Source organism: Poeciliopsis prolifica, unplaced genomic scaffold, assembly GCF_027474105.1.
Source record: "Poeciliopsis prolifica strain line A6 unplaced genomic scaffold, Auburn_PproV2 SCAFFOLD014, whole genome shotgun sequence".
In the NCBI taxonomy this organism is placed as follows: Eukaryota; Metazoa; Chordata; class Actinopteri; order Cyprinodontiformes; family Poeciliidae; genus Poeciliopsis; species Poeciliopsis prolifica.
In genome coordinates, this window is record NW_026562389.1 from 11025308 (window position 1) to 11156507 (window position 131200).

The 131200-nt window shown below is 41.9% G+C and overlaps 11 protein-coding genes across 15 annotated transcripts; 8 read left to right on the plus strand and 3 right to left on the minus strand.

The window, feature by feature from the left end:
* Positions 1 to 9096: 9096 nt before the first annotated feature.
* LOC129365953 (transcriptional activator protein Pur-beta) lies at positions 9097 to 12272 on the minus strand. Its single transcript, XM_055039511.1, has one exon. The coding sequence runs from the start codon at positions 12163 to 12165 to the stop codon at positions 11248 to 11250; it is 918 nt and encodes a 305-aa protein (XP_054895486.1). The 5' UTR covers positions 12166 to 12272; the 3' UTR covers positions 9097 to 11247.
* A 1017-nt stretch (positions 12273 to 13289) lies between these two features.
* LOC129365954 (histone H2A.V) lies at positions 13290 to 16383 on the plus strand. Its single transcript, XM_055039512.1, has 5 exons — positions 13290 to 13416; positions 14907 to 14984; positions 15094 to 15207; positions 15284 to 15413; positions 15506 to 16383. Exons 1-5 carry the CDS (start codon positions 13414 to 13416, stop codon positions 15565 to 15567), a joined length of 387 nt encoding a protein of 128 aa, XP_054895487.1. The 5' UTR covers positions 13290 to 13413; the 3' UTR covers positions 15568 to 16383.
* A 3278-nt stretch (positions 16384 to 19661) lies between these two features.
* hs3st1l2 (heparan sulfate (glucosamine) 3-O-sulfotransferase 1-like 2) lies at positions 19662 to 44767 on the minus strand. The gene is made up of 3 exons (XM_055039976.1): positions 44335 to 44767; positions 22741 to 23230; positions 19662 to 21674 (listed from the first exon to the last, which is right to left on the minus strand). The coding sequence occupies exons 2-3, from the start codon at positions 23029 to 23031 to the stop codon at positions 21009 to 21011; spliced, it is 957 nt and encodes a 318-aa protein (XP_054895951.1). The 5' UTR covers positions 23032 to 23230; positions 44335 to 44767; the 3' UTR covers positions 19662 to 21008.
* A 5931-nt stretch (positions 44768 to 50698) lies between these two features.
* Positions 50699 to 52291, plus strand: LOC129366000 (zinc-binding protein A33-like). The gene has a single exon (XM_055039591.1). The coding sequence runs from the start codon at positions 50817 to 50819 to the stop codon at positions 52221 to 52223; it is 1407 nt and encodes a 468-aa protein (XP_054895566.1). The 5' UTR covers positions 50699 to 50816; the 3' UTR covers positions 52224 to 52291.
* A 2208-nt stretch (positions 52292 to 54499) lies between these two features.
* Positions 54500 to 56935, plus strand: LOC129365994 (zinc-binding protein A33-like). Its single transcript, XM_055039577.1, has one exon. It carries the CDS (start codon positions 54614 to 54616, stop codon positions 56039 to 56041), a length of 1428 nt encoding a protein of 475 aa, XP_054895552.1. The 5' UTR covers positions 54500 to 54613; the 3' UTR covers positions 56042 to 56935.
* Positions 56936 to 57096: 161 nt separating this feature from the next.
* On the plus strand, positions 57097 to 64105 carry LOC129365939 (girdin-like). The gene is made up of 8 exons (XM_055039489.1): positions 57097 to 57369; positions 59964 to 60235; positions 60836 to 60989; positions 61063 to 61309; positions 61593 to 61693; positions 62061 to 62211; positions 63082 to 63233; positions 63828 to 64105. The coding sequence occupies exons 1-8, from the start codon at positions 57287 to 57289 to the stop codon at positions 63868 to 63870; spliced, it is 1203 nt and encodes a 400-aa protein (XP_054895464.1). The 5' UTR covers positions 57097 to 57286; the 3' UTR covers positions 63871 to 64105.
* A 1556-nt stretch (positions 64106 to 65661) lies between these two features.
* Positions 65662 to 69617, plus strand: LOC129365940 (glutathione S-transferase theta-3-like). The gene is made up of 5 exons (XM_055039490.1): positions 65662 to 65818; positions 66200 to 66287; positions 67830 to 67980; positions 68560 to 68736; positions 69278 to 69617. The coding sequence occupies exons 1-5, from the start codon at positions 65713 to 65715 to the stop codon at positions 69476 to 69478; spliced, it is 723 nt and encodes a 240-aa protein (XP_054895465.1). The 5' UTR covers positions 65662 to 65712; the 3' UTR covers positions 69479 to 69617.
* Positions 69618 to 70255: 638 nt separating this feature from the next.
* LOC129365941 (glutathione S-transferase theta-1-like) lies at positions 70256 to 73201 on the plus strand. The gene is given in 6 exon segments (XM_055039491.1): positions 70256 to 70398; positions 71065 to 71152; positions 71807 to 71957; positions 72381 to 72408; positions 72411 to 72556; positions 72855 to 73201. Coding segments are annotated over 6 exon segments (720 nt in total). The 5' UTR covers positions 70256 to 70292; the 3' UTR covers positions 73056 to 73201.
* Positions 73202 to 74253: 1052 nt separating this feature from the next.
* On the plus strand, positions 74254 to 81176 carry p2rx7 (purinergic receptor P2X, ligand-gated ion channel, 7). 2 transcript variants are annotated; one of them, XM_055040018.1, is made up of 13 exons: positions 74254 to 74514; positions 75213 to 75360; positions 75440 to 75511; positions 75946 to 76018; positions 76248 to 76344; positions 76852 to 76932; positions 77113 to 77248; positions 78152 to 78288; positions 78396 to 78486; positions 79071 to 79136; positions 79354 to 79458; positions 79537 to 79644; positions 80117 to 81176. In XM_055040018.1, exons 1-13 carry the CDS (start codon positions 74393 to 74395, stop codon positions 80615 to 80617), a joined length of 1737 nt encoding a protein of 578 aa, XP_054895993.1. In that variant the 5' UTR covers positions 74254 to 74392; the 3' UTR covers positions 80618 to 81176. The 2 variants fall into 2 exon arrangements, with proteins under 2 accessions (XP_054895993.1, XP_054895992.1); XM_055040017.1 differs by having other exon boundaries at positions 74332 to 74514; positions 77116 to 77248.
* A 2717-nt stretch (positions 81177 to 83893) lies between these two features.
* On the plus strand, positions 83894 to 87496 carry LOC129366266 (probable G-protein coupled receptor 21). Its single transcript, XM_055040012.1, has one exon. The coding sequence runs from the start codon at positions 84734 to 84736 to the stop codon at positions 85793 to 85795; it is 1062 nt and encodes a 353-aa protein (XP_054895987.1). The 5' UTR covers positions 83894 to 84733; the 3' UTR covers positions 85796 to 87496.
* A 7228-nt stretch (positions 87497 to 94724) lies between these two features.
* On the minus strand, positions 94725 to 128103 carry LOC129365977 (spermatid perinuclear RNA-binding protein-like). 4 transcript variants are annotated; one of them, XM_055039550.1, is made up of 19 exons: positions 127877 to 128103; positions 114553 to 114636; positions 114302 to 114426; positions 111864 to 112081; positions 111584 to 111749; positions 109862 to 110003; positions 107947 to 108071; positions 106833 to 106928; positions 106644 to 106755; positions 104965 to 105062; positions 103682 to 103775; positions 103395 to 103463; positions 100508 to 100716; positions 100055 to 100204; positions 99250 to 99384; positions 98551 to 98694; positions 98348 to 98471; positions 97626 to 97676; positions 94725 to 95244 (listed from the first exon to the last, which is right to left on the minus strand). In XM_055039550.1, exons 3-19 carry the CDS (start codon positions 114302 to 114304, stop codon positions 95156 to 95158), a joined length of 2025 nt encoding a protein of 674 aa, XP_054895525.1. In that variant the 5' UTR covers positions 114305 to 114426; positions 114553 to 114636; positions 127877 to 128103; the 3' UTR covers positions 94725 to 95155. The 4 variants fall into 4 exon arrangements, with proteins under 4 accessions (XP_054895525.1, XP_054895524.1, XP_054895523.1 ...); XM_055039549.1 differs by lacking the exon at positions 114553 to 114636 and adding an exon at positions 125341 to 125545; XM_055039548.1 differs by lacking the exon at positions 114553 to 114636.
* Between the last annotated feature and the right edge of the window lie 3097 nt (positions 128104 to 131200).

The window sequence follows — 131200 nt, forward strand, 5'->3', positions numbered from 1 at the left end:
AGGTAATTCAAAAGGAAACAACCCCGTGTGAAAAGGGCAGATACGTTTCACTGAGGGCAAATAAGTCAGATTTGGTTTGTGAACGCAGCCTGAGTCATGAGAAGACCAGAAACCAGCTGAAGATGACGATGATGATGATGATGATGATGATGATGATGATGAAGCAGGATCTTCTCAGTTGAGGAGAATTTACTGAGTAATATATTTCATGTTTTATGGATATTTCATAAATACTCTCATTCATACTTTGGTCTGGATTATAGGGAGAATGCCACATGTTGCTTATATCTATTTAGTTCACTTTTGATTTCATTTCATCAATTTAAATTACATGACTTATTACTGAGCTACCTCGTCGTTTGCATCCCATTTTGTGAGCTAGGTAATAACTTACTGACTGGTAGGAATAGTGTTTCATGCTCGCTGTTGTTATTTGGCTCTTAGTGATCTGGCTAATTACCCTGCAGACATTTCAAGGTAATTGTGTCAAATCAACCAGAATTTGGCAGCTAAAACTTTTACATTTTGTCATTCAAAGAGCAATTAAAGAACTAAAGTCTTAGTGATGGTTTGTGTTTTAGCTGGTTTCGCTCCTGCAGGTCAGAAGGTGATTACTTTGTCTTTGGAGAGTTTAGCTCAGAGTTTTATTTGGAGAAATATAGATATGAATAATTCTGTATTAGCCTCTGTAAGCTGAGAACTAGTTTGGGAAAAAGTGGAGCAAGAATTTTTTAAACCTGCAAACTCATCTGTGAGGTTCAGTGTTACTCTGAACAACTTCAAGTTTATTGGGACAAAGTCCGAGACCTAAATGGGAAAGAAAGACGCAAATTTGACTTAATAAGTTACATATGTGAGATAAAAGCTGGATAATCATGAAGGAAAATGTGTTAGAAACTGCCAAGAACTTGAGATTATTGCAAGAGGGAACTTTCTAATTAACGTTTTTATTGTAATGCGGCTCAAATCGCCACCATTGTCACTACTTTATATATTTTCTGAGTACATGATATTGATTGTCAGCGCTAAGCCCCGCCTTCTGGCTCTGACTGGTTGTTTTTGGTCAGGAGCAGTTCATTTCAGTCTCATGCTGTCACAACATAATTACAATTTTAACAAATATGTAAAAACACTTTTTATTAAAGTTACATACTGCAGCTTTGGGCAGATAAGTGACGTAGCTTGAAATGTTTTTTTTTTTTTTAGATATTGATTTTATTTATCTTGTTCTCCGAACTGCTTCTGTTGAATCTCCACAAGTTGTGCATTGAAAATATATGTTGCCTTGGGTAAAAGACACAAAACTGTCAGTTATAAAATATTTAATTAAAAAAGATGAGTGAACATAAGTTTGGTCAAGGTTTTGCTAACAATCAATACATTTAAGTCCAATGAATGTAGGTGTTCAGTAAATTACTATGTCAACTTTGATCACATACATTAAGTGTATTTGACTCATATAATATATTTACACTCGAGGTTTATATTCAGTCCAAAACTTAGAATCAGGATACAGATCTAGCGAGTCCTCATCAGAGCTTTCTCTGTCAGACTCAGGTTCTCTCGCCAGTAAAGGATTCATCGGTGTCATCTGGTCCCCAAAGGGTGAAATAGCTGTAATGATGAGACGATTAAACAAAGAACGCAGGCAAGGAATACAACAGCATCCACACAATGTTAGAATGGCAGCAAAGACTGCCATCGACACTAAAGCAGAGGACACAAGGGTTCGGTTCTTTCCAAAAACATTCATCCAGTCGTCCCAGCTGGAAGGATTCACTTCAGAGAACTCCTTCATCTTACCATTAAGGGTACGGAGCCCCTCAATAGCCTTCGTCAGGCTGCCATCAGCCGCTGTGTTGTTAAGTGCAGCATCTTTCACCAAAGATTGGCCACACTCCCCCTCTTTCAGCCAGCAGCATGTCGAGTGCAACGCGGTTCAGGAAAGCCATCAGTGATGTAGCGGCCAGCTGCTCAAGCACCGCCTCGAATCTTGCCTATGTCCAGTTGCCCAGTTTTTGTACATTGAAATGGATGTAGTTGATTCTGTCAACGTTTTTGTTTAATGTGCACCATCAACAAATTGTAGATTCAAAACCTGCTGCAATTTGGTCTGCCAATTTTATAACAGGAAATAATATTAGCTAGTATAACTATGCAGATGATACATACATTATGTCACCATGTAATAATAAGATAATAATAAGTTAATATATCTATTAAAAAAAACGATGCAACCTCTGCCACCTTCAGAATAGTGAAGGTTTGAATTTCAGTGTTTTTACGAGCGCTTTATGACTGACGCCTGACGGATGTCTGACGTTTTTCTGCCTTCGTTTGGACCGCTTCCAGTTGTCGCTAACTAACGGTAGATTTGTGCAGGTTCAGGCAAGTTGCTCTGATTGTGTAAATATTTCCTGAGACAGGCAGTAAATATCTACACATAATGTAAAAGGAATGCACAAAAATTAAAACACATTTTACAGAAATATATAATATAAAATCATAAAAAGTCAAACTTTTGTAGAGGAATACCTTCAACTGGAGCATGAAGCAAATGTCAGAAAGATTGAAATGTTTAAAAACATTCAAAAAGTATTTTGTTTTTTCAGCACGTCTCTTCCTGAGGCACGATTTCATCTCGTCTCAATCCCCAGAGTTGTTGGCCTAGCGAAAGTAAACATTTCCTTTGAGGTGAAGTTATTTGCTAAATGTGTTCCCACAGAAGACAGTAACTGCACTCATTTTCTGATTTATCTGTTTAATTGCGTCTTTTGTAAACAACCTCCGCCTGAGTCAGATGAGGCTCACGCAGGGAGGATGGAGACGGGCTGGAAACGTCGTCACAAACTTATTCAGGTTTTTCTTGTTTTTCAGATGCCACCTCACAAACATTTAGTGCCAGTTTGTTTCGTCAGCGCCCTGAAACTAAACAGGTATAATTATGTCTCTTGGCGCATGGCCCGGTTTACAGAGGCTGTGACACATATTCAGGTTCTGGAAAAACATTAGAGGGAGCAAACTGACTGAATGTGGGTGTTTATCACCTGATGTTGGATGGAAGGTGATGAATCTGTAGGTCAGACCACAGAGCGGTGCTTACGTCTAAACTTTACCCAACCCCTACCGGGTGGCTTCCACACTTACTGCTTCCCAAACAGGGAGTGGATGGGAAATGCAAATGATGTGAGCAACAGTCTCACAACTTTAGGCCCGAGGTCAGAGGTCGTCCTTGCATCGTTTGCAGCCGACTCTTAAAAACAACATCTTAGAAATCATCCAAATTAGATACAAATTCACTATTCTAAAGCAGAGGATTTATTAAAAGTAAACATTGATGTATTTATTTTTACAGTCTTTGTTTCATGGTGGCTTATTATTCTTCCTTGAACAGGTTGAAAAAACAAAAACCTCCCCCGTCCAAACTGTTACCTAGCAAACCCAGCTGAGCTCCAGCATGTTTGGTCAGCTTGTTTTACTGCTGAATGCTCTGCACAATGGCAGCTGGAAAAGACAAGTGTTCTGTTGTTGACTTATCATCCAGAGACCACTTGCTGCATTCTTACTGGTTGTGCAGGAGGCTGCATTTCTGCTTTTCAAAGCTGTCCGGTTGTATAGCTGCACCATTTCATGTCTGTAAACGTTGAGTTGTTGGAGTTGGATCTATCGAAATTTGTTTATTTTGCAAAACTGCAACAGAAATACTTTTTATGCATCACATGAGTCATGTGATCAACAACCAGGTGTTTGTACAGGAGGCATGAATTTTAATGACTTAAAGCGTGAATAAGTTCATTCATGTGTGATTTTAATAGCGTTTCATATTTAATGGAAACATTGCGATTGTATAATTATGTTTTTGACTTTAAGGGAATATTAGCAAAGTTTCATATTTGTAATGAAGACGCAGCTACTGTCACAGTTGTGTATTTGTGTGTAAAATATAAAATGTGGGAACAGTGAGGAGGGTGAAATAACGGGACATTTTTAAATACTTCAGTGTTTCCAGAAAGAAACGCAGCCTTTTACCTCATTGGCTTTTCTGGCAAATTTCTTTGGAATCTTCTTAATCTCTGCAGATCATATTTCTTTTGTTTCTTATGTATCTGCACTGATCCTAGCTGTTCTAATTCTCCCTTTAAATCCTCTGTTTTTGTTGTTTTTTTTTGTTGCAAAAAATGTATTTAATAAAAATTAAGAAGTAACAAAAGATGTCAAATGATTGGTTGTGACTCAGAGTAGGAAGTGATCATTGTCTGTATTTCCTGGATGACGTCAGAAACCTTCACCTCTTTCTGTCAGATTAGCATCATTTCGTTAAAATCAGTTTTATCTCATCTGAACTTCTGATTCTCACCTGATTCATGAATCTTTTTCTCTTTTGAGTTGAACAGAGGAAGTGATAAAAACACTTAGTCTCTGCTGCCACCGTCTGGCATTTTAAGGTACTACTGCCATATTTAAGCCTTTAAATATTCCCTGGACATCAGTGGTGTTCTTCACTTTAAGAACGTAAACGGAAATGTTTACTTTCACACAGCTCTGAAGTCTCTTAATGAGGTCGACACCAGAAGCTAAAAGCTTTCTGGAGGATTTAGCAGACAAAGATTGAGCAGTTTGGCCAAAACGGACAAGAATCATTGCAGGAGTCGAGGTTCGGCTTCAATTCCTCGAGTCAACTGGGAAACATGCTTGTTGTAATCCTGTGAACTTTATCAGGTTTGCATTATACCATCATAAGGCCTCTCCAGACGCCAAAGGGCTTCATTGTTCAGCTGAGTGAATCTGAACACTTTGACAAAAAGCTGTATTAGACGGTTTTTTAGTATTTAGATAAAATATTAAATTACAAGGTTAAGTTGAAATAATACGAGAACTAAACAAAAATTATGATATTACACAAATAAATTTGTACTTGAATAAAGCTGAAATAATGCAAGAATAAATTCTTAATATTAGAAGAAAGTCATAATATTTTGAGAATAAAGTTAATATTACAAGACTATTATGACTTTTTCCCTCATAATTTGTTTGTTTTATTTTCTTAGTGTGGCCCAAACACTCGATAGTAAAATAGAGAAAATGCTGAGTAGAAATATTTTTCCCATCGTTTTGGCGCCCTCTGCAGGCGGCGCCCCTCCATGCGGCGCTGCTGTGTTTGGTTTCAGACTGGTGCAGGAAATTCTGCTGATGCATTGACAATCTATTGGATTGAGCAGTTATTTATTGGAAGAGAAAAGGTGATTATTAAGAGTTTGTTAAGCTGAAACGACTCGAGGAGTTTTAGACGAAGAGTTTTTAAATGCACAATGAATGTTTTGATGCAAATTATTGTTCTGAGTTCTTTCAGCAAATGGTCATTCTGATTTTATTCTCCAGTTAGTCATGAATCGATTACTGAAGTAGCTGAAAGTAATTGATTCATTGCAATTGATTAATTGTTTCACTGCCAAGCTGAAACCAATCAATGCAGTTCTGAAGAAAAAAAACAAGATGTTTCTTCAGGTCTGTGTGGTCAATAATGATACATGAATAATAATATTTCTGTTTCTGATTCAAACTGAGCGGATCGTCATCGCTGTATAGAAATGTGTTTTTTCCAGGGAGCTCAGGATGAATTGATCAACAGGCTATAAATAAATCCCAGTATTACAGGATATTTTTTCTGCTCGGGTCCAAAGCAGCGGCCGGTTCCGCCAGGCATCGTCAGCTATGACCCATTTCCCCGATGACTCGTTCAGGTTGCTGCTGCTGATGGATTATTATTTATTACTGTTGTTATTGGAGCTGCAGAGTCTCGTTTATTGATGAAGGAGCAAATCCTCCATCACCAAAACATAAATATATGGAAATTATCATTATTATTATTATGATTTTGTTATTTATCTTAAGAATGATTCAAAACTAAGGTTTAAATATTGATATAACATTTATTTGAAAGTACAACTTCTGAAAGATATTTTACATTTATATAATTTGCATTAAAAATATAATTCTTTCAAACAACTTTAAAGCGTTTTTTGTTTTTTTAAGTCTATCTAAAGTTTTATTTTATTTCCATTTTAATTGTAATATATATAGTATAGTTAATAAAATATAGATTTTTATGAAGTGTACCAAAAATATCTAAAGTTATGTTGAATTTTGTAGTACATTCTTAAAAAGCAGATCCAGTTGATGAATTATTTGAAATGTATTTCAGAAAAATGCAGCCAATTTGAGATGAACTTTAGCAGATTATTATTTTCCTCATATTTAACGGAGGATGTTGAACTTGGCTGGTGAAAAACTTTTATTTTCAAGAAGTAATTCCAGCTTCAGGTTTGATTTTTCCAGTTTCGGATCAGAAAAGTCTGGATTTCTGGTTCATTTCTGCATTTTAAACTCCAGTTTTCTCTGCGAAGCTCAGAAATAAATTGATTTAATCAGCAGCTGCTTTCATGACTCGCTCTGTCAGAGTCAATGGGTCACATCTTTGTGTCAGTTTCTTTCTCTACTTTTGCTAAGTTTAGTTTGTTCTGTTTTTTCTTCAGTTTTTCCATTTTTATCAGTCACTGCAGCAACATTTATCCCTTTTCTTTTTGTTGCCTCAACTCAAAGCTGCCTGATATAAAACATAAATGGTCACAAACATTTTGCCTTCAGTATGAGATAAAATAATTCCTCATTTGATTTAGCATAACCACTGATGAAGGCAAATAAACATTTTATTCTTGTACGTATGGTAAGCTGTTTTTCCCCTCCATCAGCACATTTAGCAGCACTTACCAAAGGATGATTAACAGCGCTATGCCCCTCCTCCTGGCTCTGATTGGTTGTTTTTGGTGCATTTCTTCTGATGGTAATTGACGTTTTCACAGATTATCTGTCTCATAGCAAACTGTCACCACAGTTTCAGAAAAAATGTAGAAAAAAAATAAAATAAAGTTACATTCTGCAGCTTTAACAAAAACGCCACAGCCTTTTGCTTTTCCCGTTTTCTTCTCCAGTTGTGAGCATCGATCCCTCTTTCTGACTGAATGGAGAATGAAGACTTACAAGCTGCTGTCCTGCACAGTTCATGATCTCAGTCGTGCTCTTTGAACGGATTAAAGTTTTATGACAGATGCTGTTGGTAAACACTCGGCCTTAAACCCTTTCACGTCATTTATCGGGTGAGCAAACCTGAGGCTCCGGTTCTGGAGATCAGCCGGTCCGTCCCTCATCACCTGCTCCTGGTGATGGATGGCAGCTTAGCGGGGCTTGTGTTTCTGGAGCAGGCCATCAGGACGCCGAGGCCACTAATCCGCTCCTCCTCTGGCGCCCGGCTCAGCCTGCACCACGTGGCCTTGAACTGTTCCCTGTGACTCAAACACATTAGCGCCTCATCGCTCTTCATTTCACCTCTGTGTGCTGCTCATCACCAGGAGGAGGAGGAAGAGGAGGAGGAAGAGGAGGAGGATATTAATAATTTATTCTTGCAACTTTTGCTGTCACCAGCAGGAGTTTGGAGAACCGTAAGTTGCCAACTCAGTTTTCATGATCTTGTTAGCTTTAGCTATAATAACTATAGTTATTATAGTTATTATTGCTTTAGCTATAACAATAATAACTATGGTTATTATAGTTATTATGATAACAATAATAACTATAGCTTTATTGTTATTACTGCTTTAGCTACAATAACTATAGTAACCTTGGTGAAAACGTGTCAAACTCAAGGCCAGGGGGCCAAATCCGGCCCGCTGCAGTATTTTATGTGGCCCTCAAGACTCCAGAGGAAGACATAAATAGATTCTTTAAAACATAATTTTGACTTAAATAATGAAATTCATGCTTCAACAGATCCCTGCACTTTTGCATGCTAATAATATATATTTTTAATAAAGCATTTTCACAGTCAGAATGATTCTGAGTGTCAGGCTGCTGGATGGGACACATTAAAGAAAACTAAAAAAAGACTTTTATATACAATAAATATGAATTTATTTAGCTTCATAATGTGTGAGAGAATAATTTATTCCATATTTAGCTTCAAAAATGCTGAATCTTGCATATTTCCAAGCAGCATGTAGCAATGCCAGAGTTACTGAGGTTATGATCACATTAAGTGCAAACTGTGTTTTGAAAGCAGAATATAACTGACTTCATTGCTGAAAGGTTTAAAATGAGGCAACAGCTCAGAAAACATCTACATAAAAATGCATGAAAGTTTTTCTGCTGCAGCTTCAAGGATGTACAGATTATTTTCAATCCAAGGAATCCAGGGGAAATTATTAGATAAAAAAAACAAAGCAAAAGAAAACAGAAATCTTGAAGTGGTTAAATGACAGATGTTAAAAAGTTGCAGAATTTTAACTTTTAGAAGTCGGCACATTAAATAACTAAAACACTGAAGCACCAAGTTAACTAAAAAACAATCAGAGAAAACAAAAAGTTGAAATATTGAAACTTTTCCGTTTCCAGCTGCAGCTGCTCTGGTTTCATTTAACCCTCTCCAGGCAGGGGTTGCAGATTTGTAACAACTTAAACAGTATTTTCAAGTAATTTGAGCCCGAGAGGGTTAAAGTCGTTGTTATGAGACGGAGGAAACGGCGACTCGTCCTGTTTGGTTCGTCCATAAATCATAAATCATGATTCAGACTTTTAAAGTGGATCAGAGAAAAAAATCTTTCATAAAAAACATCTGGAACAGAAATGTACAAATAAAAACTTTCCAAACAGAAGATGCTTCATTCAGCAGCATCAAAAATATATATGAATACTATTCATATGTAATAAATCTGAATAAATACTATTAAATTTCATTTACTATATATGAAAAGTTCTTGGCTTTAATATTTATGCAGCTTCAAATAACTGCTCAGAACCTCAGATGTTAAAATGTATTTTGTGTTTAACCTGAAGCGTTTGATAGTTAATGAGTTTATTTTAAACTGTTTCTACAACATAAAGGTTTGATATGATTCTAGCAGAATGAATTAAAGACATTAATAAATGGAAATAAGTATTAATACTTTAGCCAGAAAAAGGAGAAACTTACCCCCATGTGTTTGATGCAGATCTAAAAATGAGGAACTATTTGTGGAAACAGGATCAAGAAAAACACAACGACTCTCCTGAGCAAAAACCTTTTTTTATTATTTCTCGTTGAAAGGTAGAATATTACAGCAGAACACACACGAGTGAAACAGCTGCCATTTCACGTAACACAGTACAAGAAGAAGGATGTAGTTCAAATCGCATGTGTAACCTTATATATAGGATATTTATATCAATAGAAAAGGAAAAAATCTATTGCTCCCATGTATTTTTTATATTTATATATGTATATATATGGCATTTCTCTGCTGTGTTGGAGGGGAAAGTAAAATTCAACGAGAAGTTTTCAAACCAAAAGGAAGAGAGACGATGAAAGTGAAGTTTCCCCAAAAAACACGGGAACGCTGCGGCCGTTTAAAACCATCAGGCTGAAAAGTAAACTTTCTGTCTATTGCAGCACAGAAATAAAACTTGCAACTGCGCAAAAAAAAAAAAAGGATAAATACCATTATACAGCAAATCTGAAAATGCAGAAAGAAAAGAACAGAAGGCGGCTCTGCGTCAGAGCAGGCATGCAAAAGAGAAAACGTCAGTAAAAGGAGCACGACGGACCAAACGCTGACGGCTGCAGGTGTTTACGTTTGTCGCATGGCAACTGATGGAAAGCCAGTGGATGGGAAAACGCTGTGGAGTGAAAAACGGCGGTGGACTGAAAGGAGGGAACGAAACGAAGCGGTAAAGTGACCTGGAGTGCTGAGAGTTCGCAGACTTCAGAGAAGCTGCTTCTACAAATTGCTTTAACATACGGAGGAACCAATCTGTTGTTCTCTTGAGTTTCCTCTAAGGAATAAAAGATATATTAGGAAAAAAAAGAAAATCAGGTATGAAATATAACCCTGGACCATTGCATCCAAGTTTAGTGTTTTAAATAGGCCACTTTAGGCAGCATTATCTAATAAATCTCATATTTCTAAGACATATTTGAATATATTTCTTTAAAAATAATTCTATCAATTTTTTTCGTTAGTAAATCTCTTTCAGTACATATATATATATGTACATATATATCTCTTTTAGATACAACTGCAGGAGGTTCTTTTTCAAAAGCACCTAATTTATTCTGTTACAATCAGACTGAAAGTTGCTTCAGTCGTAAAAGGTCAGAGTTCAAGATTCGAGGATCCAAATGATGCACCCTAAGCAAGTCAACACGGACGACCCTGGAGGTGATTCTAGATCAAACCTGGCAACGCTAAGCTGCAGCTGGGAAACAGTGACACCAGCGTGAACGAAAAGGCCACCGGGTCAAAGGTCAAAGGTGGCCCACACCGGATGACTCGGCTGCAGCGACAGGCACAGGGAATGCTGGGAAATCCTCCCAAAAAACATGTGGGCTTGGATTTTAGTTTTATGCTTTAGCCCTGAGACACAACAAGCCACGTTTGAGCAGGCCTCAGCGCCGCAGCAAGGGTCAAGGGTCAGCACAACGTCTGGACTGGAGAGGCTGAGATGGCATGTGCTTACAGCAGGTAACCCTAGTGCCCCCAGGGCCGGGCGTTTTGCCCCCGGGGCCGGGCAGGGCCGGGCGTTCTGCCCCAGGGGCCGGGCGTTCTGCCCCCGGGGCCGGGCGTTCTGCCCCCGGGGCCGGGCGTTCTGCCCCCAGGCCTGCTGGACGCGGCGGTTCCGTCTGGACGAGCCGTTTGGTTCTGATCGCTTTAGAAAAAGCACAAACAGCCATGGTGAGCGATGCCAGCACTCCCTCACAGCCACTGCTGGTTTGAGTATGTCACATTTTACTCTTCCTCATCCTCCTCATCGTCACAGACTGCAGGTCAGCACTGAGTGAGCTCTCACCATTGGATAACAAGCAGGAGTCCAGGTAACCAACTGTTGTGTTTCTGCCTAACTGAACTTGCTGGGCTACATGTGAGGTTATCAATGGGACAATCAATATATAGATAGATAGATATATATTAAATAGAATATACTTTATCAACGGGGAATCTCATACAGAGGCTGACTACTGCAGTCTGCACTCATTTTAGCAATAACATCCAGCTAAACTTTAGAACATGTTTCTCTTACATAAATTTCTCAGTCAAATATACTTTTTTTTAAGCATTTTTTTATAGTTCGATTCGTCATGCACAAAATAGTCGCTCCTCTCTCCAGGCTTTGCATCATGTTGTCAACTGTAGCCCACAGAAAGCCGCCTCTCCCGCTGCGTCAATCGTCGTCCACGTCGTCTCCCTCCGACTCCTCTCCGGTTCTCCGCTCGTACATCTTGTCCCGGTGCCGCTCCTGGATCTCCTTCATCTCCTCGGCGTAGCGGCTGAACGCTCCGCCGAACTTGCTCCACGCCTTGAAGGGGATCGTGATAGAGTTCCTGTAGCTGGGCTTCACCTCGCTCACCCGCAAGAAGACCCCGTACTTGTTGGACCCGACGTCGAAGAAGAAGCGCTTGGAGTCCACCATGATCGACGTGCCCTCCGGAAGTTCGGTGTAGCCCCCGGCCCCTCCGCCGCCGGCCAGCTCCTCCTCGTCTCCCCCGTAGTCGTCTATCAGCTTGGCCAAAGCATCGCGGAACTCTATTAAGCCCTGGGCCGGGAGAGCGATGGTTTGGCCGGACTGCATGCCGGCACCCGGTAAGCCTCCCACTCCGACGCCGAAACCGGGGCCTCGGTTGACGGTCTGTCGGATCCGGAGGAACCGACCCCGCTGGTTCTCCTTCAGGTCGAGGTAGTATTTTCGGTTCTCACGCACCAAAAACTCGCTCTTCAAGGCCCGTCGAGGCCCGCTGTCATCCCCTCCGGACGACTGAGCGATCTGCTCCGCGGTGCTAGGCCCGAGTTGGGCGTAGTGCTCTATAAAATCCCCCAGATAGTCGCGGAACTCGGCAGCAACTGACATGGAGAGGGTCAAACGACTTTTAGAGCCCCCGGCGCCGACCTCTGCGATTTTGATGAACCGGCCTTTGGCGTTCTGCTTCACGTCAAGGTAGAAGCGTTTGTTCTGAATGTCCAGGCGCTTCGAAGCCAGCTCCTGTGTCTCTGGCTCCCGCTGGTAATGCTGAAATCCACCGCTTCCTCCCCCTCCGCCGCCGCTGCTGCCACCGCGCTCACTACCGCTATCCCCATCCGCCATCTTCGCCACCAGCAGCCCGTCTCTCCGACTATCTCTGACCCCCAAACCCTCCCCCTTCTTTCTCCTCTGGTAGCAGAGCTAGCGGAGAATAGCGGGCGCTGCTTTCTGGGCGCTGATTGGCTAATTCTGCTGCCAATGAAAGATTATAAAAAGATTCGGTGTTTTCATTCGTCCTTTTCTCTGCCAATCATATCAAGCTCTGCCTTCCATATGACATTTTATTTACGAATCATAACAGCTTTCATAGACATAGAAGAGTAGACCACACGTTGCCCCACAAAAAACGGTACGTCAGTGTGTCCACCATATTAGGGCGGGCACTTTCAAAATAAATAAATATTTTATTTATTTAATTTTATTAAATATTTTTCACACACAACATATTCTTTGTGTGTGAATACTAATAACTGTAACCAGCACCAATTAAAATAAATGTTACTTAAAATAAACTACACTTAGTTTTGCAAATGTGAAACAGATTTTTCCTTATAATTTCTTTCATTCCATTAAGCTTACGAGCATAGTTTATTTTGATATTCCCTCCACTCAATGACATGTTTGAGAGAAGTCCCTGTGGTTTTGGGTGACAGACGTTATTTAAAATAAAGGTGAGACAATATCTTACAGTGTCATAATAGATCATAGTCACACTTTGTACCTAAAACCCTTCGAACTGATTTGTCTTTTTTATGAGTTTCAACAAAATGCCACTCTGAATATAGCGGCGACGTTGCCTCACATGAAAGCATCTATTCTTATACGTCTATGACAGCTATCCTCAAGTATTAAATGAATATCACATTTATTTCTACCGCCCTGAACTTCTGCATGGGTCAATGGGACACCTCTTTCCTAATGCATGTTATAGTAAAAGTCGCTATAAATACCGACCTTATGTAATTCAACTTTTAATTTCTACTTTATGACTGACTGTATCGTACATTTTGGGGATGAATGTGACTGGAAGGACATCCACACACACGTAGTCCCGCCTACTTGTTGGTTCCGTGCGCAAAAACAGAGCAACGGAGATCTTCGGGTGGGGGATGGTTGGTTTTTCTGCACGTCTTTCGGTGATTGGCTGAGCGGCAGATTCGAAGTAACAACGCGCGATCTGATTGGCTGGCCTTGCTCCCGCGAGGGGTCGCAAGCAAAAGATTTGCAAAGGGCTTTATTGTTTCTTTGCTTTCGGGAGCTGAAATTGTTTGCTACTCCTCAGTTCTTCAATCAGATTTCCAGACGAAAAAAATGGTACGTAAACTCCGACTAATGCCGAATGCATTCCCGAGGCGACAGAGTATTTTTTGTGTAATAAGGACACAGAGGGCAGAAAGTGCTGTTTTGAATTAGAGCTGAGAAATTTCGACTAGAATGTGACTCGAGAGCTTCGCTGAACGGGCTGTCAGCTAACGACTTAGCACGCGCTGCTTCAGCCGTCGGTTCAGGGCTACATTATAATTTCATTCTTCATTTTTATTTCCGGCGCAGAGATTCATTTACAATGCAGGCTTTAAAGAACCAAAGGGTCATTTTTACGGCCTGTAGCTCATGTGAAATGGTATTAAACTCATTATCAGGCTGGTCAACATGTTTGCTGAGCTGCTTCAGTCTTCTGGAAGTTGTCGCATCAGTGACTGGATTAACGGGAACCGTTTGGGTTCCCTCCCAGCAGCCAGAGGAGATGGAAAGGGAACTTTTTCTTTTGTAATGGCTGTGAATGAAAACTTGACCGCTCAGTGTGTGTGTGTGTGTGTGGTGTGGTGTGGGGAGTTTAGGGGGGGTTTTGACGTCAGCCCCTGACAGCTTATGTTTTTGTTTTTATTGTTTTACAGCCTGTTTGATGAACATCAGCAGGTTTCAGAGCCGGTTCGGGTGCAGGTCGCGCTCAGGCTCGCGGTTCTGCCTGACTTGTGTGTCTGTGGTTTTGGGTTTGTTTTGTTTAAGATTGGCGGGAAAGCCAAGCTGCTCAACCGACCGTCTGTAACGTTCGGCGCTGAAGTTGGCATCCGAATCGGCGCTTGAATAAAGGGACATTTCTTCTATTTCAGTAATCAGGACTACATCTGGTTCATGATGTAAAATACTGAGCATGATCTGCAGTAGATTATTTTGATCAAAATATATTATGTAAACACTTTATTTAATTTGAAAATAATTGTTTAAATCTTCTTTTTTATTAGGCACATGTATGACTTTGACTAGGACAAAATCAGCAAATTTATCCCAGATTGGATTATTCTTATCAATTTTAAGATGGATTTTATTTGAAGTTATTTAAATAATTAAAAAGTCAAATTTAAATTGCAAAATGGAGGGTTTATAAATCAAACTGTTTCTAACCGCTGCAGAATAATCTGGTTTTGATTATTGTAGGTATTTTTGATTCTCCAGATGGATGCCTGTTGAAGGTCTTTAAACTTAATCTAAAGTCCAAAAACATTAAAAGATTTTGTAAAAGTAGAATTGAGGTTTATTAAATCTTAAACTTGTATTTTAAATGAATATTTTGGGATATTTCAGATCAAATGAATGAAGGCTGGTCCACATTAATTGAATCTGAGTTTATAATTGAAATGTAAAATAATGTTGCATTATCTGAGTGTTGTTGAATCAGTTCTAATTTTCATTATAATATTCATCTTTATTTATATGAGCTCAATCTTCAGTCTGAATCTGTAAATTGCTTCTGTTAATTGTTTTAGTTTGTTGTTTAGTTGCTAACAGGCAGCGTCTCTCTGCAGGCAGGAGGAAAGGCAGGAAAAGACAGCGGGAAAGCCAAGGCCAAGGCCGTGTCGCGCTCCCAGAGGGCCGGGCTGCAGGTAAATCTTCTCTTCGTTTGGCAGTTTGTGGTTTTTGAGCCGCAGGTGTTAATTCGAACTGAAAGATTTAGTTGCTTTGTTTGGTTTTTTTCTCACTGCTTCCTGCCAGTTCCCAGTGGGTCGTATCCACAGACACTTGAAGACTCGCACAACCAGCCACGGCCGCGTCGGAGCCACAGCGGCCGTTTACAGCGCCGCCATCCTGGAGTACCTCACCGCTGAAGTACGTCCTCCTGCTCTGGGTGTGCTTGTTGCTCTGCTGTGTCTGAATGTTTGGTAAACGCGTGTTGTCTTATCAGGTACTAGAGTTGGCAGGAAACGCCTCCAAAGACTTGAAGGTGAAGCGTATCACTCCTCGCCACTTGCAGCTGGCGATCCGCGGCGACGAGGAGTTGGATTCTCTCATCAAAGCAACTATTGCTGGTGGAGGTGAGGAGCTTTTATTTTCCTTGTACATCGTTACGCTCGGTTTGTGTGTGTGGTGGTTTCAGTCTGACTGAAGTGTGGTGTGTTTCTGTCAGGTGTCATCCCTCACATCCACAAATCCCTCATCGGGAAGAAGGGCCAGCAGAAGACTGCGTAGAAGCACGCCACCTTGACCGGAAATTTGGGGGCTTGGGCTTTGTTCGGACCAGGAGTTCACATTTGTTCTTTTCTATTATTAATATTATAACAAACGAAGAGTGATTGTTAGACTTTGTGTTGGTATATTTCTCCCGTAAATAGTTAAAAGTACAGAAAACCCCCTTAACTGCAGTAAATCCTTTTTTTATGTCATTGTAGTCCGTTTGACTGGGGAGTTCATGATTATTGAAATGACCGTGAATTTGTTTGATTGGCCTGGGAATATGTGATGTTTTATACTGAAATTGTTTAAAAAAAACATTTTTTATATAAAAAAATCTTGTTTTGTGGTTATTTTTCCTAAAGCTACAATATTTCCTATAACCTGTTTTTTTTAAAATGACGGTTGATTTGGTAACAGCAGCTAAATGTGACATATTTGCTTCTTTTACTGTAATATTTTTGAACTGCACAGAGACGCCGTTTTACTTCTTGCATTATAATATCAATGAACACGTACTGTACCAGTCTGCTACAGTGTTTTACTTTTGTGAATGTTTACAGTGTTTAAAACTTGTTAAACTTGAAACTCCGTATTGACAGACGTGATCTGGGAACACTGAGCCAACAGTGTTTGGTTTTTCTCCGGTTCGCTGCATCGCAGGAAACCAGTGAGAAGATCAAAACTTCTACCTGCAGATTTCTATGTATTGGCAGACCGAACTGTCCTCGCATGTCCATTTGATTTTTAAACGACTCGAAGCGTTTTCTGATAGTTGCGTGTTCAGGATAATGACTGCATATTTTATCTTTTAAATAAATACCCTCGACATGTTGTCTTGGCATTGTTTGAAACTTTTCCCTCTATGGTTCCCAGCGTGATAAAACAGCAGCAGCTCTGACACTACAAAACAATAATTATTGCAAAAATATTTCTGTTTGCAGTGATTTTTAAAGTTAGAGGATATTTACTCAAGTCAAACAGAAAAATGCTTTTTTTCTGGTGTTTGACAGAAGGACCTTCAGTAGATCTATAACATACCAGCAGGGGGAGTCACAAGCACAAACATGGCAATGTCAAGCAATTTAAGCCCTGACTGCATCTGTTAATGTGCAAAATTTAATGGCCGGGTCAGAACTGGAAATAAAAAAGTTTCAGCTATTAATCAGATAATTAACATCTTCATGCTTATCAGCTTTAATTGCAGCATTAAAGGCCGTCAGACAGGAGTTGTTAGTGTTGCAGCTTTCAGCAGGAAGGTCAAAGGTCTTCACATGATGACAAACGTTACAGGCAGATTAATATTGATCCAGTTCTTCAGTGAAGTACTCATTTATCTCAAGGCACTTTACAAAAGGTTTGTCAATAAAAATTTAAATGAACAAAGGACGTCTGTCCTTTAATCTCGGAACTGTTCTTCAAGTGATGAAAGGCTGACTTTGTAACTGTCTTTATGTGGCTCTGAAGCTTCAGGTCAGAGTTCATCCTGATCTCTGGTTTCCAGCTGTTATAACTGAAGCTGTGTGTTGACTCTGTTGTTCTTCTTTAGGTCCAAAGATAACTTCAATAATCAGATTATTCACTAGTGGATCCCCCATCATCTGACGGTTCACAGCTCTAAAACACCAGGACAGACCAGCTGTCTGCCAGTCAGGATGTTAAATGTTGACGTCAGGAAAGGTTGTTGATTCCCTGAGCTTTGCTGCCTCAGTTTTAGCTTCACCATGGTGAACTAGGGCAGTTCATGACAATCTGGAATCAAGGCTGCGTGATTCCTCCTGCTCTTCAGTTCTTCCCTTTGCTTTATTTAAGCCATCTGCTGGTCCTTGAAGGGCAGTGTTGCTGTTTGTGTTGCTGTCTGTTGCTCATTTTCAAGGACTTCAGGAGAGAAAATTATGAGTTTTTTAAGATTTAACTTCAGCTGATTGGAACAACAGGGAGTAAAAATCTTTACTTTCAGTTTTTAAGTTTGACTTTTTTTTTTTTCTTTTTTTTTTAAGATAGCGAAACTCAAAATTCAGATTTTTTTCCCACATAAAGCATCAACTCAAGTTTTGTGCTGGTTTCACCACTAATAAAAGCAGCTCAGATGATTAAATCTGGATGTAGTCTGATGGATCTGCCAGCCTGGTCTGAGTGCAAAGGAGCAAAACGCAAATACTACAGATTTTATTTAAGTTACATTTTACAGAAGGTCATCGTCTCAGTCAAAACAAAGAAAACGTCAAATCTTGAACATATTTTCATATAGTTTTTATTTTCAGCCTGAATGCAGGGATTGATGTTGGCCAGATGGAAAGTGATGATACAAACCGTCAAAACTTTGAAACTTGCATCTGTTGTTGAAATGTTCCCTGATCGATTCTCTAGTTCCTGATTATTTCTGTATTCTGTTACCTGTTGTGCGCCGAACCTCCCAGGTAAAAACCTGTTTTACATTTTTTAAAAATAAACGTGTTTTGCAGCTGAAGTCTGCACCAGGGCCCGCCGTCCTGCTGTGAAGCCAGAACTGAGGCAAAACGCAGCGTGAGGAAGAAACAGGTGAAGTTATGGAAACGTTAGATGAAGGAAACATCCAGGAAAATATAACAAAATAAACTGCAAACCAGGGGAACAAAACCTCACCTTTCAGAAATGTTCCCATTTCTTTATTGTCTTGTATTTCCCAACATTTCCCTCCATTTTATGTTTCGGTATGTAAATGTTTGCGGTTGATATTTTTAATTGCAGGTTTCTATCTCTATTCTTCTGATTTTAGTTGTTTGGTTTCAGGCTCCCGATTGCTCTTTCTGATTAAAATTGTTTTTAGGGCCAACAAACACAGCATGTGCATCACATGGTTCCTCATGTTTTCCCAGGTGATTCCCAACAAGATTCCATGAAACGTTCCAGATCCAGTCACATGGGCGGATTGGTCCTCAAAAATCATTTTTGTCTGTGAAATTCACTCTCAGTTCAGCACAAAGTTGACAAAGAAGCTTCTTTAAACTCCTGAAGTTGAACTGTGGATGTAAAGCTACTTCATGATTGAAAGTGACGTCGGCCATATTGTCCTGAGCACAGAAGACATGAAAGACTTTTCACGTCTTCAAAGAATAATCTGTTTCCGTCCTTCGCCTGTCTTGGTCTCCGTGGTTCTGGTTTCTCCTGGGAGCGTTGGGAGGGAGGCAGGCGGAGGTCAGCCTTCAGCTCTGATTCTGCTCCGTTTTCCTCACAGTGCCGTTAGAACTGCCTTCCTCAAAGGCTCAATGCATGGAGGTTTTCACAGTTATGATTTTTAACCAAAGAAAAACATTAGCAGTAACGAAGCAGCTGACTTTAGGATCATGAAATACAACTATTAGTGGATAGCTAAACCATCTTTGCCTATTTTCTAACATAATCGTGGCTGGAGGTTGAATAAAGAGACAGAGTGAACTCTTCCATCCCATCTGCTGACCTGCAGCTGTTGCTTACAGTCGGTGGTGATTAAACTTCCCATTAGGAAAAAGTGGGTGGTGAAACGGAGCTGGCTTTGATCCTGGATGTAAAGACCAAGTCTCTGACAGGGAACGTCTCCTTTAGGTTTTCCCGAGCGGCCGGCCGTTCGCTCATCTATGTTTGATGTGTTCAAACCCTTTAAACCTGATCTCTGCACTCAGGCAGGAGACAGAAGGAAAGTCTGAATGCATTTAGTAAGACGTTAGGAAAAAACTACAGATATTAACAATAACACCACGATGGGCTTCTCTTGTAAAGGAAATGAAAATGTGTCATTAAAAAAGGCTGGAAATAGAAAATAAATACAAAATGCAGTGCTAAAGTATCGGTGCTAAAGTATCGGTGCTAAAGTATCAGTGCTAAAGTATCGGTGCTAAAGTATCGGTGCTAAAGTATCGATGCTAAAGTATTGGTGCTAAAGTACCGGTGCTAAAGTACCGGTGCTAAAGTATCGGTGCTAAAGTATCGGTGCTAAAGTATCGGTGCTAAAGTATCGGTGCTAAAGTACCGGTGCTAAAGTATCGGTACCTTCATCACATTTTGTCATGTGACGACAAACTTCAGTGGATTTCATTGGGATGTGAGGAGAAAGACCAACACAAGGAGCAGACTTCTGGAGTGGAGCCAAAGAATTCATAGTTTTCACATTTTATTTAAATTCATTTGAAATACGTGGCTACGGCTGCGATATTCAACACTCTGCATGACACGACGCTCTATGAACAAAGAGAAGCTGAGATTTTTTCTGTGGCTGTCAGAATAAAAAACAAGCCGTGTCGTCCTGCTGCTTCCTGTCTTCGTCTTTTTCAGCAGTAGTGTGAACATGTGGCTTGTGTGATGTGAGAAAAGTGTTTTCATTGCAAAACTGCTTCATTCCAGCACGAAAACGTTTCATTGAAAACCTTATAATGTTGTTTCCATTAAGCGAATTGGTTTCACATTGTCCAGCTTGTGGGAGCAGCTGCTGTGCTGTCGGATGTGAACTCTCAGTTTGCTGCTGAAGCCTGAAGGTTCAGTTTTGGTCTCATCTGATTAAAGAACATTTTTCTGTATGTCTCCTGTAGATTTTGTACCAAACATTGAGTTTTCTTTGCTGTGATTGTTAGAGTTCAGGCTGTCATGTTCCCAGGTTCTCCCACCTGAGCTGTGCATCTCTGCAGCTCCTCCAATTACAATGTGCTTCATGGTTTCTGGTTAACGCCGTCATTCGGTGAATCGGTCAAACAAACTAATGTCAGGATCCTGATCTGCTCTGGTTTTTGTTAGTTGACATAAAGCTGATCTCCATATTCTCTCATTTATTTATTCTGAATTACTCACAAATGGATTTTAGGCGACTTCTGAATGGAAATGTTTGCACTAGATTTTATTTATGTGAGCTGATATAAAAGACAGTGGATACAAATTCATGGTGCATTTTGTAAAATTTGCAGTAATATTTTTTAGAAATGATTTTATTCCACTTCAAAGTGATGTCTTTACTTCTGCAGCGCATGACATAGATTCAAGTTTTTGTTTGTAACATGACAGAAAGTGAGAAAATTGAAAAGGTAAGAATAAGACACTATCTGTCTTTACTAAGATTTTCTAACAGAACGGAAACAAAAGCAGCTGATGAGAAACGAAGCAAACATTTTTGTACAGCCGTCTAAAAACGAGAGCCAGAGCTTCTGAACTGAGAATATTTACACTGATTGACTTTTAATGCAATTTGGTCTTTAGTGCAACAATCAAACATGGCAGCCATCCGCTCAGTTCTTGTCTGTGAACTGAGCTACTGGTTGCTCTGAGCTTTTTAATGGCACAGTTGTTGTAGCTTTGCAGATTCTGAAGAGGCACCGGCTTGGTTCGGGTTTTATCCACCAGATTTTCAGTCACTTCCACGTGAGTGCAGCGCATTTCTACCTGAGAAGGTATTTAGAAAAAAGTCATCTGCCATCAGAAACAGTTTTCCTCTCCGTCTGTCCCTGACGGTGTCATCAGCACCAGGAGAACGACCTTCCCACCATCTCAAAGAAGAGTTTGTTGGGCTTCCTGAAGAACCTGCAGAGCTTCTTCAAGGCCTGCGCGCTCAGCGGAGCGTGCGGTCGGCCTTTAGACTCGTCCAGGCACTTATCGTGTCCAGCCGACAGCAGGCAGTAGAAGCCTTTGGTGGTGTTGAAGTAAAAGTTGCTGGGGTTTATCCTGGGTGGAAGGTCCAGGAACCGTTCCGCCTTCCTCAGCTCGGGAAATGGGTCCCGAATGAGCGCATCGCCGTCCACCACGTGGATCTGCTCCCGGGGGAAGACCTCCAGCCAGCGGGCCAGGTGCAGGTGGTACAGGCTCCTCTGCAGCGCCTTGTAGCCGTGGTTGATGTGGCCCTGGTGGAGCAGCAGCTCCTCCAGCGGCTGGTAGGGCTTGTGCTGCGTCAGGCGGTTGTGGAGGACCTGGGTGTAGTCGGAGACCAGCCTCTCCGCCGGGTCCCTGACGATGAGCAGCAGCCGGACGGCCGGGTTCATGTCCCACACCCGAACCGGAACCTGGGGGGCTGCGAAGTAGCCGGGGGTCTTCTCCACCGTCAGCTGGCCCGGCAGGGTGAAGGGCATCTGGGCTCGGTACCAGGCCAGACCCCGGCGGAAATGTTCCTCCACGTTGAAGAAGTGGACCTGGAAAGGTTTAAAATGAAGAATCAACGAGCCAAGACTGAACGATGATGATTAATCATGATTAGTCATGATTAATCACTAATCATGATGAGTAGTGATTAATCATGACTAATCATCATGATTAGTCATGATTAATCATGATTGATGATTAATCATGATGATTTAACCATCATGACTAATCATGATTAGTGATTAATCATGATTAATCACTAATCATGATTAATCATGCTTAATCATCATGATTAGTCATGATTAACCATCATGACTAATCATGATTAATCCAAACAGAAACTAAAGACAAACAATGCAAACCCAGGAGGAAACCAAACAGAGCCGCCCTCCACCCTGACAGCTTCATCACTCACATCTTCAACATAAGAAGTGATTTGTGAATAAGTTTCTTCAAATGACTCACTTAAATTTGCACTCTGACATTCCATCCAAAATTTGGCAACTTTTTAATTGTTATAGAGAGCCGTACCAGAAATGTTCCCAAGTCACATTTTGGACACCGCTAGTCTGCAGGAATATTGATTATTGACTATAAATGCAAACCATAAGAGGCTTTCTGACTGACTCTCTAATGCACAGTTGATTTGATTCAGATGGTTCAGATACTCTTAATCATTGCCATGGTGGCAAAAAACTTTTCACTCTAAATACTATAAGGATGAATTCACTCCAACTCGGTTCAGTCTGCTTTTATAAAACTCCAGTTTGTTTGTCTAGAAACTTTGGTTCGCTTGTGAAAGTATGAACAAATAATCAGACCAAGTAATTCAACTCTGGTCTGCAGAAAACCTCAGACTCAGTTCCACTGAAGTGAAACCTCGTTCAGTTTGGATGCATATGTGAACGCCAAGTGGACCAGGAAGTGTACCACAGCACCGAGCATTCTGGGTAAATACAACCTCTAGCCTGGCCTTGAACCACCCAAACGATGCTAAAGTTTCAGTCAAACATACAAACTGTTCAGTAAAATTTCTGGAGATTGTGCATCTTTACTTCATGATGACTAAAAGTTGACGATTTGCTCCACGATCCCTGATTGATTGGTGAGTTTTACCTCGGCCTTCGCCACGTCCACGTCTGGGTGCAGGTTGAGCATCTCCAGCAGGGCTCTGGTGCCGCCTTTCCGCACGCCAATGATGATGGCTCCGGGCAGCCGCTGCTGGGTAGCGTTGTAAGAGGAGGAGGATGATGATGATGCTGAGGAGGGGGAGGAAGAGGAGGACGATGGAGGAGGAGAGTGAAGAGGTGAAACGGACCCCCCGCCGCGCAGATCCCTTAAGCAAACAGAGAGCTGAGTCTGCAGCAGGAGAAGCACCAGCAGCGCCAGCAGCACCGTCCACAGCATGGTGCCACACACACACACACACACACACACACACACACACACACACACACACACACACACACACACACACACACACACACACACACACACACACCCCCCGGTGGAGCGCTGGTTAGCTGCACACACTCATTGAGCTCCCACGCAGTGCTTGTTATCAGTCAGCAGGGGGCCTCAGGGAGATGCTCCTCAATTTCACAACCTGAGAAGAGAAACAGAAACATGAACGTCTGATTTTACTTCCTGCTGAAAAAGGTTTCTGCTTGTTTTGCTGCAGAAGAAGTGAAATTTGTTCATTTCAAATGCAAATAACTCACAAAATATTTCTAATAAAAAGCAGTTTTTTATTAGAACCTCTCAGGTCAGAACATTGCAACTATTAAAGAAAAAACGTTTGGTAATTACCTGTCAATCCTGAATAATACAAAACATATGACTAACAAACATAATGGCTGCAAGCATTGATTATTCTGGTAATTGATTAATTGATCAAGTTATAATTAATCAGAAAAAAAAATTGGAACATTCTCCACACTTTTTATTGAACCACTGAAGTATTTTTAATATATTAGAAAAACATTGAAATATGAAAATAAATTCAATTCCAACTTTGAATAAGAAAATATAAATTTTATTGCATAAAATGCAATAAAATAAAATTCCTTTAGTGAATCTGAACTGACTGAAGCTAAAACTGATCTTTTTGCTAAATCTATATATTCTGCACAGTTTTGGATCATTACTGCTTTAAATTAGTTTTTTTTAAGTAAATTGCCTTTTTTGAGTCTGTAAACTGTAGTTAATAATTAATGCATTACTAGATTAGTTTCTAATTGTTTCAATAATTGATTAATCTTATTAATTGCTTCATCCCTGTGAAACATGACTTTCTAAGCCGGAGTGTTGGAACCAGGCTGACGGTCGCGCTCAGACAGACGCCCTTCCTGCCCAGCAGGAGGCTGAAATCTGCAGCTCTTCCTTCCAGCAGTGGAAGATCTCAGCCATTAGGATTGGAAGCGAGCAGCTTCACTGTAATTTCTTTTCATCTCACATTCTGCAGCCCTGCACATGTTCATTCAACTGTTTTATGAGCTCATAAGTTTGCATTAATGGGCCGTTTTACGAAAAGTCTGGATCTGGGCTCAGACTGTGGAGCTGCGACATGATTATGGCCTGAAGGCGTTAAAATATTAATCCAGGTTCAGAGGACATGGCTGGATGTTGAGAGGATGCAGATGATCTTAAAACTCCTCAGAGTCTGATCAGGAGTTTGACTGCCAGTATTTTCAGCTGTAACAAAGAATATTTTTGCAAACGCATGAATGGGTGACAACTTTTCTTTCACACAATACTTTTTTCAACAGCTTTGAACCTAAAATAGCCTCATGTGATGCAAAAAGAAACAACTTGTGATCAGCTCCGCATGCTGAGCGTTGTGACGAAGCGATCAGCTGCTCAGCCGGCTGTGGTAACAGCTGCTGTTTTACAAACTTCTGCTGGAGGAAAACTGATCGCCATCTGAAGGCCACGAGATCAAAACTCAGGAGTAAAGACTTTCAGCAGCTTAAGCTCAACTTCTAACTTAAGGAAACATTTTTTATTCTCTATGGTTTGGATTTCTGTCCAGTTATGGACATTTATCAGCTTGTTTTATTCTGGAAGGAAGAAAACTGTCAAAGAAACTGAAACTGACCAAAAGGAGCCACTATGAACCATCAGATTCAGAAGAAAGGATTTATTTTAGGGTTTAATCACAACACTGATATGAATGGAAACAATCAAATCGCTGGTTGAAGGTTGTGTTTGCTGTGACATCAGTAAAGACGTTTGGGTCTCAGCTTCAGCCTCAGGTCTGCCATGTTTTTCTGCGAATCATGCTAAAGCTAACGCTAGCTATCCAGGTTTCTGCCTTGATCTGCCTTTGAACTTCAGCACACTGAAATGCAGTTTGCTGCAGGCGTAAAATGACACATGAATACATTTCTTCTGTTTTAAAAGGTTGTGGATTTTCTGCAGTGAAATGTTTCCTCCTTGCTGCCGTCATTCATGTTCCTGCTGTTTCTTTTCCAAAGCTACCCTGACGCAGCCAAGTTATTAATTAGTGTAACAATGTTCTGGTTCAGAGGAGAGACCATGTTTCACGTTTTCCTGTAGCGGAGCTCTAATTGCGCCATCAGGGAGCAGCAGGGGGCCCCGACCTTCTGTGTTGTCCCCGACCTGGAGACGGCGGCGGAGACTCCCTGCGCACGGCGCTGCTCAGGGTTTCTGTGTGCAGCGGCTCATGTTGATGTTTTGGTCGATGAAACAAATCAAAATTCAACCATGTTTGGTAATCGGGCTTTTTTTATTCAAATTTTCCCTTCAAAATGAGAAAAAATCCAACATATGCATTGATGTTTGTCATCAGTTATTAAAAACCAACTAATTATTGATCACAGAATTAAACAGTTACATTGCACAACACAGTCTAAGTACTGCACTCAGGCATTTTTCAAGCAATTTTTCTATCATTCTGCCTTTAATAAAGCAGAATGAGGGACATATTCAGACTTTCACTTGAGTACAAAATAATTACAATCCTAAATAAAACAATAATTTGTGGAGACAAAAAAACAACTGAAGTGTAATTCTAATAACGTAATGTTTAAAAATGCGACACATGAGCTGAAGTGTTTGGATCTGAGTGGAGCTCCTGGTCTGCCCCTTTCTGCATCACTTAATGAAGTGTTTTATTTGGTTTCTGCTTTTTTAACGTGAATATTTTGACATCCTTTTTGTTGTCCATTAGCGAATGTGCTGCCTTTTCTTTTACCAGACAGAACAGAACCAGCAGCAGATTTTTAATGGCAGGAAGGAACTGATTCTATATCTGCAGCTTCATCTCCATACAGTTGGTAGCAGAGTTAAGCTTCCTTTTACCTCTGGAAAGATTAATGCAAACAGCTTAATAGCTTTAACTGGCCGTTAAATTTTATCGCTGCTTTTATCTCAGCACTTTGACCAGCATGTCGTCGCTTGATTGTCTTCGTCCGAAAATTGATTACGAAACAAAAAAGTTGATGCTAAGAAAGGATTGTGGATCAATCAGCGCATTGGTTCACATCCTGATCAAACACACACACACACACACACACACACACACACACACACACACACACACACACACACACACGCACACACACGCACACACACACACATGCACACACACGCACCCTCCCCCTCACACTCCCCTCCACACACACACAAACAGCCATCATTTGTTAATGATGTTTCCATATAGATGATGGTTTATTGATGCTTAGTTGAAATGTAATGAATTATATTGTGAGATAAGGGGTTGGTGTAAGGTTAAGTTAGGGGTTAGGGGTTAGGGTTAGGGTTCGGTTAGATCATTTCCTTCAAACTTTTCCTTTTCATTCAAATTGTTTATGTCAACATGTTATTTATTAATTTAAACTAAATGGAATAAACAAATAATAATCAGAATTAAGATAAATTACTAAATATTCTATCAGATATATTATCTATCATGTGTTTTTAACATATGTATTGTGATTGATTTCTTGCCCAGCTCTTTGTAGGAATTTCACTATGTTAGTTCAAATTAGCTTCCATTGATCATTTCATTTATTGACATGTGCCTGTACTTTTCTTCTGTACAATTTGAAGCTTTGTAAGTAGATTCATTTCAACATTTTTCTAAGGTTGCAGACAGAACTGATGAGAGAACCAGCAGCGGTAAATCTGGCGATGCCACCATGCAGGGCGTGTTCAGTTCAGCGAGAGCAGCTCAGACAAAGACAGATAGATACCTTTAGGGAGCTTTGTGTGTGTGTGTGTGTGTGTGTGTGTGTGTGTGTGTGTGTGTGTGTGTGTGTGTGTGTGTGTGTGCATGGACAGACACGTGTCCTGTGTTAAGTGGTTTCACAAATCCCTTGTGACTTCCCTGTAAAATGGAATATTCTCCTGCCTTCCCTCTGCTGCTCTCTGCGACCTTTGCCCCCGTCTTTCAGGGCTCACACCTTTCTGTTCGTCTTCACCTTTGCTGATTCTGCTGCTCGAGATTTGGTGTCTGAACTGCTCCAATCCTGCCCTGTGTTTACGGATCAGCTAACAAACCCAGCACTATGCTAATGGGGGATGCCCTGCAGCAGCCTCTTAGCTGCTCATTAATAAAACACAAGTAGCACCTTCCTGGCCTGAAATATTTTTGACTCGATGAACTTTTAATCTTGACAAGCATGAAAGGAGACAGAGTTGGATGCAGAAATGGGAAACGGCTCCATGCGTGTCAGACGCAGGCAGACAGAGAGCGCTGATTGGACCTGGATGCTCAGCAAAAACAAGGTTAATGCCGTTTGACCCAAATATAACGGCTGTTGAACCAAAAACAGAAAATCTGTGAAAACGGCAGAAAAGTTATTTTAAAAGAGAATTTCCATGAAGATAAACATTTTATATTTAAATATGAAGATTATGTCTGATATTTAAACGCCGTGTTGCTTGTCTGGTTTCAATCAGCTGGTGATGTCACCATTCAGAAGACATAGAAAATCACTGTGTTAACTGGGACAAAGGCTCTGCATTCATTTCGGATTATTATCTCACACAGAGGTTAATAATGTGGTGCAACATAAAAACAATCCATTTAAAATGTCCAAACAGACCGGGTTTCCAACTGTGACATGAGATGAGAAACAGGAAAATGAAGTTTCATTATATTAAATGGTTATTAAATTTAGCTCTTCAAAGCTCTGCTCTGCAGGTCTCAGGTCTGGGAATCTGTTCCTTCAAGTAGATTTGATTGGATGCTTGATTGATTGATTCTTATTGGGTCAAACTGATGAGATCAGTTGACTGATTGGCTAAAAATAACATCTGGATAAAATTATATCAGAGTTTGACGAGGATGTTAAAGAATAAACACAATGTTAGGGAGAGGAGAACTCGAGCAAGAGTGAAGAAGTATTTGGTAGTAAATCCAGATCATTTACACAAGAGTAGAACAACTTTGCAATTAAAGTACTTGAATAAAAAGCACATGTAGTATAAACGCTCCTAAACAGTTACTCATGTAAATGTAACGAGTTTCTACCAGCTCTGCTGCAGAACGGACTGAAACCTTTCAGCTGCTGGACATTTTACTGTAAACCTGTTGAGATGCATAAACCATTGTTATCTTCATGTATTGAACATCTCATCCAAGTCGAGCCAATCATCATTTTTATCCTCAAACAAAGGTGATTGTGTCTTTGGCCACAGGAAGAGCCTCAGGCAGTTTGGTGACTCAGGAGGAAAGTTCAGGTGACAAACAGCAATTTGTCCGTCTGGTCCTCCGTCTTTATCTGCACCAGATGAGCTCGAAGTTTCCCCTCAGCTCTGCTCAATGAGCCTCACATGAGTCATTGCGAGTCCCTGTCTTTGCCTTCTTGTGATTCACATGAGGCAGCGTGGAAAGAGAGAGCAAACAACAACAACAAGGCCAAGGCCTTTAATGATGCATGAACCGCCTTAATGGCAAACATGCGAATTTGGAAAGAAGACGGGATGGAGGGAAAACGGCAAAAAAGGAGGAAGGTTGGAGTTTAATTATCTGTGAAAGGCAGATGCTGCCATCTGCTTTTTGGGACGAGTTGTGTCTGTTTGTGTTTGTCTGTGTGTTGGTGTGAGCGTGTGCAGAGCCTTTGTGTGAGCAGACAGCATGTGACTGCCTCTTGCAAATGTCTTTCTACTGAGCGCTGGCATTTGGGAGTGGGGGAGGGATTATCCTGTACAAAGAGACGGAGGGTGGCAGGGAAGGAGGAGGCTGGTGGCGAAGACGGCGGATTGGGTGGAGGTGCAGCGTGCGTCTATCTCCACAGGAAAATATGTAAGGCAGGAGGGGATTGTTCCTGGTAGGGGGCTTCATGGTGGACCGCCTCGGGCTGCCAAGCCTGTCGCATCACTAAGGCTGAAAAAGTCTGATAAAACTCTCCTTCCTTTTCATCCAGCCATCCTCCATCCACCTCTTTATTCTTCCAGTTTAGATTTCCAAACCGTTTCTGCATCTTTGCCTCCAAACTTCCATCACAGCCACACTTTCTCACCCCCCCACCAACGATCCCTGCAACAAACACTCAGAGATGATTGCTTTTCTGACTAACAAAGGAAATGTAAGGAGGCTGCTCCTATTTCCCATGGCGTTCCCATTACCGCCCAGAGAGGAGATGGCCAACACTCAGAGGGGAGTCTGTATTCAGAATAGATGGAGCCATCTAGAGAGAGACGTGAATCGGTCTCGCTTCGGCAACAGGACAACCGCTGGCGCTCGCTCGCCCTGTGTTCCTGGCGTTATCCTGTTGGAAAAACTGGAAAGGAGGGCAGAAACCAGCAGGAATCAGAATGTTGAGGGACATGAGGCTGTAGGAAAACTCTCCAAAACATCTTCACTTCCATCTTTGTCCTTTCGCCTTCAGCAGATGCAGCCAAAGTGTTTTTTTCTTTACTGTGAAAAGAAAAATCTTCTTTTCCCCTTGCAGGCCTTTGAGAGTTCAACACAAAGATGAAAGGAACATGAGTGAGAAATAAAAACATTTCTGAAAAGATTTTCAAAACCTCCATTGAAGTGAAGTTTTGGTCTGTCCAGGTTTTTGTTGCGGGAGTTCAAGGCTCTAAACGCTGCGGGCAAGAGTCACACCTGCTTCTTCTGAAAGACGTTTAAAAATGAAATTTGTTTTCAATAAGAAAGAAAGAAGAGCAAACAGAAGTGTTTATGATTCTTTGAAAGGTTTATCTCTGCTGCCCGTACTGAAATGACTACAGTATCATCTGCATAAAGGAGATATCTGGGATTTCTGCAAACAATAACAAACAGAATATGCAGTCTGTTATTGCAGCAAATGGTAAAAAGCACATTAATTATTTAATGGCAGTGTTTCCATTAATGTTTTTTCAGTCATATTTTAAAAGCACTACATCAGAAACAGTTTATTCAATCAGCAAAATAAATTTGCATAAAAAGTTTTACTGGGAAACTTGAAGACAAAAAATCAGGCACAAATCATAATCAAGAGCAACTTATGATTCCACATTCAAGTGCAGGATTCTGATTTTTGAAGGGAAAAAAACAAGAATATCAAACAAAGAAAAGGACAAAAATACTGACTGATGCTGTTTTCAGATAAACAACAGGAAAAGCTGTCATTTTTAAAAATGTATTTAATATTTCTATTGCGTATGTCGGATTAATTTAATACATTTTTGGAGTTTTCTCAGGTTATGTCCCACTAAAAGGGAAGAACCAACATTTAGAGTACAGACTCTTTTTTATAATGTCTATAAATCTCTTTCCTATAGATTATGAATGTTGGGTAAAATCCATAGAGCTTTTATTTCTCCACCATGTTTGAAACAAACCAGTCATCACTGAATGACTGGATTGTTAGCAGAGTTGTTAGTCCAGTACTTTGACTAGGCACCAAAAACTGACACATTTGTTCCATTTTCAGTTGCTGTGCTTCACTTTGACGCTGCCAAACCAAAACCTCCTGGCCTGTGGGGGCGCTGCACCAAAGACTACCGAATGAAATTACATTAAAACCTCTAAAGAAGATACCGAGTGCAACTTCCTCCTTCACAAAGCAGTGGCGTCAGATTTCTCCCACCAGTATGTTTGTTTGTTTCTGTTGTATTTACCCAGAATGCCCTGCGCTGTGGTCCACTTCCTGCTTTTTGAGCCTGGCGTTCATATGCATCCAAATCGCAGCAGAGTTCACAACAACCGACCTGAGACCGAGGTTTGATTCCCATCTCCACAAACGGACTGGAGTTGGATTAAAGAGGAATAAACAGTGAATGTTGTTCTGATGCCACTCGTCTTTCTTGGTGATGAAAGATTAATAATTTATCCAGATGTTCCAACCACTACGATGATTTGCTCCAGTCTCTTTTATCCATCCTTGTTCTTCCTGAATGAACTCATTCATCCTGTTCCTGCACCAGCTGCAGGAGACAGTTTGGGTTCCTACTGTATCTCTTACTGTAATTTTACTCACAAGCCTTAAAACTGGTTTTCACAGCAGCAGTTTCTTTCTGTGACCATTTTGATGCAAAGTGATGATGGCGGTTTTCTTCTCCTTGGAGTTAACTGTTGCTGATGAATTCATGGCTGCAGACTGTTTGTTTTCTGGGCCAAACATGTTCAGTGTCACTTCCTGGATTTTAAATTTCTGCTGTTGTTGTTTTCATGTGATTCCACTCCAGCTCCACTCCAGTACCCCATGGTGGCAAATTTTTGATTTTTCAACTGGCTTTCAAGACTTGGAGCAAATTATTGATGATTAGCATCAAGCTGAGGCGATTTCAATAATTCAGTCGACTTGGTTCTATTGCCAAGCAAGTCAATGATCAGGGAAGAAAAACATATTTAAACAGAGGCTCCAACACTTGCACCAAATCATTCTTTTTGCTTTATTTTTTCTGCTCTTGGTTGAAGTCTCGGTCGCTCTGACCTTCTGTTGTATCCGTCCATTTCAGCTCATCAACCTCACGCTGCGTTTTAAATTACACTCTTTTGGAAAAAGAGCCCTTCCTCTCCTCTCCTCTCCTCTCCTCTCCTCTCCTCTCCTCTCCTCTCCTCTCCTCTCCTCTCCTCTCCTCTCCTCTCCTCTCCTCTCCTCTCCTCTCCTCTCCTCTCCTCTCCTCTCCTCTCCTCTCCTCTCCTCTCCTCTCCTCTCCTCTCCTCTCCTCTCCTCTCCTCTCCTCTCCAGTTTCATCCCCTTCCTCCTCCTCCTCCTCCTCTTCCTCCTCAAATCTTCAGCCACGCTCGCTCCCAGATCTGGGTCAACCATATCAAACGCCAAATTGTGCCGTCTCTTTTCTCCTCTAGTGTGTGTGGTGAACTTTGTGTCTCTGCTGCACAGGGAGGGAATTTGTAATTAGGAAATCAGTTTATCGGACAGATCCAGGTGGCAGTTTGTGCAAACGTAGAGCAGCGAGACGTTTTCACAGCCATGTGTTTGTGCACGCTGTAACCCGACCCTGGTGTGGACATTCGGGTGTAATTAGTGGGTGTTGTGGGCTGCGTGTCGAGGCGCCTCGGCTGGCATGAACTCTGCTGTCTGCATGCATGTTGTTTTTGTGTTTGCAGCCAGCTGGCCGGGTTTCAGCGTGAGCCTTTTTAATTTAAAGAGGAGGGACAGAAGAATAGTCAGGATCACCAGGAGACACAATGTCTCTCATATTTACTATTTACACACCTGCAGACGCCACAGACCTGCACGCTTCTGGATTCTGGGTTGAAAACATGTTCACCCTCAGTGGGGAAATACGTTTGGCTGTAATTACATGAACTACCAACAGAAGCCAAAATCCAGAGGCAGAAATGTTAAACTCCGTCTCGTCTTTTGTTTCTCTTCCCTCTGGTGGAGAGAAATCTGCCTGGAACAGTAAATTAAATCTCAGACTAAATCTCTTCCAAACTGCTGGTTTATGCTGGTAGACGACACTTTCACTCTTCAGTGTAGAAGCTCCTTGTTCTCATTGAAAGATTAAACAAACCTCAGTTTGGCTGGAATCTGCTGCTCTGAATTCAGCTGCAGTCATAAACTCTTGTTAAACAGATTTTGATCTCAGTGGGATTTTTATCTGAGGAAATGAAGATTTAATAAGAATAAAATAAAAACATCTTTATGGTGAAACCGACTCGGTTTGGTTTGGTTTCTGCAGGTAGAAGCAGGCGTCTGGGGCTCAGCTTTACTATTAAACTCTTTTCTTTTCCATCTCTGCTTCTGTTACATTTTAAATTAATTCAAATCGTTTTCTGTTAAGGTTTAATAAAAACCTGCCAAACTGCAGGACAAAATGTGGAAACGACTCGAACTGCAATGTAAACCTTTCAGCTGAAATACGTGTTGAACCGAATCCTGTGGCTAAACAAACATGGATGAACTTTTTCTTATTCCCGCCTCTATATTGGCATGCGTCCGGTTGCCTAGCAACCATGAAAAATGGCGCTTGAAACCTTGCTGAGCTTTTTATTACTTCTTTGCTCCTTTTGCCGCTTCGTCTGCCATTTTTACAACAACAGTTTCCCGCTCAACGTCCCAATGAATGCTGGGACGGCGGGAAAACGGCGGGTAAAAATGGCAGACGAATGGTTCTGGTGCAAAGGATGCACCATTCGTCTGGTGCATCCTTTGAAGAAGCTGTGACGTAATCGTACTTGGAAAGATGCAGCCCTGAATTTGGACACACCCTGTTTCCTGTTTGGTCCAAATAGGCCAATAAAACTTTAAAAATATAATACTGTTTGAAAGAGTTTTAGTGCCAGAGCTGTAATAAGGAATGTGTTTTCTGTTTGCTGTGAGTCTCCCTGTGCATGTTTCTCTGTTTGACACGATAATCTGGACGTGAAGCTGTGAATCACTGGGTGGACCTGCGTTTAGTCACGAGTGAGCACGCGGGTCTGAAAACACGCTTTTCTCTTCTGGATTCAGGTCCAACCCAGAGGTGAAAACGGAAAATGTCAAATAATATTTACGGTTTCATGGCGTCCAAAACACTTTTCACCTGCAGTTTAATTCAGATCGAAGAGCAACAGGTATTTCATGACGTCACCTTCTTAAAATAATGGAGTCACTTTTGACAAAAACATTTTATTATTATTATTATTTACAATAAAATGACATAATCCATTATTTTAGGAAGGTGATTAAATATTTTCTGAGTGTTTCTGGATCCGCAGCGTGACGCGACCACATCCTGGAAACTGTGACGACATTCATCAGTTCATCTCCAGCTGCTGTTCAGAAAAACAGGCAAAGACGTCAAACTTCAGAAACTGATCCAACAGTTAAAGTGTTGCTGGAGATTTTGAAGCGATGCTCTGAATAAATCCACAGCCGACGCGTCACGCCTCGCCGCCGACGCGTCACGCCTCGCCGCTGACCCGGCGAGGCGTGACGCATGTTACATGTCACAGACATGTAACATGCGTGTTTTTTCTCACAGGCAGCTCGGCCTGACGGTGAGGAGGCTGACCCAACAGGGCGGGTTTGACCCACTGGGACCCCGGGGGGTCTGTCTGTGTTTAGCAGAACATGTGAGCGTCGCGGCTCTGTGGATCGAGGACGAGCCGCCAGAGTTGTGTCTGGTCAACTTCATCTCGGGCCAGTGAGCTGAGACACGAACCGGGCCGTGACCCGGGCCCTGAACCGGTCTTCCGGTTCTGAGGCGTCACAAACAGCAGGAGGACAGAGATGGTGTTCTATAAATGTATAAAGTTTGATGATGAACGTCGTGAAATCCCAGCATCATCAGCTGTGTTTCGGTTCCTGCTGGAAATTTGCCATGGCAACAACTGTTTAGATCACCTGAGTGGTTGATGATGGACGGGTGGAGGAGGGTGGAGGAGGGTGGAGGAGGGTGGAGGAGGGTGGAGGAGGGTGGAGGAGGGTGGAGGAGGGTGGACAAGGGTGGAGGAGGGTGGAGGAGGGTGATGGGGGTGATGGGGGTGGTGGGATTACTGGTGGTGTTGCAGCCAAGCAGCGCCTGCAGTGACAGTCATAAACGCTGATTCGGTTCTGAATGGATAATTAATCTGATCAGAGTCTCAAAACTCGCCTGGCAGATGAAACAGGCTCAACAGCCACACTTTACTTTAAATAGGCCCTTATTAATGGACAGATCAAAGGTTTTATGTGACTGGTTTCCTAAAGAAGCTTTTCAAATGGAATGTTTCTCAGAAGCAGAGTTTGTTGTTGTCACTTTTAGTGTTATCACAAAACGATAAAACATAAAGCAGCAACGTTCCAGTTATTTCTGCATGTTCAGAACGTTAAACTCAGAAGGCGACGGCCTGTCAGGCTGTCAGCGTCTCTAGTTTTCTGAAATAAACTGTGAAGCTGAGAATGTCAGCATCTCTGCAGCAGCATCTCTGCAGCAGCATCTCTGCAGCAGCATCTCTGTAAATAAATCGGCTCTTATACTTCTGAACTAAAAGCTCCTGATTGTAATGACCTTTATGGAGCTTTCAGTGGATACAGAATTGATTTACTGGGACTTTTTTCTGTTTTCACTCTGCACATGCAAACTCTGAAGTCCCATAATTGCATGCAGCCATAAAGTTACAATAAGTGATAAATAATAAATTATTGTTTTGTCCCAAAACTGAGATTTCACTGCAAATGTTTCACCATCGTCTCCACTTCTTTTCTTCTGCAGTTTGTTTCTCTGATCACATAAAGTGACTGGTTCATAAACCACATTTTTTAAGTGATGACAGAAAAAACAGCAAGATTAATTTTTAATATATTTATATTTTAAGCTACCCACTTGTTGTTCAGGCTCGTTACTAATGAGCCTCTGCAAACTAACAAACATATTATTCCGAACCTGCGCAGCAAGAAGCGACCGATGGAAGAATTTAATGAGGAGCAGATTCATACGTTCAGCAGGTTGGACTCGGCTGAGTTTTAACTTAGTCGATCCTGACGCGTCGCTTTTGCTGAATGCTGATGCTGTTGTGTGTCTGATGCTGCTGTGTGTCTGATGCTGCTGTGTGTCTGATGCTGCTGTGTGTCTGATGTTGCTGCGTGTCTGATGCTGCTGTGTGTCTGATGTTGCTGCGTGTCTGATGCTGCTGTGTGTCTGATGCTGCTGTGTGAATGATGCTGCTGTGTGTCTGATGCTGCTGTGTGTCTGATGCTGCTGTGTGTCTGATGTTGCTGCGTGTCTGATGCTGCTGTGTGTCTGATGCTGCTGTGTGAATGATGCTGTTGTGTGTCTGATGCTGCTGTGTGTCTGATGCTGCTGTGTGTCTGATGCTGCTGTGTGTCTGATGTTGCTGCGTGTCTGATGCTGCTGTGTGTCTGATGCTGCTGTGTGAATGATGCTGTGTGTCTGATGCTGCTGTGTGTCTGATGCTGCTGTGTGTCTGATGCTGCTGTGTGCCTGATGTTGCTGCGTGTCTGATGTTGCTGCGTGTCTGATGCTGCTGTGTGTCTGATGCTGCTGTGTGCCTGATGCTGCTGTGTGTCTGATGCTGCTGTGTGTCTGATGCTGCTGTGTGTCTGATGCTGCTGTGTGCCTGATGTTGCTGCGTGTCTGATGCTGCTGTGTGTCTGATGCTGCTGAATGCTGATGCTGCTGTGTGTCTGATGCTGCTGTGTGTCTGATGCTGCTGTGTGAATGATGCTGCTGTGTGTCTGATGCTGCTGTGTGTCTGATGCTGCTGTGTGTCTGATGCTGCTGTGTGAATGATGCTGTTGTGAATGATGCTGCTGTGTGTCTGATGCTGCTGTGTGTCTGATGCTGCTGAATGCTGATGCTGCTGTGTGTCTGATGCTGCTGTGTGAATGATGCTGCTGTGTGTCTGATGCTGCTGTGTGTCTGATGCTGCTGTGTGTCTGATGCTGCTGAATGCTGATGCTGCTGTGTGTCTGATGCTGCTGTGTGTCTGATGCTGCTGAATGCTGATGTTGCTGTGTGTCTGATGCTGCTGAATGAAGCTCACAGAGCTGCAGAACATGATGATACTGTAACACACAAGTTTAACTTGTTTATTTCTCTCTAATATGTTAATGTGAGTTTAATCTACTGAACAAAGTTTACATGGAGGTTTGGAGAAAAGGAGGAAAGTCTCACTATAAATATTTCATCTCACATTTGGAGGAAATTCACAGCTGAAAACTTTTGGTGACAAATTAAGCAGGATTTCAGTTTGGAGGGTTAAAACTGTCGGTGTAAATGTTTGCACATGTGTTTCCAACAAACACACTGAGATGTTTCCAGACGAGTCACACGCTGATCGCTGCCTGCTCAGTTTTCACAGAACATCTCCTTGTTTCTTTTCTCAGTGTGAAGCGACAGGCGCCATCGTTCACTTTGGAGAAAGAAGTTTTTTAAAAATGTGGAGTTTAGTAAGTGGCTTTATATACTAACCTGAAATGTTTAACTGTATTAGTAGAAAAACAGAATGTTGCAGGGTGAAAGTTGAACATGGTTCACTAAGAAGTTTTTGTCTTTCTTGCTGCATTTCATTCACTGTAAAAATGTGCAAGATGGAATTACAGAAATAGATTTGCTGTCTGGAAACAAACTTCAAAAAACCTTTTGATGAAAGATGTTTGTGCTTTTTCTTTCCAGTTGCATCAAAACTCATGGTTTGCCAAACTGCAATGGAAACATTTCTTGCATCCTGTGATCAGCAACCGGACGTTACTACTGGTGGAAATGATGAGGAAGACGACAGGAAGTGGTTGGAGGATGATGTTTTTTAATGATTTATCACTTGAACAAACTTATTCATGTTTTTTTATTGATGTTTCAGTTAAATAAGAAATGTCACAATTGCAAAATTGTGATTTTTATATTTATTTTGCTAATGTTTTGTACACGTGTTGTGTGGTTGGTGGCAGTTAGTTGATGTCATAATGCTTATTCATTAAAAAATAAATGCTAAAATAAAAACAAATCTTTCTGCCTGACCGTCCTCTCCAGACCGGCTTGCTGAGCCTCTCTCACACACACACACACACACGCACACACACAGACAGGCATATGCACATTTCCACACAGTATTCATTAATGCATGCTGACACACATGGATGCACAAACTCATTCCCCCAGACGCACACCGACACGTTGCGGCGCTCACACACTGGCGGAGGCTGTGAGGAGCGAAGCAGGAGGTGCTTCTGATTGACCATGACTCCTAAATGGTTTTATCGCCATCCTACTTAACCCCACCTCCTTCCTGCTCTTCAAACCGCAGCACATTCACTCGTCCTGAGGGGCTCTCTGCAAATTAATGAGAGCCATCACTAAACACACATATTTCTGCCATTCAGATTGCAAGTCCCCACCGGCTGCCTGGATTTATCAAGGTCACCCCTCAGATCTGAAGCACTGAGTTTTTCCTTCCTCCTCTCTCTGCTGCAAACTGGTGAAGATTCCTGATCAATACATGGAATATTAATGGGACTGATTTAATTTTACACAACATCAGAGAGGGAGAAGATGCTGGTTTTCACATTTTATGATCAGAATATGAAAGGTCTCATTCTTTATTCGTGTCATAAATTACAAAAATGCTGAAAAACACATTTTCCTTTGAGATGTGGAAACAGGACGACGAGTTGCTTCAGTTTTTACCGGCTGAAGCCGAACGTGTCTAGAAAACCTCCAAATGTCGACAGCCAGGAGACGCGTTAAGTTTTTACCGGAACGTCTGAAACACAAATGTGATTCATATCTGAGTTTTCCACAGCAGGATGAACGGTCCAGTTTCCATCTGGACCCTTAAAAATCCAACTGGAAACACTTTGAGTCTGGCATGAGTCTGGCATGAGTCTGGCATGAGTCTGGCATGAGTCTGGCATGAGTCTGGCGTAAACACGATGAAACCCTTTCAGGACCATGAAGGAGTCTGTAATGGTCATGACACTTTTAATGGACTTTTCACACAACATTTAGAGTCACTTTAATCTTGTTCGGATCTTATGATGATGCTGTTGGTTCTGAATAACTTTAAATTCAATGCATTTGTTGAACCGGGTCCAGCTGTGGGACAGAATCGGATCGTTTTGCCTGAACTGGACCAACAGAAGCCACGTTTTGTCCTTCGCTGTTTGTGCATCAGATTTACTGACGAACCAGAAACAAGCCAATAAAAAAGAAAAGCGATTGATTCTGTCAAAATTTTAATTGATTTAGTTTAATACATTGAGGTCATGGCCCTAATCAAAAATGCAAACTAAAACATATTTCTTATTTTTTCTCATTGAATTGAAGTTCTGCCAAAACAGGAGAACTTGAGTTGTAAATATGTGAAACGCTGGATTGAAGTTCAAACCCTTTGACTTTATGAAGTTCTGAAAAACTGAATATTTTTTAACTTCCTGAGTTTCTCTGTGTTGCTCAGCTTGTCGCCTCTCATCAGTCTTCCTGGATCAAACGGCATCATGGTTCTAGACGGAGCGCCCGCTTGTCCTGATCTTCATGCATTTATATTTTCATCCCTCTAAGCATCCAAAAACTCCTAGTTGTATTATATTTACACTTTTATACATCCATAACTTTTTATTTTTGCACGTTTCACAGCTAACTTCTTGAATCTGCTTGGTTTTCTTGAGCAGTTTCTGTTTATCATTTATAAATCGGAGAAATGTTGCTGTGATAAGAAGTAAAGCTGTTCACAAAAATAAATTGTGAGGCTTATATTTTTAGGTTAACTGTGTAAAATCCTAGCCAGAAACAGATGAAGTCATAAATCGACGTGTGTGTGTGTGTGTGTGTGTGTGTGTGTGTGTGTGTGTGTGTGTGTGTGCGTGCGTGTGTGTGCGTGTGTGTGTGTGTGTGTGTGTGTGTGTGTGTGTGTGTGTGTGTGTGTGTGTGTGTGTGGTCTTGCTGGCTTCCTCCATCTGTCTGCCACCAGGAGTTCTTGTCACCTCAGAGGAAATGAAGTGTGACGTCCTCGCTTCTCTACATGTTTTTTTTTGTGTGTGTATGCATGTGTGCGTGCATGTATGCGTGCGTATGTGTGTGTGTGTGTGTGTGTGTGTGTGTGTGTGTGTGTGTGTGTGTGTGTGTGTGTGTGTGTGTGTGTGTGTGTGTGTGTGTGTGTGTGTGTGTGTGTGTGTGTGTGTGTGTGAGAGAAAGCTTTGCTCTGACAGAGTGGGCGTCTGCCAGCCGGATAAATTCCCACCACAAGGTTGACCAAATACGGTTAACATTCAGTTAACAGCTCGGCTTTTCAAACCCAGAACCTCATCCTGAAAAGGACCAACGCGAAACACACCAGAGCAACGGAGCAACGGATGGATGGATGGATGGATGGATGGATGGATGGATGGATGGATAGATGGATGGATGGATGAACGGATGGATGGATGGATGGATAAACGGATGGATGGATGGATAAACGGATGGATGGATGGATGGATGGATGGATGGATGGATGGATGGACAGATGGATGGATGGATGGATGGATGGATGGATGGATGGATGGATGGATGATGGATGGATGATGGATGGATGGATGGATGGATGGATGGATGGATGGACGGACGACGGATGGATGGATGGATGGATGGATGGATGGATGGATGGATGGATGGATGGATGATGGATGGATGATGGATGGATGGATGGATGGATGATGGATGGATGATGGATGGATGGATGGATGGATGGATGGATGGATGGATGATGGATGGATGATGGATGGATGATGGATGATGGATGGATGGATGATGGATGGATGGATGGATGGATGGATGGATGGATGGATGGATGATGGATGGATGGATGGATGATGGATGGATGGATGATGGATGGATGGATGGATGGATGGATGGATGGATGGATGGATGGATGGATGTGATGGATGGATGGATGGATGATGGATGGATGGATGATGGATGGATGATCAGAATGAAAGTTTTGATCTTTGAAAATTTAAAATTTGTGGGATTTTTGGTTGAATTGTTGAAAGTCGAGGCAAATCAAACAACAATATGAAAATAAATCAGAAAATAGAAAAAAGAAGTGAACTAAATCCTGAAGTTCAAAATTATTGTAGCATAAATGATCAACATAACAATCCTGCGATGGTTTGGGCCTGATTGGTCATTCACTATTGATGAGAGGGATTATTAAATCCTCTGCGTGTGTTCAGATTAATAATCTTTCTTTGCTCTCAGTATGATTATCTGGGAAGATTAGATGAAAACAATTAAAGGTTTTCAAGCCAAACAGTTGAGAACAAAGTTATAAAATCCACTGATTAATGTTTTTAAAATGTAAAATGAAGTTCCTTAAATATAATTCCAGTCCTGCAGTTTCATCTGCAGTCGCTTTTCTGAGCATGAAGCCAAACAACGAGTCAATCTGGAAACACATTAGCGTGTAGCAGAGGAGCAGCAAACTGCCATAAAGCTGCCAGATGAGGCAATAATAAAACAGACACGTAAAAAGTGTTGATCCTGAGCGTGTCTGGGACGTTAACGAGCTCGTCGGGCCCGGCAGAACCGAGCAGGGTTCTCCGCAGCGCCGCCGTCTGTTAACACATTTTTTATGATGGCGGGGAGAAATTAGATCACACTCCCACAAAAGCTGCTCCGTTTTTAAAATTTGCACCTTGTCTGAATTTGAACGTTGAAAAGGTGTTAAAGTTTTTACATATTTTCTGTTTTTACTGAAATCATGACAATGGAAAAGTAAGAAGGTCTCATTCAGGGATGAAACTGGACTAACTGGGGTCAAAGGTCAGGTTTTAGGGGTTGTGGGATTAAAGGTGAGATTTGACTGTTGAAGACGTTGACGTGTTTTTGGGTCTGAAGTCTCGTGCTGCTGACGGGCCGAGTCCTGGGTCAGAGCTCTGCAGACGACGCTTCCTCTCTGCTCATAAATGAAGCCCATGCATTATTCAGGGAGGCTCCCTGAGCTAATGCTCAGTAATGTTCCCAAACAGCCATAATGTTCCCAAACAGCCATAATGTGTCCAGCAGGAAGGTGTCTGGCCCCATCAGCCTCCAGACCAGACTCCGTCACCGTCTCTCTGATCCGCTCTGAGATTCTGCAGAACATCCAGTTCACTTTCCATCCAAACTCTTAAACTCTTTCCCTCTACGTCTCCCTCGCTCTCTTCATCTCTTTTATTGATCATTAAATGTAAAGGTGAGAAACTTTTCCTCCTCTTTTGCGTCACTGAGCTCATGATCCGCAGGGTGAGGATTTTTGTTGTTGAGCCTCTAAACGTCGTAATCTCTTCAGCTTTTTCAGAGGAAATGAAACAGATTTCTTACAGAGGCAAACAGAAAGTCTTTGGAGAAATAAGAAAAAAAGAGGTAAAAGAACATAAAATCAGCTAACGGCAGAGTGTTTATTGCTCCTGCTTTGCTTGTCTGCTCTTTATCGACTCTGCTTTATGTCCTAATCACTTTTTAATTGATCTGCCTGTTTACTGTCTCTGGATTTAATTGCTTTGGTGGTTTGTGATCCTGTTTTGTTCGCCTCTCTGTGAAACATGTTAACTTTTCTGAAGTGTGAAATAACTCAGGTTTAGAACTTTTTCTCTAATGAGACATAATGGTTGCGTGGGATTTAATTAGTTTTTCTGTCAGGAGAAACTTTGCAGCTGCTGTTCTGACTTTATCATTTTAAATGTCTGAGAAACTTCAATGGACTAACTGGGGTCAGAAACCTGATTCAAATCCTGATGCATCTCCATAAAGTCCTGCTGTTTTCCACAGTTGTTCATATTTTGCTGCTATGAGACAAAATGTATGAACATTTAATCATTTTCAAATAAATGTTTCATTCTCTTATTATAAAAGGTTCTTAAATCTCATAAATTCTTTATTCAGTCATAATAAAGTTCAGTTTACTAATAATTTCATCCTGGACTTTGGCATTTACAATGTGAATTAGACTGACATCTGGTGTGAGTTTTAAAGCTGGGCCAGCAGCGGGTCTGGATCAGAACCACCAGAACCCGTCAGCCTTCTGTGGGCCAACTGCAGCAGGCCTTCGTTTCCAGGTTTCTGGAATTTACTGTAAATCCTAAACTAGATAAATATTCACTCATAATTAGAATGACTGCCTGTTTGGTTAAGCTACACAAATATGTGATGTATTTTTTTAAATTTATGGCGCATAATTTTATATCGTCTCATAATATTTGCCTGTTTCTTTAAAACCTGTTGCTAAATAATTAGTGATTGCGTCACATGATTTCCTTTTGGAAATCTGGTTGCAGTGATGAACTCAGGTCTGAACATTCAGAGACACATAAAGACGATTACAAAGTCGGTCTTCCATCAGCTGAAGACCATTTGGTCTATATGTGATTATTTGATGATGTTTTGTTGCTTATTTAACTGCCTTGTTGCTGAAACCTGATGTTCAGTTAAACTTGACTTGCTGTGACCAGGATGTTCATCTGTTGGACTCCGTGTCATTCACTCAGCAGTAACTTGTGTTTCTGGTTGGGTTTGTTTATTTTTTAAAGTAAAGTCAAAGGTTAAATTTGTTTCCAAACATGAATTCAAAGGACTCATAGATCGCTGATGTTTGTATTTGTCATCTGTGGGGTTTTCTGTGGGAGTGTCGGGTTTGCGTGTCTGATCCAAACGGACAGAAGTTCATCCCCACAGTGGAAACATTCCTGACTTCATCAGATCCAGACTCTGAAAGTTGCAGCTTATTGTCCCCAAAGTCATCCACTCATCATAATTACCGCCGAGTTTTAGTTTTATTGCATGTTGGGACCAAAATGCGCTGAATGCACGAACACATTTTGGTGAAACATTAACCTCTCAAATGTCACTGTTTGCTCACAGTTTGTTTTGAAACACACAAACCTGCACACACACACACTGCACACACACACACACACACACACACACACACACACACTGCACACACACACACACACACACACACACACACACTGCACACACACACACACACACACACACACACACACACACACACACACACACACACTGCACACACACACACACACACACACTGCACACACCCACACACACACACACTGCACACACACACACCCACACACACACACACACACACACACACACACACTGCACACACAATGAGTCCATTCACTCCTCCAGCTTCTTTCTCTCCTCTGTTCGTGTTCTGATGTGTTTTCTGGATTCGTCCACATGGTTCACTTCACTGAGTAATGGTGCTAATTAACAGAAGCAACTGGGAAAAAGTCCAAAGTTTCCAGCTATTATAACCTTTTGATCCAGAGTCAGTCAGTCTGATCTTCATGTGTGGAGTAAAACAGCACAACAGCTTCAACGAATCAGCAACAGCAGTTAAAACATGCAGCAGCTTTTTGCTCACGGTGGAGCAATAACTTCTAACTTCAGTGTTGATTCTTTTAAAGCAGCAGAGATTTGTTCACATGACCAGCTGCAGGTTTCACAGCTTCTTTCACTTCTGTGAAAATTTGCCTCTGCTTTTCATCAAACTCTCCGCAACCTGAACACAGAGCAGACATCCGCTTCTAATTTCCTCCAAGAGAAACCACACGTCACTGTGCAACCCCAGAAACTTCATGTGTATCTCTGCCAGCCTCACTGGACTCTTATGAAAGGAAAAGCAAAATTAAACTGTGAATTTATGGACCTGCTGCCAAAGCTAATTTTACCAAAGTTAAACTTCTTGTGCTCCATTTGTGAAGTAATTGCATGAGGTTCATGCAGCAGCACTCTAACATAAAGCCCACAGATTCATGTCTTTTCTCGTTCAGCTGAGTGGAACCAGAATCCAGAACGATGAACCGGACTTACCTGACTGATTTTCCCCAAAATGTCTCTCAGGAAAAACTCCAGAGGTTTTTCCTTCTTCTTCCAGCTTCAGGTCCTCCAGTGAAGGTGTGTGTTGGTTGTGTTCAGTTCCTCCAGTGAAGGTGTGTGTCGGTTGTGTTCAGGTCCTCCAGTGAAGGTGTGTGTCGGTTGTGTTCAGGTCCTCCAGTGAAGGTGTGTGTCGGTTGTCTGAGCTCCTCTCGGTGAACTGGTGACAGGGAGAGCAGCGCTGCTTTGTGCTGCCGACCTCAGCGACTATGTTAGTGCAACTGACTGAGTGACTGGGAGAAAGCGAGGGTGTGTGTGTGTGTATGTGTGTGTGTGTGTGTGGGTGTGTGTGTGTGTGCGTGTGTGTGTGTGTGTGTGTGTGTGTGTGTGTGTGTGTGGGTGTGTGTGTGGGTGTGTGTGTGTGTGTGTGTGCGTGTGTGTGTGTGTGTGAGGGAGATTAGCACACACACACATCTCTCCCGCCTGCAGGGAAACACCCCCTCTCCCTCCTCATTGCTGCCTCCCTTCTTTCTCTCTTTTCGTCAGGTCTGTGCTTTTCATGCGATCACCTTGAAGGACTCATGATGGAGCAAAGCCCCCTCCTCTTCCTCCTCCTCCTCTTCCTCACATTTACTCCTGCACGGTTTGGGTTTCAACCTCTCCTTCCTTGCAGCCAGTTTGCTGTTGAGTCTCCAGAATCGTAAATCAGTTACACAAAATGACATCAGCAACAAAACAACCCAAATATCAGCATCAATTAATGTCATTTTTCTCTCATTTTGGAGTTTTTCTGTAACACCTCAAAGCAATTTAAGGTTAAAATTAACAAAACATCTTTAATGGTTTAATTTAATAAAATCTTTTGATTAGATACTGGGATAAAATTTGTCATGATCAATTAATAAATGAAAAATAATATCAGAAAATGTTTAAAAAATAAATACAAGACAAAATATCGAAAAATAACCTAATAATATTAATAATAAATTATATTAAATAAATAAAAAACCAAACAAATATGAATGAAATAAAGAATAACTTGACAGACAGAAACTCTTGGATCAATTTTTCCGCCTCCTTCTCCAGGTTTAAGCTGCAAATCGATACCTGAAGCTGAATAAATGAGCGCAGATGAAAACGAGGCTCGGCCCGGAGGAGCCGCCCGGCTCGGCCCGGAGGAGCCGCCCGGCTCGGCCCGCTTTGAGTCCATCGCAGTTATTACAGCGCTCTGCGTCAGCCAGCTAATCTGCCCTGGATCCACAGTAAACTGCTCTGCAGGGGGTCCAGCAGAGGTGGCATTTTTTTGTTGTTTTCAAGTATTTATGCTCCATAATTTCAGGTTTGAGTTTCCACTGGATTGTTGCTGGAGTGAAACGAGGTTAACGCGCCGACTTTCAGCTTTAATTTCTGCATGTTGTGGTAAACATGGGGGTAGAGTAACTCATCTCACCCCCGCCGCCCCCCAGGCCCTGCTGGCTGCTCTTCATATGTGGATGCAGGCGACCTCATTTCAGATATTCAATATTCAGCCTTTCGCCATACACACTGCTCAGGCATTAGCCAATGTTGCCCTGATTACAGTTTTTCTATCAATAAAATATTCAATGCATGCTTGTATCATCTGCAGCTGTCTCATAAAATAACAGACAACATCTCTGAGCTCAAAGCTCCCGGGTAAAAGAATAATGCTGGTTTTATTTTATTATTTTCATAGTGAGTCTTCTAGAGACTTATTGAATTCTTTATAACTTCTCTGCTGTTTTTAGTCATGAATCCAAACTTTCACATTTCAGGTTTCTTTCCCTCCAACGTTGGCTGGAACAAGAACAGAAGAAGCCTCATACCTTCAAGGCAAGAAGCGAATATATGGGTTTGTGTTTCAACATACTGGAAGTTTGTAAAATAGTGAAACCTGGTAACCAGTGAAACTCTGCATTGCTCTGAGTGAAGCTCTCCGCTGGCCTTTGCAGAGGAAACGTCTTTGTTTCAGCTGTTGCATGTATGAAGGCGCTTTGGCTACATTCCTGACCACTTTCATTCATTTCATTCATCTTTGGTGGATTCTCCAAAGTTCAGATCGACTTATTGCGCCGTCCCATCTGGTGTACCACACGGTTCTGTTTTGGGCATCCTGCAGTTCTGTAATTTATTCTCCGTCTTGGGCACATTCTTTATTGAAGATCTCTTATCAGAGATATGCAGATAATATTTAGTTGTCTAATTTCTTTATCCTTGTTAAGTCTCTAAGCGACAGACTAAAGACTTTTCCAATCCAGCATCATGTTGCAGACAGACGGGTTGACTGGTTTGAATCCATGAAGAACTGGAACGTCTTTGTTTCAGAAGGAAACTTCTCATCCAAACAGACAGAAATCACATGTGAGGCACCCCAGGGTTCAGTCCTGGGACCCTCCTGTCTTCCATCCCGCTGGTTCAGGTCATAACAAGTAATATTGGTTACCGTAACGACAGAGCTCCACCTTACGATGTCACCTGGTGGCTGAACCGTCCAATCACAGAACAGAGGCTCAGATAAATGAGCCAAAACTTTCTCCAACTGAACAGAAACAAAACTGAAGTTATTATCTCTGGACCTAAAGAGGAACGACGAAGAGTCGACACACAGCTTCAGTTACTACAGCTGGAAACCAGAGCTGAACTTTGACCTGAACCTTCAGAGCCACATAAAGACGGTTACAAAGTCGGCCTTCTATCAGCTGCACAACATTTCCAGGGTTGGAGGACTGAACTCATCCGGACATTTATCTTCAGTCACATTGGTTACTGCGACAGCGTCTTCACAGATAAAAACATCCCTGAATGGCTCAGAACCACAATGGATTAAACATCCCAGAACCTGTCAGAACCAGCCAGAACCAGTCAGAACCTGTCAGAACCAGTCGGGTCCTCTGGTTCTGGGGACCGGGTTGCTCAAAGGGTTCGGTCGGTTTGTAAAAGAACCACAGCAGCTGAAAACATAAACATGTAGCAGTTCTGGTTGATCCAAATCCACGGCTCCATCATCAACCCAGACGCAGAGAGTTTAATGGATCTAAGGCTCAAAAACAATACTTGCCTCTCATATGATGAATAAAACTTCATATTTTGAATGTTTCAGTTTCCAAACTTATATCTGGCATTTTCTGTGCTGACGTTTTCTCATCTTGGTTCCTGATTAGATGTTGTTTTTCCTCCTCCACAGGGTCCAGAGGTTCTGGACCGGCTGGTGTAGCTGCTGCTCTGTGGCCTACATTCAGACGTGTTTGCAGCGGTGACGGGGGCGGGAGCCGCTCAGCTCTCTAACAAAGCTCCTGCAGCAGCTGAAACCTGGAGCGTCTGCGTTATTAACACCATGTTGCTGTCGAGGGTGCTGAGCAGCTTTTCTTTTTTCCGTCTCAAACAGAAAGCTGACCCCCTGTAGAGCTGCTCAGCAGGGGGTCTGCGCTCGCCGCGCCTCCTCTCCTCCACCTCACACCCCCGGGAGACACTTTATGATCTTTATGTCTTTGGAAAGATTTGAACCAAAAGCTCTGGAGAGACTCGTTATTCCTTGGTCTGTGAATCTTTGTGGTTCTCGGTGGATTTCTGTGGTTTTGCCTCAGTTTGTGTCTTAAATTTCATTCTTTCATCGCTCAGCTTTGTTTGCATCGTTTCCTTTCCTTCGTCTGATAAATGAAGATCCTCCACAGTTTGTTTCCAGATTCTCTTTGCTCTCATGTGTCTGAGCTTCACTGAAAACACAAACAGACTAAATTTCTCTTTATTTCTAGTCGTCCAAATAATTTTCACTGAAACCACGTTCACATGATTGGGATCATAAACACAGGAAAGGCCTTCAGGAGGAAGTTGGAATCAAACTCACAACTCTCAGATTGCAAGACTATCACTCTCCCATGAGCAATAATCAATAACTACCTTTATTGATCATTTCCTGAGAGTTTGGGCCTGCAGTCTGGTTCTGGTATCTGTTAATGACCAGAACCTGGAACCATCTGGTGAATCTGAAGCCGTCGTTTTAAACCTGATTAAATCAAAACATGTTGAAGGTTTAAACGCCGCCTCCCTGCTGACGCCGTTCGTTGGGTTTCTGTCTGATCAAACGTCACTTTGCCGTTAGGATTGAAATCTGTCAATAACTGAAGCAACGTGTCTGAGATTAAAGCCTCTGTTTGTGTTTTTCATGGTCTAACTGGGAGTGGACCAGCTGATACTGGAACGTTGAATGGAAATGTCCAGCCTGGACTTCCTGGACCGTTGCTTGGCGTCATGGCGTCATGACATCATGGCGTCATGGCGTCATGACATCATGGCATCATGACGTCATGGCGTCATGCCGGAGTCCACTGAGCCTCTCAGAGGAGACAGAAAGCCTGGCTGATGGAGTTTATGTGGAAGTTATCGGTGGATCCAATGTGGGTCCAGGATTTTTCCTCATTTCCATGAACATATTTCAGTTGGTAGCACTAATGCCTTGCATCAAGAAGGTCCTGAAAATAATTATTTTCAGCTAATCTGAAAATAATTGGACATCATGGTTGAAAGAGGATCAGTTTTTACCAAACTATTTGAAATCGTTAAAGTTTTGAAGCTGATAATGTTTCCAGGATGTCTCTTGAGGTTGTTAATGTTGTTGCTCAGGACTCTCCGTCTGCAGAGGTTTGTTGTGTCTGGAGCCTGGAGACGCTCCAGCGTGACGCTCCTCTGAGCCTCTGGGGCCGCAGACGACAAACAGGAAGGAAAAACTGACAGGAGGAGGAGGAGGAGTTAGGAAAGGAAGAGAAAACAGGAAGAAACATTCAGTGGTTTTAAGATTAAATAAAGAGGAAGAAAGAAAGAAAAAAGTCCTGATGAGTCTCGTTTGAAATGAAAAACAACCTTTAACCAAGAACTAAACATGCTTTTAATTAAACCCATATTTCTATTTTTAAAAAGGTTTTTTTGTTAATTTGATGTAATAATTTTAAATGTCCAGTTTTATAACTTTTATTGAGGGTTTTCAAACATCCATCTATGTTTCACTTAATGAAAATAGATCATTTAATTTACTGAATGAGTTCGCAAATTAATAATTAAACTAGATTATTGAGTTTGCTCTTCAAAAAGCCAATCAGATCAGTTCATGTTGTTCTCAGAAACATCTAATTCATCAGGTCACTGTAAAAGTTACATTTTATTGGAATTAAATTCAACGTTGTGGAAAAGTTTCAACACAGTTATGTGCAAATGTTTCCACAAAATGCATATTAACAACATATTAAAGATCCTTTATATGATGGAAGATGGAAGATGAGAAAGTTCTGCTTATTTTAGATTTATCAGCTGAATAATATAGAGCTGCAAACATAGAAACAGAAGATTATTAGACCAGCAATAAGGACAGAATAAAGTTTTGCTTTATGATGACAAAAATCAGCTGATTATTTAAGTTCCTACATTCAGGTTGTCATATATCTGTTGGCTCTTGTTTCTCACTGCAACATTTAATGTTTTAGAAAGAAAAAAACTTTGAAATGTCATTATTAAAAAAAACATCTGATGTTTTCCGTTCTGGTTCACAGTAGAAGGACTGTCACTCATTTTATTTGTCTATTTCTGATAACTGATATAATTTAAAGTCGAAAGATTTAAACATTCAGTTCAGTGTCAGCAGAAAATGTTGAGGGGAAAAAGTTATTTAGATTCTTTCTTCCTATCAATGTTTAATATTAATGTAATAAAATCCATTAAGTCTCATAGAAGTTATTTATTTCCCTGAACACAAAGACATTGGAATAAAGGCATCAACAATGTTCTCACAGCGCCACCTGGTGGACACAAATATTCACTGCAGAGATAAATATAATTTTCATCAGACTGAAAAATCCACTGCAAATAAAAACTGAAGTCATTCAGTGAGTTTATTGATGACGATCAGAACAACTTTATGGAGTTTCACCAACAATAAAATAACTAAAAGGATTTAAAATTTTCTCTCATTGGCAGAAAATCATCAAAATATGAAACTGAAATAAGATTTTAAAACTTCACTTTGATTCTTTATGTTTTGGTAGATATTAAAAGTCATTATTCTGTATTGTTTTTTAATATAAACAATAAAATCAGGAATATAACTTTGTTCTCCGCTCACATATTTAACTCCACTTACTGAAAGCAGAAAGCAGAATCATATTTATTGGATAAAAGAGTTAATTATATAATTCAATGGCTTTATGTATAAAATCAGCTCTTTTACCAAGAGAACAAGGAAATTACACTGCAGAAAAAAAGCACAACGTTCACCCGGAAGAGTTGCACAATAACCTGTTGAACCGGAAACGTCACTGAGAGGAAAATGAAAGTATTTTAACCGATGAAAAGGAGCCGAGACGCCATTACAGGGTGGAGATCTGAGCTGAAAGACGAAGGTTTACTGGAACTTAAAGAAAAGCTGCAGAAACTTTGACCTGGTGATTTCTGGTTCTGGAGGATTTCTGTAGAAAATGGCAGAAAACACGGCTCTGTTGGAACGTTTCCTGAACTGCAATGTTTGTTCAGAGACGTTCAGAGATCCTGTGTCTCTGAGCTGCAACCACAGCTTCTGTTCAAGCTGCCTGCAGAAATTCTGGGAACAAACTGGAAACAAGAATTGTCCCATCTGCAAAAGGAAATCTTCTAAGGACTTTCCATATGTTAACTTCTCTCTGAAGGAACTGGCTGATTCTTTCACTGGAAGACAGAAATCTGGATCCTCAGAGACAGAAACAGGAGGAAAGCAGCTGATGGTCTGCAGTAAACACCAAGAAGACACTAAACTGTTCTGTGAAGACGAGCAGAGAGCTGTGTGTCCTGTCTGTGACTTTTTTCTCCACCAGAGTCACAAAGTGGTTCCTATTGAACAAGCAGTCAGAGATCTGAAGCAGCAGCTGAAATCGGACTTAGAGTCTCTGCAGGACAAGAGGAACAAACACAAACAGGTGGAGAAAACATACGATGATGTGATTCAACACTCCAAGAAGCAGCTGCTGTCCACAGAGAGACAGATCAGAGCAGAGTTCAACAAGCTCCACCAGTTCCTGAGAGAGGAAGAGGAGTCCAGACTGGCAGCTCTGAGGGAGGAAGAGGAGCAGAAGAGGAAGACTATCAGCAGAGAGATGAAGAGGATTGAGGAGCAGATCTCCTCTCTGTCAGACAGCATCTCTGCTGTTGAAGAAGAGCTGCAGAAAGACAACGTGTCGTTCCTCAGCAGTTATAAAGACACTCAGAGCAGAGCCAGAGGTCAGAGGTCACTGCCAGACCCACAGGTAGTCCCAGGAGCTCTTATAGATGTGGCCAAACACCTGGGCAACCTGTCCTTCATAGTCTGGGAGAAGATGAAGGACAAGGTGAAGTTCAGTCCCGTCATTCTGGACCCAAACACTGCAAATGGATGGATGCACCTGTCTGATGATCTGACCAGGGTGAGTCATGGAAACACAGAGCAGCAGCTTCCCGATAATCCAGAGAGAAACACTAAATATAACAATGTTTTTGGTTCTGAGGGCTTCAGCTCAGGGAAACACAGCTGGGAGGTGGAGGTGGGAGATCATCCTGGCTGGATAGTCGGTTTAGCTAAAGAGTCTGTTGACAGGAAGGGAAAGATACTTGTTTCACCAAAATATGGAATCTGGTGTTTATGGCATCGTGATGGAAAATACACCAACAGTGATGGTAAAACTCTGAAAGTGATGAAGAGTCTCCAGAGGATCAGAGTCCAGCTGGACTATGATGCAGGGGAGGTTTCGTTCTACGACTGTGAAGAAAAGAGTCACATCTACACTCACAAAGACACTTTCACTGAGAAACTCTTTGCTTATTTTAATGTTGGAAAATCTGCTGATGCCAAAACATCTGAGATCAAAATCTGTTAACCTGATATTTCTGTTTAAAGTTCAAACTTTTCTGTTTTAATTCCTGAGTCATTTTGCATTTTTAATCAGTCTCTCTATTTGCAATCAGACTGACTTTCATTTTAAATCCTTAATAAATGTCTTTCATCATTTTAAGGTTTTTAACTTTTATTTGAAATTAACAGAAATAAATCATTAAATATTTTGATTTTTAATTTTTCTGTTAATTTGAATTTGTATGAAAGTTAATTTTATGAATATTTTGTCTTCAGTTTTTCTTGTCAATTAAATAGAAAAATGTAAAAAGTGTTAATGTTCAGACATGATCCAATATTTAATCATCAATCAATATCTAAAATTCTCTCACAACCATTTCATATTTCTTCATATTCTGTTAAATTAAAACAAAGATGATAATTTTTAGCTTGTTTTTACGTTTTGTAAAAACTTATTACAAGTTCAGAAAAGGAAACAAATATTTTTACAAGCTACAAACGTGGTTCTAATCAGACATTTTTTAATTCTGTAATGATTCATTTTAGCAATAAAACATTTATAAATAAATATTCAGATTTACTTTTCTCTGTTTTCTGCCCTGATTTTTCTGATTTTTCAGTCTAAAACTGATTTCTATGAGATTCAAACAGTTGATCAAAATTGCCTGTTAGCTTTATAAGTTTCTTCATGGATTAAACATGTTTATTTTTATTTGGCTGCTGAATTAAACTCTGTGGTTCACTGAGTTTAAATGACGTTACAAACACAGGAGGCAGATTTATTAGTCCAGATGTTTATGCTGATTGAAAGCTTTGGATGTCAAAAGGTTTTATTTCCTAAACATTTCTCAGAATCAGTTTATTTCTGATGGCAGATTTTGGATGAAAGCAGAACTTTTCCAGACAGAAGTTCTGCTGTTTGATCAGAAACTTTCTGCTGAGCAGATCCACCATCTAAATGTGTGAAGCCGTTGCTAACAAGGTTTTCCTGATATCTGCCTCTTCTCATTATAAAACTGAGACAGGATTCAGAGAATAACATCAAAACCTGCTTCATCTTTCACAGATATAAGCATATATAGTCTCTTCCAGAGTCTCCTGGTTCTGCTGCAGCCCGGATCCTTCAGTTTGGACCTCTAGTCCTGTCCAGGGTTCCTGTGAAGGATCACAAAGTAAAGTGACCAACTCGGTCCACTGACCTGATGTTCTGATCTCTGGACCATCAAGCTCCTGATGCCAAGGTCCAAAACCAGCTCCGACCCGAAACCGTTTCTTCTCCTGGATCAACACCAAATATTTGACAGTCGGTTCAGGATGGATCTGCAGTGAGCTGGACAGGGATTAATGTAAATGTTCTGATTCAACTCTGTATTTAAAGAGATGGAAATGAAAACATGCAACAAATCACACATTAAGAATAATTGTTTCAAATTATTCAAAGATTCTATGATCCCATCTGAATTCACTCACTGGAAACTTCAAGAGGCGTTCAGGGACTCGGGTGTGAGGTACGAAGACGCCTGCAGGCTCGTAACTATCATCTGAGTACAAGCTGCATGTTTGGTGACCAACCAACTTGACTTCTCACAGAAAACAGGGTCCAGAGCAGAACCGGGTCCAGAGTCCTCATGTTTCTGTGCAGGATAATAAGCTTTGTTATCCTCCTTGTTGGAGGATAATAAAGCTTAAATTGCATTGAAATGCATCTGAACAGAGAGTCAAGGGTCAATGTGCAGCACTAAGTATGATCATAAACATATTATCAGGGTTAAACATCAACTTTACATTAAATATTCAGATCATCCAATGTGTCAAAAACCTTATTAAAAGTTAGAGAGTAAGTTAATGTGGTGAACTGGGCTGGTGGCAGAATCCACAGTTTGGTTTGAAACAATCTGACATTTAAATATTGAAAAAGAACCAAAAAGCCTCATTTATATCTGAACTAGTTTTCTTCCTTCACAGCTGATTTTTCTCACATCGATCACTTTCTCTTCTTAAGCCTTTTCTAAAAAACTCAGAATGACAGGAGAGGAATTAGATCTGAACTTATTAATGAAACCTTCATGTCAGAAAACACAATATGTGATTTTAAAAAATACATTCATCTGTTTACTTCATGTTACAATATAAAAAGTAATCAGCCTAATGTGACAGTATAATAATCAGAATGCTGCTGTCTAATTGTGAAAAGTCCTCCAACAGCGCCACCTGTTGGATGGAAATACTCACAGTAGATTGTGTTATGAAGCATGTCACAGGTCAAAGTACAAAAACTCAGACATTTTGAAGAGGCTTTAGACGCCATGACTTGATTTTAAAGCTCTGCTAAAAACCAACAAATGTTTGGAAGATTTTAGGAAGAAGCAGCTGAAACTTTTGGTGAGTCGAACTGCTGAAATAATTAAATACAAAATGGCAGAGAGAGCTCTTCTTGAGGAGTTTCTGAGCTGCCATGTTTGTTCAGAGACGTTCAGAGATCCTGTGTCTCTGAGCTGCAACCACAGCTTCTGTTCAAGCTGCCTGCAGAAATTCTGGGAACAAACTGGAAACAAGAATTGTCCCATCTGCAAAAGGAAATCTTCTAAGGATTCACTAATAATTAACTTCACTCTGAAGGACCTGGCTGATTCTTTTACTGGAAGACAGAAATCTGAATCCTCAGAGACAGAAAAAGGAGGAAAGCAGCTGATGGTCTGCAGTAAACACCAAGAAGACCCTAAACTGTTCTGTGAAGACGAGCAGAGAGCTGTGTGTCCTGTCTGTGAGTTTTCTCTCCACCAGAGTCACAAAGTGGTTCCTATTGAACAAGCAGTCAGAGATCTGAAGCAGCAGCTGAAATCGGACTTAGAGTCTCTGCAGGACAAGAGGAACAAACACAAACAGGTGGAGAAAACATACGATGATGTGATTCAACACTCCAAGAAGCAGCTGCTGTCCACAGAGAGACAGATCAGAGCAGAGTTCAACAAGCTCCACCAGTTCCTGAGAGAGGAAGAGGAGTCCAGACTGGCAGCTGTGAGGGAGGAGGAGGAGCAGAAGAGGAAGACTATCAGCAGAGAGATGAAGAGGATTGAGGAGCAGATCTCCTCTCTGTCAGACAGCATCTCTGCTGTTGAAGAAGAGCTGCAGAAAGACAACGTGTCGTTCCTCAGCCGTTATAAAGACACTCAGAGCAGAGCCAGAGGTCAGAGGTCACTGCCAGACCCACAGCTGGTCCCAGGAGCTCTGATAGATGTGGCCAAACACCTGGGCAACCTGTCCTTCAGAGTCTGGGAGAAGATGAAGGACAAGGTGAAGTTCAGTCCCATCATTCTGGATCCAAACACTGCAAATGGATGGATGCACCTGTCTGATGATCTGACCAGGGTGAGACGTTTGGACGCAGAGCAGCAGCTTCCTGATAATCCAGAGAGAAACTCTGGATATGCCAATGTGTTTGGTTCTGAGGGCTTCAGCTCAGGGAAACACAGCTGGGAGGTGGAGGTGGGAGATCATCCTGACTGGATAGTCGGTTTAGTTAAAGAGTCTGTTGACAGGAAGGGAAAGATTTCTTCTTCACCAGAAAATGGGATCTGGTGTTTGCTGCATCGTGATGGAAAATACACCAACGGTGACGGTGAGACTGTGACAGTGATGAAGAGTCTCCAGAGGATCAGAGTCCAGCTGGACTATGACAGAGGGCAGGTTTCCTTCTACGACTGTGAAGAAAAGAGTCACATCTACACTCACAGAGACACTTTCACTGAGAAACTCTTCCCTTACGTTTATGTTTTTGATGCTGCTGATGCCAAAACTCGTGATATCAAAATCTGTCAACCTGAGATTTCATTCTACAGGTAATAGTTGTGATTCTTATTTCTTATTTTAGATATGCATTTCTGTTTTGGAACCTTTTGGAACATTCTGGATCATTTTCAAACTTTTTGGATTTCGATCTGTAAAAATCGATCAGAGTTTACAGGTGAAATATACATTTAAGATTCACATTTAAAATATGTTCTTACTTGAGCAAAATTATGAAAAAATATATTTGTATTTTTTTTAATGTAAATATTTTTGTTTTCTTGTTAAAATGAGAGAACATGGTGTAAAATATCAGCTGTGAGGAGCAAGACAGTGAGACTGTGTTTTTATTGTAATTATGAAATGTACAAAATTGTTCGGATAATATTTCTTTAACTGGAGCAAATATTTCATGATCATAATGTGTTTAATGCAGTAAACTGTAATTTAAACAATGATAATTATTCTTAGTTTGTTTTTAACTGTTTTGTAAAAACTGTTCAGAAGTTCAGGACTGGTTCTTGGTGTCAGTTTTGTTTTTAATTGTTGTGACGATTCACAACAATTACCTGTTATAATAGTCCAGTGATAAGTTATGTTGACCAAATGCTGTAGATTTCAAATGATTTGTTTCCTGAAACATTTATTTATCAGAACCAGTTAATTTTCAACAGCAGATGTTTTCTAACAGCAGTTTGTCAGAAATGTTCTCCTGAACAGATCCGCCATGATCTCTGATCTCTGATCTCTGCATGATTCACATAACAGACAGGAGTCACAGCACAAAGCATAGAAATCTGTGGCTCATCTTCATCGGAGAATTACAGTAAAAATATTAATACTGTCATAAAACTCAATACGGAGCTTTCTGCTGTCTCCCTGTAATGTCTGCTGATATAGAAACACTGAACTGAATGTTTCCTGCTTGCAGAATAAAAAGGCTTCAGTCTTCATGTGTTTTCCGTCCACAAATGGTTTGAATTTGGTTACTGATCTAAAGTTGAAGGATGTTAGAGAAGCAAACCGTTCAGCTGCTCTGATGTCCTCACAGCTCCCCCTGCTGGAGACAAACCCACAGAGCAGCGATGACTCAAATGACGTCGACGCCTCAAAGCTTCACTGAGTCAGAAACGGTTGGAGAAACGGAATTTCAGAGCTTTCCCTGAAGGCAACAGCGGGAACGCTAACGGTTCCCCAGCAGTTTGTGTGTTTAAACCGGGTTGAAAGTGCCGTTTGGAGTCGTAATTTAGCACAAACAGTGTGTGTAAAACTGATAAAGAGTTTAAAGACCAGGAGGAGAACATGGCGGAGAATATGAGCTCTGAGGAGCAAGAGAGGTCCTTATTTTTGGTTCAAATTCGTTATTTAGAGGATGAGCTGGACAGGTGAGACTGTTATAATGTAAAAATGTTCTAATGTGTTTGTTTTTGCTTTAAATACAAGCCTAAGTGATTTAGTAAGTCTAAAAAACGGGTTTTAGCTCATTTACAAGATGCTAACACGATAAACAGCCACTTCAAAGGGAGTTGTTGTAGCTATGACAACTCAGCTAGTTGTCATAGCTAGTTGCTAGTTGAGAATAAAAATATTACATGTCTTTTGCTGTGAACTAAAATACAAAGATCATTCACTAATGTCGCATAACAGGAGTTCTGTTTATCTGTGCTGCCCGTAAATGCGTCCTACTTTATGGTAATGCGCATGCGTATATCGATGCTACGTCACATACCGCTTACTCAGCAGATTTTTTATAAGACCGGAAGTTTCTTTCATGCGTTTTATTTCATAGAAATAAGGGTAAGCTTTATTTAATTAGACTGTTTTTGATATTTCATTACTACATTTGGTGGGCTGCACAATTTTAAGCGTAAAACACGCAAATTTGTGAAATAGTTCAGCAAGAGGACAATTAAATGTTTTTACATTAAGACGTAAAAACATTACATTGCACTGGCATAATGAAGGAAAGCTATATGTTGACCACAGACTAAAATGAATGATGTTCCAATCATTATTAAATTATTTTTACAGTTTTGATTTAAAGAAAAATTAGCAGCAGGGTGAGCTGCAGGCTTGAACTGATTTTTTTGGGCCTCCAACTCCAAGTTAAATAAAGATAGACATTTTTTTAATTAAAGTTTTTATTTTTAATCAGCATAAAATTATCACATTTTCTTGTTATGAAAAATATTAAGAACACAAAATATTTGTGTTTTTACAATCAAACTTTTATAATCAGTAGAACCTGCAGATCCACAGGTTTTTACTGAAAAGCAGACTTTGCTACATCCAAGTGAGATTTTATACAATTTATTACACTTGGCTAAATACAGAAAGGATTTTGAAAGAAAGTGACCCAGTTTTAAACTAGTCAGTGATTTATAAACTAACAGAAGTGTTTCATGTGACTTTCTTTATCCTCTATTATATAATTCAATTGTATTTTAAAATAAATAAATATGTAATTCTACCAAAAACTGAATGGTAAAAGTCTCAAGTTTGGTGTTTTGGTGTTAATTAGTTCCTTTTTGAAGGTCAGTTTTGTTTAAGGAAACTTCATAATTAATTTTATTTGTTGCTTCTTTTGTTTTGTTTATTTAAATATTCATCAGAATCTAAAGTTTATGAATCTGTTCTTCCATTATTTTGCATTATATCACCTGAAAGTCTCAAAACAACAGTATTACTGTTTATCACCATAACTTCTGGGATAATTTATCATCTAACACAATTTGTTAATGTATCACTATTTAATGTAGTAAAGGACTGGATAGCATCTGGGATCAGATGGTATCAACTGGAGCTGTTGTCAGTAATCAATAAAAACAATATAAAATAATAACTGCTTTCAATACTATGTATTTTAAAGAAGAAAAATTAAGTAAACACTACAAGACATAAAACATACATAGAACCAAAAAAAGAAAGACCATAAATATATACCCAGTGCTGCAGTAGATGTTCTATATATGGATGTGCACAAAGAGTCCCAACTGTCCCCGCTGGTCAGCACAACGTCTGAACGACACACATTGTCCAGGTACTTGAGAAAATGTCCAAGCGTGATTCATTTCCGATGAAAAGAGGATGAATAATGAATTGTGTGCATGCAGAGAGATGGTGGGGGAAATATTATGGACCATCAGCCTCCTACCAGACCAGCATGGAGTCTCAGGTTCTCCTGGCTCCAACCAGCTGTCAGAAACTCACCATCCTTCAACCCAAAAGGGTCACCTGAAATAAACAGGACCAGTAAATTACCAGTCTGATAGTTTTTTCAGTTATATACAGAAATAAATGCAATTATATCTACAATCAAATCTTTAAGACAAAAATAAAGATGTCAGCATTCATTATCTTAAACACAAGTATTGAACTTAAAAAGTTAGATTATGTGTTTGATGATCAAACAATTAGCATTGGCTACCACCACCAACAAGCCAAGCAAACAAAATAACATAATACTTCTCACCAATTCCATTTATAGATCAGTGATTACAACTTCATGGCTCCAAACTCACTGGATTCTCAGATCTATATGATTTTCATATTGGGAGTTTTTAAAAGCGCATAAGAAACAAATAGATAACTCATTGTTTGGAAGCACAAACCTGTGAAAACCCACTTCAGGTGCAGTGATTGGCTGAATGCACAGTGTGACTGACTGTCACTCTCACCAATGGAGCAGCAAAGGCCGGATTAAGGGCAGTTTTCACCCTGGGTTACATTATCATGATAAAAGATCATAGCAGTTTGAGGCAATAATCAATGAGGTGCCAACAGCGCCCCCTGGAGTCACAGTCTTGTATGTTTAAACAATTCATTTCAATACTGCGTTCTGATTGGCTGGATGTCTGGTTGTAAATGGGGTTTTGAACCAATCAGGCTTCTGGTGAGGCTCCATGCAGCCCAAACTTTTTGCATTAATTTCACAACATTTCTAGGTTTTTCTTCCAGCTCATCCATTTTCATCCTGCAGATTTAAGCTGACAAGTGAAGAGCTGGACAAGCAGAACCAAGAGCTGATCTCAAATTACAACCAGCTGGAGAAGGACAAGAGGGACAAGACCGAGCGTTTGAAACGTTTTGTGGCGGCGAAAGAGAAGCGTATGGATGAGCTGAGCGAGGAGCTGCAGACGCGGCTCCTGCTGGGGAAACGCGGCCGAGAGACGCTGAAGCAGGAGCACAGCATGACGAAGCAGCAGCTGCAGGAGAGGATAAACGAGGTTCAGGCAGAGATAGAGCTGCAGGGTGGGACCGACACCGCGTTCACACACAGAGCAGCAAGAGAAGATCAAAAATATTCACGCCCAGCATGTTTTAGCTTTTTTATTGTTTTTACAAAATAATCACTGCAAAAACACAAAATCTTACCGAGTAGTTTTGGCCTAGTTTCTAGTGAAAAAAATTGTTTTAATTCAGCTTTGTTGTAGAATTTTTCAGCATTTCGACTGGACTCAAGCCTGAACTTTGACTAGACCACTCTAAAACCTTAATTTTGGCCATTTTGTGTGCTTTAGAGGTGGGCTTGCAGTATTGCTCTGTATAACCCAAGAGTGTTTAAGGTTAAGTTTACAAACAGATTGTTCCAGATCATCACACTACCACCACCATGCTTATCTACCTGAATTAATGAAGTTATTTGGAAAAAGCATTTTGCCTTTTCTTTTTTCACTGCACTGTCAGCTGATTTGAACAGATTCAACTCTCTTTGTCATTAACTATTGAAATAAATGACAGGAAATCCTTCAGCTTGAAGTGACAGAAAGCAGCTCACTATGTTCATCCACAGCTTTCTAAGCAGATGCAAATATGTTGCTCTCTGTTCACCCTGCTGTGTTTTTCCTCCAGCTGTGACGCTGGAGGAGAACGAGGAGCGCATCAATGAGCTGAGGCCGCATGTGCCGAACATAGAATCAGTGGAGGAGGAGCTTCTGAAGAAGAAAGCTGAGCACGACGTTTTTATCACCCAGCTGAAGAGGAACTCAGAGCTGGCGTGTGAAACGTAAAGAAAGCAGCAGACGGAGTATTTAACGCTCTTCTCTTCCTGGCTCTGAGTCGCTGTCGTCTAACCGCAGGCTGATCCAGCACTTCCAGGACTACAAGGAGCACACGGAGAACTGCGAAGCTAAAAAGCTGCTGGCGACGGGCCGAGCGCTGCACCTGGAGCAGACCGAACTCGCCGCCTTCCTGGTGAACGAGCAGGCCACTCTGAAGGAGGAGATCGCTGCCGTGAAGAAGAGACAGGCACACATTCGCTCCACCGGCCGGGGGCTGTGCAGGAAACTCACCTATCTGAGCCACCTGAGAAACGTCAACGTGCAGGTCAGAGACGGACGACGGCGGGTTAATACAGAGGAGAAAAGAACATTTCTGGGGTTTTTCTAGCAATTTTTCTGACTTTTGAAACCCAGAAAGGTTTGTGTTTTTTCTAGAACATTTCTGAAATGGCAGAAGTGTGTTCCTTTGTTATTTGGCAGAGATGTGACAAGCTGGCATCGTCTGCTGCTTTCAGCCTGAAGGAAATGCTGCAATGAAAACATTTTTCATCCATTATGAAAACAGAATCTCTGGTTTGTGGCGTCGTCTCTGTCGTGCTTCTCTGCAGGACGTGAAGCTTCTGAAGAAGGCGTTCGTGGAGCTCAAGGAAGAAAAAGCGGAAAGCATCAAGGACCAGGAAGCCACTCTGACTGAGACTGAAGCTCTCAGGTTGGATCTGTTTCCACAGCTCAAATATGACGACTTTATTTTTTAATTCTCTGGATGTTAAATCCTTTCAAAATGTCTTTAATAGAAGCTAGATGTTTTTCCTGAACAATCAACTTATTTTATAAAACTTTTTAACGAGACAAACTGATCAGAATCACTTTTGCAGACAGTTTTTGATACTTATGTCAAATATTGACACCCTGTGTCCAACTGGACCCTAATCTGTAACCGGATAAAAAACGTTCCTTTAATGATCCATGAAGCCTGCAGGCTCAGATTGAGGCCTGATGTAGAGCTGATTTCAGGGTTTGCAGGCCTAAATGTTCTGAAACCAAACTGTAAAAAATGTGTTGTGGTTCTGTTTCAGCCAGCAGGTCAGCAGGGTGCATCAGGACTACCTGCACAGACTGGGCGACATCCAGCGGCTGGAGAAGGAGCTGGAGAAGGAGACGATCAGGAGGAAGCAGCTGGAGGCAGTGAAGGACGAAGCAAAGGTCATCCTGAAACACATCCTGGAGGTAAAAACACCAGAAGCTGCTTCATTCTTTACCTGCTTTAAAATAAACAACAAACAACGTTTTGTGAAAACGTCACATTTCAGACATTTAAAACAAACCTTACATTATGGTAAGTTTTTCAGCCCGTCTTAATAAAACATCCTAACTCGTCGCTCCATCGCTGTTTTTTCTGCTGCAGAGTAAAATCCAGAGGTTGTTGTGCCGCATAAATAAAGATTCAGTTTTGAAATCCTGCCTTAAAAACGCATTTCCAATAAAACAGCCAGGCTTGTCTGCCTGGAGGAATGTTTGAGAAATAAAAATAAAACTTTCATTCTTTCAGCAGCTCCCAGTAGGGGGCGCCACAGCTCCCTCCCATGTTTCTGTCCTCCTCATAAATAAACATCTGATGGCGCTGCCGTCTCCATCTGCTCTCCTGTCATCCCTCCATCCTTCCTGCTCTCCTCCATTTTGGACCTTTGACCCCAGACCCTTCAGCACTGCAAAAACACTAAATCTCACCAAATGTTTTTGTTCTGCGTTTTCGTACAAATATATAAATACGCTTGAAATTAAACAAATCTAACTTACAAGTCACGTTTCAGGAAGATGTAGTAATTCTTATATTAATTTAAAAAAGTAATACTTTAAATTATTTCACTTATTTTCCATTTGCACTTTAATTCATAGTTGAATGATTTGCTGAGTTTTTCCCTGAGTAAACAGCTTTATCAGACTGAGCATCACTAACAAACAGGCTGCTCATGGACGTTTGTTGCATAAGAGGTCAAAGGTCAGACCCTGAAGCCGCTCGCTGGCGGATTCTGAGGTGTTTTACATGTTAAAACGTGCCGTCAGCTGTTTTCACCTCTGGGTGTTTGTCCCCTGCAGGGTAAGGATGACCTGTCTGTGATGCAGTGGAAGATCCTGAGGCTGGTGGAGATCCTGGACCGAGCAGCGCCGCGGGTCGCCGAGCCGACCGGCACCAGTAATAAGCCCAGAGGACTCCGGAAACGGCACTCCTGTTACCCTTTCTCCTCCAGGTACCACAATCCTCTGTCTTCATCATCTTCTGCAGGAGGTTTCAGCACCGAATGGTGCAGAGAAAGTGGGTCGGAGTCGGAGAAAAAGCTCAAAATATGCTGGTTACTTGATGAAGCTCAGCGCTCCGGTCCAAACCGCCGTTAGCTCCCATGCTAACAGACAGTAACAGTCACAGCGCAGGTTGTTGAAACAAGCCAGATGTTTTATGCCAGGGGTATGCAAAGTGTGGCGCAGGGGCCATTTGTGGCCTTCGAAGTGATTTTGTTTGGCCACTGACCTGAAGTTAAGAAAATAGAAAATAATTTATTCTCCAAAAACTTGAGAAATTGTCAGTTTTTCTTTTGCAACAGTCCAAAGATTTTTATGTTTTGATATTTAGTAAAATACAGATTTTGTGAAAGTTTTGCTTATTGTTGAGCAGGAAAACAAAAAAAATCACAGTGAACAAATTTTTGCACTTTTTATTTAATGAATTTTGTAGCAGTTAAAATTTGCCGGTTTTGCCCCTGGGGCAAAAAGATTAGACACTCCAGTTTTATTCAAAATGTCATCTTGAGTTTGTTGTTGATCCAGTTGTTTTCTGTGTCCATCAGAAATATGAACCCATCTGGTTCCGACCCGTCTGGCTCCGTCTGACCCAACTGACCCGACTCCCTGCAGTCACAGACTGGTACCGGCTCCGCCCGGCCGTAAGCGGGAACGGTTTAACGAGTTCAGAATAAACGTTCCAACCATTTTGTTCCTGCAGATGTTTTAGTCTGCGGACAGAATCTGCTCCACCTTTAGTTCCTCATCGCTTCAGTTCTAAGGACGTGAATCTGATGCGATGTAAATGTGCAAATTATTTAAAAAATAAACAGGTTGTATTGAAGCTGCTGATTGGAGCGTATGTGACGTTTTCCCAGCCATATTCTGAAGGCACAATAATCCCAAACACACATTGAAACTGCTTTATGTCGTTTGAAAGAGGCTTATATTAAGCTTCTGGAATGGCCCCGGTCTCCATCCTATGTACATGTAGAGGCTTCACAGCCGGGTCCGTTTCTTTAACCCAACCAATGAACTGCCAAGGCAAACGGATCAACGTCCAACCAGAACTAACCCATAAAAATCTTTATTGTTTCTCTGCAAGTCGCTGAGAAAAATTCTAATATTTATACAAATATTTCAGCCTGAATCATTTAAACTCTTTGTGGTTTAGAGAAAATCAACAATTAATTCAAGCTTGAAAGTTGATTTTGTTTTTTAAAAAAATAAAGATTTTGGTTGTGTCATCATGTCTGCATGCTAATCGCTAAGCTAACATTTTGTTTAGCAATTTTGCTAATTTACTCGGCTAGTTTGCAAAGTTTCAGCTCAATAAAGTTCAGCTTATGTGTTAAAGTTTTGGTTATTAAGAATTATTCAGTTAGTTTGACGTCTATATTCACGCACTTATTTTGAAGTGGGTGAAGACCGGTTTGGATTTAGCAATGTAGCGTTAGCTTACACTGAAGCAGAGCTAATGTTTATGGTTAATGTTTTACTATTAACTCTTTTAGGTTTTAGTCTAATTGTCCCATCAACAAGAACCTTCAGTTAATCATTAAAAGCCAAACAGTAAGACGTTCATGCCGATAATGAATGAATGAATGAACGCCTTCATGCTGTGGTTAAATGATGTGATTTTTCTGACATTTTAAAACATCCTCCATCTATAATGTGAGATTTATTTAGAGTTTGACTAAAAACAAACACATTGGTTAGAGGAAAACTAAAACTAGATGTAAAGCCTGCATAATTAGATACTTCCTTTATTACTTTGTTGAACAACATTTTAATTAAAAACTAGGATTTCATGTTTATTTGGTAGTATTGCTTTGCTTGCTTTGATTATTCAAAGCAAATGAAATGAAATAAAACAACAAACTGGAGAGTAAATAATGAAACTCAGTTTGCAGGATCCTGAGAAGTAAAATCTGTTTATGATGGAAATCAGTGGAAGTCCTGCAGACAGTCTGACCCAGTACAGCCAGTGCCACCAGCTGCACCAGTCCAGTCCCTCAGATCATCATCAGGGTTCTAACCATGAACGAACTAATGAGAGCGTCTGTTAATCAGGTGGGAAACATTCTCCGTCATTAACCTTCAGCCCCTCTGGGCGCTCCAGGCTGCAACAACATGATCTTCTTCCCCTTCATAATGTCTCCGACAAAAACGTCTAATTACTTCTGTAAACTCGTCCTGAAAGGCAGCGGAGTCCAATCACAGAGGCCCGTCACAGCAGATAAAAACGCGATTATCTGCGCAGTGTTTACAAAATGTGGGACTAAGCCGAGGTCAAAGGTCAGACTGGTCAACCCAGACGGCCTGTATACTTTGAACTGTCGGCGCCGTTTAGAAATCGGCGCGTTGTGCAGCGAGGAGGGGCGGGGCTCCAGGCAGCTGGGATAACAGGCGCGGCCGGAGCAGAGGAAGCATCAGCAGCCGCGCAGCACCATGGAGATCTATCTGGACCTGGTTTCCCCGCCGTGCCGCGCCGTCTACCTGTTTGCCGAGGCGCTGAAGATCCCTTACGCCTTCAAGCTGGTGGAGCTCTCAGCAGGTGAGTTACAGCCGCCAGATCCAAACTGAGCTGCAGGAACGCGAAAGGATTTCTGTCTGGAAATTATCATTCAGTTGAACTTTGTGCTGAATGTCTTTGAGTTGACGACTCGGTTCTGGTGTAACAGAACGGAGCCTCTGGTGAGCTGTCAGCGTTTTCACATTTCACCCAGAACGCTCTCAGCTCCCACACAGTGAATTACTTTAACTCCTCCTTGGCCAGACGCTCCAGCTCTGCTTCTCTCATCATGTCAAACTGTTTTCCAAATGGAAAATAACGTTAAAAATCACATCAGAGGAGTAAAAGTTAGTTTGATGCTTTGATTCTGGATCTGTTGGGTGTATCTCGGCTGGATGGGATTTGTTTGTGTTTCTGTTTCAGGGCAGCAGTATTCGGAGGAGTTTGGAAAACTCAGCGTGGTGAGGAAGGTTCCGGTTCTGAAGGACGGCAGCTTCGTTCTGACAGAGAGGTAGACGAGACGCTGCAGCAGTTTCAACTGAAACTCATCCCGTTACATTTCCCCTCAGATTTCTGCTCTTAGAAAGTATTTAACAAGAGAAGGACTCCAGCAGAGGAATGTAAAGACACACAGAGTTAAAGCAGCTGGTTCATATTTAACGTTCAGATCCAGAACAGGAAGCAGAACTTCCCTGGAGAACTCGGACTGGTGTCTTATTCTCCTCCAGCAGAGCTTTAAAACTGAAAATCAACAAACGTGAAGTGAATCAAGGATCTTATAAACACCAATATATTTATTCACATTCCATAAATCTGCCTGAGGTTTTGTAATGATCCAGTAACAGACCCGTTTGTTTGTCTTTGAATCTAAACTCTTATTTCCGTTCTGAACTATTTAGATTCTCCGGTCATTAAGTTCAGATATTTACTTTGTCTGTTTGCATTTTATTCCACTAAAACAAACAAAGCGAAGTGTTTTGCAGCAGCGGCGCCTCAGAAACAGACGCTGCAGACTCTGTCTTCTCTCTCAGCCCATTTCCTGTTTAAATCCTGCAAAATGTCCTGATGTCCCAAAAACATCAAACCAGGGAATAAAACAAACACTTCTAAACTGTTTCTAATGAAGGTTTACTGACAGGTTTCAGTTATTTTTTAACAAACTGCTTCTTCCCTGTAGGAATCTGTTTGCTTTGTTTCCTGTTTGGTTTTTGCACAGATTGGCAGCTGAGTAAATGTTGCAGGAATACTTTTGCAAGTCGTTGCACTGATTATTTATTTAATGTCATTTTTTTCTATTTGCTTGCATATCTGCTGCGCAGATCCAAATGTGGTGACTTCAGGCACTTTTACTTGATTGTGAAAAATCCTTTTTGTTCAATATATGTGCAGAGAATCCATGCTGCTAAATCTTCATGATAAATAATAAAATGATGCAAATTAAATTCATTTAAAGTTTGAAGCAGAAGTTCTTTAATCCTGCACAGAAGTTTGATCTGTTCTCATCCGACAGAAATGGTTCATAAAGCTTCAGGTTGTAAAAATTAGGCTTGCTTTTTTTGACTTATTTAGAATTTTCTTCAGTCTTTTAATTCACAATTGGATAATTTATATTGATAATAAATAAATCAATTATTAAGGACTTGACTGCATTTTACTTGCATGCGAGTTAAATTAACTTGAAGTGTTGAATGTATTAATACTTCAGTATAATTGATGGTGGAGGAACAGAAACAAACCTTCTTTGTTCAGACAGATTATGTATCAGATATTTTTCATGTCTTTAGGTCTTAGTGAACAAGCCTGCTGTTTCTGATGCATTGACTGTGTGTGTGTGGGTGTGTGTGTGTGTGTGTGTGTGTGTGTGTGTGTGTGTGTGTTTGTGCGTGTGTGTGTGCATGCATGCGTGTGGGTGTGTGTGTGTGTGGGTGTGCGCGTGCATGGGTGTGTGTGGGCGTGTGTGTGTGTGTGTGTTTGTGCGTGTGTGTGTGCATGCATGCGTGTGTGGTGTGTGTGTTTGTGCGTGGGTGTGTGTGTGTGTGTGTGTGTGTTGCAGCATTGCCATCCTGCAGTACCTGGTGCAGAAATGTTCGGTGGCAGATCACTGGTTTCCAGCCGAGCTGCAGCAGCGCGCTCGTGTTAATGAATACTTGTCCTGGCAGCACCTGAACCTCCGATCTCACTGCTCAAAGGTCTTCCTGCTCAGGGTTGGTGTCCAGATCAGCCCCAGGCTGCAGCCGCCGATCAGTTACCCCATTACACACTTTTAATAACGTCACATGTTTATTTTGCTATAATCAAAGGAACATTTCTGACTGCAGCCATTCATGCAAACTGTTGTTACTCAGTGAAGTTAAAATAATGCTAAATGTCAAAAACCACAAATTGGATGTTTTTCATCAATAGATTTGATTTGGCTTTGAAAACTGATAAAAATGACAAGAGGCATTAATTATCAAAGTTATCAATTTAGATTAAAATGAGCAAGTTGGTATTTATATCCAAATATCACTTTGTCTCTGTCAGTGATCGACTTGCAGGAAAACTAATTCAGCTGATGGCAAAGAAAGATGGAAAAAGACTTTATGTTTAAAAACACAGTAAATGTTGTAACCACAGCAGCATTAATCAGTAAATAAAGTAAAACTCAGAGTAACAGGCTCAGAGCTGCAGGTATTACAGCTGTAAGATCAGTTCAGATCAACGTTCAGCTGAATGGTTTTTATTTTAGTAGTTTTACCTGCTGCAGCTTTCAGCAGGGCCTCATTAACCATTTCTGTGGGCAGACTCTGTATCCGTTCGTCATGGGCTCTGAGGCCCCGAAGGACAAGATGGACGCCGCTCTGGAGGACATGAAGCAATCCCTCGACCTGCTGGACGAGAAATTCCTCCAGGACAAACCGTTCATCGTCGGGAACAAGATCTCTGTGGCGGATGTGGCGGCCATGGTGGAGATCATGCAGGTAAAGATATGAACACCTGGTTACCTGCAGCAGCTGCTGCTGCAGCTGCTTCACCCAGCTCATATCAAACTGCTGCTTCCTCCAGCATGTTGTGTTTTTTCACATCAGAGTTAATTTCCTGTTTAAAAAATTCATTATTATTATTATTGAGATATACTTTAAAAAAACTACATAAATTTAATTGCATTTTTTCAAAGAAAAAGGTTTTTAAAAGGATTCTAAGACTGAGCTAAAGCTGGTTAAAGTGTTAAACTTTCACAACTTAACATTATTACAAACAAACTAAATGATGCTTGAAAATTTTAAATGTTTTCAGTTCTAGTTTTTTTTCCACTGTTGCTTCAAACTGCAGGTTTTGCAACAAGAAAACAGAAACACAGGAACAAGAAAAACATTTTAGAAAAAGTCAGTTAAAAGGTAAAACAGGGAAACTAAAGATTACATTCTTTAAATGAATGCAAACTGTTTTTATTTCTAATTAAACCGATGAAAGCGACGGCAGCGTCTCCTCCGTTGTGACGCCTCATGCTGGTGTTTGCAGCCTCTGGGAGTCGGCGTGGACGGGCTGCAGGGCCGGCCGAAGCTGGCGGCCTGGAGGGAACGCGTGAAGAAGGAAGTGGGAGTGAAACTGTTCGACCAGGCCCACGAGGCGCTGCTGAACGCCAGCGGCCTGCAGCAGAAGATGCAGAACAACACCGAGCTGCAGAAACTCAAACCAATGTTCCTCAAGTATTTCCGCTGAGAAAATGGAAATAAAAATCTGATGTTTGGTTGTTTCTGCAGAACGACTCCAAACGTTAAAGAACTGAACCATCATCCAGTTATAGACGGGATTAAGACTGGAACTAAGAACTGTTCAATAAAAACATGAACAACATGAACTGATGAACTGTTTTCATTTTCATGCAGCAAAATTCACAGGACTGGCAGTTATTTCTAGCTTTGTGTCAAAATAGCAGTTTAATTATTAGTTTTGTGAACAGTGATGAAATGTTTATTCTCAATGTTTAGGTTCAACCACAGCAGCCAGAGTGACTGCAGGTTAAAGTTCAGCATCGCCTCTATTTACACCATTTAAGTTTTCAACATCTAAAATAACAACGGTCCAAATTAAGAAGCTTTTCTCTCTTCATAAAGATTTATTTTTTATTGTCAAGCAGCAAAACAAAATTCAAGATGCAACTGAAGATGGTGCATGATAAGAATAAAAATGAAATGACAAATCAGTCAGACAGCTGATTATTTTCAGACAAACCTGTGAAGACGGACGAGTTTCTCCAGATCTTTCCTCCTTTCATCCTGGAAATGTTCTTCAGGCGACGGAAGGCTGAGTTTGTATCTGTCTTTATGTGGCTCTGATGGTTCAGTCTGACCTCTTGGGCCAGACAGTAACTCCAAATTCCTGCTGAAAACTCTGGACAGTGGTCTGTTTACAAAATATTGGCCCATGGTGAGGTTAAAGGTCAGCGTGGCGATCCCAGGCGGGGAGAAGGGGCGGGGCTTTGGGTGCTTTGGATAACAGGTGCAGCAGTGAAGCATCTCAGCCTCTCAGCACCATGCAGCTCTACCTGGACCTGCTTTCCCCGCCGTGCCGCGGCCTCTTCCTGTTCGCCGAGGCGCTGAAGATCCCGTATGAGTTCAGGCTGGTGGATCTGCTGGCGGGTGAGCTGCTGACGGTCCGTCAGTCTGGAGACCCAGTTCCAGTTTAAACAGTAAAAACGCTGCTTTAACTCCTCCATGGACAGATTTTACAGGCAGATTATATTTAATCACTGGAGGAAATAAAGTAAAAACATGAAGAGTGAAAGTTGCTTTTCCGATGTTGACGACACATTTAGTGTTTTGACTTGAGTCAATATTGGGCTCAACCTGGAGATTTATGTTTAAATTATGCAGATAAAGTTACATTATCAGAGTAAAGGTGAAATTTAACTAGAAGAAAAACGTAAAACTTCGAACAGAAGTTTTGATAATTTTTAAGACGTGGTGAATTCATCAAATCTGTAGTTTTGTCTTTGAAATGTAAACAGCTGTTTGCACAATCAGCTCAAAGTCCTGCTGCTGATAAGAATCTGAGGCTGAAATGTTAAAAGATTACAGTTTTACTGTTTCGTAAATTTGATACTAATGTAACTTCACAAGATGTTCAACATTCCTCGTTCACTTTGTAATTATTGTTTGTGGATAACTTTCATAAAAATCACTTTCTTTATTTTTGTATTATTTTGACCTTATTGTCAGACAGTTTTATTCTTTTTTCCTAAGCCTGACATGAACTGTGTCGGAGAATCCGAGGTCTCTGTGACATGGTTTGTGTTTTGACTTCAGGGCAGCAGTACTCTGAGGAGTTTGAAAAACTCAACCTGGTGAAGAAAGCTCCGGTTCTGAAGGACGGCAGCTTCGTTCTGTCAGAAAGGTAGAAGAGACGCTGCAGCATTTCATTTATTTAGAGTTATGGAGGTATATTCAGACACAGGGGGCAAAAGGTTGAATGAACTTTCCAGGTTGCCATCAGATGCCTGGTAAGAAGCCATTTGTTGATTCAGGTGTTGGAGCAGAGAGCGTCTAAAAGGACAAACTCTGTAGGACTGGAGACCCTGATAGCCCAGAAGACTCAGTTTGATTAGAGGACAAAACTGAAACATTTGTTACATTTCCACCTGCTGAGTTTCTCTTTCTCTCTGCTCTGAGTCAAATCAGCCAAACTCTCTGAGAACCTGTTCCCCTCCTCACCTGTGGGGGCGCTGCACCAACAACCACTGAAAGAGTTTTGTGCCTCTAATTAACCACATCTGGGAAAGTTTGCTTCATTTTCTTATTCAGAAAATGTGTTTCCATTTTCCTTTTTATGAATTAACTGTTTTTCACAAAATCCAAACTCCTCAAACAAAATGTATTTTAGTTTTTATAATTTTCTGTTTCTATGCACCTGTGTGTGTGTGTGTGTGTGCGTGCGTGCGTGCGTGCGTGCGTGCGTGCGTGCGTGTGTGTGTGTGTGCGTGTGTGTGTGTGTGTGTGTGTGTGTGTGTGTGTGTGTGTGTGTGTGTGTGTGTGTGTGTGTGTGTTGCAGCATTGCCATCCTGCAGTACCTGGTGCAGAAATGTTCGGTGGCAGATCACTGGTTTCCAGCCGAGCTGCAGCAGCGCGCTCGTGTTAATGAATATTTGTCCTGGCAGCACCGGAACCTCCGATCTCACTGCTCAAAGGTCTTCCTGCTCAGGGTTGGTGTCCAGATCAGCCCAGGCTGCAGCCGCCGATCATTACACACTTTAAATCAGCTCAATTATTCACAGGAACATGTCTGATTGCAGTTATTTATGCAATATTTGTTTGATTGTCAATCAGTAAAATTCAAACTAATGTTGAACATCTAGAACTGCAGCTCTAGATCAGCCTAATGAGGAGGATCAGCAGAGCTCACACTACAACAACTGATAGTATCATCCAGGACTATTATGGAATATTGTCTGTTAGCATTAGCATATCCAGGTTCTTTATCTGGGCGATAATGGCAGGATGACCATCATGTGACCACAGCAGCTTTGTTAAATAAAAACCTGTCAGAATAAATGCAGCAGATATTCTTGGATCGTTTCAGATCTTTTACAGTACCTGCTCTAACTATGAATGATTTCTGGGGGCAGATCATGCATCGACCCCTGATGGGCTCCGAGGCCCGAAGGACAAGCTGGACGCCACTCTGGAGGACATGAAGCAATCCCTCGACCTGCTGGAGGAGAAATTCCTCCAGGACAAACCGTTCATCGTTGGGAATAAAATCTCTCTGGCAGATCTGGTGGCCATGGTGGAGATCATGCAGGTAAAGATACAAACACCTGGTTCGTCTGCTCTCACTGCTGCAGCTCATTCTCACTCACACAGGAAATTAATCTGTTACCTGACAATAACCGGTAGGATTTGTATCATATTTAAAGTCTACATTTCTAAAGACTAATTTTAAATATGATCTGTGTGTAATTTTCTTTAAAAATGTGGATTTACATCAGAGAAAATCATTTTGCTTCACTTTTTTAATCTGGTCTGTTTTTCCACTCTGACTGATGGCCATCATCATTTCAATGATGAATGAATGTGGCAACTCCTGCTGGTGTTTGCAGCCTCTGGGAGTCGGCGTGGATCCGTTCCACGGCCGGCCGAAGCTGACGGCCTGGAGGGAACGCGTGAAGAAGGAACTGGGAGTGAAACTGTTCGACCAGGCCCACGAGGCGCTGCTGAACCTCAGAGGAATCCAGCAGAAGATGCAGAACAACACCGAGATCCACAAGCTCAAACCGATGTTCCTCAAGTATTTCCGCTGAGAACACAGAAATAAAACTCTGATGTTTGGTTGTTTCTGTAAAACGCCTCCAAATGTTTAGTCTGAAAGAACTGAACCATCATCCAGTTATAGACGGGATTAAAACTGGAACTAAGAACTGTTCAATAAAAACATGAACAACATGAACTGATTCACAAAATGGCTTTAATTTTGTGAATTAAAGCCACTCCTGACGGCAGGAGTTCAGTACAACTTACTGTTGGACACATTATTCCTTAACCAGCGATATATTCAGATTTCTGCTGCTCTGTCCGTCGCCTGTTTGCAGCTCAGTGAATCCTGCAGCAGCTACAGAGGACGTCTTTGTGTGCAACCATGAATTTCTGTCTTTGTTGGTCACTTTTTCCACACAATCTTCCCGTTCTGCTGCAAATAAGAACTTCGTTATTGGGACCAGTTTGCACTTTAATATCCTGAGGTGTGAAGACGGAAACAGTTTCATCGGATCTTTGGACCTGAAAGGAGACAATTCTGTTACCTTCAGCAAAAAACTCAGTAAACATTTGTCAAAGCCACTACATATGAGGAGAAAAGTGCAACATTTAATAATTTTATCATCATTATTTTTCCCTCTTCGTCCCAAACTTGTCCATTTTATCCAGATCAGCATATAAGACATACTTGGTAAAATCTCCTACTTTATCTATTTAGGTCTAGATGATCATAATCTGAAAGCTTCTAAAGTTCCTACAATTGAAAATAATCTGTTCTTAATCCTTTAGCTTATTATTTTTATTATTTTCATTATTTGTAAACACTAAATTAATCCGAAATGCTGCTGCTATCTTGTATTTCGTTTAAAAATCTTGTTTTTGCGTTTGTAGATGTTTTCTAACGTGCATCTGATTCCAGGTGCTGAAGAGCACAAAATGAGTTAAAGATCTGTACAATACCGCCATCTAGTGGCCATTAAAATTGGTGCAATACCGCCATCTAGTGGCCATTAAAATCGGTGTGGAGGAGAATAAGAAATACATGACAGATACAAAATTATGAATTTACAGAAAAACAGAAAGCATCATTTGATTTAAACTAATAATTCAACTAAAAAGTTGATTTCTTTCTTGGTAATTAATTATTTCAACCTGTGAATGAAGTATTTCATCAACCATTAATTTAAAATTTTAGTGAAACCATTTTTCAGAGCTATCATCATAAATAGTTGCTCTATTGGGGCGATTTGATCAGGATGTGGTTGAAGACGCTGCAGCAGCTGTGAGGATCCGCAGCTGGACATGTGACCCGGTCCACACAGGAAGACGAGTCACCGCGGTTCCTCCTGCAGAACTCAGCCGCCTCTCCGTCACTCCTCTCGGCATGCCTCGCTGCGACCCGCTCGGTCTCTGTCAGTACCAAACCAACAAGCTGGTCCGGATCCAGAGCGTCCGGCTCGGTTCGCTCAAATGGAGCCTGAACGGGGCGATCCTGCTGTTTATCTGGTGAGAAGAAATATTCACACCCACGCATCTTCCCGCAGGAAGCAGCCGCACTTTCACTGGTTCCGTTATTCCATTTCCCTGCTGAACGGCTCTGAACCGAACCCTTAACTCCTGACCTGCTGCGTTTGTTCTGTTTATATTCATGTTTTTAAAAACCTTCATGTAAAAGAATCGGCTCGTTTTTCCCTGCAGGAAATTTGAGCAAATAGTTTTTCTGCACAGTTGGAGCTGAAATCATAGAAAAAGATGCAGAAACTTTTCAAATTATTAATGCAACTAATGATTAGCTGCATTAACTAATGCAAAATAAAATGTAGAAATGAAATTCAGCAAAATTAACTCTTAAATACACAGAATTTAGATATAAAACACAATTAAAAGTAAGTCTTAATTTTAATGAGTTCACTGATAAAAACTTTCACTGTTTACAGTTTTTACAGCTGAAACATTTAAAAGTTAATAGAAATAAACAGAAAATGGCTTCATGGTTTGAGATCTTTGCTTTGGTTTGTTTGGTTTTCTTCAGACATGGAGGTTTTGGATGATCATCTTTAAGCTTTTAATTCATTTGTGCAAACTTAAGTCATGCTGCCAGGGAGCAGTTTTTCCAAACAAACTTTTCTACTGCAGTCCTTTTTCCTTTTTTCTGGCATAAACCTTAATATTGAACGTGATTAAGATCTGTTCTGCGTTCTCAGCGTCATGATGCTGTGGAACAGGAAGTACCAGGAGTTTGACCTGGTGGTGAGCTCCGTGACCGCCAAGGTGAAAGGTGTGGCTCAGACTCACCTGACGGGGGTCGGGGACGTGCTGTGGGACGTGGCTGACTACAGCAGCTCCTCTCAGGTGGGAAACTCATCATCTGTCCAGAAATGGAAATATTGTTGAGGAAAAAATTGAAAGCTGTTTCTTCTTCCCTTTTCAGGACAGAAACTCCTTCTTTGTGGTGACCAACGTTATTATAACGAAGAATCAGAAGCAGGGAAAATGTGCAGAGGTGCTTAAAATATTAACTTTAAATGTTTTTGTTTTCTGTTGTTTTATGTCAATTAACTTTCAGCAACAAGGCGGCTGCAAATGCTTCACATGACGAAAACAAAAAACTATTTCCAAAACCAAAATATCACATTACAGCAGCAAAATAAAGAGAAATGATGAAAACTTTACAAAAATGGATTTTTAACCCTGATCTAAAGGAAGTCAGTGTTTCAGCAGTTTCTTAGTTTTCTGGAACTTTGTTCCAGATTAGAGGAACATAAAAACTGAGTGTTGTGTAAAAACTTTTAAAACAATCAAAAAGTCTAGAAACCTGCAGAACAAAATCACTTTAAAGGATTAAAAACACTTTATAAATAAACTTTAATTACTGATTTAAAGTTTTCAGCACTGTAATAAAAAATAAAGTCCTGATGAAGCCCGTTTGTCTCCCAGGTTCCCTCTAAAGGCCGGCTGTGTCAGTCGGATCGGGACTGTGAGAAAGGAGCCTGGGACCAGCAGAGTCACGGTAAACCCACTGGTTTCACTGAACGCCTGCAGAACCAGTTCACAAACTGGATCCAGTTTCAGAGAATCATCCTCAGTGTTGCTCGTCCTGCAGCTGCTTCAGTCACTAAACACAGAATCTGTATTAATCCTCCTCTGAATGAACCAGTTCCAGCTGCAGCTCAGTTTGTTTCGGCTGCGCTGCAGGAATCTTTCTGCTGTAACAAACTCAGGACGTTTCTGTCCTGCAGGGATTCAGACGGGATCCTGCGTCAGGTTCGATGTGATGAAGAAAACCTGCGAAGTTTCTGCTTGGTGTCCGATTGAAACCCAGACGAACCCCACAAGGTCACCAACTGTTTCTATTTAAGTTTTTTTATATAAAAAACTATTCATCTGTGTTTACCTCATATATATATTCGGTTGAGAATGTCGTTTTGGTTGCACAATAGCTCTGTTTCTATTAAGTAGGGATTCCTTTTGAAATCACACATGAATATGTTTGTTCACATTAGAAAAATCTTACTAAACTTCATCCTCCAACTACTTCCTGTCATCTGCTTCTTCATTTCCGTCAGTAGTAACTTCTGGTTGTTGATCATGTGATGCAAATAAAAGTGATTCTGTTGCAGTTTTGTGAAATAAATCAATTTCACAAAACAACATTTCATCCTAGCACCAAAGTTTTTTATCATCAATGTTTTTTTAGATTGATGTTTCCATGAAGTGAATTTATTTTTGAAAGAAGCTCAGAAACTCTTCGGATGTGTAGATCAGGATGCAGGAACTGCTTTGGCTAAGATGACTCAAGACTTTTACAGTTTTTCATGTGATAATAAACATTTTTCTTGTCAGGCCTGCTCTGCTGGCAGCAGCTGAAAACTTCACCGTCCTCATCAAGAACAACATCAGATTTCCAGCCTTCAACTTCATCCGGTGAGACTCTGAAGTTTTCAGATCCACCAGACGCTGCGGGAGTTTTTCTGAACCTGGGAAAAAGATTTTAAATACAGATTATGCACAGCAAACGTTCACTGGGAATAAAGAACGTGAAGAAATGTTTGTTGGGTTAAATTCAGCCGTTTCCTGACTGAAGTCTCTGACTCTGTTTGGCAGCAGAAACATCCTCCCTCAGATGAACGACGCCTACCTGAGGAGCTGCCACAGAGGCAACGACTCGCTCTGCCCCATCTTCAGAGTCGGAGACATGGTGCGAGAGGCCGGGGAGAAGTTCTCCGACATGGCCGTGGAGGTAGGGGCGCTCTGCAGGAACCTCCGTTCTGTTTCCCTGGTTGGACCTCTGCTTGTCCTGAGAGAAATGAAACTGGTTATAAAAATAAAAACAGGAAGCAGCAGTTTGTGAGGCGAATGGCAGCGAACGTTTAAAGGTTCATGATGATGTTTTCTCATTTTCTCTCTCTACTAAAATGGGTTTTATTCACCAACTGAAGAAAAATCATTTCTCCCATCAATAAGTTTTAAACGTCTTTTAAAAACCGACTTGCAGGAGCTGAATGTTTATTAACTCATTTTATGCTGAGTGAAAAAACCTTTAACATCGACTCAAAACACTTTGACCGTTCAAAGTGACGACGTCTCCAAAAAGTAATAAAGTGAAGCATGGTGGTGGCAGTAGGATGCTCTGGGCTGCTTCAGGATGACTTTACACAACAAATGGAAAAACTTTAGGAGAAAATCCATGAAGAAAAAGAACAGAAATGATGGGGAGTGGACTAGTTAAAGTTTGAACTTGAATCCCATTAAAATGACCATAAACCAGCAAATCATCCAGAAAATCAGAAAATCCCTCCAGTGTTTAATTTAAACTATTTTCAAAAGATACTGGAGTCAAATTCTCCCACAGTGATGGAAAATATTCACTAATTAATAAATAACTGAAATCATCTTTTGAAAACATAAAATCTGTAAAGAATGAAATGTATTATTTTACAGAACTAAACATGGCTCAATCATTTTTTAACTTCAGTTACTTTGGATTTAAATGCAGCATATTTTCCTTCATCCTGTAGATAAACATTACATGTTTGTGCTTCATGCAGAAAAGCCTGAGAATCAACAGCAAATATTAAAAATATTAAATTAGAAACGTCCAGGAGTCCTGGTGGTTAAGCGTTATTTCCCCTGTTGGCCACAGGGGGGCGTCATCGGCATTCAGATCAAATGGGAATGCAACCTGGACCGGCTGATGCAGCACTGCCTCCCCAGGTACTCCTTCAGACGGCTGGATGAGAGAGAGAGCAACAGGACGCTTTACCCCGGACTCAACTTCAGGTGAAGGTCAACCTTTCACCTGGGTCGCCATGGAAACCAGGACAGTAAACAGATCGACCTCCAGGAGATTCGATGGAAAAAAACAAAACTTGTTCTGGTTTTCTCAGGTTTGCGAAGTACAACGTGGTGAACGGCGTTGAGGAGCGAACGCTCTACAAAGCCTTCGGGATCAGATTCGATGTCATGGTGTTTGGTCAGGTTAGTCTTCCGTATCTCTGATCTTTAACCTGAAGTTCCTGCTTTGGGTCTTTGGTTTGGAAAAGGAGACGCTGGGTTTAAAGGACTGACAGGATAGAAGGGCAGGAACAGCCTGGAATCACATTTTGAATCACTGATAAGGAAATAATGTACTGGATTCCTGCAACATTTAAAGAGTCATAATCCTGCCAACAATGTGCCACAAAATGGCAAGAATTAAACCAACCAACCTCAGGAGGAGATTCTGGTCCAACTGAATCCTCATCTTTCAGTCCAACTTTCTTCATATCCTCAAGTTTCTCACCCTGCAGGCGGTCCGTCACCTTTTCCTCTTTCTGCTCACAGACTTTTATTTTGTAGTTTCTAATGTCCGAGAGGATCATTAATGTTTAATTCTGATTCCTCCTTGTTCAAAGTAACATTTGTGATGTTTGGACTGTTTTACTCAACACAATTTCCTGACTTGCAGCTCCAGATGTTTTCTTGTTCTGATTGGTGGTCAGGCGATTTTATTGAGAACTCCTGGCCTCCGTGTTTCTGAATGTCTCTGGAGATGACAGCTCAGCGTTGGGTTTGTGTTTCAGGCGGGGAAGTTCAGCTTCATTCAGCTCATCGTCTACATCGGGTCGACGCTGTCGTACTTCGCTCTGGTGAGGAGCGGCACCCGGTCACACATCTACTGACCACCGAGACATTTCACACCGACATGTTCACTGACTAGAGAAAGGCCTGTAATTCATTTCCTGAACACTAGATGTCACTAAAGGCTCAACATTTTTGTATCTTAGACAGTTTGGAGATGATGTCCAGGTTCTGGTTCTGGTATAAAGTCAGTCATTTTCTCCAGTCTGTGTTTTAAATTCCCAGACGACGTTGTTGATCGACTGGCTGCTGGAAACCAGCTGCTACTCTGCAGACGTCGGACAGAACTACTCTGAGAGGACGGTGGAGTCGGTCCGGGACGCGCAGCAGGTGAGGACGCCAGCCGCTGTTGTTTGGCAAAGCGATCGGTACCAGAAGTCCGTCATCTCTGCTCTGACTGTGTTGCAGTGCATCCTCTGCGTGTCGTACGTCGATGAAGAGAAGCTCCGGCTGGTCAAGAGGTCGCGCAAGAAGAGTCTCCAAAACATAAAACCCATGTCAGTTCTGCCGCGCAAGGTAAAGCAGGTTCTGTGAGAAACCAGAGCAGAACCGGTCCAAACCTGCATGAACCAACGTGCAGCTGCTGCAGTTTCAGGATTTCCACTGTTCACACAGTTTTAATACGTTTCACTTCAATCATGTTCAGCTGAACTTTGATGGTGATTAGAAAATAATGTACATCTTAGATCTAAAAACCAAAACAGACTCAAACCACGATGATGTCATAAAACATCAGAAACTTGTTCAGGTTTTTCCATCAGTCATTGCAGCAGGACAGCAGAGCTGGAACTGGACTCAAAGAGCAGAACAAACAAATGTATTTTTCTACATCTGTAGAACCAGAGCAGAGAAATGACTTTGCTCCGGTTCGTTGCGGCTCATTTCCACTGAGCCGTTTGGTGCCGGTAAACTTTTCATGCTCAGGTATTCCAGGTTTCCAGTTGTTCATAATCTGAGTTTGATTCCTGAAGTCTTTCTGTCCCCTCAGGAGGACTCGGGACACCTGAGAGCCGCTCTCTGTCTCCTGCAGCCGGACCTCAACGTGGACGCTCAGCCTCCCCAGGACCAGAACTCGACCCCTGACCCCAAGCGGCGCCAGCCCGGCTGGTGTAAATGCGGCTGCTGCAGTTCCTCTACCCTCCCCCAGGAGGAGCTGTGCTGCAGGCGGAGCGACGGCGCCTGCATCGCCTCGTCTCCTGCGTTCAGGCGGCTGGTGTTGGACCGCTCGCTGCTGCAGGCCGTCCTGCTCTACCAGGACCCTCTGTCGCCCCCTGCTGGCGGGGCGCAGCGCGCCGCCCTGCGTCACTGCGCCTACAGGCAATTCATCAGCTGGAGGTTCGGGGTTCCTCCTGCCGACTCCCACCCGGTCATCCCCCGCTGCTGCGTGCAGAAGATCAGGGACGAATATCCGAGTCCAGACGGACGCTACAGCGGCTTCACGCCGGTCAGAACCGGCTCTGACCCGACCCGACCCAACGGGCAGCTCTGAAACAGACTCCTGCTACTAACAGCTTTTTGTTATTCTGAGATACTAAAAGAAATGAGTAAAGTTTGTTCAGTTTGGTGAAACAAAAAGCAAATGAATCATTTTCTCTGACATGGTTTGGGATGTCAGAGCTTTGAGGTTCTGGTTCTTTTTCTGCTTTCTGGACTTTGGTGGCTTTTTTGTCAAATTCAATTTAAAACAGACTTTATTGATCCAAAGGGAAATTAAAGAATTTGAGACAATTTATCAGTTTTAATCTGAATCTTTGGCTTCAATTCACATTTAGTCACAAATCAGTTTGAAATATTCCTGCAATATAAATAAAAACGTCCAAAGTCCAGAATATTATTCTTTTTACTGCCGTTTCAAAGCAGCTCCTCTTAATTTTCACTGAGTTTTTCTTTCTACTAAAACAATTAAAATTAAAAGCCTAGATGTGTTTTTAAAACAAACATGAAGCCTCTAATGTCTCTGAAAGGGAGATTTTGTTTATTTAAATATGATTATTACATTTTGAATTCAGTCTTTTTGCAGTTTAAATTAAAAACTCATTTACACCTTTCATCTCTCCTGGTTTCTCAGATCAAACATTATTTCCACCTTTGAATTGAGACTGAGAGCAGAATAAATATTTAAATATTTGAAGTTAAGATGAATATTTTGCTGATTTTGAGGCTCAAGAAACGGAAGGAGACAAGTGACTGGAGTTCCCAGTCTGGCCACCAGAGGGCGTCAGTGGTGCCAGTAAGTACAGAGTGAAATGTTACAGACAGTAACTGGAGCATCTGACAGACAGTGACTCTTTAAGGCGGCGTTAGTCACCAGGCGTGTTTTTGAAAAGTCATTTAAAAGATTTTGAAACTATTTTTAATTTGGATCTCCAGGTTCAGTTTGAGTCTAAAATCAGTCAAATCTGGTTTCTTCCAGTCAGAGCATCACTGACCGGGTTGTAAAATGTCATTTCTTTCTTTCATGCATAAATCCTTCTGGCTTTTCCTCTTTTCTGTTTTTAGCTCCACGGTTACAGAGTGGCCTGAAGGAGCTCCCGGTGGAATTGAATAAACTTTAAGCACATGTTCACATGGTTGGGTGGGGGAGTTCCTGGTGCCACAGTCAATTAAGAGTTGGTTCCTGTCTGCACAACTAATAAATGACTGAACAAACCGTCAGCTGAAGCTCAGCTGCAGGAGGATGCAGCCTGTTGCTGCCTCTGCAGCAGAGAGGAAGTTAAACCAGCACGTCTGATTCGTTTCTGCTGCATGAAGAGCATGAAGAGCTACATGAAACACTGCAAACCCTGTGAAATGGCTGAGGATCCAACTTCCTTTTGTTTTCACTAAGCTGTGGAGTAAAGAGTTGATCTGTAACTCTGCAGGATGTTTGCTGTGTGGGGAAACCGTCACAGAACACAGATGAGTGATGCAAACTTCAAAACAAAAGCAACAGAAAACAAAACAGAAATTCAAATAAAAATAAACTAATAAACCAAAACTCAAATCCTGCAAATATCAACAACATATGAAACGCTGCAAACTTGATCCATAAAGCAGAAGTCCTCCAGACCACCAGGGGGAGTCAACAACCAAATCAAACAGGATGTCATGATTTGAAAGGATGTTCAGAAGAAGAAGAACCAAATAGTTGCAGATTTAAGCACAACAACTATTTGGTTGAAAAACAGAATAAAACCTTCATTTTTATCAGGTTGGTTTCTTTTCACTCGTCTCATCTGGTTTGAATGACCAGAGAAAACCGTCCTTCTCCTTCTCGCCGTTTCTCGTTTGGCTTCATTTCTCCAGTCAAACTATTGGATGCATCAAGCAGAGCTGCTGTTACTGAACTTCTCCTTCTGAACAAGATCAGATTTAAACAGGAGTTATAAGAAAGTTTTTCTTTTAGAGTTGAGTGAACTGGGCTATTCTAAAGTTTTTGGGATGTAAATACTGGTTATTTTTCCTGAGACTCATCATATCATTGTGCAAAGATCATTCAACTGTTGTTGAAATATCTGAATATGGACGGACTGCAGGAGGAGGATCTGTTATTATTGTCTGTATTTTAGTCGTCTTTGTTCAGTGATGGTGGATTTCATCATGTTGCTGCTGAGTCTGTTTGCGTTGGAGGTTTTCCAACCAGGTTTGTTCTGTTGCCACGCAGAGAATCAGAAGATATTTCAGCTTTTATGAAGTTTCCTTTCTTTCCGTTTGGTGGATCAGAAAACAGAGCGAGCTCTGTGTGTGTTTCATGTTCAGCTGGAGTGTTGATGAGCTCATAAACCCTCGTTTTAACGCTGCTGGTTTAATGCCTGTGTGTGTGTGTGTGTGTGTGTGTGTGTGTGTGTGTGGAGGCTCTGAGCCTGTCCACCTCCAGGCTGCAGAGGATCTGGTGGAGGTGAAACCATCCTGAGGTCTGGTCACAAAACACGATGCTGCTGATCCAAACCAGGCTGATCCAAACCAGGCTGATCCAAACCAGACTGATCCAAACCAGTCTGATCCAAACCAGTCTGATCCAAACCAGTCTGATCCAAACCAGACTGATCCAAACCAGACTGATCCAAACCAGACTGATCCAAACCAGGCTGATCCAAACCAGACTGATCCAAACCAGTCTGATCCAAACCAGACTGATCCAAACCAGACTGATCCAAACCAGACTGATCCAAACCACTGAGCACATGAGGCATCGATGACCTTTAAGCTGGAAGAATAAAGAAGGAACAAAACAGTTGAGATCCAACGATGAACCAGCCAAACATCTGACTGTCAGCCATGCAGGACAGGAACGTGAAGCGGCGTCATTGTTGACATGTTGCTATGGAGGCAGTTTGTTGCTATGGAGGCAGTTTGTTGCTATGGAGGCAGTTTGTTGCTATGGAGGCAGTTTGTTGCTATGGAGGCAGTTTGTTGCTATGGAGGCAGTTTGTTGCTATGGAGGCAGTTTGTGGTGAAGCTCCTCGGGTTTCTCCTGGTTCACAGCTTCGTTGTCCGACTGCAGGCTGAGCGTCTGGAACCTGCATCTTCCTGAAGTTACAGTTTAGCTAATGTCGGGAAAAACAGCCGTTTGAAAACCTCCAGATTGTGACGTCATAAATCAGCTGGCACTGCATGTTCCCTGGCAACCCAAGGAGAGCTCCAGCATGTTTGGTCAGCTGGTTTTACTGCCGCACAATGGCAGCTGGAAAACAAAATGATCCAGAAACCACTTGCTCCATTTTTATTGGTTGTGCAGGAGGCCCCACTTCTGCTTTTCAAAGAAGTACAGTAAAGTAATCACACATTTGTTTGCAGCCATTTTCACATGTCAGTGTAAACGTTGAGTTTGGGGGCAGCAGCAGGATTTAAAGTGACAGGATGCCCTAAAACAGCTGAAAATACAAAACTGAGACCAAAATCTCATCATCTAAATGATTTTTATCTGAGAAAAATGTCATGAAGATGTTTCAGAGCCCATTGAGCCATCCTGACATGTTCATTAGCTTTAACACCTGGAATCACTGGAAGCATTTCTCTAAGAAAGCAGGAAACCATGGAGAGGAGGAGGGACTGACTGTGAGGAGGAGGAGGAGGATGAAGAGGGAGATAAGAAGCAGGGGGAGGAGAGGAGAGAGGCATTGTGGGACCATCGTTATCCAGCAGCAGCAGCTGCTCCTCTCCCTCCATGCCGGGACCCTGCAGCCGGAACGCCGGCCGTCTTTCTTTTGTCTGGAGCCGGTTTGAGGAAAAGCGCGGCGTGTTTGGAGTGTTTCTATTTTCCGGCAGCAGATGAAGGAAGGTGTCTGGACGGCTGAGCGCAGCGAGACCTCAGGATCTGAGCGCCGGGTGATGAGAGGAAGACGAGGAGCTGCTCTGCAGCATCACTCTTCCTCCTGATTGTCTCCCCGCCTGCAGCAGCTGCAGCAGCAGCTGCAGCAGCAGTGCAGTCTGGCTGCATTATGAGTCTGAGGGTAACCGCCGCTGCAGGCCAGGCGGCCGCTGAGGGGGGCGGAGGGACATGCTGACTGAAGGACAATGACCTGGCTTTGTTTTCTGAGCTGCAAGCAGACCAGCATGTTGAGGATTTAAAGGGACGCAGTCTGAACATGGGATGACCGCTGAGTGGCGCTGAACCCGACCCAACATGAACTCCTCCTCCAGTCCGAACCAGAGCGGCTCTCCTTTGTTCTGCCTGCTGGGAGCGGTGGGTTACTCCCCCAGCCTGGACACCTGCCTGCTGGAGGTGGTCATCATCCTCTTCCTCGCTGTGCTCATCATCGCCGGGAACCTGCTGGTGATCTTCGTCTTCCACTGCGCGCCGCTGCTGCACCACCACAGCACCGGACACTTCATCCAGACCATGGCCTGCGCCGACCTGCTGGTGGGCGTCAGCTGCCTGGTTCCGTCTCTGTCCCTGCTGCGCTGCCTGCCGGGCCTGAACCAGCAGCTCGCCTGCAAGGCCTTTGGCTACGCCGTTTCTGTGCTGAAGAGCGTCTCCATGGCGTCGCTGGCGTGCATCAGCGTGGACCGCTACATCGCCATCACCCGCCCGCTGTCCTACGCCACGCTGGTGACGCCGTGCCGGCTGCGCGCGTGCATCGTCCTCATCTGGGTTTACTCCGCCCTCGTCTTCCTGCCGTCCTTCCTGGGCTGGGGGAAGCCCGGCTACCATGGCGACGTCTTTCAGTGGTGCGCCGAGTCGTGGAGAACCAACGCGACGTTCAGCTCCTTCATCGTGGCGCTGCTGTACGCGCCGGCGGCGCTCACGGTCTGCTTCACATATGGCAGCATCTTCCGGATCTGCCGGCAGCACATCCGGGAGATCAGCCAGCGCCACGCCCGCTTCGGCGCGCAGGCCACGCCCACCAGGGGCGAGCGCTGCGACGGCTGCACGGACAAGCGCTACGCCATGGTGCTGTTCCGCATCACCAGCGTCTTCTACGTGCTCTGGATGCCCTACATCCTCTACTTCCTGCTGGAGAGCGCCGGGCTGTACCGCCACATGGTGGCGTCGTTTCTCACCACGTGGCTCGCCATCAGCAACAGCTTCTGCAACTGCCTCATCTACAGCCTGTCCAACAGCGTGTTCAGGAGAGGCCTGGGCAGCCTGCTGCAGCCGCTGCTGCCCGCCTGCCTCGGCTGCGCAGACGGCAGGAAGGCCCCGCCCCCCGGCAGCCTGCGCACCGACACGCGATGCCACGTCTGACGCGCTGCAGCCGCGGATCGGCGGAGGGTTGGAGACGCGCCTGCAGGACCTCAGAGAGGCGTCTGCGCTGATGCCTGCTGGTCCTTCTGACATGAAGTGGAAACTGCAGTAAAGTGACTCCAAACTGCATGAGAAATATCAAGGCGTGAATTCAGAGAATCAAATAAACTCTTAAAGTCCAGCAAATGCAAAAAGTTTTTTAAAACAGTTTATTGTCTCGTTTTTCTGTTTGGGGTCAGGAGAAGAAACAACTTCAGAGTGAATTTCTTCTTTCTTATGCTGGATTTTTGATAAACTTCCTGTTTCATTCTGCTAATATTTCAACCGTCTTCTATTGATGTTGAGTTTATTTTGGCAATATTTCAACTTTTTTGTCATATGACTTTATTTTTGTAAAAGATCATCTTTTTTTTAGCCTGACCTTTATATTTTGTTAGTTAACTTGAATTCAAAGTCCAAATAAATAGAAGCAACAAAATACAAGATGGCCACCTGACATATGGAGACTCAAGGAGGTGATTGGTGGAAAAAAATCCATATTTTGCAAAGCTGTGATGAAGTGATGGGAAGCTGCTGATGGCTGCAGGGAGGATGCAGTGGAAGCTCCAGATGTGGAGGATCTGAGTGAGAATCTGATCTGAATCCATCAGATTCATGGAAAATGTTGATTCATGAATCAGCTCAGCTCTCTGGCCTGCAGCGTTTCTCCACCTGCACAACAAGGAGACAGACGGTTTATTTAGCGTTTCGTCAGCAGAGCTGCAGCCTGGATCTGTTTTCTGTTTGAAGCAGAAAATGTTTTACTGGTTTTGACTAAATGCAAAAAAAAAAAGATCCTGATTCATGTCAGGCCTGGATCTGATCTGAGGTTTTGGCTCTTTTACTAATTTTTTCTTCTTAAAGGTTTGATGTGCTTCTCTCAGCATTATGGAGAGTCTGACAGTAACTGCACCTTTTCAATATTTAAAACTAAACTATGTGCTAAAACATTTTAAAACAAATGAATGAAAAAATTGTTCCTGTTGTGGCTAATTTTAGATCAAATATTGCTCTAATCTTGACTATTGTGGCTGTCATAATGTATCTAAAACAAAACGTGTTGAATCTTTTATGTCTGTGCAGCTTTTGATCCCCTCATAAAACTGATCAGTTTATCATGTTTTGAAGTTAATCCAGTAAAAAAGCAGCAGATCATTTTAATAATCAGGTTTTCAGCTGCATTTATCGCACTGATTGTCACGTTTCTCTGTTTCTAAACTGACTGCAGACAGAAACTGAACGAAGTTTCGTCCAGCTCCGTTTTACGGCTCAGACTTTCACTCTGGCAGCTTCCTGTAACTTTTTACTGTTTTAGAATGTAAAACATGGTTTTCTTAAAAAAGAGATGCTGCTCCTCCAGAAGTTTTTACAACCAGAAATAAATTGAAGAGCCAAGAAAAATGGAGGATCATGACTTTATAACTAACATTATTATTCTAGAAACATTTTTCAGATTTGTATCATATATTATCACTTTATTACAGATTATTAAATCTGTGTCACCTGATGGCAAAACGTTTCACATTGTCAGAGGCCTGCGTCTGTTTGACCTCCTGGAGGTCAAGAACCTGAAGCTCAACAGCAAAATATCACATTTACACTGTAAAAAACCTTGTCAAAAATAATAGGAATGTTGTAATAAAGTATTACTTTGATGTTTTATATCATGAGTGGCACCAAGAAATGAAACCGAACAGCAAAGTTTGATTCTTCCACACAAGAAAACCAGTTTCAATCCTTCAGCTCGCCGGCTAACAGTTTGTAGCAACAGGTGGGGGAGGGACAGCAGCGTTCTTTGATTCTTTTCATCAGATCCTGATATTTTATCTGGGATTTCTTTAAATGGAAGTTAAACTACAGAAATGAGATTAAAATTTTCATTTATTAAACTTAGTACTGAAATCTCACGATTCAATAAAGCGTTTAGTTTTTGAGTCTGAAACGGTTTATAAAAGCAGAAAAGCATCAAAATATTGTAAACATCATAAGATAATCACAAAGTCTGGTTTTAAAACCATTAGACATAAAATTCTGAGTTTCTGCTTCTGATTTTGAAGTTTTTGCTCAAAGACCAGAGAAAAAAATAATAAAAAAAATAATAAACTGAAAAGTGAAAGTTTTATTAAAGGTTTTATTAAAGATTTTATTGAAGGTTTTTCACCTTACTGTGGGTTTTATGTGAGAGAAATTTAACCATAAACTGTTTTAAAGGTGAAGCTTCATCTATTTTTATTGATCTGAGAAACATTTTTTATTATTGTGGATCAACAGGAAGAGTTGATTTAAAGAGCTTTAAATGTTTAAACTTTCCTCTCTGAGTTTTTCCTCCGTCTCTGTAAAAACCTTCATGAACTGCGTTTCACTTATGGGAAAAATAAAAGCAGAAAAAACTCAAACTATTTTTGAACAAGCTAAAATAAAAAATGATTTTAAAAAAGTTCAGTATTTTCTTGATGAGTTCAAGAAGCTGAATTCTGTCAGGAAGGAACAACTAATTACATTTATTCATTGTTTTTAAAGCGGTCGTTGTAACAGGACGTCTCCTTGTTGGAAGTGAACTGAAATGACGCGTTTCATGATTTATTGCTGCAGAAACAACATTAAAGTTAATTGGATTCAGGCTGTGGAAACTTGTTGACTCATAAAAACAGATTTCATTCAGTTATTGTTTTAGACTCTGCAGTCGATTGAAACGCGTTTCAGAAAAATACGAAATGACTTTAAAGTCACATTTTGTAGAACATTTTATGGATGTGCATTTAAAAAATGAAGAGCATAATTTAATTATTGCTTTTGTAAGAAAAACAGAAAAATGTGGTTTTGTTCCTCTTGGTCATTTTTAGACATTTTTTATTTAGAGGGAAATAAAAAATGTTGCAGGTTGTAGATTATTGCAGAAAAAGTTTTTCTCTTTTCTTCATTTCTTTCAAGCTGATTCAGAAGTAAAAACAAGCAAAAAAATAAATTAAAGTTGTTTAGTGCCTCTGCTCATTAAAACTCAGGAGGTTTTCTAAAGATTCGTCTCTCAAACGCTCCAACAGAAACTGATTTATAATTTTATTCCTGGTTTTTATTTTGGGTTTGATGAAAACTCTGAATAGGACAAAACTTTGAGTCGACGTTTAGTTTTTGTTTTATTTTCTGGTTTTTGTCTGAAACTAAATGAATCGATTCTGTTCTGATGAGATCCGACTGTTTTTCTGTTGATTCAGTTTCATTTATTCACTATTTTGTTCACTGTGTCAAAAACACAAATGATAACTTTTCAAAAGTTGCACTCAGAATTTTCTGCATGACTATTTGTCAAAAATACAAATTAACTTAATATTGGAACTTCTTTTTATTGCTCTATTACTTAATATTTATTCAGCTTATTTCTCTATATAGTCAGAAAACGGACAGAATCTGTTTAATTTGCTGTGAAAATAAATTATTTGAATGTATCTGAAACAGTTTCTACATGCAACACAGATCTCATAAAATGTGCAGATTTTACATTCCTGGAGTTTGTGCAATAATCCTACAACAGATTAATAATCCAGACTAAGGGCTTTAATCTCTGAGCTGTTTGCTTCTCAGCATGAGGTCTGAACATTTTCCTCAAGTTTATTGTAAACAATGTGATTAAAACTTGAATGTTCTGTTTGTTGATGTTTCTGGATTCATTTGAGATAATAAAAAACCATAATGGATTAATTGTGATGGATTTATTGATTATTCCTTTTGCAACAGTTTTCATGTCCAGAACTAGAAGCAGAGACTCAGCAGAGCTGGGGGAATATTTCAGTCCTTCCTGATTTGTATTCAGTTTTCTCCAATTACATGTTTCAGATTAACGTAACTTAATCTGTAACACGCAGATTAAATTACGTTTTATTAGTAGTTTTATTTATTAATGTGAAAAATGATCAGAAATAGTTTCTTCTATGAAAGTTTTTGTCATTAGACAGTTGAATTCATTTTGGTTCAGTTTGATTTTGAAGCTTCATGTCAGACGGCAGTGAACTGGGATCAAACCAGTTCCTCCTGCTGGCTCTGCTGCTCTGTTTTCTGTCTCACTCTGGAGAAACAGGAGGATCTGTGTGCAGAACACAACATGATCGCTGATACAGACAATGATGATGAAAGTCTTTGTACTGAAATCATGTAAATATCCTGTCCTGGGTGGGAGTGGCGCTCACTGAGGTTTAGTGTCTGAATGTTTCTGGATCATCCAGCAGGAAAACGTGAAGCTCAGTGAACCAACAGGCAGCAGAACCAACATTTAAAACTCATCACAGTGTTTCTGCTGTTCAGCCTCTGATCTGCTGGAACAAATTTACTCTTTCTGTAAACTTGCTGATGTCAGACCGAGTCAGCTCCAGCTTTTAGCAGAAAGTCCAACCAAATGTTTACTACAGTGTTGATTTGCTGTTTGCAGCGTTTCCTTCGGGTCACATGACTGTTGTCTCATTGCCAGGCGATCGTTCTGCCGCCTCACATGATGCTGCCAAAGAATTAAAGGAATCTGCTCATCAGAGGAAACCAAGGGATGAGGGAAACCGACGCTCGGTTTGTTTCTGTGGCTTCAGAAACACAAAATTCATCCAGTTCAGCAGATGAAACAGTAATTTTCTGGATTTGTTTTGTTCTTTTTTCCTTCAACTAAAAATGCTCTGCGCTGTTGGTCAGTCCCTGTTTTTGGAGCGATTCCGGTCCGATTGGCCTCAGAGTCGGCTTTCTGTCAGCTGAAGAACATTTCCAGGATTAAAGGTCCAAAGAGAAACTCGTTCAGAAACTCAATCCTGCAGCTGCTGCTGGAGTTCTGACTGAAACCAAGAAGATGGGAACATCACCCACAGAGAATAAACCTTAAACTACGGCTGGTAGTTTATAAATCACTGAATGGATTCAACATCTGCTGCTGTGGGATCAACCTTCCAGAACTCTGGTTCTGGTTCTGGTCCGCTTCCAGAACCAGAACCAAGCACAGAGAAGCAGCTTTCAGCACAAATCTGGAACAAACTTCCAGAAAACTGCAAAACAGCTGAAACCCTGAGCTCCTTAAACGAGACGTCATCAGCATGTCGTGGTTCCGGTGATTCCACTCGTCAAACTGTCTGATCGGTCGCTGATTGATCCCTGTTTTCACTTTGTCATTTCATGTTTTCATTCTGCGGTGCAGAGTTGGTTTAGCGCCGCAGGATCCCAGAGAGCCTTGATCCCTTCATCTAAAAACATCTTATGTCAGAGTTTATGTTTTTACTTTCCTGTGGGAAAATCCAGATGCCGGCAGTCGGGAGGAATTGCCTTTTCAGGGGCGACGGCGCCAAATTTGGGCCAGAACCGAGAGCAGAACCAAGAGCAGAACCGAGAGCAGCAGGAGGAGAGAGGGAGACATGCAGAGATTCATTATTATTATTTTAGCTTAAAACTTTGTGTTTTTATCACAGTTCGGTGTTGGAGGCGCCAGATATCTGCTGGCGTGAAGCTAAAACCTGCTGATGGATGTTGCAGCTTTCTGAAAACGTGTTCGGACGTCTGCAGCGAATCGGTCCAACAGAAACAGAGAAACCAGACGGATGTTGGTCCAACTGGAGCCGGCTTCATCCGGCGTCACTGCAGGAGACGCTGAAGCTCAGCTTTTATCTGCAAACCACAACAATTCAAATTACAACAAATAATTGCACTTTGTAATAAATCCATGTGATCCAGGATTTTAGGATTGTTGTGATTTTTTCCCCCAAAATCACAAATTTTACAACATATTTTTCCTTTCCCAAAATGTACATGAAGATTAGGAAAAAAATAAAAATGAAACGCAGAGTTCGGAAATAAACACCTTTTTTCTTAAAAAACTGAAATATATAGATTCTTTATGACTCGCCATATTGATCCCAAACCAGTTGGGGATCGATGATTCCAGTTCCACCAGTGGAGGAAGACATGATCTGGAAGAGTTCATGACCTAAGTTCAGCTTCAGGTCAACGCAACAATCAGGAAGTAAAACCATGTTTCTGTTTTTCAGAAAAGGATTCAGACTTTTTATTTGTGTGAAAAATCAGAGCCTGAATGTCTGAGTCTCATGTTGCTGCTGCCTCTGATTTGAACTGAGACGAGTTAACGTCCAGCAAACCATTTCAGGGAAACAGACCTGAATGTGTCTGAGGCTTTTCGAGCCTCAGAGTCTCTGAGGCTCAAAAAGCATCTGAATGTTGTTTGAGTTTCAGTTTGGAGGGAAACAAACTGAAACCAAGCAGAGTCTGAAGTTTGACGCCTGCATCTCATAAAACATGGCATCAGGAACAACCAGAGGATCCTGGGTTAAACTGCATTAATCTGTCCAGTGATGAAAGCAGAATGAATGAATGAATGAATGAATGAATGAATGAATGAATGAGCTCATGCAGGAACAACAAAAGGAAAAACATCAAATCACAAAGTACTCCTAGAAGTGAAATGTGAGAATTGAGACCAAAGTCTCAGTTTTAGCAGAGATGATCCAGAGTCTTAATCTGAAAACTTCAGGAACAAACACAGCCTGAGGATCGACCCGCTGCACTTAGAGCCAGTTGAACCCAGTTCTACTGAGCAGCTGTGGCCGTCAGGATAATGAAGCCGTTTTCACTTGGAACCGATCAGAGGATCAACTCTCTGACCGGATCCTCATCTCTGCAGCCTTCACAGTTCTGGATCAGAAAAAGTCCAACATTTCTCTCCCTCGTCACAGAAAGTGAAGATTAAATACTCAAAACACATGAAGTGAAATGTTTGAAGCCTGATTTTTTGTTTTAAAATAATACACTAAAATTCAGGATCTGGAAGAAAAACATAAGTTTTTGGGCAGAAAGAGAAACTTCAGCTGATCTCAGTCAAACTCACAGGTTTGCTGCCATCTAGTGGCCAAAGTGGAAATTTGCTGAATTCTCCTAAATATTTTTCTTTTGTCAACAAAAAGCTGAAAAATATTTTTTATCGCTTATTTGTCCTTATCTGTTCATTCCTCCATCTCTCTCTTCTTCATATTTTATTTTCTAACATTTCTATAATATTATTTTGACCAGATTATAACTTTTTAAAATTTTTCTTTCCTCTATAATTTAAATAAATTAAATAACATATTTAAAGTGAAATGAAATAGTTTGTATCTTTTTGTGAAATTTTTGCCCTTTAAAATCTTCCTTCTTTTCATAAGTTTGATATTGAAGTTGACCAGCAGAGGGAGCTGTTGTCACATTTGCGGATTAAAAATGTCAATGTGCAACAATGCGCTGCTACATGATGCCATATTTTCAACATGTGAAATGAAGCTTTTTTAGGTTTCATAATTGTTTCTATAATTTTGTTGTTTCAGGTCAAACATAGAGAATATTTATTTTATTTATCAATCTTCTGATTTCATAGATTCATGTTTTACGATTGGTTAATCAGATAAAAAAGAAATCATCTACAGCAAAAAATGAGCTAAGATTTCTTTTCTTCAACCAGGTGAAGTTGAAACTGAAGAGTTTTGGGTAGAAACAGGAAAAAGTTTTCATTTCATCTGAAAAGATAAAATAGATATATTTTTGTACCGTTTTGTCTTAATTACAGAATCAGTTAATGGACTTGGAGCTGCAGTCTGTCTGAATGTGTTTGTTTTAGAGAAACTGACAGAAACTCTCCTTCAGTAGCTTCAACACTTTTCCTTATATTTCAGAGCATTTTAATGCATGTTTGTTATATAAAATCATATCTATAAACACATTAAACTAATAATAATGCAGTGAAAGTGTTTAGGTGCCGGTTCGTTCCTCGTCCTGCTCCTGGACGGTTCTGTGTCCAGATCTGATGTCAGAACGGTTTGCTTTGGACTAACAAGGTGATTAAACCCACGGTGGGCCTGACGGCTCACACAGCGTCACAAACTGCTGCCATGCGCCCACGTTGCGTAATCCAACACCTTCTGGCGCCGCGTCCGCCGCTAAAAATACCGAGAGGATCTGGAGGCTGATGCTGCAGCCCGGCAGAACCGAGGCGCAGCTGTCAGCTCGGTGTCAGGAATGACGCGGAGCTCCGCTCTGAGGTCAGCAGAGGTCAGGCGGGGTCAAGGTTTCCCCATGAGGTGTAAACAGCAGAATGGAGGAGTGTGTGCACACACTCACTCAGGAAGCTGCAGAAAGTCTCAGAGCTGCTGCTCAACAGAACCAAAAGGCTTCAGGCTCAAACTGCCGACTGATGGATGAAAAGTTTCATCTGATCCAACCAAAGAGTTGACTTCACCGGAAAACATGATTCTGTAGCGACAGCGGGATGTTCAGCTTCTGGTGGAAAACATCAAGATTTAAAGAAATGTTACATAAAATCAACTTTACTCACGAAGAACAAACCTGGAGCCTAGCTTTGATTCTTTCATGCAAAAATCCTTTAATCTCCATGCCAACCATTGAGCTGTGCAAAGACCTGGGTGGACCTAGCTCCGCCTTCGAGGCGCAGCTCCTCCTCAGAGCTCCTGTCTCACAGAGCAACCTTCACTCAGCTCCTTCAGACTAGCCAGGAGTAATTGGCAAACAGCTGGTGGAACTGCTGAGCTGCTGCTCAGTGAAATTCTGGTAAAAATGTTAAAGTGTGAACAGAGGAGCCATGTTGGGACGACTTCCTGAAGGCGGAGCTTCAGATAGAGCAAGAGTTTTAAAGAGACAGAGGCCCAAATTCTAGACATTAAATCAGGAAGTAAAATTTCTTCTAAGTCATATTTTACATATAAAGCATTTTTAAAACAACTGAATTAAGTAATAGTTACTCAGTTGTGCTCTAAAATAGAAAACACGCAACACCTTTAAAAAACATCCTGCTGTTTGTTCCAAACAAAACAACAAAATGATTGAAAATGTAGATTTTAAATTCTCCAGCTCAGAAGAAAGGCACCGCTGAGATACAGGAATGTTTAATACAGGATTAAATACCATCATCATCTCATACAGCGATATGCAAATATGTGTTTTGAAAACAAAGTTACAGTCATGGCTGTATTTACATTCATAAATATGTTAATAAATATTCAGCTGCTGCTGAGTTTCTACTGAAACACAGTAAATATTTACACAGAGTTTCTGGGCCTCTTGAGTTTCACTCCGGGACGTTTGGGGCCCCTGAGGCCCTGAAGGCAGCCAGAGTATTGCTTTGTTTTCCTCAGGAACCAGAACTGGACCTGTGCTGCCCGACGCGCCGCCATCGTCCTCCATATTGCTTTCAGTGCTGCTGGCCGTCGTGTGGAGGAGGAAACCGACAGACAGTTTGAGAAGACTGGAGGTCAAACCGGGCTTTGGGTCTGGATTCTGGTTCCTGTCTGGAGCCAGAGGTCAGAACAGATCCTGAGGGCCCAGGTGGATGATGATGGGCGTGGCGATGGTCTGCGGCTGGTAGTAGGCACTGTCGATGTACAGGCCGCCTGCAGATGTACAGGCAACAACATCAGGTCAGAAACATCTGCTGGACTTCAGAACCAGAACCAGTTTGACAGAAAAACTTAAAGGTGTAACGACTCTATTAGATCCTCTTTTACTTTTTGATTCCTTCAACACTAAACATAAACATTAGTTCTGCTAACGCTAAAGCGCTACATCAACATGCTATTCAGTATAAGCTGATGCTAAAGCGTGAAATTAAGTTTCAGTTTTATAGCTGATATTGCAAACAGCTATAAGCAATGCATTCTGGGTACAGAATGAATGTACCTTGCTGCAGCTTAAACAAAGTGCCACTTCAAAATAAGAGCATGAATATAAACTTGATTGTTTAACAGTTAATGAGCAAAACTTCAACACAGATGTTGAACTTTATTCATCTGAAAGTTTATTAAACTGCATTAAATGTTTTCAAAGTAAACATCAGAAGTGATCTCTGATCAGCAGGAAGTGCAGGAGCCTCAGATCACTAATTCTTATCTGTGATCTTCTAGTTCAGTCTGTGGATTTTTTCATATCTGTGGATTTTTTCATATCAGAAGAAATCTGATAAATCAGTGTTGAATCATGGAGGTGATGTTCCAAACTCAGAGACTGAAATACTCAAACATCCTGGATTCCTGTGTTTGTTTGTAAATGAAGACATTTTCCTCCAGCAGGAGGTTCTGCTGCAAACTGAACATCTGGTCTAATATTCTGACGGGATCAGCTTCCTTCACTGGTTTCATCTCTGATGAAACCCAGGAGATTCGGGTCAGAACCGCCCGCTGTGGCCTTCAGCTTCATGTTTCTGTCCGAATGTCGGATAACAATAACGGTTCTGATGTTTGTGATGAAACTGAACATTATGGTTCTGGTCTCACGTCCAACCCGTTAAACTAATTATTTGGTGTTTAGTTTTTCAGAACTTCTTTCCTCTGAATCCAGTTCTTCACCCACAGAAACCAGATCAAAATCTTTCAGAAAATTTATGCAAGATGTCTGAAAGTTGAACTGATGTCATTAAAATAAAAATTAATTAATGAAATGCTTTAAAACCAGATGAAAAGTCCTGACCAGATGTGGCTGCAAACTTCTCATTATAATTAAAGAGCTGCAGAATCAAACCAAGAATTAAATCGATTTAATTCAATATAATCTACCTTCAGTAGATTATGACATCACTTCCTCCTGAAACACTGCTGTCATGTGACCAGAGTTAAAGTATCAGAACTGCAGTTTGTACAGATTTTTGTGCTGAAAAACTTATTGTAAAAATAACTTAAAAAATCAACATTTGACAAAAAATATTTTTATTTAAAAAGATTATTATTAACAGCCAGGTCAAAATAAGACAATAGCAAATGTAAACAGTTGATGTGAAGTGAAAGGAAAATGTTTTCAGTGCAACTGATCGCTGTAAACTTTAACACCCAAAAACTCAAAACAAGCGAATGAAACGCGGGAGGGAAAGTTAAAGGAATATCCGACACATTCTGGGTTTCACCGCTTCGTCACTGCTTCGTCACTGCAGAGGGTTCCGGCTCAAATTAACTGCAGTTTTTATCCTCAACACAACAAACATCTCAAACACAAAATATAAAACCAAAAATGACAAAAACCCACAAACTAAAACAGAAACGCGCTGCTGAAGGAGCTGCTCTCCCTGAAGCCAACAGATTCATTCAGGCTGCAACTTCAGCTCCATTCAGCAGGATGTTAACTTATCTAACCTGCAGCAGAAAAACTCTTTTCCAACTGCTGCTGATTATAAATCTAACCTGCATCAGATCCGTTTATTTCCTTCAGCCTGGTATGATCAGACATAATCACCCTGAACATATTCAGATGTCAAACGTTGGTGTTTATTGATCAGTGGTTGTGAGTGATTCTCCTCTGCATGAGGAATGTTGAGTCACTTTATGCAGATTTGAAGGTGTGAAAACAAGAAGATGTTTCTGGGTTCAAATCTTTTGGATTATTGAACATAATTCTTCTTCTTCTGTCTTTAAAGCTGCAGAATTAAACTCAACACTTTATAGCTGAAAAGTGTGAAGTCAGGCTCTGATCCTCAGCTTTAGTGGGAATATTCCTTTAACGGTGGAGGGGGCGGGGCTAGCAGGGGTACAGGTGGGCGGGGCTAGCAGGGGTACAGGTGGGCGGGGCTAGCAGGGGTACAGGTGGGCGGGGCTAGCAGGGGTACAGGTGGGCGGGGCTAATAAGGGTACAGGTGGGTGACGGGGTAAACGGGGGGGACTCTGATGATGGGAACAACTACTGAGGGCAATCTGGAGGGAAGACCTGAGGAAGAGCCAAAGAATAGAAGCTGGAGTGATGGGATGATGGATGGATTATTGATTATTGATCAGAGGTGGAGGGGGCTTACTGTAGGCAGGGAGGGGGGCAGCAGGGCTGTAGCCGTACGGAGCACCGAAACCTGCAGAGGAGACAAAATCTGTCACCATCAGAAAACAGTTTAATCTGTTTTTCTAGAAGCAGTAAAAACCCAAATGGACATTTTGCATAATTGATCCCATTTAATGAAGGAAAACAGAAGAATGGGAGTAAAACTTTAAAAATTAAAGTTCCTGCTAAACATTTTTTAGACTGAGTTTAGATCTAAACTGACTCCAAACATGCAGTAATGCTAAATAAATCTGAAACACAAAACTCTGAGACGGCCTTTCTGAAGCACAGTTTAGAATAATTTTAAACTTTTAAAACATTTTAAACTAATTTAAACTGTAAATGTTTGTAGATTTTTACAGTTTTTGCTCCAACATGTTTTGTGTTAAAGTCTCGGAGCTGAGAGGAAACCAGACTCAACGTTCTCACAGTGAACCTTCGTCCCCAGCAGGAACAGAAGGTTTTCGTTTCAGTCATGAACAGTGATGCTGCGGGCTTCCTCTGCTGCCATGGCAACCAGAAACTAAGGATTTCAGCAGGTTCGTCTTCCAGGTTTGAATCCATCATAAAGAAACAAACGAGCCGCTGAAACGGTCAGAAGATCTCTAAAGGAAATTCTAGCTTTTCTTCATGTTTTGATCCAAACAGCAGAAAAATCTTCATTTAATCCTGAAAGATTATTTAATCTGCAGCCGGACCCACCAGGGGGGATGTAGCCGTGTGTGGGAGGCGTGCTGATGTACGGCGCTCTGGGCAGGACGGGGACCCGTGGAGCTCTGGCGGCGAGCGTCGGGATGGTCAGCACGGAGGTCAGGGGTCGCTTCGGCTGCACAGACAGAGAGATCAGAGCTGAACTGAAGCCACTGGCCAGCGGGGGGCGCAGTCTCCCTCAGAGCTGAACTCACTGCCGGGTTATTGAGGCGTTTCTTCTTCACGTTGGTCAGTTTGGATCCAGAGAACAAGCTGTTGAGAGCGGCGAGCGCCGCACTGGCTTTGGCTACCTTCTTATTGGGACCAGTTCCCCGGAACACCTGCTTATCCACCTCCACCTGCAGGGGGAGACAGAGGGACACGGGCCAGAGGGTCAGGGGTCAGAGGGTCATGGGTCAGAGGGTCGTGGGTCAGAGACAATATACATAAGAAGTTACAAAAAAAACCTAAAAATTGGCATCTAACAAGTGTGTGTGTGTAGGGATGTGTGCATGTGCATGTGTGTGTGTGTGTATTGGTGTGTGCGTGTTGGTGTGTGTGTGTGTGTGCGTGTGTGTTGGTGTGTGTTTGTGTGTGTGTGTATTGGTGTGTGCGTGTTGGTGTGTGTGTGTGTGTGCGTGTGTGTGTGTATTGGTGTGTGCGTGTTGGTGCGTGTGTGTGTGTGTGTTCGTGTGTGTGTGTGTGTGTGTGCGTGTGTGTGTGTGTGTGTGTGTGTTCGTGCCTCTATGATGAAGCGTTTGTGTGTGTGTGTGTATTGGTGTGTGCGTGTTGGTGCGTGTGTGTGTGTGCGTGTGTGTGTGTATTGGTGTGTGCGTGTTGGTGCGTGTGTGTGTGTGTGTTGGTGTGTGTGTGTGTGTGTGTGTGTGTGTGTGTGTGTGTGTGTGTGTTCGTGCCTCTATGATGAAGCGTTTGTCGTAGCTGCTGCCGCTCTCGGAGATCAGCTCGTACTTCAGGCCGCGCCGCTTCTCGTTCAGCTCCATCACCGGGTTTTTCCCGCCCGCCGTCAGGATCGGACCCGGAGCTCTGGACTGAGACACAGAGGCATGCTGGGAGTTAACGGGTTGTCGCGGTTCTGATCCGGTGAATCTCAATCAGAACCCGGACCTCCAGAGCTGTTCTATGGTGATGTTAAATTAACAACACTTTATATAATTATTCATAGCCTTAAGTTTGATTCAACATTTAGTCAAATCATCACAATCTGATGGATTTTACTGCATAAAAGCAGAATCTGAACCGACCTGGATTTGATCAATTCAGCAGCTGAGCAAACAGGAAGTGGTGATTATAAATTAACCATCTAAATACCATAAACATCAAAGGAGAAACAGAAACAAAACGTTTCCCACCTCAGACTGAACAGGTTTCCAGTTTGTTTTATGGCACAAAGACACTTTAGGAACCGTGTTGGTGTGTGTTGGTGTGTGTTGGTGTGTGTGTTGGTGTGTTGGTGTGTTGGTGTGTGTGTTGGTGTGTGTGTGGGTGTGTTTGTGTGTCGGTGTGTGTTGTGTGGTGTGTTGGTGTGTTGGTGTGTGTTGGTGTGTGTGTTGGTGTGTGTGTCGGTGTGTGTTGGTGTGTTGGTGTGTGTGTTGGTGTGTGTCGGTGTGTTGTGTGTGTTGGTGTGTGTTGGTGTGTTGGTGTGTGTGTTGGTGTGTGTTGGTGTGTGTGTTTGGTGTGTGTCGGTGTGTGTGTTCCCACCTCCTGGGTCTCCGTGGACGAGGCGACGGATGTGGAGCTGGAGCTGGTCGACATCCTGTCGTTCTTTCCTTCTCCGTCAGACTTCTCGTCGGCGCTCAGAGAGTCCAGGTCTCCGTCTGAGGCGAGCACGAAGCCCAGAGCCTGCAGGGCCTGCAGGGAGCCAGAGACAGGAGTGTCTCTGAGCAAGGCACTAAGCAGTGCTGGGAACTGGTAACAAAACTCAAACTTCAACACAGATGTTGAAGTTCACAAAACAGACCAATAAATTAGCAGTTTAGAATTTATGCAGAAAAATGAATTTAGGGAAAGCAAAGCACACTTTTCAAAATGAGCTTCAATATTAAATAAAATTATCTATCCTGATGGCAAAGTAGAAGAAGTGCTCCCACCACCGCCGGTTCTGTAGAACCATTGGTTCTGTAAGTCTGTCGGTTCTGGAGAACCGGGCCGTACCTTCAGGGCCACCTGCAGCTTGGCCGTCCTCTTGGAGTTCCCGCTGGCCTGGTATGTGGTTCCCTGGATCTCTACAGACATGGTGAAGACCGGCGCGTGGACCGGACCCGACTGACACAGCAGGCGGTACTGAAGGCCCGGATGGATCTGATTCAGACGCATCAGGGCGTTCATGGGATGGTTCGGGTCGGTCATCCTCCAGTCCAGCACTACAGAAACAAAGACGCAGATATTAAACCCAAAAATCGCTAAAAAACATAAAACATTTCTGATTAGGAGAAAATTAAACCCAATAAAAAAATATTTGTCTTATAAAATCAAACTAATGCCAGTTCTTCCTGTCAGAGACTTAATCTTTACCAGTTCTAAAACAAAACGGTCCAATTCAGATTATAATCCAACAGAAACAAATGTTTTCAAAATGAAGCTGGATGATTGATGATCAATGACTTTGGAGCAATCCCTCATGCTGAACATGCATGTGGCGACAGTGGAAAGGACCAACTTCCTGGTTACAGGAAGAAACCTGGAGCAGAACCAGAACCGGACACAGTGTCACAGAAACCGAACCGCTGCTTGATTCTCTCTATAGTTTTAACTTATTCATATTTTCAGTTTTGTGATTTCAAGAATGATCGACTTTCAGTGATGATGCAACAATCTCTGTGCTGAATTATCAATATACCATTAAATCAATATTTGATTTAACATATTTATATAATTGCAGATCCCAAACTTAGAACTGGTTTTGCCCTCTTGCTTTATGGAAATAAATTCACAGTTTGCAAATTTGTTTGAAAAAATGAACCATTCTTTGAAAACGGTTCCTATATTATTAATAGTGAAGTTTAATACATGAATTAAAAGCTGATTTTGTATCGGTAAAATTGGCTTTTCTGGTCTTTGGTGATAATTTAGCACTAATTAAAATAAAATGCTGTTAATCAAGTTAATTAAAAACGTCACCAGGACTCAGAAGGTTTCAATGTTTCCACTCTGACTTCGATTCTTCTTCTGTTTCTGTGTTAGCTTCTGTGCTAACTGTGGGTGGGGCTGACAATGGGCGGGGCTAAGTGTGGGCGGGACCAGAGTGGAGTTAGGGGCGGCGCTAACTATGGGCGGGGCTAAGTGTGGGCGGGACCAGAGTGGAGTTAGGGGCGGAGCTAATTCTGATACTCAACCAGTTTAGCCTGATTCTCTGAAAATCATGGCTTCTTTTGTTATTCAGGATTTTTATGACTGAAAATGATTTTTAAAAAACACAGATGTTTTTAAATATAAATATAATAAATGCAAGTTTCAAAACTGTGCTTTGTGTAAATGTATATCAAAACTAAAAGGGCCAGTCATACATTTTCAAATCTGATTTTATTCCTTAGTTGGAAACTATGTGCTTTTTTTCCACATTTGCCACAAATAATCAGGAGAAAATGAAAATGTTTTTTTTCTGGGAAAACAGAAATAAAATGATGGTTCTTTAAAAACGATGACAAGCTGTCCTTTGTGAGAAGGTCGGGTAACAGAGGGAGTGATGGGAGCAGCAGTTTTGTCCTGAGGAGTGCAGATGGAGACAGATGGAGAGGATGAAGGTGAAGGTGCTGATGGGTTTTTCAGGGGGCGGCGGGGTTTTGGGGGTGTTAATGCCCTGACTGACTGTTGAAGGAGGCAGTGAGATAATTGTGATGCTGAAGCCGGCAGGATTGATCCCTCCAGTAAAACGGCTGATTAGAGCTGATCATTATTTCTGAACATCAAACAGAACAAGATGAACCTCAACCAATAATAAAAAATTATCAGCTGCAGATCAATACATTTTTCACATATTCAGATGTAAAGGGGCAGTGTCATTTAAAATATAAGTTTTAATCTTTTCATCATGTTTTAATGTTAACTTGATTCTTTCATGCATGTTTGCAAAATCCAGAGCAGGACTATGTGAAACGTTGACTTCTCTGAAATTCCAACTACCAGAAGCTGATCAGAAATATCAGTATTTGAATCTCATCAAACATAAAAACAATATTTCAGCCAGTAACGTCCAGGAGCGACTTCCTCCATCAATCCAGGGACTTCATGGAGCTCTGATACACTGAGCTGCAGATTAACTTCTCTGGAGTTTGTTCTCTGATGAAACCCTGCAGGCTGTTTGGAGCCGCCTGGTTTCTAGGAAAGTTCACAGCTTTCAGGCCACTGAGTCACTTTCTCACCTTTTACAAAGGCTGTTCAACATCACCTTGTTTGCCATCAGCAGGTGTTTAGACACACACACACACACACACACACACACACACACACACACACACACACACACACACACACACACACACACACACTGGAGCTCTCTTCTGACTCCAGTCTTCAGTCGATATCCATTTATCTGCTGCTATTAGACTCTCTGCTCCGACTGCCTCACAGTAATTTGCTGTTTCTGAAGCTTTCTCACAACATTCTGCTTTTATGTTCAACATTTTGTCTTTTTCAATCTCAGGAAGATTATTTAAAATATTTTCAGACATTAGGATCTTCAAACAAGAAGAGAAAGAGAGAAATCTCTGGCTGCTTCCACATATCAGTTTCTTAAACATAATTTGTTTGCTGCCAGTTAAATGTGACCAGAAACAAACTTCTACAAAGATTGTTTCTGCTGCTTTTAATTTGAAAATATTGATGATGACCTCTGGGAACGTTTTTATTAAAATCTTAAAAATGAAAGCAGAACAAATGAAAATTTTTGCTGCATGAAAGTTTGACACCAATTTAAAGGAGGTGGGGTGGGGAGTTCACTCAGGTTTTGAACTGAAGACAAAAAACTAAAAGCTCTGATCAGACCTGATCTGCTTCCAGCTGCTGCAGATGTTTCAGAGCTGAAACCAGGAAGTTAAATCACCTTTCATCCGTTTGGTGAAGTCTCTGTCTTCCCAGCCTGAGTCGTCCCGCAGCCTCTTCAGGCAGCCGCCTGCAAGCAAAACAAACACAGAGGATTCACACAGGCTGCAGGAGGAAGAAGAGGAGGAGGAGGAGGAGGAGGGGTCACACAGGCTGCAGGAGGAAGAAGAGGAGGAGGAGGAGGACGAGGATGAGAAGGAGGAGAAGAAGGAGGAGGAGGAGGAGGAGGAGGAAGAATCTTTTAGACATAAAACATTCAAAACAACAGAAAACTTCCTGAACTCTGACCTTCCAGCAGCCGTGGAGAAGCCTTGGTGGCTGGCAGAGCATCCATGTTCAGAACCTTGTACAGCTGACCGAACGCAATGAGGCGCAGCGCATGCTGAAACACACACACACACACACACACACACACACACACACACACACACACACACACACACACACACACACACACACACACACACACACACACACACACACACACACACACACACACCCACACACAGATGGTTAAAAACAGAGCAGGAACAGGCTGCACAGCTATCAATGGGTTTCTGATCGATTGGCTTTAATTACCCAGAAGCTCGGAGTGTTGAGGAAACTTCATGCATTATAAACACTAAAACCTTCCAGGAGGAAATAATTTCTATGAAGTTTCAATGTGTGGCAGAGATTCACAATTTACTGTTATTAAATAGAATAGTTTTAAATGAAACATGGGATTTTATAGCTTTAGTGAGAAAAAAACCTCAGATGTACATGAACAAGGATTTTGTATGATAAAAACAAAGTATTACCAGTAAAGAGCAAATCTAAAACTTAATGGACTATTTAATTTGACAGTATATTATATGTTTTACAGCCACAATGTGCCACTTTATAGCACAATCAAGTGTTACATTCAGTTAAAAACATGCTGTATATAACTTAGCAGAAATTTGGCTACAGAATTTCATGGCTTCAAATTGGGCCTCTGTCTCTTTAAGAAACTCCGACTCTTTCCGAAACTCTTCCTTCACAACATGGCTCCTCTTTTAAGCCTTTAACAATGTTTCACTCAGAAGTTGCTCCTAAACTGATCTCAGCTGCTTCCTGGAGGAACTTGCTGAGTCTGCGGCTGCCGGCGGTGCAGAGGCGAACCTCGGTGGGACGCCCCTTAATGAGCGCGCTCAGTTTTACAGCAGGAAAACAGGAGGAGAGGCTTTATGAAGCTCTGCAGGTCAGAGCTCATAAAATCTGATTCTGGGTGTAAAAAAGTGAAGAAGTTCTGCAGAATGCTTCATCTCCAGCAGAGATCAGAGCATCGTTTTAAATAAAACGCCTCCTGAATGAATTCTGACCCACTTTGCTTCCTGTAGAACCGCTTAGAGCTGCTGTGGAGCAGAGGTGAGATCAGGTCTGTTCGTTTAGCGGTCTGGGGGCCCGAGCCAACAGGAAGCGCTCCAGACTTCCTTACCACAGTGCCTTTGAGCAACAAGATGCTCAAATTAGGCTGCTATGCTAATGCTAAGCTGTCTGAGCTGCTAGGTTTGGGGACGGCGTGGAAATGTGGGACGTTTGGGACTCACCTGGGCGCTGCGTGTCAGGGCGTCGGCTTCCTGAGCGCTGAGCTGCGCCAGAACGTCTCTGGGTTCCCGCTCACAGGGGTCATGAACTCCTGGGCCTCCTGGCACCAAAACACACACACACACACACAGGTTCTTAAAATAAGGCAAAACATCCGTCTCCTGTTTTCTACGGAGTATTGCGAGTGTAGAGAGAAAAAAAGAGACGCAGCAAATTTCCACCAAAAATGCTTGAATTTCAAACTAGAAATTTTTGAGCTTGAAAAGTAAAACACTTGCTAGAATGAACTCAGAAATTTTGTAGAAAAAACTTGTAAATTTTTGAGTTTGAAAAGTTGAACATTTTTTCTTTTAAAACTTTGATATTTTCACATTTTTTCTGAAAAAAAGTTTTTTGGTGTAAATTTACTTCTCTTTTTGTGTCTACATTGGTCTTGACTCTCTGTCGTGCTGCCGTGGCGTAAAGGTTTAGCACAACCCACATATGGAGACCTTAGTCCCCGTTGCGGGTTTGATTCCCAGACTTGGTGACATTTGCCGCATGTCTTCCCCTCTTTCCTGTCAGCCTACTTTCAGAAAAATACTGGCCACTGGAGCCATCAAAATCCTCAGAGAAAAAAAATTACAAAGAAAAAAAAACCCTTGTTTTCTATTTTCTGTGAAATTCAGCCTGAAAAGAAGCTCCTGAATGATTGAGAGGCTGTTAGCAAAGCGCTCACGTCATCAGAAGGTTGAACTCTCTGCTGATGAAACGACGTGAAGGATTCCCAGACGGAGGATCAGAAAACGAAGCGAGGAAAGAAAACATCAGAGGACGTTTGTGTTCATTGGAGCGAAGCAGAAACATTTAGCAGACTGAGGCTCAGGCTGGAAAATATTCAGTGGTTCTCAGAGATGGAGGTGAATCGGATCATGTTTCTGAAACAGACTGAATCAGTTCTGCTCTTCTCAGCTCTCTGTGCTTCTGCAGCTTTTTAATCCCACTTTGATTTGATTTTCCAGTAATAAACCTGTTTTATACAGAAATGGTGGAGCAGAGAGGGAATCGTTTCTCTATTGACATGATGCAGCTCATCATCACCAGGACAGTTCCAACATCTGTTATTCATCTGATATAGAAAATATGGAAGTTTTACCGTTATGTTATCGTACAACATAATATAACATAATTATATGTTATATAACATATAATTGGTCATAAACATGACCTTATGTAATAAAAGTGACAATAAAAATGATTTATTCCTCATGTTTTAGGAAAACTGTAGCTGTTAACGTATGACAGAAATCACTGCCACAAAAACAGATCTTGAAAAAAATGTGTAATGATTCCTTAAAGTCAAATTAGATCTGTTAGCTAATGAAACAGCTAACTAGTTAGCTAATGAAACAGCTAACTAATTAGCTAATGAAACAGCTAACTAATTAGCTAATGAAACAGCTAACTAGTGAGCTAATAAAACAGCTAACTAGCTAGCTAATAAAATAGCTAACTAGCTAGCTAATGAAACAGCTAACTAGTTAGCTAACTAGTGAACTAAAGTTAGCCGGCTCTTCACTCAGCTGAAATCGTTGGTTTTGCTGTTATCATATTGTTTGTTTTTGTTTCTGGTTGTACAGCAGAGTTGTTTTTGAAGTGCTTTCTGAATGAAGCTGGAATGGAATGGCCCTTGACCTCTGACCTGGTAGCAGGATCCCTGAGGCGACGCACTCCATGACCCGGCGCAGAGCTTCTCCTGGACCCAGCGGACGGTTGCTAGTGGCGACGGCCTTCTCGCAGATCAGCTCCAGCGGCTGCACAGACACATAAGACCACCAGAGGGGCTCAGAGGTCATGACCTCCAGGAACTCCTGCGCTGAGCAGCACCTACCCATCCTTGAAGAGGCTGCCACTCCGGCTGCCGGTTGCACACGTCCCTCAGAACCCGCAGAACCACCAGGCAGGACTTGAGGTCGGCGACCCGGGCCTGAGGGACAGACGGAGGCGTGAGGAGCGTTTCAACAAGCAGCAAAGAGAGGCAAGGTCACGACCTCTGGAGCTCCGACACGCTGCTGACGGCCAGGAACTGCAGGTTTAGTCAGAGTTACTGGAGCCGATTCAGAGGAAATCAAACCTTCAACTCGATCAAACCTCATTCATCTAGTTTGGTTCAGTGTTGAATTGAGACACTTTGTTGCATGTTGAGACACAGTGTTGAATTTTGTTGCATGTTGAGACACAGTGTTGAATTGACCTTTGACCCTGCAATAGGTTATCATTGTTCTTATAAACATTTTCTAATTTTAATCCAACAAAAACAACTTTAAACATTTAGAAAATGTTGGTTCTTTAGAATCAAGATAGTGCAACGGCCTAGTCAAATCGCAGACCCTTTGATTAGGTTACCATTTGTAGAAATCCTCCTGGTCAAAATCAACCTATCAAGAGACAGAAGGAGGGTCTTAGTGCTGTCAATCAACTCATGTATCAACTGCTTGCGCTCATTTCTAATACAACACTTCAAAATTTTAAAACTAAAATTTGATGGAAACCCATAAAGCTAAAGCTTAATTAGGTCAGATGTTGATGTTAGGATCTCGAGTCCCTCCAGGGAAGTAGAGATTACTGCTGCCATGGGCCACATGTCACAGCCCCATTAGGGCTTTTATTTAGTTATCTAGTTTTTTAGAAAGCTAAAAGCCACCTCAAGTGAACATAAATACTGAAACTGAAAAAGCATCAACCTTCACAATATGAATAAAAAACATTCATATTTCATCAGGTTGTTTGATGTTAACAAAAACAAACCAACTCTGAATAATCTGATGCCTGAGCTGGAAACCTGATGGGTAAAAACGATTCTACTGGGAGAAAACCAGCAACCAGGAGGTGAAACCTTCATCGTATGAAAACATGAAGGTGACCTGATGCAGAATCAGCATCAGGTCATCCGGGAGAACCGGGTCGTTACTCTGATCATTCCACCCAGGACCTGCTGAGCTCACCTGGAACCACTTGGCGTGTCGGAGCGCCGCCAGCGCCGCCTGGCACTTCAATCTGTCCAGGACATCTTCCTCCTCCTCCTCCTCTTCCTCACGCCTCGGCTCGCCTTCTTCTTGATCGACTTCCTCTGGAAAAACAAACAGGAACAAGAACGGAGAGGTTAAAAATATATTATGTCGACCGTCTGCTCTGACCTAAAGAGCAACAGGTGGGGGAGGGGGCTTGTTCTGACACACATAAAGCAGAAAGATTTATAAGACTGACGAGGGAAGGAGATGTGACAACATGCAGCTTTTCCGCAAATCAGAGGATGAAGGCATGAATCACTGAAGATTAGAGTGATATCAGATACCGCAGGACAAAATGAGAGCAAAGAGCCAGATTACAGACTAAAAACTGGCAACAAAAGGACAGATTACAGAGTAAAAACTGGCAACAAAGAGCCAGATTACAGAGTAAAAACTGGCAACAAAGAGCCAGATTACAGAGTAAAAACTGGCAACAAAGAGCCAGATTACAGACTAAAAACTGGCAACAAAGAGCCAGATTACAGACTAAAAACTGGCAACAAAGAGCCAGATTACAGACTAAAAACTAATAGTTTTTAGTCTCATACCACACCATTATACCGCCGCCTACTATCACAGAGCCAGGCTCCTAAATTGAAGATTTGTACTAAATATATTAAAATGTTAAATAATGGCCTTTTAAATCCTTCCTAATGCAGCCAAGTGTTTCTGCAGAATGTAAGTGATTGAAATGCAGAATGTTTCAGCTGAACTGTCCACCTTAACTCATCCTCTTTAACGGTCTTAGAAATAAAAACGAATTTATTTGCACCTCTTCTCCGGTTAATAAAAAATAAAACATCAATATTCCTTTGGATTTTAATTTCCACCTTCATTTAGAGACAGCAGCTGACTGGAAGTAATAACGTTCAGATAAAATCAGGAAAACCTTCAGATAAAAGCCAAACGTCGGCTGGGAGGAAACAATGATCTCCGTTTTCACACTGAGGTGAATTAAAGTTTCCATCATGAACTCTGAATCTGCAGAAACTCAACAGTCGCTGCTTTGCTCTGGATCACAGCGAATGTTTCTGTTCATCTGGGTCATGAACTGCCGTTCGTCACCTGACCTGTAAAAACAACCCTGACCGTGACCTCTGACCCACGCTTAGGATGGGTTTGGACACGGTGGGAACTATAGCAACTCCGATGGTGAGAAGGGGAACTGAAGTCATTTAATTCAGCATTTAATTTAATTTTATTCCACATCAATCTTTAATCATAAACGTCAACACAGCTGTTGTTTATGTTTCTGGTCATTTGGACCTTTGGAATTAAAAAGAAAAGTTTATTTTAAGGCTTTTCAAACATCAGTCATTTGATCCTGTAATAAACCAGAGAAGTTTTCATGCTTTAATGCTTTTAAATCAAACGTTGTAATCAGTCGTTTCTGCTCATATTCACCAGCAGAGTGAAAAACCTGACTTTAGATGATTTGTTGTCAGGACATCGGACCTGAACGAGGAACGATCCGGTTTTTTCTGCCGGTTTTCACTGGACACAGCTGAAGCTGTTTGGAGCAGAAACCGGAGCGGGCTCGTCGTTCTGGACCGCCAGAACTTCAGACCGCGATGAAGATCAGAGACGCTGGGTGCCGGCAGGCTTTTCCGCCGCCGCCTCAGACCGGGTCTAAAACGGACGGCGGCCTCTGAGGTCCAATCGGATCAGAGACGGCGTCGCCACCGGAGACGGGCGGCTCGCTTTCCGTGGATCCTCTCAGGAAATCCTCCGTCCAGCTGCTGCTGACCCAGATCCATCGCCTCTCGGCTTTCAGTGCGCCGAGCCTCTGGGCTCAGGTGTCGCCTCCCATGATGCAGTTCGTCCTCGATGTGATCAGACGAGTGAGTACCTTCATCATCTTCCTCTTCCTCCCTCATGGCGAGCGAGGTCAGGGTGATCTTCAGGGTCAGTCTGGGATCTTTGGTGCTGCAGACCCGGATCGCTGCCTCAGAGACACACGACCGGACTTCGTACCTGTCGTCTGTCATAGTCTGTAAAACAAAGCGACGCCGTTACCATAATAACCAGAAACACACAGCAAGGTTGTGTACCTATCCATCGATCAGCTGATCTCCTTTGATCAGTGATCGTCAATACTTCCATGTGAAGCCGAGCTGATCCACTGATCTTATCTAAATCAGGAAAGGTCTGAAATCAGCCTCTGTCCTGATCCCAGGAGAGGTTCGGATATTGGCCCCGCCCACCAGGTCACCAGGTCACGTTTGCGTTTGCAGGCAACAATAGTGACCACATTGCTGCCAACTCAGCAACTTACTGGCTGCATTAGGAAATATTTCAGACAAAAATATTTACTCAGCAGCTTTTTAATGTCCAAATCAGCCAGAAAACTGCAATCGCTGCACCCCAATAAAGACGTCCATCCGTCCGCCTATCGGTCCTCAGATTTAAGATGCTTCAGTCATTTTTGGTATCAAGGTAAAACAAAAAGAATAAATATATAAGTTGAATAGATGTGTTTTTATTTACTATAAAATTGAGCAAATTGGAATTAAGAAACTAAATCAGCTTCATGGAAAAAGAACTTAAAATAGTTTTTGTGCTACGATGAGGGAGATTTTCAGCCAAATCAAAAATGGTTTATTTCACAAAACTGCGACAGAAACACCTTTTTCGCATCATCATGTCACATAATCAATAATCGGATATTAACAGGAGTTTTTTAACGATTCATCAGATGAACGTTTTCTTGAAATTTTAATTGCAACTCATGTTTATGGGAAACATTGCTATTGCAAAATTCTGTTTTATTTCCATTAGTGGTGCTAATTAGAGCCGATTTTTATTCCTCTACCTGATGAAATCTCCTAGTCTAGAAAAATCTATATTTTTAATTTGTATATTTTGAATAGTTTTTCTTATTTTTCCTTAAGTAGTTTTTCCCAGTGTTCCCAAATCTGTTAATGTTTCAGTGGGAATTTCAGTGGCTTTCCAAAGATTTATGAATCAGAAAAGTAGAATTCAGAAAATCAAATATTATTATTTTGCATCGATTTCCATGACGACATGAACAGGAAGTAAGCTGCACCAGCTTCCTGCAGCACAGCGCTGCGTTTCATCTGCTGCAGGTGAAACCGGCTCCATCCATCAGGATGTGAAGATGGAACCTTCACAGCCTGTCAGGCTGCAGGTAGCTGCAGGAAATGAGATCCTCAGACGGTTTCCTCTGTTGATGAAGAAGCTGTGATGAGTAATTAATGGAGGAAAACCTCCATCCTCTGAGCGGCCCGAGGATCCAGACTGATCCTCTGGGATCTGGACGGATCACAGCACAGCGACTCTCTGGAGGCGCAGCGACACTTAATATTCTCTGATCCTTTCCTGCCTAAAAAACCTTCAACAAACTAAAGAAATAATGATGGAAACATCATTCTGATGCTGAAGGCTCATTTTCACTGTCTTTTTTCCACCACAACAATCCACCCACTAGTAACATCCACATTTATTAAAACTGACAGACATAATTTGATGTAAAATGGATTTAACATGACGCCGCCCCTTTAAGGCCAGTTCCTGCGTGTCTTAAAGGGGCGGGCGCGCTGACGGCCTGTACCTGGATCTGCAGGGGCAGGTTGGCGCTGACGGTGTACAGCAGCAGCTTGGTGGGTTTGGGTCGGCACATCAGCACCAGCTCCAGCTCCATGTCGCCTCTGATCAGCAGACCTTTGGCCAGCAGGCCGACCCGGTTCACCCCGCACAGAACCGGCGCTCCAGCTGGGCTAAGACAGAGGAAGGGCGGCCAGCGTCCGATTACCTCACAGCACCAACGTCTGCTCTACAGGGTCACCGCTTCTACAGTGAACCCACTGAGTTTTTAACACAATCCCACTCACTCCGTCTCTGCAGCATCTTCCTCCTCTTCGTCATCACAGCTGGACGTCTTCCCTGCGGAGTCCTTCAGGCCGTCCATCCAGTCAGAAACCTTCTTCAGAGCTCCCTCTGCGGTGGACACCAGCGCCTGGACGGCCTCCAGCTCCTCCGGCGCCGGGTAGACGCTGGCGTGTTTGGCCATGACATGGCGGTCGTCGTTCGCAAACGACCGGAACGACCTCTGAGGTTGAGGAGAGACACTTTTATACATAAACTAAATGAACAAGTTAAAACACAGTTCAGCAGTCTGATCTATTGACGCTTTTCTAAATACAATTATAATCGTTAGAATAATCAACAGATTAAATCAAGTAATTGTTAGTTGCAGCCCTGCTGTAATCAAACCTTCATCGCCCGACTGCCCACATGAATGAAAACACCGAGGCAGGCGAGTTGGACGGCTGTTTCAATTACAGCTGCTGCCTTTCTGAGGAAAACTAATGAGCCAGTTTTATTGAGCAGTTCTGGTTCTGGTTCTGCACCTGTGATTAAAAACTGCAGACATAAATCCAGGATCTGCAGCAGAGTTACAGCCACCATAGAAGAAGATGAATGGAGGCCACAGAAACGCTCATATGTTGATGTTTTTTAGTCAGAAGTGGCATTTTCCCTCCATGACGCTCATTTGCAGAACAGAACCATCAGAACTTTGGGCTTTATGCTGCAGAGGGATTATCAGCAGCAGATCATCAAAGCAAAGCATCACACAGATAATTAGACAGCAGGAAACTGTCCCGACTCAGATAAACACCTGAACTCTTTGTCTCATTTTAAATTATCACAACATGGTGAGTTTTCACAAATATGCAAAAAACATATAGAAGTTACAGACTGCAGCTCTAAGCTACGGCAGGTCTGAGCTGCGGCAGGTCTGAGCATCATGACCCTGATTCAGCTTCATCTGCTCAACTTTGACCTCTGTGACATCACTGAACCGTCCCCTCGCTGCTGCACAGTGAACCAGGATGTCATTTTTTCAGGCCAGAGCTCCTCCATCTACCAGCCATCAGGTCAAAGGTCGCCACACCGCCTCACTCCATCTTGTCTTCTGTTAAACTGCCATCCTCTCCTCCGACCGCGCAGCCTGTAAGCGCTCCTCATTACGGCGCGTTATTCATGACGGGCGTTAATAATTCACGGTGGTTCTGAGCGAAGTTGTGAGGTCGTTCATCACAGCCCAGCTAATCTCCGAGCTGCTGGAGGCGGAGGAGAGTGAGCGTCGAGTCGACAACCGTAACCCACAAAACTAAACATTAACGGCGCTCAGATGAAAGATTAAGACGTCAACATGGATTCTGGATCAGAGCCCGGCGTTCCGTCAGGCCTGCTACCTGCAGGATGGAGGAGTTTGACGACGCTCACTGATTTAATTACATCCACCGTTTGCCTGACATTTACTTTCACGTTACATTCAGAGCAGAGAAAACTGCTTTAACATTTGGGTTTACCTGTAAAAAGCCTCCAGAGGAAGACAGACGACAGAACGGTTTTTAGCCGAAAGACGTTATCGATGTTTTCAGGGTGGAAATGCGTCTCCAGATGAAAGAACCAAACGCCCCCTAGCTGCAGCTCAGCTGAAGTTCAGGAAGATGACCTGCTAGCTTCATGCTACTTTCTTAACTTGAATCTTTTTGATACTCTGTTGATTGAATCTTTTTGATACTCTGTTGATTATTTGCAACAAAACGTTTGCATCAAACGTTGTGATCAAATCAGAACCATACATCCGCCCTGAGAAACTTTTGGTTATTTTTGGACTTTGCAGAGTACCTTCCCCCAACACTCAGCTCCTTCAGACTAGCCAGCAGCAATTAGCAAACACCTGATGGAAAAGCTGAGCTCATTCTAGGAGCTACTGCTCAGAAAAACACTGGTAAACAGGTTGTTAAAGGGCTTTAGAGGAGCCATGTTTTGATGACTTCCTGAAGGCGGAGCTTCAGAAAAAGCAGGAGTTTCTTAAAGAGACAGTAGGCTAATTTGGAGACAATAAATATCAATGTGATATATATTTGACTTAGTAGCTGCATCTCCATGAACCATAAAATTGTGCAAATTAAAATGACAAAAATCAATTTAGTCATTGGAAACGCTCCAATGTTTAAATGTTTCTCAAAATGTTTTTGCGGTAGATTATATGTTTTCTAGCCATATTCCAGTTTAGCAAAACTGCAATGGAAAAACCTGTTTGGGTTTTTACTACTATCAGAAATGAAGAAGAAGACGACAGCAAGCAATTTCTTACTTAATAAAAACACAGCAGTGGTGAATTTAGCAGAATATAGACAAAGATTTCACACATAATGGAAACATCTGGTGATGGTGTCAGAAACCATTAGACTGGGAGGAACTGGGATTACTGCTACTGGTTCACCTCAGCTACCAGTAAGCAGAGGGGTCTCACCATGTCAGGGCGGTGTGGGGGGGTTAGGGGTCGATGGGGGCGGGGTCTAGGTGAGGGCCAGCGTCCCGTCGCTCGGCCTCCTCATGCAGTCCAACGCCTCCCAGTCCTCAGCCTCTCAGGTCCCACTGTGGAGGAAAAACACCAAACATGGCCGTCAGAAACTGACAGGTCACGGGTTGCATCGGTTGTTACGGTGATGTAACGCCGATCTTTGTTTTGGGAATGTTTGTCGCAGATGATCCGGGATTTACAGCTCACTGCGACGCTGCTCGGCTTTCACCTCTCAGTCATATTTGATCCAGTTCAGCATCATTAGATGGATCTGATCGACAGTTCTATTAAAATATGAAGCACAAAATAAAATAATCCAAAATGGATCAGATCCGTGTGTAAAGGAAAGATGAAGACTTGTGGTTTGTATCATGCATAATTATTCATAATTAACTCTTAGAAAAGTTGGTACATTAATAGCTGTTGGAAAAAACTCAGAACATTAAGCTAAAGTTGATAACAAAAATACATAAAGTGTTGTAACACAACGCAGCAGAGCTCTGATGTCTTCATATCAGGCCAGACATTGAAGGTCGAGTGGATTTATTTTACCGCTGCGGTTTTATTGGACCTCATGCGAGCTGCTTTCCCTGCTAACCTTGCGTCTCCCTGAAGAGGAGGCGATTAAAGCCAGATAATCAGAAATACAGCGATGACTTCCTGAGGCGCTGACAGCAGCGGCAGATGGCGAGCTCAGCGTGTGGCAAGAAGACGACGCTGATTAAAGAACAACAGAAAAAAATAACAGGACAGGAGGGGGAGAGCAGGTAAGAAAGGTTTTTTACCTCTGCATAAAAATAGACTCTCTGATCATGGAGCCAACCTGCTTTAAAACCCAGAGAGGCTGTAAACAACCCCAGAGATCCGGGTTTATTTGCATAAGCCTCACATGCAGAAATGTTCCAGCAGGACCTCAGAACGCCCACGTTACGAGACGGACCAGAGAAAACACTGAGAAATCAGTTCATCTCATTCTACTAAACTACAATTAGAATTAGAGGCCAAATTAGGCTCCCGATGGTTCAGCTGAGGCGCTCGTTAGGCAGGAAACAAATGTTTAATAAAACAGCAAAACTCAGACAAACTTTAGTTTATAAAGCAACTTTGACAAAACAGGAACCAGAAAGACTTAAATACAAAAACAAAAAACACAGAAAATGAAACAAAAACATTGTTAAAGTTAATCAGTGAGTCATTATGAACCATAAGGTGAAGATCAACATGGTTTTTAAACACGTAAAAAGATGTAATAAAAATGAGACGCAGTGAAGCATAAATAATCTGATCCAGCTTCAGATTATTTATGCTGAAGGCAAACAAGTTTCTGTGAGAACGACCCGACAGAATCCGGATCAGAACCAAGGATCTGAGCTCTGGTTGGAAAGAGTCCAGGAGATATTTTTGATTCCAGTTATTTCATTCTGTAATAGTGAGGGTTGCAGGTTTATCAAAAACCGGGTGTAATCTAAGCCACACACTCTGCACGCGCACACACGCACACACACCCTGCACACGCACGCACACACACACACACACACACACGCACGCACGCACACACAACCTGCACACGCACACACACTCTGCACACACACTGCAGACAGTTGAGATTTCATAGGTCAGAGAACTGATTGCTGACATTTTTATGAACCCACTTGTCAATATGCCTTGATATTTCCAAGTTTATACGGTTAAACTTACCAATATGTCTGAAACGTTCATTCACATGTATTATCTATTGATCGTATTGATCTTCATTGTATAGTTGCTGATGTTTTGCCCAGTGCTGCTTTAACCAGATGAAAACCTCTCACTCAGGAACTTAAAGTTTGTTTGAAATGAAAATAACTACCTGCTTTCAAAATCTGCAGCAACTCCTGCAGGAGCCAGAAGAGCTGCAGTCAGGAAGCCTGAAAGCTTTCTGAGGCGCTGAGTGAAACATGACGACGATGTTGTGACTTTAACAGAGACTCTGTTATCGGTGAATGATGCTTTCAGACAAACAGCAGAGTCAGAGTTGCAGGTCAGACTAAAATGGACATGAGCCTCCAGCCAGACCCCCTGCAGGCATCTGACGGCTCCTGCTGCCTCTCCTGTCCTCCAGTTTTATTTTGGCTCGTGTTTATCAGGTCAGTTTTACTGCCGGAAACTTTCATGTGGAGGCTTTTATGTTCTCACACCACTTCAAATAATTCCTCCTGTGAGCTCTCAGCAGCCGAGGTGGGAAGGTAAAAACCGTTCTGTCATCCAGAGCATTCCTATCATTTGACAAAAGGCAGCAACTCTCTGAGGCTGAACCAAAAGCTGGGGATGACACACTTTCTCACACCTGGGAGTTCTGCTGCTCCAAAGCCAGGAGGCAGTTTGTACCGCTGCTTTTATTAGGCCAGTTTCTCCCAACGCTGCAGCAGAGAGCAGCCATGACTGCAACGTTGGACCTGGGAGAAACCTGAGTGCTGTTCTTTGGACTCGAACCGCAGACAGTTCATCTGTAGTCTGATAAATGAATGAGATATTGAGCAAAGGAGGATCTGTGTCACTTCTGCACAGAGACAGCGTGGGCAGGTTGAACACACACACACATGGACACACACACACACACACGGACACACACACACACGGACACACACACACACGGACACACACACACACGGACACACACACACACGGACACACACACACACACACACAGACACACACACACACACACACACACAGATGGTTTGTTTGCTAATGATGTGGATTTAATGATTTCCATCAACATAACCTCTACATCCTGTTATCTGACAGTCGGTGGCAACGCAGCAGATAATCAAGTTGCTCTTCAGCAGAAGGTGAAACTTCAGGACTGAAAGGTTCTGATGGCTCTGAGTCCAACCTAATGGGTCGGCTTTTTCACATGGAAAACATCTCGTTATCAGTGAAATAATCTACCAATTAAAGTAGAATATTTTGATCAGATTAAGGAATAATTAACTTAAAATAACCTATTTATTTGTAGAAAGTTACTTGTAAGTCAGTTTTATTTATTTGCATAATTTAATGTATTTAATGAGGCAATTTTTTTAATTGATAAACTGATTAATCTATGGATGAGGCGTTTGGACCCATCGGTTCTGCTTCTGATTGTTCCAGTTTTCATGTGTTCATGGAGGAACCAGAGAGGCCTGGCGTCAGAACCGGGTCGCCAGGCAGGAAGCCGCTGGCGGCATGGCGATATGAACGCATCAGTCAGGCAGGTTGGGTTGGTGTTGAAGACAAACACCAGTCAGCTCCCAGCATGCACTGGGGTCCGTTTTGGGACTAACAGACGATGGTAAAACTGAGTTTGAGTAGAAAATCCTAGAATCAGTTTATCAGCTCAGAAAGGAAATCGCTGAGATTCTGGATCACAGAGTGAGTTTCATAAATGCTACAGCAGGAAACCGATGGGTCCAAACGCCTCATCAACGCAGTTTCAACCAATCAGAGCTAATCTGGATTATTAGCAGGTCAAACTGAACTGATTCGACCAAAACCCAACGTTTCAAGGTTGTATTATTTAGAAAAAAAACATTTAAAGCAGTTTTATTCGCCTGATGTGAGCAGGTAAAGTTCAGCTGCTGAACAGAAACCTGACGATGTCATTTTCATCTTTCCGGTTCAGAACCGCAGTGGGACCGAGCCGGCATTAATCAGATCCGGTTTCTCCTGCAGAGACCAGTATAAATGTGTCTGCTGTGGAAAAACTCCATTAACACGTCGGAGTTAAAATGATGTGAAACTCAGAGGAATCCATCATTCTGTCCTTTTGTGACTGCAAGGGAAAAATGGGTTGAATTCACAGATTATCTTTCAATTAATCAAAGAATTCATGAATAATCAACAGAAAATGGCGCCGAGTTCATCAGAAAGATGGCGGCTGTTTCAAAAATCTAAAAAATGCAGCTTCACTCTCTGCTGAAAGTTTTTTTATTTCTGCAAATTAACAAAGCTGCTCCTAAGATCTCTGCAGATTGTTTAAATTATTCATTTAGAGCCATTTGGTGAATTTCTGCTTCCTGAAATGTATTATTAACTGAGGAAAGTTTGAGAACTTAAATCCTAAATGTAATAAATTAGCACCAGAAATTAATCGTTTCTGTGAAGTGAAGTCTCTAAAGGAACATGCTCTGCAGGAAGAGCAGATAAATCTGAACAACAGAATAAATCAAAACATTTATGCAAATCCTTCCTCATCTTAGAAGGAGATGTGTCTCTGAAATAGGTCAATATGAACCCACGATACAAATTAATCAGCTGTGTTTTCAGGTTTACAGATCACATATTTCCTTCACTCATTAAAACTCCAGGATGTTCTTATCAGGTTCAGAGTTTCAATCCCAATGAGATTAATATAAACCCGGCGATAAAAAGCAGATCAATTCATTTAGGTTCAACTTTCCAACAAACATCCAACAGAGACAGAAACCAGCAGAAAGTCTTCATCCAGGTCTGAAACGCAGATTAACCTGCAGGCGCACCGCAGGAGGTCTGCCCTTCAATGAATTTAGGAAGTACAGCTGTGTGACGCCGTTACGGTGTGTGTGTGTGTGTGTGTGTGTGTGTGTGTGTGTGTGTGTGTGTGTGTGTGTGTGTGTGTGTGGTTATGAAACAGCAGCTTTAGAGTTATTTTCTCAGCAGGATTAGATCTTCAATAATGCACAAATGGCTGCGCTTCATGTAAGCGGCCAGAAAACATTCAAATCACTAAAGCAGGGCGGTTAATGCAGGGGAGGGACTTAAATAAAATCTACTAATAGTTTTAGTTTGAAAGAGTTAATGACATTTAAATATTTAACTGCTCCACACAGGAATGCTGCAGAAATACCAGCTTACATTTTACATTTCATTGATGTTTCTGTTTGTGTGAATCATGAAATGCTCAGATCTTATTTAATCTAAGTAAACTGCATATTATTATCAAATTCCTGATCAAATCCAAACCACTGGCAGCTTTTATTGGACCCACAACATTCTGTGAATCTGTTGCAAAAGCAGAAAAGTCATGGCCAGCTGCCGGGTCCAAACCGAAGCAATCAGCACAAAACATCCAGCAGTAAATGACATCATAACGACCAAAACAGCAGCGTTAAGGGGTGAAAGGTCAAACTGAGCAGAACCAGCCAGGCTGACCTGCTCCTGTTCATCCCTGGGTTTTCCTATCCCACATCAACCCATTCAGAACCAGAACCAAAAGGCTGGACCCAATGAGAATGAACCCAAGTGAATGAACTGAGTCCCGGCTACTTCTGAGCAGCAGCGTAGTACTGGCTCCGGTCCAGTTCCCTTCAGCACTCAGCCCCCTTTACTACAGCCATTCATTTCCAGAACCAGAACCAGAGCCAGAACCAGGGGGTGTCAGCTCCCTGGCAGCAGCAAACAGCAGCAGCAGCAGCAGATCAGCTGCAGCAAACAGCTGATCTGCTGCTGTTTGCAGCAGCAGCTGCAGCAAACAGCAGCAGCAACAGCAGCAGTTGCAGCAAACAGCAGCAGCAGCTGCAGCAAGCAACAGGAGACACAGAGGAGAAACCCAAATTCCTTCAAATTGATTCAAACATCAGGATCCAGTTGGATCCAGTGGATTCCTGATGGATCCAGTGAATTCCTGATGGATCCAGTGAATTCCTGATGGATCCAGTGAATTCCTAATGGATCCAGTGGATTCCTGATGGATCCAGTGGATTCCTGATGTTGTGTTATAAAGGGACCTGAAGTGACTGAAGTCCGATTTTTGTCTTGACGTAATGCGACCTGTATCCGATCTTTTCATGACAGTCTGAGCAGCACAGGTTGGTTCTTCTCTGATATGAATTTGATGGAAATGCTTCCTCACATCCAGGACAGAACGTCACTGAAACTCAACAAATCTCACTATTCTGCGTCCTGATACCTGAAAGCAGAAAGAAAAACAACAACCGTGATGAACTATGATGAGGATTAAGTTAACCTATTATGTTTATTTCTGCTGAGCACTGAGCACTTCTTCTTTTTACGGCGGTTGGTAGAACTCTGAGTTATTGCGCCCTCTACTGAGCATGCGGGGCATTTTCAGGTCGTTGCCTATTTGCACTGCAGAACATGCAGGTCGCATACGTTTGGCAGCATGAATGGCCACGGCAAAGAAAATCAGAATTGGCAAGAAATTGGAATTGAGTCACTTCAGGCTGCAGTGGGAACGCAGTCAAAGAATCCTAAAAATGAAAAGTGTAAAATTGTCCTAAAACAATCCTAACATGCTTGTCTTAGTCAGACGCTACTGGGTTCTGTTTTAATTTTCTGCAGCTTATTGACGTTCAGCATGTTCACTCTGTTTCCCATGAATAATCCACCCAATAACATATTTCATTAAGGTTCCAGTCAATCACAAGAAAAACAGTAAAAGTTGTATTTCTGGCTGGAACGTCTAATTTGGTCACTAACATTTCATCTGTTCCTCAGCAGCTCCTGCCGAGTTCTGGATCCCAAACTGGATCAGAATCAAATCCTAAGACGGTAAAAGATTCCTACACTAAGTCTGGCTCTGGTTCTGCTGGAGGTTTCTTCCTGTTAAAGTGCAGTTGTTCCTCTCCACTGTCGCTACATGCTAATTAACTGTCAGCCTGAAGGCTTCAGGATATTGAGGATGGAGTCATTAACTTTATATTCTCTTTACATTGAGATCCTGGTCAGTTTGAAGATTCTTCCTGCAGAATCTTAAACTAAAAGAATTGTTGTAATAATTAAATGCAGCATTAATGTCAACCAGCTGCTCATTAAAGACTCTCCCTCTCTGCAGTGACTGAACACCTGCTGGTTTTTCAGAGTCTGGATGTTTTTATGTCTCAGTGCAGGGAGTCCTTCAGGACAACGTCTCCTGTAAATCGCCCCCAGTGGAACCGGCTTCAGTTCCCGGTTTTAATCTACTGTCCCTGGTGCAAAAAGGAGAAAAAAGCCTGATTGGACTCCACAGAACCCTGACTCCAACAATTATCACCGTGGCAATAATTGCTTTGTGACGGCTGTGGGCAGATTAGTTCAGGAACGAGGCCAGGTGAGGGGAATGAGAGCTTCCAGGGGATCGTCTAATCAACCTCTCTCCGTTTTACATGCAGCAGCGTCCCAGGACTGAGGGCAGTCCCTAGAGAAACACACACACACACACACACACACACACACACACACACACACACACACACACACACACACACCCAGACAGACACTCACTCACACACACACACACACAGACAGACACACACACACACAGACACACACACACACACCCTACACGCGCACACACACACACACACACACAGACACAAACACACACACACCCCTACACACACACACACACACACACACACACACACACACTGTGAGTCACATGAATCTAAAGTTTATCATCATATTTCCTGTTAATATTGTGATGATGATAAAACAGCAGGAACTATTTTTACTCCATTACAGGTCCTGAAGCACATTCCCATTAGTAATTACAGATGGACTGATCAGATATTAATATCTGAATTGATCCAATATTGTAAAGAAAATTACTGATTGAGTATCGTAGCAATGTTCCAGATCCAGATCTATTCTGTGCTTTATTATTTATTTTACATTATATTTAGGATTTATTATTGCGTTTTCTGATCCATTTGAAAGATTTGTTGCAGATTATGTTTATGCATTTATTATTTATTCTTTATTGGCTGTTTTATTATTTCTCTGACTGAAATAATTAATGTTGTTATTTACTGTCTGACCAGCTGGTGAAGCTTTTGGTGTGTTTTAGTTTGTAGCACTGCTGCTGCAAATGGTTTAGTACATTTATGTTCAAGTTTTTTAAAAACTAAATTTGAGTTAATTCAGCTGTTTTTCTGTGTCAGATCAGCATTGGGTGATATTGATCCTCAGATATCGTATCGGAAGTGAAAACAGTGGATCCCTGATTCTTCCATGTTCCTTTTAGATCACAGAGTGTTATTTGTGCCACTAAACTGCATTTAATCATATTTTTAAAAGTGTTCATATTTATTGTCAACAAACTGTAAAACTAACAACCCAGACAAAATGAACAGTTTGGGATTTTCCTAAACATTAATTTGAATATATCATAAAAACTTTGAATTCTTATCAGAGATAAATCATTACAAGGCCTCGCTGCCTCAGTGAAGGTCAGAGGTCATTATTTAAAAATGAGAGAGAAACTGGGCAGAGAGGTGCTGATGGGAAGAGAGAAAACTCAACGTTTCCGTCCTGGACGCGTTAATACTGGACACAAACACATAATTAACTTTTTTTACATGTTTCAATTAAACAGAAGGTCATCATTGTGCTGAAGAATCAACACCAGAAAGTCTCTAATAGCTGAATATCTCAGAGCCCGACTACATCTGAAGGAATGTCTGTTAAAGCATTTGGTCAACATGACTTGCTTCTAAAATGAAATCACATTCTGAATCTGGAGCTTTTTATTCTTGGGGTCACTGTGAGGTCACAGAGTAATTAATGTGAAATATTAACTCCAGAGAAGAAGCCTTAAAACCCTTCAGAGCTGCTGATCCAGATCGTTTTAAATGCTCCTGCGTCCAGCAGCTTTAGACGAAGCAGAGAAATTAATTACAGTCTCACTGTGAGCCGGGGAAGCAGGCATCAAAGAACGTAAAGTTTTCACTTCACACCATCTCCTGGATGTTTTCAAAGGTTTTTCCTGCTGAGAAGCAGAAGCTGAGAAGAACAGAGGTTTTAATGAGAGGAGTTCCTCCTGAACGCGTTGTTCGCCCTCAGAGTCCGTCATAAAACGGCTGAATCAAACTGACAGCAGAACATCCTGCTTTATGGAACCACCGCAGCTGGAGGCCGATTCAGAAACTGTGTATGTCGAGATACTGGGAGGAAACGCAGGAACCAAACAAGAAAAGACCAGGAACCAAACAGGAAGATGCCAGGAACCAAACAGGAAGAGACCAGGAACCAAACAGGAAGAGACCAGGAACCAAACAGGAAGAGACCAGAAACCAAACAGGAAGAGACCAGGAACCAAACAGGAAGAGACCAGGAACCAAACAGGAAGAGACCAGGAACCAAACAGGAAGAGACCAGAAACCAAACTGGAAAAGACCAGTAACCAAACAGGAAGAGACCAGGAACCAAACAGGAAGAGACCAGGAACCAAACAGGAAGACACCAGAAACCAAACAGGAAGAGACCAGGAACCAAACAGGAAGAGACCAGGAACCAAACAGGAAGAGACCAGGAACCAAACAGGAAGAGACCAGGAACCAAACAGGAAGAGACCAGGAACCAAACAGGAAGAGACCAGAAACCAAACAGGAAGAGACCAGGAACCAAACAGGAAGAGACCAGGAACCAAACAGGAAGAGACCAGGAAGGAAGGAAACAGGAAGAGACCAGGAACCAAACAGGAAGAGACCAGGAACCAAACAGGAAGACACCAGGAACCAAACAGGAAGAGACCAGGAACCAAACAGGAAGAGACCAGCAACCAAACAGGAAGAGACCAGGAAAAAAGAGAAGAACCAAAAGGAAAGACCAAACAGGAAAAAGGAGAAACAGAAGACCAAAAAAAGAGGAAGAGACCAGGAACCAAACAGGAAGAGACCAGGAACCAAACAGGAAGAGACCAGGAACCAAACTGGAAGAGACCAGGAACCAAACAGGAAAAGACCAGAAACCAAACAGGAAGAGACCAGGAACCAAACAGGAAGAGACCAGGAACCAAACAGGAAGAGACCAGGAACCAAACAGGAAGAGACCAAAAACCAAACAGGAAGAGACCAGGAACCAAACAGGAAGAGACCAGGAACTTAACAGAAAGACACCAGGAACCAAACTGGAAGAGAGCAGCAACAGAACAGGAAGACACCTAGAACCAAACAGGAAGAGACCAGGAAGGAAGGAAACAGGAAGAGACCAGGAACCAAACAGGAAGAGACCAGGAACCAAACAGGAAGAGACCAGGAACCAAACTGGAAGAGAGCAGGAACCAAACTGGAAGAGACCAGGAACCAAACAGGAAGAGACCAGGAAGGAAGGAAACAGGAAGAGACCAGGAACCAAACAGGAAGACCAGGAACCAAACAGGAAGAGACCAGGAACCAAACAGGAAGAGACCAGGAACCAAACAGGAAGAGACCAGGAACCAAACAGGAAGACACCAGGAACCAAACAGGAAGAGACCAGGAACCAAACTGGAAAGACCAGTAACCAAACAGGAAGAGAGGAACCAACAGGAAGAGACCAGGAACCAAACAGGAAGAGACCAGAACCAAACAGGAAGAGACCAGGAACCAAACAGGAAGAGACCAGGAACCAAACAGGAAGAGACCAGGAAGGAAGGACAGGAAGAGACCAGGAACCAAACAGGAAGAGACCAGGAACCAAACAGGAAGAGACCAGCAACCAAACAGGAAGAGACCAGGAACCAAACAGGAAGAGACCAGGAACCAAACTGGAAGAGACCAGGAACCAAACAGGAAAGACCAGAAACCAGGAAGACCAGGAACCAGGAAGAGACCAGGAACCAAACAGGAAGAGACCAGGAACCAAACAGGAAGAGACCAGGAACCAAACGTGAAGAGACCAGGAACCAAACAGAAAGACACCAGGAACCAAACTGGAAGAGAGCAGCAACAAAACAGGAAGAGACCAGGAACCAAACAAATGTAAATTATTTTTGTACAAGTCGGTAACTATATGCTGCAAATTACTAAATTAGTGGATTATTTCTATAACCAATTAATCATTCCAGCCCCAACCAGGTTATTTCTATAATAATCTGATCCAGCGAAGGTGGTGAGGCTGAAGGCTTTAACGCTGCAGTGCTGCTGAATGGGTTAAATAATCAGGTTCTGCCTGATGCCAGGCCTGAACCGGTGAAAAGGTTCTGATTCTGGGAGCATTCGGTTTTCCCTGTGGGAGGATTTCCTGTTGGACGACCAGATCAGGATATCATATCCACACTGAATCCTCACCTAACAGAGCCCTGCTGGGTCCTCATCAACACCTGAAGCTGCGGCTCGACCCGAGGCGACCCGGTCCGATACCGGGCTCAAGTTACAGCGTTTACTAACAGAGGAGCCCTACGCTCCCTGAACGCAGCTGCCCTGGGCTGAAATGGAGAAGAGTTCTGATTGGCCAGCAGGCAGGTGAGCAGGATAACGATCCTCCACTGAACACCTGAGGAGACAGGAAGCTGATGTCTCAATTTAAACCTCGTTAAGATGAAGCTGTCAGAGCATCAGAGGGCGAGCCATCATCATCATCATCACTATCATCATCATCATCAGTTATTTCTCTTTAACAAACTTACTGAGTATCAGTATAGACTGAAAATGTTCATCCTGCTAGAGATGTAGCTAAAGAACATTTAATTGCCCAACATATTGTTTAGTAAACGATTCATCATTTGTAGCCCAGGATGCATCTGCAGAAAAAATATATATTTATACATGAGGGAAGTTCAGCCCTTTTCTACTTGACATCAATAGTGTGCAACTGATCTGGCCTTTTTTTTAAATTAATCAATTAATAACTGGATAGAAAAGGTGGTTAATACGAGATCTTTTCACTGAATTTGAACCAAGTCAAGATCAAATTTCCAGAACTTCTGGGCAGCCCAGATTTACAGACACTTTTTTTTATCTTAAATGTGAAATGTTTATTTTTTGTTCAGTTTTTGCTTTACTGCTATGAATGTTCTGTTCTTTCAGTAGATAATCTTTATGGCGTCTATACGCTGTGGCTAATGATTAACTGATTGCTAAATTGATAGACGACCAACATCGGCCGATACCGATGCAGATATTATTACAATTTGGGGTTTTTTGGTCCACAGAGAAAACACACCGGAACCAGAAAATAACCAGGTAATTAGCTTTTATTGGCTTTAATTCTGCGACGGCTGTAACGTCATTTAGTTTCAGCTCATTTCCCTGCAGCTGCTGCAGAGACGTGACCATCAGAAACATGCCAGTTATTTCCCAGGAGCCTCCATGGCTACCAAACCGCCGCTCCCACAACCGCCAGGGGTCAGGTGTCATCAGGCTCCACCACAAAGAATCACTTTAAAGAAAGCTTTTACTCTTCAAGTGTTTTCTTATGAGAATTTGTGCAATTTTAAGTCAGATCAAATTAAATTCTCCAGTTGTGCAAATAATTAATCTCTAAATGTCAAAAACAAAATGTGGTTCATGCTTCAAACTAAAAGCAGATAAAGTGCTGTGAAATCTCCCGGTGGATGTTTGGTATTTAATCGGATTAAACGTTCAACTGTGATGCAACAATCAGGATTTGACTTTATTCAGCTCCTCTGGTTCACTGCTGTTGTTGCCAACAGATTCACTGCTGCAATCAAGTCAACAGCAACATTTCCCATAATTCATCATCAGAGCGACGTCTTGTCAGCCTCACTGAATAAATGTAAACTTAGGCCGGTCACAATGACAAACTTTGCTGGACAGTAAATTACTTTATTGCGATAAAGATTTTACTGTTGCTAATTAACAAGCAACACTGAAACTGGAAGATATTTTAAAATGAGACACTTCAGTCTCTGTAAATAAAATTGTCCTTTAAAAATGAGCAAGTTGAGTCCAAAGCACATGGTCAGGACTTTAACTCAGTCATTTCAAATAATTAAATACATTTTAATTTTTACATTAAAAAGTTTTTTCCGGTCAGAATATTTGTATCCACAGGTTTCTGGTACAACTGTAAATATGATGCACAAGCGTCAATACAAGCAAAAGCGATGGACTCAATTTCTGCTTCAAGAAATGATTTGATGGGAGGCTGGAAAAAATATTGTTGTGTTAAATATGAAGCTGATCAAGATAATCTGATGGCTGAGTAACAGATTTAAAACGATACGTTGGGTTTTTTTTTAGCTCATATGTCTTTATATTCAATAATTTAACAACAAAATGGGATTTTGAATTGAACATTTTTATTCTGTGGATTATTTTTACCCAGAATGCCCTGCGGGGTTTAGAGGGATGCCATAATGAGCTGGAGGTGTTTCTGGGGTTCCCTTCTGGATCAGATGAGCGGAAACAGGATCAATGCTTTACCAAAAGCCAACAAACATTCAATTATTACAATAAATATCATATATTCATGCATTTAAAACACAACACTCATTACAGGAGCCAATCAGGGCGCAGGTGTGTCTCCAAACAGGTGCAGCAGTTTCTCCTGACCACAACGACACCAGTGACGTTCAGAAACTGGTTTAAGTTTATTTATCAGACACTAACCAGCCTCTGTCCAACCAGCCGGTCCGGCCAGAGGGACAAAACCTGAGCTGCAGGAAATCCACGGGACGATTCCCTGTTTTCCACGCGGTTGACGGTTAAACTCCCCGTTAAAGCCGCTCATTTCAGCAGCAATGCCACTTTAACAGAGTTGGTATTTCAGCGGGACAGCAGAGCCAACAGCGGGCTGAAGTTACCCGGGCAGAAACCTCCCTCGGTTCATCCCGACAGCAGCGCCCCAGAAGCGGACTCCTACCTCCAGCGAGTGTCCGCTGACCACCGCGAGGTGAACCGATGGGAGCAGGGAGGCTCAGCCGGTCACCGCGCCTCCACCGACAGTTTGTGTCTGTCGGCTGCTCGGTGTCCGGTGGCAGGAACCAAGTTTGTCTCCGAGTAACGGCTCCCGCGGCGGAGGGAGAGCGGGAACAGCAGCGGCGGTATCCGGGCAACCTGCGCTCTGAGCTCCAAGCGGCGCAGCGGGCAGCCGAGGCAGCGGGCCGCGCATGCGCACTGCGACAGATACTGCACTACAGCAAAGATCGCCTAATGAACGGATGAGTCACTCAGTATAAAGAATAAGGAACATATTTTTGATCAAATTTTAATGTCTTAAATGTAGCTTTTTTCTAAATGAAAGAGCTGAAAGGAAACATGAGCTTTCTGATAAACCTTTTAATATTAAACTACAAAAAACACACTTTGAAATTCTAACTTTAGCCAAACTACATCAGGAATAACGTAAAAACTGTTTCCACTGGATGTAAGATAAAAGTTTGAAATGTTTGAATCAAATTCATCCACAGCCTTTAATTTGAATGGATCATCATCATCATCTGAAATCTGCAACACAATAACTGGAGATGACTCAGACTGGCCATCTGAGAAAGACTGATGAACTGTTTTACTGTAGAAACACAAAACAAAGTGGTTCTGATAACTAAAGATCCAGAGGAAAGGCTGGACTCTCCAGACAAATTTGAATGATTCTGCATCACATGCATCCCATGCACAGTTTGTAAAGCTTTGTAAATATAATTAAATTGTTATTCTTTCTAAGCTCTGATTTGCTTCTGCTTCTCAGTTGTTGCAGAAGCCGAACCTTCAGGTCTCATCACTGACAGGTTTTCAGATAGAAACTCAAACAGTTTCTTTAGTAATTGGTTGAAATTGGCAGCAGTGGCAGTCAGCTGTGGCCTCCTTCACATGATCTGAGGTGTGAACTTTGTTTTGTACGTTTGTCTCTGATTGAGGATCTCGTCCTGCATCCTGTGGTGTGAAGCTCATTTAAATACAACAGAGAGGCAGTGAGATCTGTGTGAAGATTCACAGCAGAGGTGTGAAGATTGTTTAAGTTTTATTTCTCTCACTAACACAGGACTCTTTAAAATCAAACTTATGATATGAAATGTGGGGCTTTTCTGTGGTTTAGTTTATAATCATCATTTGGCTGCAGGAGTCTTTAAATCTCCTGCAGAGCAGAAGACAGATTTTTGAAAATAGAAATTATTTCTTCAGCTCATTTCTGTAAATAAATGTTCACTATATTCATAGAAATGGTTGGATTTAAGATGAAAATGGCTGTTAAATAAACAGGCAACGTGATTTCAGTCTGGAAAATTCAGAGATCCTTTCCTAGAGATGGACCAGAGATGCTTCCTTGCTACAGTATAGCGTTAAAGCTACAGTCCTTCAATCAGTAGCTACAGCTACATACACTGAACAAAAATATAAATGCCCCATGTCAAATATGAGAGTTTTTGAACATTTGGGTTGCACAAAATATAGAGAAACTCAAAATATATTTTAAGAACTATAATTTTCACTGTGTTCACACATGAATCCTCATAAGTTCCTCTAGTTTCCTCCATAAATTAAGAGGAAAAATTACAGTTTGTCTGTTTGGGAGAATCTGGGATTTACATGAAAACAGATCAACTGACCTGATATGTTATGTTACTATGAATCCTAATATGAAGTTAAACACAAAATAAATGTGTTTTTATAACTATTGCATGTCATCTGGGTTATTTCTCTAAGATATTAAAGTATTTTAATTCTGTAAAGAGTGTGAAAAAAGCTCAAGAAAGTGTGAAAATTATCCAAAGTCGTGTGTTTGGATGAAAAACATTTTTCTTTGCTTACAGTCCTGCTGGTAGAAGTAATGCAAACACACACACACACACACACACACACACACACACCACACACACACACACACACACACACACACACACACACACACACACACACACACATACACACACACACACACACACACACACACACACACACACACACACTGTAACCCAGCTCTCTGCTGATGCAGCAGTGCGTCTCGGTGGAAACTGTTACTTGGGTTTGCATGGCTGCATGGCTGCATGGCTGCATGGTGGCGGTGGATCCTCCTCCTCTAAGGACCAAACTGGCTGCAGATGCTGAGTCCTGACATGCAGCGTGATGCACAGGCCAGCTCTGTGCGTTGGTACATGTGTTTCAGCAGGTCAGAATAACACAGGACATTTTGTATTAACAGGACAAAAGAAGGAATTAGTTTCCTTCTAATTTCAACAAAATTCTGAAAATGTAAAATAGTTTCTATTGACCTATTTATCAATCCCAAAACCGTGAAAAACAAGATGTACATTTAATACACATAAACCTGACAGGCAGGTCATGTAGCAGCAAAACTTGATGAACATTTCCTCATTGGTTGTTTGTTAAACTTAAGTTTATTTACTTATTTCCATCAGTGATGCACCTTGTATTTCACATGTCAGTATTTACACCGGCAATGAGTCGGTAATAATATGATTCCCTTCTGTGCTATAAAATTGAAGATTTTATAAAAGTTACTTACTGCCTAAACCCAACCTTTTCTCTAACCTTGAAATTAAAATATCCACAAATGAAAAGATGTTTTGATCAAATATTAAAATACTGAAACACAAACCCATCTGTGTGTGTGTGTGTGTGTGTGTGTGTGTGTGTGTGTGTGTGTGTGTGTGTGTGTGTGTGTGTGTGTGTGTGTGTGTGTGAAGCTGAACACTGATGGATGAGAAGGAATCCATACAGAGTTGTAAAAATGATCATCAGTAGAAACTAATCAGCCGTTTCCATCAGAGATTTTTCTTCAGGAAGTTTGACTCAAAAGAGCAGCAGGAAACCCCAACAGGTCTTGTGATGTTTTTGATGGAATTTGTGGAATAAAATTAATAAAATGTTGTTTCGTCTTTCCGTTGTTGAAGATCTGAAACCTTTCAGAGTATCATTGCCTCAGTCCTCCTGCTGTTTCATCTTCTGCTTCTCATGTATTATTTTCTAAATAACTTTGTGGTTTCTGACATGTAAAATGTGCAACATGACTTAAGTTTATTTACTTATTACCATCAGTGATGCACTTTTTTTAGTAACAAGTAATCTAACACGTTGCAAATCCAGTAGTCAGATTACAGTTATCAAAATCACTTTGCGTTACTATTTTCTTTTGTAAATTAATTTTGTAATTTAATTTTATTTCCTCTATGTGTCTTGGGGAGTGACCACCGTTTGTATGCGACAGTATCAGCAACGACAGAAACAT

Bases quoted from the DNA above. Each gene is read 5' to 3' on its own strand.
- LOC129365953 (XM_055039511.1), bottom strand. From the start codon at position 12,165: ATGGCGGATGGGGATAGCGGTAGTGAGCGCGGTGGCAGCAGCGGCGGC.
- LOC129365954 (XM_055039512.1), top strand. The intron at 14,985-15,093 runs GTAAATCTTCTC...GCTTCCTGCCAG, and splicing joins CCCAGAGGGCCGGGCTGCAG to TTCCCAGTGGGTCGTATCCA. The intron at 15,414-15,505 runs GTGAGGAGCTTT...TGTTTCTGTCAG, and splicing joins AGCAACTATTGCTGGTGGAG to GTGTCATCCCTCACATCCAC.
- hs3st1l2 (XM_055039976.1), bottom strand. From the start codon at position 23,031: ATGCTGTGGACGGTGCTGCTGGCGCTGCTGGTGCTTCTCCTGCTGCAG. The intron at 21,675-22,740 runs GTAAAACTCACC...AAACCTTTCCAG, and splicing joins TGGACGTGGCGAAGGCCGAG to GTCCACTTCTTCAACGTGGA.
- LOC129366000 (XM_055039591.1), top strand. From the start codon at position 50,817: ATGGCAGAAAACACGGCTCTGTTGGAACGTTTCCTGAACTGCAATGTT.
- LOC129365994 (XM_055039577.1), top strand. From the start codon at position 54,614: ATGGCAGAGAGAGCTCTTCTTGAGGAGTTTCTGAGCTGCCATGTTTGT.
- LOC129365939 (XM_055039489.1), top strand. From the start codon at position 57,287: ATGGCGGAGAATATGAGCTCTGAGGAGCAAGAGAGGTCCTTATTTTTG. The intron at 60,990-61,062 runs GTAAAGAAAGCA...GTCTAACCGCAG, and splicing joins TCAGAGCTGGCGTGTGAAAC to GCTGATCCAGCACTTCCAGG. The intron at 61,694-62,060 runs GTTGGATCTGTT...GTTCTGTTTCAG, and splicing joins ACTGAGACTGAAGCTCTCAG to CCAGCAGGTCAGCAGGGTGC.
- LOC129365940 (XM_055039490.1), top strand. From the start codon at position 65,713: ATGGAGATCTATCTGGACCTGGTTTCCCCGCCGTGCCGCGCCGTCTAC. The intron at 65,819-66,199 runs GTGAGTTACAGC...TTTCTGTTTCAG, and splicing joins GCTGGTGGAGCTCTCAGCAG to GGCAGCAGTATTCGGAGGAG. The intron at 68,737-69,277 runs GTAAAGATATGA...TGGTGTTTGCAG, and splicing joins CCATGGTGGAGATCATGCAG to CCTCTGGGAGTCGGCGTGGA.
- p2rx7 (XM_055040018.1), top strand. From the start codon at position 74,393: ATGCCTCGCTGCGACCCGCTCGGTCTCTGTCAGTACCAAACCAACAAG. The intron at 77,249-78,151 runs GTAGGGGCGCTC...TGTTGGCCACAG, and splicing joins TCTCCGACATGGCCGTGGAG to GGGGGCGTCATCGGCATTCA. The intron at 79,645-80,116 runs GTAAAGCAGGTT...CTGTCCCCTCAG, and splicing joins TGTCAGTTCTGCCGCGCAAG to GAGGACTCGGGACACCTGAG.
- LOC129366266 (XM_055040012.1), top strand. From the start codon at position 84,734: ATGAACTCCTCCTCCAGTCCGAACCAGAGCGGCTCTCCTTTGTTCTGC.
- LOC129365977 (XM_055039548.1), bottom strand. The intron at 110,004-111,583 runs GTACAGGCCGTC...TTTGTTTTACAG, and splicing joins ACCTGCCCCTGCAGATCCAG to ACTATGACAGACGACAGGTA. The intron at 100,717-103,394 runs GTGATTTAACTT...TTGTTTCTGTAG, and splicing joins CTTCACCAAACGGATGAAAG to TGCTGGACTGGAGGATGACC.